We start from the raw sequence: 125,085 nt of genomic DNA on the forward strand, positions 1-125,085 counted from the left end.
AACTGTGGAAACCTTTTCTGCTTTTAGCAAAGAATATGGATGGGTGATATAACCAAAATCTTATTTTTACTTCACAGTAACAAAATATATCATGGTTTCACAATTCTCAATGTCAGTTTTGATACCACAGCAAAATCTGAATTTCAAACACTTATTTTATGTAAAGTTTATTTTGTTTCTGTACATTTATTAAAATTAGAAAGTTTCATTCAAAGATTCATTTGACACTATTTAACCAAAGTTTTTATTTTTTATGAATAAAACTAAAAGCTGAAGATTTTTGTGGTTAATCATTCATCAGTGCTTCTTTTTCCACGTTCTGATTCCTGCCAAACGATTTTTTTTAAAGGTCCATCGATTCACACTTTATATCATCGCTATGCTATGTAGTGACATATCACCCAGTCCTAACATGCAGTAGCCTAATGCTTTAAACACATTTGACAAGCTAGTTGATAAAAATTAACAACCGATCAAGACTGGTTGGCTAACGCTATTTCCCCACTTGTCTGTGCTCTTTTATTATTTCGTGTTAACTCAAGGCAAATCTGAATAATGCACTATTTTAACTTTAATCAACAAGTAGAATTGATCATGAAATCGCTCATTCAATGCTGAGTTGTAGTGTAGTTCACAGGCATGAACCCCCCAGGGTTTAATTTTAAAAGGTATGTGACAAAATAGAGTAAACTACAAATGAGCTATGAAAAAACTACGACTTTTTTTGTCTCTTCTGATTTCCGGTTACTATCTGCTTCAAAATAAAAGTCCTATTCGTAAGCAAAGCGTTCCTTTGAGAGAAGAATCTTCATCTGTTGCAGTATTGTGTGTATTTTTTACAGTCTATGGTTGCACCCAGAGCCGTTTCAACGATTCACGAATGACAATGACAATTGTCTGTATTGACAATTCTTGAAGAATAATCATTATTATAGTCAAATCCTCGCTTATAAGCGAATAGCAGAAATATCACGAAGAAAACGTAGTTAATATCATCTTTAAAAATCCATCTTAAACAGCTTTATGCATACAAAGACATTCACATAATATTGCATACACATGAATACACATAATATTGCGCATTATGTGCATGAATTTGAATTATATTTATGTTTAGCAAAACTATGTTTTGATGAGCTGAAAATGGCAACAATTTGAACTGAGACGCATTAAATTACATTTCCACTCTTAACTAAAATAATAATCAGGGCATGCATCATGACGATCATGACACCATTTCGTCGTGACGTAAAAGAACTGGGTTGTGTATGAACCTGAACCGATTCTTTGAAATGAACTGTTCTAATAAATCGAATCGCGGAAATGGGCTGAATTTCCCAGTGCACATGATGCCATGGAAACGCGACGCTCTCCTGGATTGACCAAATGATCTCGGGAAAATAACAGTTCGCTAGCGGTAACAGCAAAGCACAGAATGTCCCACAAAGCAGTTAAAGTTATCGTTGAGTTTCATCTAAGGGCGGTGAGGATTTTTCGATGATTATCTTAGTAAGATAACTGGATAATAAGAGGTCGCTGTACAGCTACTTAAAGTGATAGTTCACCCAAAAATAAAAGGTCCGTCATTATTTACGCACCCTCAAGTTGTTCCAAACCTGTATGAGTTTCTTTCTTCTGTTGAACAAAAAATAAGATATTTAAATATTGTTGGTAACCGGACAGTTGACGCAAGCCATTGACTTTCATAGTATTTTTTTTCCCTACTATGGAGGTCATCAACTGTTTGATACTAACATTCTTTAAATAACTTCGTTAGTGTTTAACAGAAGAAAAAAAAACTCATACAGGTTTGGAACAACTTGAGGGTGAGTAAATAATGACAAAATGTTCATTTTTGGGTGAACTATCCCTAAGTGAATGGCCACAGTATATAGGCAATGCAGTGCAGACTGTTGTGTGTCTTTCTGTCACCTGGAAATATGGAGAGTTGTATCATACTTGTATTTTAGATAACCTGTCCAGGTGTGCATCTACCAGCCAAAGATGATGTTTACCTCAGTGTGAGTCTTATGAATCAATACAGGAAGTCAGAATGTCTTCCTGCAGTGTTTCCATTACTGATTCGGGAGAAAATAAGGTTTGAAAAGGTGGTGTGATTTAACATTCTATCCATTTTAAATAAAGTTTAAAAAGGCCATCTAACTGTTTTGTAAACTCGCATCTTTTTTTCTTGTAGATCCTGAATTACTCCACCGATCCTGCAGCAATAGCAGAATTCCTGCAGTGTGAGTGAGCTGCTGCGTTTATTCCCTCTCCTTCATCTTGCTAATTCTCCTCTGCCTTTCCTTGTGAAAAAGAAGTACACTTAAAGAGTACTCATTACAGAAATAATATGCTTAAGTGCGAATTAAATGTAGCGTTTTCTGACACTTTATAATAGGACGTCATAATGTACATTATAGTTTCAAGTGTATATACAATTCCATTAACTGAACTTTAGAGTGCTTCTTCTGACACACTTAAGTAGGGCTTAAATGGATAGTTCACTCAAAAACGAAAATCATCCCACAATTCACCCTCAAGCCTTAGGTGTATATGACTTTCTTCTTCTTTCAAAGTGTACTTAAGAGTGTTAAGAAACATAGTAATGAAAGTGTACTCTCTTTAAATGGCCTTTTATTTCATTAATATTATATTATCTGAAAGTACAGCTTTTAAAAATATGTTTTTAAGATTAAAATTCAAGTACACACAAGTGCACATTCAGTTAAATGAAACACACTACTCTTTCACAAGGGATATTAAAGTGTGTGTTCTCTTTCCCAGGTGAACCAGTGAAAATCGAACTCATTCAATTGATTCCTCCAGGTACAACTGATATCATTTCTCAAATATTACTAACTTAATCATTTTTCAGATTGCTGACCACAGTTGAATCTCTATTTGCTTTTTATTGCTCTTTTACAGCTGGAGAAATATTGGCCAGTTTTGAAGAAGATGCTCGAAGTTTTCTTTTTCCAGAGCCAAAGCTGGTCCCATCTTTCTCTGGAGTAGAGAGAGAGGTATTAATGACACGCCATCCCAAATTTCCAGTAAGTGCTTATTTATTTACCATACTGATTTAATTTATTTGCTTACCAACACCAGTAATGGATTATTGTGCATAATTAAAATGGGAAATCTGTCTTTATATTCATTGATACGTCTCAGGGTATCTCTCCAAGATTAGAGTTCTCCACAAAGACGACAATCAGTGACATCTCCACATTCTCCAGTAGCAATGGCTTCCTGAGTCTTCCTGTGGTAAAAATACAGATTTTGAAATGGAAGAACGATTTTAGCTGTATTGCTTTATAATATTGATTGCAAGAACTTGGAAGATGTTTTATTTGCTTTAGAGGGCAATAAGGAAAACCTCAAAAAAGTCACGTAAACAGGATATCACCTCATCCCAAAGACATCTCCCGTCTGCTTCATGGAGTCAGAGAGATCAGGTATCAGATGTCTCAACTAATTCTGTATACTATGGGAAACCCCAGTTGGTACATCACTAAAATATTACAGGTTTTAGTGGTTTTCCAAAGTTACTAGCCACTCAGCATTTTCACTGGCCACAATTTTGAAATTAAAACTATGGGGTAAAAACTGCCATATACATATTTTAAATATTATCTCATAATTTGGCAGCAGGTATATTAGGCTGCTGTCACTTTAAGACCTGACACACGGATCCATTATACTGTTACACATGCGTTTTCTTTCTCAACTGTTTACACTCCCTTAAAACATAACTGAGGTTATTTTACGTGAATACTCGCCAAGACTGGTATTTTGACATTATTTTGTGTGTATTTGACTGTTTAAGCGCCATAACCAGCGAAAAGAGCTCAATTTAGTACCGAGAGGCAGCTTTATGTGCGCGCACTTTGGGTTTGAGAATAAAATCTGAGGGAATGAGTAAAATGATGTGCAATACTTTCAGGGTTCTGTCACTTCTGTCTAGTGTATTTCTTGGTTCTGTGACAGAGCTCTGACACTCCTGTTTTGTCATGTCTTTGTGTGGGGCGTGGTGTTTGGATCCCGGCCCATCTGTCTAGTTTGGTTTCGGTTCTATGTCTGGATTCGGACATTCATGCTCCGTGTGTTTGTTCTCTGTTGTGAGCACACAGGTTGAGCTTTCGCTGTTCGTGTTTTCATCGGCTGTGTGCTTCCATGTTGTCATGTTTTGTCTGAACACATGGCTTATGAGTGTTCTCATTAGTTCATGTCTCGTTTTGTGTGAGCACATGGCTTCTGATTTGTTTTACTGGCCATGTGCTTATGTTTTTTTTTGTGATGTTTTGTGTGAGCCAATCATCAGGTAACAAGATGGGAGGGGCTAGACGTTAGGCTTGTTCGACTTGAACCGGCGCTGCACAGACCGATCGGTTGATGACATCAAAGTACCGCGAGAGCTATTCAAAAGCATAAGGAGCCGTCTGCTCTCTAATCGCTCTCGCGGTACTTTGATGTCATCAACCGATCGGTCTGTGCAGCGCCGGTTCAAGTCGAACAAGCCTAATGACAGAAGAGCACATGGCACAAGGAAACACATGACAAGCCATGTGCTCTTCTGTCATTGTCTAGCCCCTCCCATCTTGTTACCTGATGATTGGTTCATTTGCCCCACCTGTCCTCACTCGTTACCTGCCTTGTTTGCTCCCTATTTATTCTCCTTGTGTTTTCAGTCCCGTGATGGTTCGTTGTCATGTGTACGTCGTATGTTTACCCTAGTGTGTTCTTCCTGTGGTGTGGTGTGGTGTGGTGTGGTGTGGTGTGGTGTGGTGTGGTGTGGTGTGGTGTGGTGTGGTGTGGTGTGGTGTGGTCAAGTCAAGTCTTCCCTTCCCCTTTTTTTTTGTTTTGTTTTTGATTAATAAAAGCCTTTATTTCTTCTGCGTTTGTGTCCTCGCCTCATCTCCTCAACCCCAAACCGTGACACAATACATGCAACCCCATGCCGAAATTTAAAGGATAATTCCGGCCAAAAATGAAATAATAAAAAATAAAATAAATAACACATGGGTACCGAGTCGAACTTTCTCTGGGATGCGTTTTCGTGATAATCAAATGTAACCAGTTTTAACGTTAGTTTTGGTTTAACCAAAGATTAGCTTATAACGCTAGTGTATGGGGCATCAAATAAGTAAAAATAAAAATCGCTAGTTAATACCAATAACAAGGCTCAATATAGCCCCACACTAACACGGTAGTATAGTAAGGGTCTCTACCTGCAAACCGAAGCATTGAAGAGTGTACAGACAGTTTAATAAGAAGATACTTTATAAAGACTGTACACTTCACGTATACAAGCAGGAGCCATCTTTGGAAAACAGTCTCGACCAGACGAACCACGAACGCCATGCTGCGTGCTGGTCGATAGTCACAGTTCAGCTCATGTAGCACGGCGTTCTTGGTTCGACTGGTCGAAACAGTTTTCCAAAGATGGCTCCTGCCTAATTTCCATATTCATAGAACCGCAGAGTTACATTCAAGCTATTTTAAGGCACGACACATTTTTTTTTCAAGGAAAAAACATTTAAATATGTAATTTTGGTGATCAAATATGAGTTTTAAGGAATCAAATTATTGACTACAGGGGGACAGACTAGTTCTTAAGACAGTCTTACCAATGGTGGTTAAGTTTATGGAACTGGCCCCTCAGTTCCTGAACGTCTGTGTGTTTGTGCTTACTTGCCCACGGTAGGTTCAGAGATCAGGTGGACGGTCCTCTTCCCATTATTCACCCGTCTCTGACAGAAACTCCAGATTAAGGAGTCTTTCACCACATCACTCAAAACCATCAAGAGAAGCAGGTATGAATGCTATAACACCAACCATTAATGTATTTGTCATATTTGTTCAAGCTTCATTTGTATAAGCTTTGCCACTCTCTTTATTAAAGGGGTCATCGGATGCAAAATTCACTTTTATATGGTGTTTGCATGTAAATGTGTCTTTGCAGTGTGTGGTCACAACCACCATACAATGAAAAAAATCCATTCACTCTTTTTTTTTTATCCTCAAAAAGCTTAAACGCTTTCAATAATCAGGCCGTTTTGATTTTCTGGAGATATAATGTGATATTGCTCATGCTCCGCCCACGATCACTGACTAACTGTCCCGTATTAACATATTTCCGCCCTCAGCCATTTGTATACTGTCTGCCTAGGCAGCACTTTACTTGTCTTGTGTCGACACGCCCCATGGAAGAGAGGGGTTGGGTGAGCAGTTGCTCATTATCATTTAAAGAGACATGCACCGCATCAGGTCGCTGTGAACAGAGCTGTTTTTGAGGAGATAAAAAGGGTGTTGTTTTACACAACCATTGAGGAACTTTAACCAAAGTTTGTTACAAACTTTACATGAAGACCCTAAAGAATCATACCAACTTGTAGAAAACGGGCATCCTATGACCGCTTTAAGTTTAGTGATGTTTGACTTTAACCAACTGAATCTTAATGGGTAAACCATACTTATTCTGTGTACTGCTTATTTTTCTTCAGGAGACCTGAAAAGAGGCTATTCCAGACCTTGGGTTAGTTGTAAATATTGTTTGTCATTCTCTGTCTGTTACTTTATTAAACACAAAATGCTGATCTGCAAGTTAAAAATTAAAGTCTCCCTATAATGGATTTTGAAAATTACCTTTCATATAGTGTGTAACATAGCTCTAAGTCAGGGGTAGGCAAGTTCGGTCCCAGAGAGCCGCAGTCCTGCAGAATTTAGTTCCAACCCTGATCAAACACACCTGAACAAGCTAATCAATGTCTTCAGGATTACTAGGGCTGCGTTCCAGTCCACTTTTAGACATGCACTTGCGAACTTCCCTAAGCACTTCCCCTCAGGGGAATCCCTGCCACCATTTTGAAGTGCGTTCCACTTAGTGAAGTGGACGAGGGAATTTTATATGGACAGACACTCGTTCCCTCGATTTTGACCGAGGGAGCATTTCTACTTCATATGTACACTTCAGGCAGTTCCATATACCACAATGCAACACGATTGTGACGTCACCGCCGATCTCGTCTAATCACCACCACCACAAACAACTCTATGATATATTAATTAAATTTTTTTTATATATAAAACAACCCAAACACACCTATATATATTTGGATGCTGCATTAAACAAATTATAACGTAAGCAATGACGCACATCCGAGTGAACGAGACGGAGGGAGGTTAGCGAGTGAAGGGCATGTCAATTTTGGACTGGAACGCAGCCTAAGGCTTTAGGAAGGTGAGGTTTTTTTCAGTGTTGGAACCAAACTCTGCAGGACAGCGACTCTCTAGGACCGAATCTGCCTACCCCTGCTCTAAGTGAATGAAAACATCCTGCAAAGTTTTAAATCTGAAAGTGCACTCTGAGTCAATGTAATGAATCGTTTTTCAAACGAATCCTAAGCCGTTTCGTTGTGACGTCAAGATGAAACATTAGCATATTGCCCGTCCATTTATTGCACGCGCAGACACCAGGGAAAACTTGAACCTCAAACCGACAGCTGATTCCTGTGGATACTTGTTAGCATCATGTTGAGAAGAAGCTGTGCTGTACAATGTGACGATAAAGACAGTTTTTTCCACTGCCCAAGGACTAGCATATAAAGAATCAGTGGTTAAAATCTTTACCACGATACCACAGCAGTATAATCCTAAACTTTTGCTGTTTTCACTTCATTTTACTGACGACTACTTCTCAAATCTCGGAGTTCAATGCAGGATTTGCAAAACGCTTGCTCTTGAAAGACGGGTCAGTACCCAGTTTATTTGGACTAACTTGCTCCTCAGAATCACAACCTGTAAGTATAACTAATTATTGATGTATATATTTTCTACCAGTGTTCAAAATAATTAGTTTTGAGTTTTATATTGTGTTGGTCTCCTGCTAACTGGCTTAATCACGTTATTACTTTCTTACTGAAATACTTCTTCTAATCAGTTGTGGGCCACTATTACCTAAAACTGTGTCTATTAATGCAGATTGTCTGTCGTTCTTACTACTTTGAGTAAAGATAAAGCAAGATTTGTTTTACCAACATTTATGTTACATCAGTCATTCAAGCTAGAGCTCGGCTATGTATGCACTGTTATTGATACAGTTTCCACATGTTCACCGCAATAAATTAGAAAAAATGGGCTCTCAAGTTTTGAAGACAGGCAGTCATTGTTTTTGTCAAACTAGTTGTGAATTTGTTGTAACAACAGGAGATCATGACTTACTCTGTACTCAAAGTGATGCTCGGAGCTCCAGTGGTTTCCTCTGTGGGCGAACAAAACTTTCGGAAGATGTTGTAGCAGAATCATGTGAATAATTCCAGGATATGCTTTTTTTTCATTGGTTGTTGCGTTAATTCTTACCCAGATACAATTGTGCTATTTTCTGATTGGCTATTGTGTAGCCAATTTCTTTTTCTTTTTTGATTGGCTGATAAGTGGCGGGCTCGAATAAGAATTCCAGGGGAGACGCGCTTAATTCCAGCCGGGTCCTTACTGAGAGCGGCGCGGCCAGATAAATTTTGGGCGCTGCGGCAAATTAAATATATTATAAATAGTTTTTCCGCGTGAGAAATACAATGTGTGGCGGGAGTACGTGACAAAAGACCGAAATGAGTGACTGTCACGCTCAATGCGTGACACTTGAGAGCCCTGGAAAAATACTCGGTCAATAAATAAGTAAAATAAACAGTGTGTTGATGGATTTACACTTGTTAATGCTGATGGTGAGGAATTACAGTTGCAACATCTCATAATGTACCTCAAACTGAGTAGCGTATCACTGAGAAACGTCCAGCTCGAGTCATCTTTGCGATGGAGGTTCGGGTTGAATGAATAGTTCTTTCAGTGTTTCATCATCGGACTCGCGCTCGGATTGATATGGTAAACGTTATTGTTCGTTACTGTGTTTAGTTTATGTGTAGGAAGCCTCAGGACAAGCTGATGTTGTTATGGAAATGGGCATTTTTGTTTTCGACACGCGTACTGTACCCGGTAGACCAATGACAACAGACTGAGCTGTCTGGCCAATCAGAGCAGAGTAGCTTGCGGAAAGGAGGGATTTAGAGAGACTGATTCATCTGACGAGTCGTTTGAGAATCATTGAAAAATGTGGTGATGTGCAAATGTATATTATGAGAAAATTAAACAGTTTTTTTTACCTTTGATGCATGTAAACCTGTTGTAGGAGACTCGGAAATTACATTAGGAAACTTTAAAATAGCATAATATGTTATAATTGGGGCACTTTAATATGAAATCCTCTGCAAGTACAGTTAAAAAAAAACACTACAAGTGCACTGTAACAATGTTCATAGTTCAGGGAAGGAACTGGGAACAAGCAAACATTCAACGTAATCTTTAATCCAAAAATAAACAAACAACAAAACTGAAGTAAAGTGGTAGGCCCTCACGGACGACTGACACATTTAAACATAATTAAACACAACATAAAGTCCAGGCCTGGTCCTCTCTCGTCTTGCACTGTCGTCACTCCTCCTTTTATTCTTCCGGAGCTCCTGCGTGGGACTCGAGATCGGTGTGGTGCACAGGTGATTCGCTCCATTCAGCCCTGCCCTGCTTGCCACATGCACATTCAATATAATTAAGCACACTTATTTTTCTCAAGGGTATTTCTTTAATGAAAAGCCAGACATGAGCTGCCACTGTCCTTCATTATCTGATATATTCATCAGATGACTGAAGACTCAGATGATCTCCTCGACTACGCTGAGGAAGTGGGCCGTCATCATTTTCTAATGGGATATGAGGGATCTCCCAGCCCAAATTACTCTAGCATGGAACGCCAGAGGCACAATGGGTATGTTTGTGTGTGTTCCCCAGGTAGATTTGGATGAATGAATTTGAATGATGGGTTTTTTTTTTGTAGAACCAGCTCTGACTTTCCACATCACACAATATAAAGTATTGTTCATGTCTGTAGCAGTACAGTTAACCTGCCAGAGTTTTAATACATTGGTTTGAGGCGTTTGTTCACTGTTCTTAAGTATAAGCAATTGTAATAGTGATGCCTTATTTTAAAAAAAATAAATAAATACTGTGTTATTTTCTGCAGCTCTCTCTTGGGCTCTTCTGACCTTTGGGAGGAGGTTCAGGAACGGGTTCAGAGCCTTTTAACATCTCCCAAAGCAGTTCATAGACTAGCATGTGTGAGTACCACTCAAATGCACACACACACACACACACACACACACACACACACACACACACACACACACACACACACACACACACACACACACACACACACACACACACACACACACACACACACACACACACACACACACACACACTCTATTTCAGAAATAATTGCAGTGGAATGTTATGCAGATTGTGGGATAGATCATTTAACCTCCTCTGCCTCTGTTTTTGATGTCAGGGTGCCACTCCATCTGAGATAGATGAGGTACTGATAAGGAGATGTGTTTTGGCCCAGTCATGCCCATTTTAAACACCAGTGTGTGTTATAAGTAAGTGGTACGTATACGCTTAAATTATAAATTATTGCAATAATAATAAGTGTCTTGGCCATAATCTTAAAAAGAATATACTTAAGTGTGAACAATGTAATATTTTCAGTTAATTGCAATTAAATATTTATTATAGTTTATTATGTGTATTACAGTTTAAATTGATATTAAATACAAAAAGCAACTATTTAGAATTGCTTTTTTTACCCACTTAAGTAGGACTTAATTAAATATTTATGAAATTCCATAATTACTTCTTGTCTTTGAAATGTCAGCCGAATGTACTGACAAGCCTTTAAGGTAAATTAAATACTTTAATGTCATTTCTATTTAAACTTGTATGTCATGTAGTTTAATATATTTGTTACACGTTTGTAAGGGTGAAGTTGCAATTCAATACATTAAATATTTGATTATGAAATGTAATATAAAGAAAACACACTACAGTTAACATTATAATCAAGTACTTCACATGTGCTTTAGTATGTTAGTCAACACATCTAAATAAGTGTACTTATTTAAAGCATGCCAAAAAATATCATGATTATTAAAACATGATTTTAAAATGTATTTTAAAGTAAAACTTAATTTGACATTATAACAAAGTGCACATTTTAAAAGTGTACTTAAATGTGTTAAGAAACAGTCATGAAAGTCTACTCTTTTTAAGTACACTTCAGTGGCCTTTATCTCATTAAAATTGTATTATCTGCATGTACAGTTTATATATATATATATATATATATATATATATATATATATATATATACTTAAGATCACTACAAGTGCACATTTAATACAATTAAGAAACCTTTTTTCTCAAGGGTTGTACAGCTTCAGTTTTTATTTAAAGAGCGTCCTTCTCTTTATCTACAGATGAATCAGAGGACCCTGTGATTTCTTGTGGCATTGCATCATATTCCATTCAATTATGAGTGTGTTTCTTTGTAGTTGTGTTTTTATTGCAGTTTTGAAGTGAAATAGCATATTCCAGGTGTTTTTGAAGCACAGTGGTTCCTGGAGGCCCCAAAAAAGTCCACACCTGATTCAGCTCATAAGCTTGTGTCATGTAATGGAGACCAAAATAGACTTTTGTGATGCTAAAATGGTACATGTGCTTAATATAACCCTCACAACAACAAAAAAGTTGGCTTCCTGTCGAAGCTGTGGTGCAGTAGCATCGCACATGGTCATAAAAGTGTTTGACATGCACCGTTTCACAATGAGATTCCTGTGTAAATAAAGCAAAGGTCCATTAATAACATACAAAAACTCTAGAAGAACAAATCTTCTAAAATGACCATTTAGCAGTGCTTTGATGACATCCTTTCCTCTTCTTTTTTTGTTGTTGCATTTTTATGCAAATGTTGCAATTAAAATGGAATCCCTTCTTTGGTTAATTATCAAGTTCAAACGGCTTATTCTATTTGTGTCAGGGAGCCTCAGGTGTGTTTTGTCTATTGCATTAGCCCTTTGGACTGCATTTCCCCTTGAGTTTTAAATAAATGAAGAACATCCGTCTATATAGTTACACACACATACTCACCGGCCACTTTATTAGGTACACCTTGCTAGTATCGGGTTGGACCCCCTTTTGCCTTCAGAACTGCCTTAATTCTTCATGGCATTGATGTAACAAGGTTCTGAAATCATACCTCAGAGATTTTTTTCCATATTGACTTGACAGAATAACACAGTTGCTGCAGATTTGTCGGCTGCAGTGCACATCCAAGATGAGAATCTCCCGCTCCACCTCATCCCAAAGCTGCTCTATTGGATTGAGATCTGGTCACTGTGGAGGCCATTTAAGGATAATGAACTCATTATCATGTTAAAAACACAACTTTGAGACGATTTGAGCTTTGTGACATGGTGCGTTATGCTGCTGGAAGTAGCCATCAGAAGATGAGTACACTGATCATAAAGAGATGGACATGGTCAGCAACAATACTCAGGTAGGCTGTGGCATTTAAACCAGTTTCCAAACCCTTTTCCTGGAGGCACACCAACTCTACATATTTTCCAAGTCTTCCAAATCAAACAAACCTGAATCAACTCATCAGCTTGTTAGTAGACTCCAAGACCAGAAATATGTGTCAGATAAGGGAGACATCCAAATTGAGCACTGTTGGTGTGCCTTCAGAAACAGGGGTTGGGAAATACTGGTGTAAACGATGCTCAGTTGGTACTAAGGGGCCTAAAGTGTGCCAAGAAAATCTCCCTCACACCATTACACCACCACCAGTCCGAACCATTGATACAAGGCAGGATGGATCCATTCTTTCATGTTGTCTATGCCAAATTCTGACTCTACCATATGAATGTTACAGCAGAAATCGAGACTCATCAATCCAGGCAACATTTTCCTATCTTCTAGTGTCCAGTTTTGGTGAGCCTGTGTCAAATGTAGCCTTAGCTGGAACCAGTTTGGTCATTCTCCTCTGATCTCTGCCATCAACAAGGCATTTTCACTCACAGAACTGCCACTGACTGGATATTTTCTCTTTTTTTTAGACTATTCTCCGTAAACCCTATAGATGGTTGTGCGTGAAAATCCGAGTAGATCAGCAGTTTCTGAAATACTCAGACCAGCCTCAGCCTGTCTGGCACCAACAACCATGCCACGTTAAAGTCACTTAAATCACCTTTCCTTCCTTATTCTGATGCTCAGTTTGAACTTCAGCAGATCGTCTTGACCATGTCTACATGCCTAAATGCATTGAGTTGCTGCCATGTGATTGGCCGATTAGATATTTGCGTTAATGCGCAACAGAACATGTGTACCTAATAAAGTGGCCAGTGAGTGTATATCAAAGAATATTAGAAACATTACACTCTACAATTAAACAACACAAGCTGAAACGTGTTAAACAACATCCCATGGTATTTTGTTACATGAAAAAAGTCAATTGAGGCATATTTTCAGGTGTTGACATTTGTCTTTATTATTTTGTGGATACACATACAGTACTTGTTGAATCATACAGTATAACTAATTTGACTACTGTACTGTATAAATACAGTTGTACAATGGTGTGCTTTATGGTGTTAACTCAGTTTCAGAACCTCAAACACAGACCATTAATGCTTCACATTGATCGTTTTCTCTCATTTCTGATGTAACAAAATATAAAGAAATTAAATACTGTAAAAGAAACTTTAAAAACTGCTTAAATGGCAGAAATTTGGCACTGACAACATCATCGGTGTAGTCTTTTAAAAAATATTCTTCAAAATAGCTCTGATTCAACAACAACAACAACAACAACAAAGTAAAACCATAAAATGAGTGGCTTGCTGAAGAAACTATTAAGGCTTGCCACCTTCAGTGTCATGACAAAATAATTGTGTACAAAGGATCTGATTTTCATTCTCAAGGCCATTCCTGTACTTCATATCAAATCCTTATCATGCAATATTTCATTTAATTTTAGAAGTTTGTATAAAAATGTTCCCCTTCATATCAACAATTTGGCACAAATCTGAAATGAAAGACACGCAAAGCTCATAAACAGTTGGCTCTCAATAGCAAGTGCAAATACATAACTGGCAAAATTTCACAATTTACCGAGTCTAAAACATATGAAGATAATTTGCGAAGAAAAAAAAGCGGATTTCGACAACCTTAAATTCACCGTTTTTCTGTGTATAATAACATTGGCTAGTTAGCCACATGCTCTTTGTTGTACAATACAAAAATCACCTACTGCTAAAAAGCTATTCATTAGTATAAAGCCAAAGAAAACAACCGCAGTTAATTAAAGGAAAAAACGCTTGGCATAAATCATGGCAACATGTAAATGAGCTGTGGAAGCACATAGTTTCCTTATGGCCATTTTTTCTCTCTGTCTAGCGCACACGTAAGTTCAAGAGCATGGTTGGGAAAATGAAGGAAGGAGAACCGCAAGGGCAGGTATTGCTAATGTCTGCGCTCAATCATGTCCTGGGTAATGAGTTTCTGTCCTAGTCATGGCACAGCTTTTATGAATGGCTCCTACCTCTCTGAACCCTCCTGTCAGTGATGTCACATTTGTCACGTTACCTCTAGAACTGCGAGGTCTCGGTGAAGGAAATGGCGTCGCTTTTGTCAATGGTGAATCCACCGTTCACGTAAGATTTCTTCTCGCACTCGTCGTCGTCCAGCGTGGTCTCTAGGGCGAAGGGGTTGGCCGCATCCACGTCTGAAATCAGGTCCATCCTCTCTAGTTCTCGCTTGGACAGCTTCTGGACTATTCCAGCACCGTAGGCATCTCCCAACACGTTGATCATGGTTCGGAAGCGATCGCTGATTTGATTGGAAAATCAATGTTAACTCTCACACTATATCAGCTGTAGAATTATTTGCAGCCATTACTCAGTGTTCGGTGTCACATGAACCTTCAGAAATCATAAGGCCAATTCATACTGCACTGACAGATGGCAGGAGACACTTCGTCTGGGTTTTGTCGGATCTGGTGATTGTCCGTGTTGGTCGGCGTCTATCGGTGCAGTGTGAATTGGACAGTGAAAAAGTGGACGACGCTAAATACAGGTGAAAACGTTTGTGGTCTAAAACGTTTTGAGCTTGTCCATTCCAAGGGTAGATGAAAACGCATTTCGTAATGTAAGCATGTGGTAGAATGTGTTCGAACAGCCGCAAAACTCTGTTAAACTCTGACGGCTGGAAGCCCAAGTTTGATTTAAGGATGAAAAACATACAAAGCACAACGTTCTCTCACCATTCCTGATTTCTAACGCACACTCGCAGTGTTCGGCGTGATCTTGCGGCTGTCAGAGTCTTACGTGATCTTTTTCCATCGTCTCCAGGTGTGTTCATATGTACATTGCGTGAGCTGATTTCATCCATTAGATTGAAAGATCTGACAAATCTCATTTACCCGGCCATAGACCCTCCCCTCAAAGAAACCGGGATAGAAGTGGTTGAAAGTGGACAAAAGACACGGATTAAAACACCAGGGGCCTCATGTATCAATCTTGCGTACGCACAAAATCTTTGCTTACGCCAGCTTTCACGCTCACGGTCGGATGTACTAAAAGTGAAATTAACGTGAGAATGTGCGTTCCTCCACGCCAATTTCATGTCTGGCGTACGTACATTTCTCATAGTTTTTGTCCGTTGGCGAATCTTACAGGCAATGAAGTTAAGTTGCAAACATTACACAGCGAATTGTTCTACAAGTCTATCGCACTACCACCTGTGGGAAGCATTGCTATTAATTTGCAATTTATAAAATAATTTACATATATTGTCACACGAGCCTTATGGGAATATTCTATCAATTATGCAATTAAGTAAGAACATATAAAAGCATATGCAAATTGATACAACCCTTAGTCTATGGCAATGGCAGCTTTGGCCTTAATACATGACATTGCTATGGCAGAATCTGAAGAGAACGAGTTTTTAGGGACCACAATGATTTTCTGGCCCAGGATGATGACTGGCTTATCAGCTGTTTCAGATTTCCAAGGGTTATCCTCTTGGAGCTCTGTGCTGAGTTGCGTCCGAATCTAGAGAGAGAGACAGCGAGGAGCCACGCAATACCCGTTCCCTTGCAGGTGCAGACAACACTTGGTTTCCTGGCAACTGGTTCTTTCCAAAGGGAACTGGCAGACCGCTCAGGAATAAGCCAGTCGTCTTTGAGCCGCGCAATGCCAGCGGTATGGGTCGGGATCATCCGCATGTCTACCAGGTATATAAGGTTCCCATATGATGCAGTTGACCAGCCGAACATTAAAACGCAATTTTGCAGCGATAGCCGGTTTTCCTAATGTAATCGGAGCGATCGACTGCACACACATTGCTATAAAGGCGCCATCTGAAGAAGAATTTGCATATGTGAATCGGAAACATTTCCATTCGATAAATGTGCAGATAATATTGGCTGCCTTCGTGGCTGTCCTGTAGTAAATCCGAGTCTCCCACAGCAGCAGATACTACTCCAGAGAGTAAAGTGTCATCCATAATTGAGGCAACTCTCTGCTCGAAGGGTGTAAGTTCATCGACCCCTTTACCACTGCCTGTTCTGCCCACACTTTGTCGGTGCGCAGCAGTTCTCCATTTAACGTCCACCTTTATATCAGACCATTTCTTTTTAAGTCCATTTACAGTGCGACTTTCAGATCCCACCGCATTGACGGCATCAGCCAAACTCTCCCACTCATATTTTTTCCTTTTGTTATTAATTCCGGAGGACAAAGTTCCAAATATTTTTTTTCTCGTTTCTACCTCCGATAATAGCACCTCCGATTCACTTTCTGTAAAGTTTCACTTCTTGCCGCTTGTTTTAGCCATTTTCTTACTCCTTTCTTTTGCCAAAGTGGACTCATTACCATATTTAAATGTATTTAATTAAGGGAGGAGACTGGGTGGGGCGTTGTGCTCGTGCATGTGCGCTCCTTTTTACGTTAATTGGAATGTACAAAGAGAATATGCGTGGGATCCTTCGCATCCCGACATTTACAGCTTTGTCCGTACGCAATGTTTTAGTATGAATTCAACGCAAGTCTTTGTACATGAGGCCCCAGGTGTAAACGGGACAGTGTCTCCCTTGTCTACTTGTGAATCGATCAACCAAACGCATTTTAATACCAGGTGTAAACAGGGCCTATCGTGCATTACAATGTTAATTCACTCCATATCGCAATTATCTGTAGACTTTTGAGTAATTACAACTTGTATACTTGGAATTTTCTGAGAGTTCCGACTTGTACCATGTGACCTCTCTACCACCTGACCGCGTGTTGCTTTTTTCGACTTTCTGATTGGTGTAATTTTCCCTTTAATATTGAACTATCCCTTTAATGGTGGTGACGTTGAAGTAATGTGACCGTGGTGTAGTTCATTTATAGCCTACGTTTAGTTATTTACTTCTGCCGATTGCATTTAGGCTTCAAAATTCAAGATAAGCCATACAAGTAGTGTTCATTTGTGAAGAGCTTATTTTCTTCAATAATCCAAAAGCCAATGGATAAATCCTATTTGGGTTCTGTCGAGGGTTGGCCAACAAAAATACGTCATCCTGCAGCACTCTATTGTGTCACATTAAGTAAACCTGACATACTTACAGCAGCCAATCGACAGCAACGATGAGGGTGACATCGTTGGCTGGAAGGCCAACTGCTGTGAGGACTATCACCATGGTTACCAGTCCAGCATTCGGAACTCCTGCTGCACCAATGCTGGCGACTGTTGCTGTGATACTATGAAAATAACATGTCAAAAAAGTATTATCCAAGCTTTTGTCTTTCACAAAGCCACTTAACTCTATTATATCACACCAACTGGCTTATATCCAACTTACCTAATGGTAACAATCTGGCCAGCATCCAGATCATAGTTGTTCAACTGAGCTATGAATATAGAAGCAACAGCTTCATACAGTGCAGTGCCATCCATATTGATAGTCGCACCAACTGGAAGGACAAAGCGAGTGATCCTCTTGTCAATCCTGTTGTTCTCTTCTGCACATCGGAATGTGACCGGCAGAGTGGCTGAGCTGATTTAGTAAAAACTCTTGTTATTATAAAAAGCATAATACTTGCCAGAATAGCAGTTTTCATTGATTATTGTGGGGTTAAAAAAAACATAAAACGTCTAAAACTGGAGAGACAAATCCTCAGAATCAGGAATTAAAATAATGATCAAAATACAACATTAAAGACTTTTTAAAAAAATTATTAATAGCATTGAAGGAATTTATGCCTTTTGTTTGTGCAGTGGCCAAAAAAGTATTGGGACACTTGAGTGTCACTTGAGACATCTGAATTTCATTGCATTAAAAAAAAATTGTGATTTGTCATGTACCTTATTTCCCTATTTTCATTTCTTATTAATATATATATATATATATATACATTCCAAATTTTTTTTTGTCTGATTTTCAAATACTTTTTTGCTTCCAATCCATGTTTGTAATGTTATGATTCACCTCGTAGGTGAATGGCTTGGTTCATGGCTTATAACGCTTTAACAAAGACTTTTTTGAAATCCCTATGGGAGAAATTATTGGAAAAAATACGGCGCTGAAAAAGTGGCCGGGCTCTGTTGCGTCGCTTCACTGTCATTCAGAAATCCTCTCCCGTGGCCTCATGTGATAGTAAAGTGTCCATCGAATGAGCACTTCTGAATCAGTTCAGAATACTGTTTTTTGAATACTCTGCATTCAAACATACTACTCTGTTGGCGTACTGTTTTTTGTATGCTATATAGTCGCGAAGTATTCGATTTTGGACGCAGTGCTAGTGTTTTAAAATCTTTTCGGATTTGAAAGTTGTGAAGTGTATTCCAGCCCTTTTGTCAACATGCCCAGAAAATACAGATGCTAGAATATTCATTGGCTCACCTTGAGGAAATCATGAGAGCCGTTACCAAGGCCTGCGCCATTCCCAGAGTGAAGGTGAATGGATTCTTCCTCACAAACACAAAGTATATCAGGGGGAGGAATATGATGGAATGGATGGCTAGTCTATGGAAGGAAAACATATTTTAAAACATTAAACAATACAATCTATTATACATTATCATAAGTAATGAATATCCAGTATATTTTTACCAAGATCACGCACCCCCGGTTTCACAGACAAGGCTTAAGCCTAGTCCCAGACTAAAATGCATGTTTGAGCTGTTTTAAAGGCACAATATGTAAGATTTTTTTAATAAAATATTCAAAAACCACTTGCACATGCAGAAAAACGGAGAAATATAACAAGGATCAATATCGGCGTGTTTTAATAGACAGGTAAGTAAATATAGTTTATTGTACACATGGTTATATTGCACTTTGTTTGTACTTCACTAACACTTTTTATCAAGCCTGGTGACCAAGTCTACGGCAGTGAAATTAAATACAGTATGTGTTGCACAAAAATATTTAACTTGCAAATACTGTGGGTTCGTTTAAATTTACTTTTAGTACGATTGTTTTTACAAATAGTCACATATCAGTAACAGGCTAATATAGCATTACATTTCACATTCCTTGCAGCTAATTCATTGCGATGACATAAAATAGTGTGATCAAACTTACAGGTAATACAAAAACTAATTTATTACCTCATCCGTGAACATGATTTGTGAATTCCATACATCTCTGGATGGTGAAAACAACATCTCCCATCATTCCACGCCTTCATAGCATCATCAAACTTCGTCTTTGTTATTGTTATAAAAATGCGACCTCTGGCAGCGAAAACTTACATATTGTACCTTTAACTGAAAGCAACTTATCTTAAACTCTGTCAGTGCCATTGTTTTGAGATGCACACCAGTATGTTCTTTTCTAAGGCATATTTATAAAAGCTACTTAAATGTCCTAATAAAACTAAGGCTTAATCTAAGCCCTGTCTGTGAAACCAGGCCTTGGATTTATATCCTACATTTTTTTTTTTTCTGTTTGACTCAGCAATGTGCAATCTAAACCTGTCCTTTCGGTCCATTCCACACGAATGCAGATGGCATTTGTTTAACACCGGCTATAGCATCTCCTGACTGATGTTCGGTCGCCTAAATCACTCTAATAAGTTGAAATTTGGAGTTTATGAAATGTATTATTAGCACATCTGCAGCTTGAGCAGTTTTGAATGTCCTTGGCTCTTATCTGTGAGTGAACAGAGCTGATATGAAGCTGTACGGGACCAGTAAAACGGCCAGTAAATCAGCAAGGGAACATTAAAGAAGCTTCTTCACCCGCTGAGCACCGTCACCATGTACAGGCCCATCTTCCTGAAGATTTCCCAGTCGTCCACCTCAATGATCTTAGCAGCAATCAGGAACAAGATGCCAATGGGCATGTAACTGCAGAAGAACATTCGTTAAGTATCAGTACATTTATAATCAATATGACACACAAACTCCTGAGAATATGTTAATTTATAGACCGATCTATCTTCCTATAATATTTTTTTTAAGTGGATAACGGTAATAAAAACTAGATTTAGAGGTGTATCTGTGCAAAACACGTGCTAAAATGTAGTTAACTGGTTGCTAAGATGTAGTTAACTGGTTGCTTAGGTTTTCTGGCTGATTGCTAATATGCTGTTTCTACGGTATTCTGAATGGTTGCTTTATAGGAGTTACCATGTGGTTTCTAGTGTGTTCTTGGTTGTTGCTATATGGTTTCTAGGCTGTTCTAGTAGTTTCTATGGTAGTCTGACTCTGAATGGTTGCTAAGGTATTCTGGGTGATTGTTATGCATTTTCTAGGGCAGGGATGGGCAACTCCGGTCCTCGAGGGCCACTGTCCTGCAGAGTTTAGCTCCAACCCTGACAAAAAATACTTTTTAGTAATCCTGAAAACATTGATTAGCTTGTTCAGGTGTGTTTAATTACGGTTGGAGCTAAACTCTGCAGGACAGTGGCCCTCGAGGACCGGAGTTGCCCATCCCTGTTCTAGGGCATTCTGAGTGGTTGCTATAGATGGTTTCTATGCAGTTTCTAGTGTATTCTGAATGGTCGCTAAAGGGTTGCTATGTGGTTTCTAGGGTATTTTGGGTGGTTGTTAAGGAGTGGATTTGTGGTAGCTAAGGAGTACTAGATAGTTGCTATGGGGTTTGTAGGGTATTCTGGGATGTTGCTATGTAGTTTCTAGGGTATTCTTGTTGATTGCAAGGGAGCTGCTATGAGGTTTCTAGAGTGTTCTGGGGAGTTGCTTTGTGTTTCTAGGGTGTTCTGGGTGGTTGCTAGGGAGCTGCTATATGGTTTCTAGGGTATTCCAGGTGGTTGCTAGGGAGTTGCTTTGAGGTTTCTAGGGTATTCTGGGTGGTTGCTATGTGGTTTCTAGGGTGTTCTGGGTGGTTGCTAGAGAGTTGGTATGTGGTTTCTATGGTGTTCTGGGTGGTTGCTATGTGGTTTCTAGGGTGTTCTGGGTGATTGCTAGGGAGTTGTTTTGAAGTTTCTAGGGTGTTCTGGTTGGTTGCTAGAGAGTTGGTATGTGGTTTCTAGGGTGTTCTGGGTGGTTGCTATGTGGTTTCTAGGGTGTTCTTGCCACTACAGACATGCTTTTAACGTGTCAGAACTAACCACATAATAATCTGAACAAGTCGCATGGTGGCCTCATTCAGAGCATCGAAAAACTCAAGCAGGATGCGCCCTCTTTCTCCCATCTTGCCGATGACAAGGCCGAAAGTCACACAGAATACGATGAGACCAAGAACATTAATCCCATCTGAATATGAGCCCACGATCTTGTAGTCTTGGGTCAAATTCTACAGCATAAAGAAAGCAAAAATAATTGCATACATTTCTTCATTTATCTTTCTTCACCATACATTCTTTAACATCTTTGTCTCACCTGTGCAACTGTTGAAATAATGGTGGTGAAGGGTGGAAATGTAGTTGCATTAGTTGTGTTTGCGCTGGTTTTCGATGGTTCAATCTCTTTGCGTTGCGTCTTATACTAAAACACAGATGAAGTTTATGTCAACAAAGTATTATATTTGGATTGTTCTAAGCAATATTTTAAAACATTTTATATTTTACCTGCTGAAAACAGGCTTGCACAAGATTTTCAGGAAACATATTCCTATGAAGAAATGAGAAAAACAAATAACTTAAGTGCTTAATACATACTATATTATATTATATTTGGACACATAAGCCATACTTAAAATGGTCAACATGTCATTGCATGAGTTTATTTATACATTTTGAAGTATTCCTGAAGTGTCATTATCTTTCACACAACATATGTAGACCAAGGGGTGCGATAAAAAAAAGAAGAAGAAGTTTTCATTATTTATCTTTATTTTTTTACCTAACAAGGTCCAGCAAAGTGTCAACTGTGGTCACATTTGGTGTGCTTCCTGCTCTCTCGATATTTTCAGCACTCTGAGAGACCCCAGGTTTAATAGTCGTCACAAGAACGATTCCTTTTGAGCACAACAGTTTTGTTAAACAACCACAATATATGACTTTAATGTTTATAGATTTGATGTTTATGTGACTCACCAAGAATGACAGCAATGATGGTAGTGGAGAGGTAATAAACCACTGCACGAAGCCCAATCCTGCCTGACACCTCTGAGTCCAGCGCTGCCACTCCTTCAGGAAGCAAGGTCATACGTTAACACTTTAGAATGACAACAACAATGCAAGTTACATTGCAACTGGGTTATACTAAAAAAATAAATGTAAGGCGTGGCGTTTTCGACATAATAAGCAGCATAAATCCTTATCTTTTTTAGATGATTTTGTTGATAAGGAACAATGCAAAGTACACAAATATTAAAATAATGTATTCAGAACTTCAGAGAAATACTAGCTATTTACAAATAATCTCTAAACTGTGTTCTGACTGCTCATTTATGTACTAAGCTTAACTCTTACGTTGTGTTGAAAACCCTGTAACACCTTTGGTGTTCCCAGTTCAAAAATGACCGGCCTTTTAAAAATTGCTTGTAAATCGCTCGTTATGTATTTTATCCCCAAGTATTGGATTCAATCGTTTTGTAATCTATTTTTCTATCAATTAGGACAAGTTTTGTACTTCTTTTTGGAACTGAAGGCCTCATTGATCTGAGCTTATGCCCCTCAGGTTTAGAGTGAAAAAAAGCATTATTTTTTGATGCATTTGTCAGTATAAAAAATTTTTTTGGGAAAAAAATGGCACTGTTTATTACACTAGTGTGCTTTAATGTTTAACCAAAATCTCTGTTATGAAATGCTTTTATTTTGTACAAAGTCACACTTGTGGTTTTCCAAGTCAAAATGACCGGCCTACAAAAACTAGCTTCTAAATCTCTCGTTATGCTATATTATCACCAAATATTGGATTCAATCTTTTTGTCAACTTGTTTTCTTTCAATTAGAACAGGTTTTGCATTTATTTTTGAAACTGATTGATCTGAGCTTTATTAATCTGAGGATAAAGTTTATCAAGCCTGTAATACTCAATCATTTGTTTGTATACGTGCGTGTGTATGTGTGTTTCTCTCTCTTTTTTTTTTTTGAATGGATGGTAAATTTTGACCAATATAAGCTCAGATGAATGACGCCTACAATCAGTCAGTTTTATAATCCTTGTGTTATATGCAAGTAAACTGATTTTCAATGAACAGTTATTTCCCTTATCAGTCTTGCACACCCATGTGACTGCTCTATGTTAAAAAGTAAAAATAAAATAGATAAAAATAATAAAATATTTAAAAGAAAATATTGGTAACTTAAGGCAACATTTACCACCTCTGAATTGTTCGCTGCCAGTCATTAATGTAGATACTGTGATGGGCTGAAGAGAGAGAGAGAGAGAGAGAGAGAGAGAGAGAGAGAGAGAGAGAGAGAGAGAGAAGAGAGAGAGAGAGAGAGAGAGAGAGAGAGAGAGAGAGAGAGAGAGAGAGAGAGAGAGAGAGAGAGAGAGATACCTGTTATCATGCTGGAGACGATGAGCGGCAGGATGACCAGCTTTAGCATTCTCATCAGGATTTCTCCTGGGAAGCCAAAGTACTGCTTCTCCAGCTGGGACAGAGAGGTATAGTCCCGCACCAGCACTCCAAGTCCGATCCCTGCAATGGATAGAGTGATCGAGAGAACACGTCAAACTGACTGGAAATGCAAAGCTCTTAGTTGTGCCTAATCTACATCAAGCCAGACTGAATGTGTGCAGAGCTAAATATTCAAAGAATTTCTCAACCACACAAAGATACACTCTGGGAAGAAAAGCTTCGATACAAAAACTTAAAGGGCTCTGTCAGGTTCTGAACCGTTTAGGGCTTCCCATCATGGGATCATTTTATGGATTTAGTTTAAATTAATTAATTTTATTTTAATTAATTTTTTATTTTAATTTTTTTATGAATTAAGCAGCTTGTAAACATACTTTATAACTATAAAAAAATTAAATAACCCGTTAAACATGAAAGTATTCTGTCAGTCAAGTCACCTTTATTTATATAGCGCTTTTTACAATACAGATTGTTTCAAAGCGGCTTTACAGAGATAACAGGAAAATAATGTTGTAATAATATTGTTAAATATAAAATTAAATGTCCCCAACTAAGCGAAGGTGAAAAAGGCGACAGTGAAAAAGGAACCAAAACTCCATCAGGTGACAGAATGAAGAGAAAAAAAGATTTAAGACATTTCTCCTTTTTGGCATAACAACTTTGGCATAAAGGGTTCAATAAATTTGAGTCAAGAACCGTTGGGCTCTGTATAGAACCCCACTGAAACTTTTTTCTTAGAGTGTATAAATTAATATTGATTTGTGGCGAATTACTTCTGGAAGCTTGTTTCCGCTGTTTATTTGTTTGTTTTTCCTCCTCGCAATTGTTATAAAAAGTAAAAAAAAAGTATTCCGTGGCTGAAACAAGCTTCCATAATAACTGGTGTACTGTATCAAAATGATCACAAAAACGAAGCGTCATCTCACTGACAAAGATCTGGCATTTCGAGAGTATGCTAATAATGCTTTGTGACATTCAGGGCCAGAATAAATTCCCTGCATTTGTTGTCAACAGATGCATAACACAAGATGTGCTGAATTATCTACAGCTGTTAAACTGATAAAGATATTTCAGACAAATGTATCATTTTGAGTTTTCAATCATCTTGTTTCCATCCTTGTATAATGATGGATTTTGATAGTCAGATATGACGTACACCAAATAAACTAAAAAGCTTTCCAATAAACGTAATGAAGTCTGTATGGACTGCACTGCAGCTAATGCATTTATGTAAGTGTCAGCTTACAATTTCTTGCTGTAAAGTGAGCAAATTCACAATTTTCTTTTTAAAACTACTTGCGGTTAGGTTTACTTACAGTACACTTTCATGACTGTATTTCTTAACAGACAACTGGAAAGTATGAGGTATGACAACCCTTTTTCATGTTTTAAAGATGTACACTTATTTTGATGTGTTGACTAAAGCACATGTGAAGAAACTGTAGTGTGTTTTTCGATATTACATTTAAAGGTAATATATTTTAAATTGGTTTATATATATATATATAAATATAAACTATAATGCATTTTCATTTAGTTGCGATTAACATGCCATAAAAGTATCATAGTCCAGTATGATTAGCTTCACGACTATTTGTTTGGCTAAAATGCAATGCCACATCAGATAACTTCCAAATACGGATCACGGAGAAGTCTTGAAGGTTTAACAAAGCTAAACCAAACACAGATAACCACAAAAGCCAACGTGAATTACAATAGTTTCTGTACTGTATCTTATCTTTATTACATTTTAGTATTATACTGTTTATGGTGCTTATGACTGAGAAAATAACAGTGATTTGCTTGACCTGCCTTTTTTTTTTATTGTAGGTGACTGTACAAGCTTGCTTGGCGTCATAATAATCTGTGTTTTTCCCAGTCCACAAACATAAAACTAGAATAAATACCGTTAGCATAATTTACTTTTAGTATCAAACATATATAATATATAACATATCAAATATAATATACACGTAGAAATATATTAAAATATATTATAAAAGTGTACATGCCATCACTGCATTAAAGACTTTTTTTGTTGTCTTGTCAGTAAATATAGTGAATAATCTATGACCTCTGCTTTATTGCCTCACCGATCAGCTCAGAAATGCCTCATAGAGCAATAGTGAGATTTTATTGGACAGCCTATTAGTTCTAAGCATTTTGCAAAGCATTAAACCGTTAATGTTTTGATGACTAAGCCTTCATGAACTGGCCAGTTGTGTGCAAGGCAAATAACTACTCATTTCTAATTACTTACAGTTAAAAGTAACATGCTTTTATTTCCAAGAATTGCACATTATGAAATGGTTCTCATAAAGCGTCCACTATTTTTTGTACACTTCTGGACAATGTACCCTAGGGAAGAGTTGGGGGGGTTAGGTAACACTGATATAGGCATTAAGGCAAGGTTAAACTACAGTATGTGATGAGGATATATTTTAACAGAAAGGTTGAACTGTGTTCTCAGCCAAGTGTGTGTATGTTGTAATTTATTAATTACACACATGTTGTATCACGTGTTTACTATTTTTAACTGCAGGTTGAGTTGTTAACATAATAGTTAGGCTAATTTCATGAAAAGTCAAAGCTTAAGCTAGATTGCTGGTCTTGTCTGATTCAAGCTGATTTCCCAGCTTCTCCGAGTTGAAAAACCTCTCTCAAACCAGGCTGGCTAAACTGGCAGACCAGCAAACCATATTTATGCCGGGCGTACACCAAAGGATTTTCACAGTCCCAGACTAAAGAGCAGCAGTCTTTAGGAATCTTACTGGAGTCTCGGCGCGCTCCCGTCATCTCGATCGTTAAATGTGAGGTGATAATCTGCAGTCGGCGACCCGATTTATGCCAGTCTTTCTCTAGTCTTTCATATCAAACATGTTTGATATTATCGCAAGTCTTTAGTCTGAGACTAAAAACTGTGAACCCAAGTCTTTAGATGTGAGCTGATAATCGTATAAAATCTTTTCTAAATCTTTTCAAAGTCTTCAGGTGTACAGAAAGCATTAGGCTGGTTTAAAAAAAATTCAGCATTTTGAATACAACTAAATTGTGAAATATGGCTTTATAAAAAGGGGCAGCCCAGCCAACAAAAATATGTTCTTAGAATGCTGTGCTAATATTCCCGTTGAGTTATAAAAATGGATGGTCTATTTTTGAATGTTTGAAACGTCCAGTTTTATTTAAAATGAATTTTTTTTTAATTCTCGGCTATGTGAACGTTATGGGAACATTCCATTTTAGCATTTTGCAAACATTTCTAGAAACGTTTCAGAATGTTCAGAGAACATTCAAAAGTAACAAGACCAGATAACTTTGAAAGAACATTCCGTTAACATTAAAAGAACGTTTGTTCATACTCTTGCCAGTAGCCCAATTTCTAAAAACGTCCCCTTTAGCTGATGTTGTCACAAAAGATCAATGTAAGTGTCAATGAACCGGTTCTTTTTCCCCCCTAGCCAATAACGATAGAGACGTTCAACTGGTTATACTGTCTATAGAAATTGCCTATAAAACAGCAAAGTTACTTAAGTAAAGTGTGACAACTAGCCCCGAACAACACTAATTCATATTGTCACTGCTTGTGTGACGTCACGTGGAGCACAGAGAGATTTTACTGTGTCATACTGGAAGTCTGGTCACGTTTCTCTGTGGCAGTAGTAAAATATATGCACACACGCATGCACACACACACACACACACACACACACTGATCAATGCCTTCATTTATCACAATCACCTGCAGATATTATACGTGCATACACGCAACAAATAAATAACGTTACTTGAATTGCCCTTATTGTCAAATCAGCTATTGATATCACAACGTCGGTCCATCATGTAACACCACAGTAAGCTGCCAACAATAAAACAATAGCGGTGGATACATAATTAACGTTAGAGGAATGAGATGTGATAGAGCACAATGAAGCGAGATATAAGAGAAATGCAGAGAAATGTGGCCGTGCTGAACGGAAGATGAAGGCGCTCATCGTACCCAGTATCACCGAGGCGATGGTTGCAATTAGAATCCAGTTCCTCTTCAGCAAGCCCTTCACATCTCTACCTCTCCGCTCTTTCTTTCCCAACATATCCATAATGGACAGGCACACGGGCTGATATGGAAACGCGAATGAATATGGCGAGGCGAGGCTCGCGCTCGTTTCAGTCAGAAGGAGGACCGTTGGAATAATGTGAGGCAGGTTTGTGTGTGTGAAGCTGCAGCTGCTGTTGGGAGGGGTGATGTTATTCCTCTGTCTGAGCCTCTATTGATAACCTTTGCTCAGTTTATTGCAGATTGACCTCTGATTTACCTTTATTCCGTCTCATAAATGAAGACTGTGTGGTATAAAATTATTGGAATTTAGAAAGCACAACATAGCCTATATGTTATATACATGACATCACGCTCGTGCTGATGTTGCAAAGCCACGTAATCTATATTGGTATATTATTACAGTATACAAATATAGAATTCTTTCTCTTAGTAGTTAAACATTACAAATTTTGCCTTTTTAATGTTTGTTCAGATTAACAATTGACACTCAGTTTAAAAGAAAAACACGTTCACACATTTCTTCAATGCTACGTTGGGCAAAGGTGAAAAATACAGTGAAAACAAAGATTCAGATGCTTCCATATTCTCTTTTGAAAATTAAAGGTGCTCTAAGCGATGTCGGGTGACGTCACTTCTTGTTGACGTTTAAAGTATTGTCAAACAAAACGGAGGCTAGCTAGACCCTCCCTCCTCCTCATCCGCGCTCTAACCCCCCAAGTCCTTCTTGTCAGTTATTTGCTGGAACAGTTTGTTATGTTTCGTGGTGCGGGTTAGCCCAGTTTGTTTTTGTTGCTGTTTGTGGAGCCTGGGGTGTCTGCAGAGACCACATTTTTTTACAGTGTGTTCAGGGGACAGGCAGCTAGCGGATAGTGAGGAGATGTTTGCTGTATGTTACAAAAATGTTTTGGCCTAAAAAACGTGAGACATCGCTTAGAGCACCTTTAAGTCTGCTTATTTGTATTAAATGTGCTCGTTTGTATTGTCAACTTTAGGCTAAAATATATTATGCCTATTTGCAGATAAGATATTAATGACATAAAAGGCAACTTAAAGGGATAGTTCACCCAAAAAAGAAAATTATGTCATAATTTACTCACGCTCATGTTGTTCCAAAACTGTATGAGTTTCTTTCTTCTGTTGAAAAAGAAGATATTTTGAAGAATGCTGTTGGTAACCAGACAGTTGACAGTAGCAATATTTCATAGTATAGAAAAATATATATAAACATTTTATCAAAAATTCTATGGAAGTCAATGGGGACCAGAAACTGTTTATACCACATTCTTCAAAATATCTTCATTTCAGCACAAGAAATAAATTAATACAGGTTTGGAACAATTTGAGGGTGAGTAAATGATGACAGAAATTTCAAAGACATAGGCTACAAGTTACAACTGAAATTCAATTATTAAAGTATATTTTTCCATAAAGCTTGCAAGCACATTCAGCAAACCATATTTCAAAGACTACAGAAGTCAGGGATGTCCCAAGACGATCTCAAGGATCGGTAGAATATTATATATGTATTTGATAGATAGACATTTGAGCCCCTGCCCCTAAGAAAAACTCTCTAGAATGTGCTTAAGTGTGCAGTGTGTACCAAGCACGTAATATATAAAGTAGGGTTATCGGATCGGGACTCGTTATCGGCAGATAGCTACAATATTCATCAGGGACCTCCTCAAAAAAGTTGGATGAGAAAATAACCCATATTACATAAATAAAACAACGTAAAAAAAAAAAGTGTATGAATCACTAGTTTTTCTAAAGTACCATTGAACAACAGCGACACCAGCAGGAAAAGTTAAAGCGGGAGTCCGCGTTTTTCGTGACTTTCCTGACCATTGACTTTTACCAAAAAGCGCGCAGTGGGTTAAGTGGAGGGTAATTAAAGGAGTAGTTCACTTTAAAATGAAAATTACTCCATGATTTATTCACCCTTAAGCCTAAATGACTTTCTTCTTTCAGACGAATACAATCGGAGTTATATTAATAAACACCCTGACGCTTCCAAGCTTTATAATGGCAGTGGATTGGAACCATCCGTTTGAAGCTCGAAAAAGTGCATCTATCCATCATAAACGAACTTCACACGTTTCCAGTGGTTAATAAAGGCTTTCTGAAGCAAAGCGATGAGTTTGTGTAAGAAAAATATTAATATTTAACACGTTACAAAGTAAAATTCTAGCCTCTGGCCAAGCGGCCATACGCAGTCTACTTACGCCTAAATCCCAATTTATACTTCTGCGTCGAACTTACGCCGTAGCTACGCCGTAGGCTGTGCGTCAACGCGGACAACGACGCAGAAGTATAAATGAAAACCTACGCGTAGGGGCTCCGGCGTAGGTCCGACGCAGAAGTATAAATCAGCCTTAAAGCGCAACTTACGAAACTTATGACGTCAGAAGTAGCGAAATGCGTCATGGCGCTGTGTAAAAATCAGCAGTACGTCCCATTACTTGGATTAGTTGCTCTTCAATACTCAATCCGTATGTTCGTTTGTCCGGAAGCTAGTAATTTTACTTTATAAAGTTTTAAATATGAATATTTTTCTTACACAAACTGATTACTTTGCTTCAGAAGGCCTTTATTAAACATCATGGGCTAATTTTAATTTTAAAGTGAACTACTCCCTTAAGAATGAACGTGATGTGAGAGGAGGCAATGCCTCCAGCGCGCTATGATTGGTTTGTGCGATATATCACGCCTCTTGTTTTTGTGCACGTTTGCAAATCAGTCTGAATTAACAAAATGAATGCGTTAATGGGAATAAAAATCAAAATCAAACTTGAAATAGCTTGAAAACATGATGAATGCAGGGGATTTTAGTTAGCAATCAGCTTGGTGAAATTAAAGGTACTTCGTGTCTGTGATCATGTGTGTACTGAGATTGAGGACTGATGAGATTAAGTTGACTATTATAAAGAACACCTGAACTTCAGTTCACAAATAAAATATATTCTTTAAATTGTTTCTGCAGTTAGTTATTATTTTGGAGTAAAAATGCTTAAAACGCTAACTTGATTATGATAGATGATTAATAAAAAGAACATTAATCACATAGTTAATTAATACAAAATAGAATTGTATTCGGTTTATCTTTTTTAATGTAATGTTTATTTAACTAGGAAAATGTAACAACTTTAAGTGTAACTGGGACATGAATTTACATATAAAAAGTGTGAGGACTTTGAGCCTGCTCATATTAAAACACCACTGCACACCACGGATTGGGGGCACAAAAAACTCGATCGGGATTATAATTATGAAATTATTTATAAAGAGGTGCTTAAATCATACTTAAGGGAGTTAAAAAGAGCTCTAAAGTTCAGCTAATTTATAGATTTAAACTATTATACAATTTAATTTCAAGTGACTAAAAACATTACAATCAGTTCATACTTAACTATTCTTTTAAAGTCTTTTTTGGGGGTAATAAGTATGCATATTATTTTTTACATTTCTTCAGATATTTATTTATTTATTATTATGTCAGGTCTGGCATTCCATATGCCATTATGTCTGCTTTTATAGTTTTTTTTTTGAGAATGATTGTAAAGATGAAATTATACAATAATCCACTGATAATACAATACATTATTTTGCAGCTTCTCATTAAACTTTACCAATGTGTCTATTGTGTAATTTAAAATTGGATTTACCAGCTTTATATGAAACTTTAAATATATCAGATGCAAGCAATGTTTAATTGTTTAATTGTTCAGCAATGATTCGTGGACAAACTGATGATGCAGTGTAGTATAAAAGTTTTTTTTTTTTACATTTAAAATATATTCAAATGAAAAAAAGTTGGGAAAATATTAACAAATTAAATATAACAACACTTCTAATTGCTTTACATTCTGCAAGTATATATTGGTGGAGCAAATCAGAACTTTATTATATCAGAAAAATATAATATTTATATACAAAGATTTGTTTAACATTTAGGTACTGCAGATTTTTTTTTCTGCATTAATAAATATGGAGGTGTTATTTTCCTAGACTGTCATTCAAATCAGACATTCGGTCTATAATGATATAGTAAATCCATGGATCATTATAATATTTTTATTATCATCATTTTATTCTCACAGTTACAGAATTACTAAAGAAAATCGGATATTATATTCACGTAGAACGTCCAGTAGAGGGCGTAACTTGATTATTTAGAGGTGTGAATAAACTAGTAGACATCTTACCTGTTGTTTTCTGGTTGGATCAGCATTTGACATATTAAACATTACAATTTACTAATTCAAGAGGCTAAACGTGAGTTTATCTTAATAGCAGATACAACTTAGGCTACTTAAAACAGCAGTTTATTATGGATAACTGGATATAATGGAAGTTGTCCAGCCAAAACATGTGAATAAATTTGAATGTAACAGCTAACTATATTGAAACTCTATACATAATTAATGCAAAAACTCAAATGGGACGCATGAAATGGTCTTACAAATAATCATAATCGAAATAAAACGTAACAAACAGACTGACCACGCGATGGCGTAATGACGTCACAACATAAACGAATCACTGATTTATTTTTTTGTAAGCTTTAATTGTAAACGAACCGTTCGTAAGAGCCGATTCGCGTAAACGAATCGGACTTCCCATCACTTCCCATTTCATATTTGAGTTGTAAGCAACATGACTCGAACAAATCCCTAGGGAGGCGCGGCTTGTTTTACTGACAACCTAGTCTACCAATCAGCGTACAGACAAGAACCATCTGTACAGATCACAAACCAATCAGATGAGTGGAAGGCGGGGCGTCACCTCTCGTCTGCTGTGCAGAGAGAATCAGACCGCTTGCTCACAAGAAGGAAGTGCTTCTGAAGTGGCACTGGTTTTACTATGATGCACATGAGCATTCATCTCTTCGGATAAAATTACGTAATTCCCGACATCAGAACTGAGGGATTTCGCCCGGGTGTATTCATCTCCCCGGTACATCTGGAGCTGTAGAGGCTGTTTTAACCGGAGCAGCGCGGGTTAAGGTGGGCCTTGCCCGGATATCTATCTGACAAGCGAACCAAAACCGACCCGGTCCCCGCCTCAAGATAACCAGCATAGTTAGTCCTCCAGAGACTACAATCGGAGACCGTTTGGACTATAACACACACTAGCCAGATGGGTAAGTAAGGCGAAACATGAAGATTTGCAGATATCTGGTAACTTAGAGATTAGAGGGAATATGAACTCTTGATCAGTATTACACGTTTACAAATGCAATACACATGACAAATGCACACTAATAAGTGTGTGTGTGAGCAGCTCAGGCTGTAACTGATGGTTTTGAGCCACAAACAGACTCGAGAGTGTGCCCATGTTCAACATTACGTGATTTGGAGACAGTATGCAGAAACTCATCCTTAAGAGAGTCTGTGATGTAACGTTTCCATGGTTTATTCACAAATGCACAACATGACAACACATGTTCATCATCCTTCATCTTTGGAGCCAATTATTAATCTGGTTTGGTGAGGTGATCGCCACTGTTTGAAAACAGCTGATGAGATGAGTATTTAAATCTGCTGGGAATCTATGTTCATCCCTGCTGCCAGGAAATTAAGTTTCTATTTCTTAGACATCTGTGCCCAGTGTTGTTTGACAGCCTGTGATGTAATGTTTGACACAAATATGTGAACTAGATAAATAGCCCCTGGCTTGTTGCGCTCCTCAGTGCATGTTAAAGTTATTAGAATGAATATGAACAATTTGGATCATCCAATAGCAAGATTGTGAGTCTGCAGAGGTCACATATAAGCAAACATACGCTTAATGTATTGTGATCAAGGGATGGGCTGCGGTGTGTTGGGACAGTGATCCCCAACCTTTTTTGTCTTATGTACTCCTAGTATCCATTATGTGACAGCAAATCTAATATTATGATTAATCATTTAGTATTATCATTAATGTTATTATAGAAAGAAGAATAAACATTGTGAGGGGAAAACGGACACATAGTACTATATTCATTCTGCTACGTTTGTCATTTACACTAAATGATGGCACTTAAACATGTTACACACATTATTTTATTTTATTTCCTCAAAATTATGTAAGTTATTCACCCTCCCGCCGTTCTAAATCTGTATTTCTTCTGCAGAACAAAAATTAGGATATTTTGAAGAATGTTAGTTTCGGTGACCATTGACTTCTTTTACATGGACAAAAAAAAAACCTGAGACATTTGTCAAAATATATTTGTATTTGACAGGAAAAGTTGCACAGGTTTGGAAAGACATGAGAGGGAGGAAATGATGTCCGAATTAAAATTTTTGGACTATTTCTTTAAAGTTGACATGAAATGAAAGTTGCAACTGACTTTATTATACCATATAATGATGTTTGAGTGAAGTGGCAGAATTTTTTTAAAAACTTTTATTTTCTTAACTGATTTTTGAAAAAAAGAAATAGAAAAAGAAAAAAAGTATAAAATGCATGGCTGTATCATTCACAATAACACGAGTAACATGCATCAGTTACACCAGAGCTGCACGTATGGGTCAGTTTCTGACAAGTCCTAAAGTAATGACAAAGCTATATTACAAACCACAGTATCTGCGGATGTTTCTTTTTGTTTCATCTTATTTGCTGATTGCTAAAGGGCCATTCCACCGTATTAATATTGCACATCACAGATTAGAAAGTGTGCTCTTGTAGTTGTGTACAGTAAGCAAATCAGATTGAAACTGATGTTATTTTTGTTGTCATTTTTTTTTGTACTTGACTGAATGACTGAAAATTATTGCATAATACTAGCCAACAAGTTTAAGTTCCTGATACTATTTCTGCCCTGTGTTATAGTTTTTGACGTATACACCCAAAAGCATTGTGTGTTTGCTGAATTCAAAAACCTTAACTGCAGTTTCTTACTTTATATTTCGATATATTGTAGAACATGTGAAAACTTATGTTTAAAGAATTGTAGCTTTTTTGTACAATTTCTCAAAGATTCATATTTTTTATATTCAACCGAAGACAAAGAAGGCTGTTCTTGAAAATTGCAACAAAAAAAGAAAAAAAAGATCAAATCAGTATATTTGGCTTTTTAATTTTGTTTTGGAGAGTCCCTACAATAGGTTTTCAGGCATCCAAGGGCAAAAACTCTCTAATTTTCTTATAATAAACATTGCACATCACCTCATTTCTCAAAGAGTCTTAAAACAGTTTGTTGTCTCTCTAAACCTCTCCTCTCCGAGAACCTGCTCTGCTCTTATTGGTCAGATGGCCCAGTCTGTTGTGATTGGTCTACCGCTTACAGCGCATGCCCGAAACTTAACTCCTATTTCCATATCTGAATCTTAGCTCTGGATTCTTTCTTTGAGACAATAACTTTATTTGTCGTGCACTTTGATCTTTAAAACTTCACAAACGGCTTTATTACACACTGCATGAAAGGTAATATTCGCACAAGCATAATAGGGGCACTTTCATTTTTTTAAATTTAATTCTTTAACAAGCCTTGTGAAGTTAAATGATTTGTGATCCTTTAGAACACTGCCTTATAAACACAAGTATTTTATCTTTACATAATTTTCTGCAGTTATAACCTTATGGCGATATAAAGCTGTTGTTTATTTCCCCGTCATCCGCAGATAACCTAAGCGAAGCCCTGAAGACGCTGAAGCTCTCATCGGCAGACAGCGCTTCAGACAGCGTCGAGGGCTGCTTGGACTGCCTGCTCAAAGCTTTGGCCCACAATAGTAAGTCTGCATATCTTTTATATAGCTGTTCATTTTTATCTTTACTTAGAAGCTGAAATAAAGAACGATTGAAAGAAAGAGCGAAGGGAAGGAACCTTAACTTAAGCTCAGGGCTCATATATATTATCTTCTGGTTATCCAAGGATGCAGGGTTGAATAAAATCCATTTTGTTGATTAGGACCTTGCAGTGTCACTGCTGCGTGTCACGTTGCTGCGATTAATGTAGCCAAAGATATAAAAAATTAAATAAATGGAAAGCATAATTTAAACTGCAATGGAAAGCTCAATTCTCCCCAACATTATTCTTTCATTTAGATCGGAAAAGATCATCTGACTAAGTTTTATGTGCCATTTAAGGGTGAGGTTACATTAAATGGTTTATACATTAATAATAGAACATTTTGGAAAATGTATAGGCCTATAATTAGAATAATGGTGTATCAGTTTCCATGAATGGTTATGCTGAAAATAACAGAATAGGAGTGGTAAATGTGTGTAGTAGACTTTGTGATGAGAATTTATGTCTGTCAAAAATAAACACTGACTATACAGACTCAATGAAAACAAAGTAGAATATACTCATGGTTGTTTAGTTTACTTAAATGCCTTTAAGTGCTTCAGACAAAACTTTATCTTTCAAAGATTAATGCCATTGCAAACTTTGGCAAATTCAGTGGCTAGTTTTTCATCATGGTTATTTCTGTTTATTGTATCAACCTTGTGAATCAATGTTATTTTATGCACAATTATAGTATGTATTAATTTTAAATTAATTTAATTATTTTTAAAGCTCCAGTCGGCAAGTCAGCAGATTGAGTGGACTTAGGCAAAATTTTGAATGTTTACATCTCTCAAGCCCCTCCCCCACTATCAACGAATACCCTCCCACCGAGTTCGTGGCTTCGTGCTCGTCAGTGCCAGTGCACCAGATTTTCTGTGAACGCGCCCGTCTCATCAGCATCCATCAACACCATGAAGTATTTTGTTATTGTTGTTTTGTCATTTTGGAGTAGATTGTTACGAAATGGATTACCCACCAATTAAACGTAAATAAACACCATCGTCTGTCTGAAACGCTATTATTGCTGTATGTGGCAGACATGGTCATTGTACATTTTTCTACTGCTTATATATCAGAGCTAGTAAGATAGCACATACAATAACAGTAGCTTTACTACTGTTCTTACTCTCGTAAGAAAGAGAGTAGCATTGATTCTTCCTAAAAGCCGAACTTTATCCCTTCATCTGGACATGTTTATCCACCTAACGTTACATTCACACGGATTTCAGTGCAAACAAACGAACCTGCCCAACAAGTGCTAACGTTAGCTATCCATACCAACACATTAGGGCAAACATACTTAGATTACTAACATAACACTAAGAAATAAAGTAACTGGTTGATAAAGCACAATTACCTGTGGAGAAGAAATGTTGCAAGCTCTGCATCCAGCTTGAACCAATTAAGCCAATTAAATCACGTAAATCTCTCCACCTTTCTAATGCCGATCCGATGTTGATCCTGGTTTATTTGCGCACTTTCTTTCTTTACTTCTTTATTTTCAGCAGGTGTTCTCTTTTCCTGCGTTGTTTTTGACCTCCTAGCTCTTGAGGTTAACCGAGGAATTGGAATCTTTTCCGCCATCACTCTTCATTACTGCGCGAACTTCAGGCGTGTGCATGTGATTGTAACGTTCGCGAGGGGTGGCGTGTGCACGACCTGTGATTGACAGTCAGATCTCACAACCCCCTGCAGGGCTCGACATTAAGGCTTGTCCGCTTGTCCGGGACAAGTGGATTTTTTGTAGGACAAGTAGAAGAGAAAATTAGTTGTCCGACCGGACAAGTTAAATTTCAAACAAAATAAAATGCCATGTTACTTCACGTTATGTGCCACTCGTTACGTCTATTTTACAGATTTAATTTTACAGATTTGAAACGAAGACATGTCCTGAATGTGAATGGCCTGTGAATGTCCTGAATGTGACTCGCAGAAAGACGCGCACCAGTATGATGCGCATGCACAGACCGCGCGGCAGAATACAGTTCTCTTTCGCGCTTGAACGAAATCAACACACACAATTAAGCCAAAATGTCATTTGTCGAGTATCTTCATAACACAAGAGCAGTCTTATGATGGACATAAAGAGTTGTGACTCGTGAGAGAATGAGGCGCGTGTGAGATCCGCGTCTCTGTCCACAGCGGCTGCTCTTAAAGGGCCAGCTACCAATAAAGTGTTCTGTCAGTAAAGTTAATGAAAGAACAAAGGGAACAGAGAAAATTACTCACTGCTCTTGACTAAAGAACTTGTGTAGCTTTAATAAGGAGTAGTCTATATATAATTTATAATTTATGCTGCGCAGACTGTTTGATAACTTTATTCAATTTCTGTATATGTCCTACCTGTTAGACAGTTCATTTTTATCCAAACATCAATGGCTTATTGATCATTATAGGTGTTATCAATCATTTAGTTGTTATTGCTAATTTCAGAATTATCACTAATCTGTGTGTGCATTTGGTTTAGAACCAAACAAGTTGACTCATGAAACCATTTGTTTATTATATCGCAATCGCATATCACAACCGCAATATTGATCTCAATAATAGGAATATGACATTTTCCCCAAATCGTGCAGCCCTAGATAAAATTATAAATCTTTACCCGGACAAGTGACTTTTGTGCATGGACAAGTGAAACATAAATTTACTTGTCCGAAGGACAAGTGCCTCAAAAAGTTAATGTCAAGCCCTGCCCTGCGCTGATTGGACCCGATGATCCGGGACGGGTGGATTTTTCCAAAACAAATAACACGCTCCAGGTGGAGTTAGAAGCTCGGTCTTTTTTCTAAAACCACTTTATTTATGTTGTTCTGTCGGATTATAGTGTCGATTTCACTGAATATGATCAAAAAATTGTTGCCGACGGGAGCTTTAAGGTTTTTTAAAATTGTGTTAGTAAAAGTTATTTTGTTTCAGTTAGTTGCCAAGGCAACATTTCTATATATTTATATTTTATTTCAGCTTTATTTTAATTAACAAAAACAATTTTAACAGTTTTATTTTTTAATAACAATAGCAACACATTAGAAACAAACAAAAAAAAGAGTAAAATTTACCATCTACATCAGCCGTTGTGTTAGAAACTAGAGATGCACCGATTGATCGGCTGGTGATCGGAATCGGCCGATTTTCACGTGATCGGCCATGTCTGATAGCCCAAATTCTGACATATTCAGATTTTTTTGCCGGTCAAATGCACTCGGGTGCCGCGCGATTAACATTGCGCAACCTCGTGAATTACGGCCATTTCACACAGCAAACATGAGCAGCGCGGGTTTTTTCCCGGCGTGCATGTTAATCAATGACTACGTTTACATGCAGCCAATAACCCGTTCAAAACCGGGATATTATCAATAACCCGCTCATGCACGGCCATGTTAACACCCGGCAAAAACCCGAATATGCGCATATCCCGGATTTGAAAAACCGGGATATGATACCTGGGGTACCCCTTTTCTGACCCGAATTTTTGGTCATGTAAACGCGTATCGGCATATCCCCATAGTGATTTGTGCTCTGCGCATGTTCTATTCGCAAGGAATCTTTGTCTTTTGAGTAGAGGAACTTCTCGGCGCATTCAAAAACCCGCGTGCAGTATACCAGAAGTAAACATGGCGAGACGAAGCACAGCGTACATTTGGAGCGAGGTCAGTACCAGCACCAAAGCGCAAACAAAGGCGATCGCTATCTGCCCCGAACTACAACTGTTGTTGTTTTTGGATACAGGAAGAAGAATTGGAAATGACGCATATTGCGTCTTACTGTGCGTTCACACCGCCGCCGGCGAGAGCGTCAAAGTGGCCGGAAGTCATTCATTTTCAATCAGAGTCGGCGGCGAGCTACGGCGAGAGCGGCGTGGCGCGTCTTGGACGGTGAGAGCGGCGAGGAGAGTTGAAGTCAGGTCAACTTTATGGTAATAAGCAATGACGCGGTTCGGCGGCAACCAATCGGAATATAGAAGTGCTCCGTTTGAGAGGAGTCCAGAGAACGCAGTCCTGTAAACTTTGGTTCCGACCACATTAGTTCCCAAGCAAAATTGAGGAGGTTGATCATTTGAATTTGATAAGAAGGCGCGCAACACTATTTATAGGCAATATTTTCGCGCTAGAACGATAAATTTTCTGCAAAAATAACAATCGACATGATTGATGCTTTGTGGCCCCTTTAAATACAGTTGTAATAATGACCACGCGTTCGATCTACGTCAAAGCATCAGAGCGTCCACGAATCTTTCCACGGCGTCGCTGGCAGGGCGGCGAGAGCGAATTTTGCCGCTCTCGCCGGCGGCGGTGTGAACGTACAGTTAAGGTTTTCCTTACGTCCAGACGCTAACCGTGCGTCGCCGTTCACATCGGGATATTGCAATTCCATGTATACAGGAGTAACACTCTCTGCTCACGCATGTAAACGGGTTATTCCTAATGTTTCAGAAACCCGAATAGTGACCTTAACCCGACCATAACCCGAAAATTGGCTGCATGTAAACGTAGTCAATGAGTGCCTTCACACCGAGAGCAGCAGCGGGGTTTCGGCGCAGTCTATTTTTGCTCGTGATCAATTAAAGTGAAAGCACACTTTTGTTGGACAAAATAAATATGATTTCACCCAAAAGTGCCCAAAATGCACAGAATTTGCATGTCTGGTGTGTTTTAACAAGAACTGGAGGAGGCTACTGTATGTCAGAAAATAAATTATTTTTATTATTTCCCAATCGTTTCCTTGCACTTGCTCCACTTGCCCGAGCTAAGCGCTTGTTTAGCCTGGCTGGACATGTGGCAGATGAGAGAAGAACTGTTTGCGAAATAAAACTTGCCATTGATGTACAAGTGATTGCAATAGGCCTATGTGTGTTTTGAGAAATATCTTTATACTGCAAGGCTATATTTATTTTTATTTGCTATTTATATATTGTTTTATTGCCATTACCTGTTTTCATACAGAAGTTTAGTTTCCTAAATAAGTAAATATATCACATTTTTTTAGTTGAATATTGGAAGTGAAAATGGTTCTTCCATACCCTAACACTGCACTTAGATATGTGTGAATTTCGCACACCAGGAGTAATAATTTATATAGTTGTATTTAATTTAATTTGTTCAAAAAATGTTCTATGTAAAATGTTCTATTAAAGAAAAGATAGAAAATAAAATATTTGTGTTTACTGTAAAGTGGTTAGAAAAAATGAAATTGTAATCGGCTAAAATCGGTATCGGCAGGACAAACTCATGAAAAATCGGAAATCGGAATCGGCCTAGAAAATTGTAATCGGTGCATCTCTATTAGAAACTTTTGTTGGGGAAAGTTGCCATTGTTGGGGAAAGTTACTTTTAAAAGTAGGTGCGTTACTTATTTACTTGTTTGTGGAAAGTAATGTGTTACGTTACTTTTGTGTTACCTTTTCTCACCTGGGCTGGACTTGCTTGTTTGTTTTTAATAAAAATAAGTAAATAAATATAAGTTCTATTTTTGGCAAATGTAAAGGCCCTCACCACCAAAAGTGCAGATACAAAAGGAAATGTAAATTCACGCCTGTACAGTAGAGGGCGCAGCTCAAACAAACCTTTCAGCTGCTGCCATTCTGAATCACAGAATAATAGGACACAGGAAAAGAAAGTTCAAACCCACTTACTTCAGCATAAAACCCCAAAAATGTGATTGTAACAAAGTTCACGTTCAGGGAAGAAGGAAGCGGGAATCGGTGAACATTCAACGTAAAAGTTTAATAATAAAATAAACACAAACAACAAAACGAAAGTAAAGCGGCAGCCCCTCATGGACGGCTGCCACATAAACTAAAACAAAACACCAACGTAAAGTCCAGGCCTGGTCCTTCCCTATCGTCACACTTCCTCTTATCCGTCCGGAGTTCCTCCGTGAGACTCGAGACCGTGTGGACAACAGGTGATGCCCCTGCCCTGCTTTCCACAGTGATGTTTATCTAAAGTCATTTTTGCTTATTAGTATGGTTGAATTGGATCATCAAAGGTCAGCAGCAAAGACATTGGTAAATAAAGCGAGATTAAATACATAAAGTATATTTCTGCGCTTACGATTTCTCTCAAAATGTGGACAGGAGAGCTGTCAGTTAATAAATGTAAAAACAAAGTAACTGGGGTTACTTATTATAAAAAGTAACTCAGATATTTTGTTGTAAATTTAAAAGTAATGCGTTATTTTCCCCATTACTTGAAAAATGTAATCTGATTACGTAACTCTCGGTACTTAATTATTTACCCTCAACATTGCTTGCAGCAGTATAACTAGATTTCTGTAATTTAATGCCAAGGTACGATAAAATATGAATATAAGTATGAGTCAATACTAATATTAATAATGTTAGTATTGTTATAAATGTTTTAAAAATGAAAATATACAAAACTAGCTAATACTAGATTCACAATGTTAATAACTGTTTTTCAAATCTCTGTCTGTAAAAAAAAAAGTGTCTATAGATTATCACAGTATTTTCGTTGCAGAAACATGAACCTGTCAGACCGAAGTCACCATATCTAAACTAGATGTCACGTTGGACATGTGCTATCTCAATGATTCTTCGGTTCCTGCATCACTACTTGTGACTGAATCTTCAACCTTTGTGTTTGCAGGTCAGATACTTTCATAGTATCATATTATTCACTGATGTTTCTCACTCTGTTTTCAGATGTGGAGACTAGTGAAAAGGTCCGGGAGATGGGTGTTCTTGCCATGATGCCCACTCTTCTGTCTGTGCAGAACTCATATACACCAAAAGTAGCCAACATTATTGCAGAGGTGGCCAAAAATGGTAAGTGCTACTACATCAGTCGTTGCTCTTCTTGGATTACTGACACCTACTGGTGTGGATGCAGCGTCACGCAAAAGATTCCACTTAACAATGTCATTGTAGAAATGCACTAAAAGTAAGTGGACAATTCACATTTTAATATTACCCATATGTGACCCTGGACCACAAAACCAGTCACGTCGGTAAATTTTTTTAAATTGAGATGTATACATAATCTGAAAGTTGAATAAATAAGCTTTCCATTGATGTATGGTTTGTTAGGATAGGACTATATTTGTCCGAGATACAAGTATTTGAATACTTGAGGGTGCAAAAAAATCTAAACACTGAGAAAATCACCTTTAAAGGGCATTTTGCAGGTTTCCCCTCCCCCAAAATTAATATATAAACTTGTATGAAAATACCATATGAAAAGTTAATTCAGGATTTAAAATTGTTTTGCAAGCCATAAGGGCACCAATTTAGTAGAAACCATGACAGTTTCCTTGACCGTGTTGAAAAACGTTTTTTTCATCATCGCATCATATTACGTCACGAGAGGGAGTCGTTTGCCGGGCTCTGCGTCCGCTCAGTGCAGAGTAGGTTGGTATTCAGTAGGAGCGGTCGTGATTCAGTGCGTTTTCTGTGGTTATTGTATTTCAACTTATCATCGTCGTGATAAATTATTGTGAATTATGGCCTGTCAGGACTTCGAGTCCACAGGTTTCCGAACACGGAAAGGATGGTGCTATCTTCCGTGCCTGGGTGCGTTATGTGCAGGTGAAAAGACGGGACTTCTGCATCCCGGTCCGTCATCAGAATGTGGTTTGTGCAATGCATTTATGTGTTTGCTATTAGTCTGCACCCGAAACTTATTATTATCATAAATAGTTCTATAGTCATTTTCAGTCCGTACAAAACCACTTTAATGTTTGTGTTGGCTGTTTCTACAAGTTTTTATACAGTAAGACAGTTGTGATTGTGATAATTTTTTTATTCATTGTCACCAAAATGGGGCCATTCAAAGCCTTTATAAAGTCCCTCTTTCTCTGGAAACTGTCTCCTAATGGCTGACACAACTACTATTGCCTGACACATGATAATAATCTGTACAATATTGTGATCTGAGCATAGTGTTATACATATCGTTGGCTAACGTGGATATATCTATAAGCTAACACTGGTCTCTCACCGAGACACCTGCCCTGTTTTCCTCACACCACAACTCAATTTGCCTCCTCTGACCGTTGTTCTTTCTAATCCTGGCCTGTCCCTGCTCTCTTGGCTGCATAGCAGACTCATAATTAACTTATATGGCTGAGGTCCATCATACGAGTAAACATTTACAATTTCCTCAGCGTCCAAAATGTCATTGCTTTCCTATTGTTTACTTTGACCTCACTTCCAGTTTGGCGGTTTTCAGATGCGGAAGTAAAAATTTCTTAAAAAAACCACTCTAGAAGCCTTAATAGCGTTTTATAAGTATATATTTATATTTAAACCTACATTATTTTTCTATACATTGACTCACTGGGTAGGGGTAGTCCAACCTGCAATATGGCCTTTAAAGTTGTCCATTTATGTTTGCGATTGTGCTGCATTCACTCACAAAAATAAATGTTTTATATATGTTTTATAATGTTTTATATTACAAAATATCTTAATGGAACATGATCTTTACTTAATATCCTAATGATTTCTGGCATAAAAGCAAAATCAATAATTTTGACCCATACAATGTATTGTTGGCTATTGCTACAAATATACCTGTGCTACTTGTGACTGGTTTTGTGATCCAGTCACATATAAAATTTATTAAGCTGGTCATGATAGCTCAACGTGGCAGTCCCCAGGAGGGTTATTATAATTGTCAACTAAAACATTACAAGTAAACATTTTCGTTACTTGAAAAAAAAACTTATTTTATTTCAACTAGTTGCCAAGGCAATATTTCTGATTTTAAACATGATGTACTAAAATAACCAAGACAAAAAATTGAAATAAAAACTGTATAGACATTTAAAAAACAACAAAGACTAATAAAAATGACACAAACACACAACAAAACTACTAAAACTTTAATTACATTGAAAAAGAAAACGGAAAATATAAAAAGTAATTCAAAATATTAATACAAATTTCAACAATACTAAAATAACAGTATTGTTTTTAAATGTGAAAAAATGTTAATGAGTGAATATTGAGGACAGATAGAGGTAATAAAATAAGGCAATAATCTGAATTCTGAGCCTTAATATTCTGCCTTCATTTTCACTGGCCTTAGTGCTAGTCTGTAATATTATTCTTAATAGAAACCTGCTTAATAGCATTTTTCAATAGTGTTTTACCCCTCATAGGTCTGTTTGTTTGTCTCTGCTGTTCTGATTGTTCTCCCTCAGTTTCACTGATGGTGCAGTGGAGTCTGTGGCCATAATGCGTGTCATTATTACTGCTGTTGGCAGTGTGAAGGAAATGATAGCCTCGCATGTAAGCTATGAGATCAGTGCAGCAGAACCAGACAAACAAAACAGATTTAAATTTGTTATGAGAAAAGTTGACTCATAAACACACATGATGCAATCCTGAGATATGCAGTACTAAATGAGAAAATAAATCACTTTTCCTGCAGTAAACAATCAAATTTAATCAAATTTCAATAAGGGCTGCAACTAACAGTTGTTTTGATAATTAATACATCAATTATTGCTTTAAATCATCAATTAAACTGATAAAAAAGATGCTGTATTTTATTCAAGGGAACACGTTAATAAATGTAAGTGTATGAATGTTTGTTGTACATAGTCTGCAAAAAGGAATTTAAAATACAAACATTGCATGCAATATAAACTTAATGTAGGTTTTGTCAAAAAACATAAATACTTGCATTACATCATTTAAATGTAAAAATAAGTAGCGTATTTTCTTTATCAGTTTTATTGATTAGTTGTTGAGGTCCTGATTTCAATCTGATTTCTCTGTCTGTGACTATAATGTTTTATAAGATATTAAAGGGACAGTCCACCCCAAAATGAAATTCGGTCATCATTTACTCACCCTCATGTCATCCAAACCTATAGGACTTTCATTCATCTTTGAAACTCAAATGCATATCTTTCTAATATTCTCTCATAATATTCTGTCCATCCATTGAAAGTCTAGGTAAACAACATATTCAAGCTTCAAAAAGTACATAAAGACATTGGAAAAGTAATCCTTATGAATCGAGCGGTTTAATCCAAGTCTACCAAAGAGAAACATCAATCATTTTAATTAATGAACAGATTTATTTTTGTTGATTTTTTTGACATGTTTATTCAGTGTTAGCATGTACAATATACAATGTGTGTTCCCTACGGGAAAAAGAAATACCTTAACAAAAAAATCTTTAAAGTATTGTGACACGGGTTTGGTTTCAAATAAACTACAAGAAATCCAGCAAAACATATAGCGCATAAATGATGAGATACATGCATAAACATATTCAAAATTATAAATAAAAAGATAAAGGGACTACAGTAGCAATAATAGAAATAAAAATAATACCAATTATAAATAATAATGTTGGTGACTAGGTTAGTCACAGTTTAACAATCAAAACCTACAGAAAGGCACATTAAATATTGCCCATACATAAATCTATCATCAAAAGAGATTTAATTCTTAAATAAATTCGATTAACGCACATACATCGAGCTCATCAAATATGGTCAACGAAAGCTCAACCATACTTGTGACCAATGAGGTTTTTTCGCACTTGTAAATCAAGCACATCTGATCGTTGTTTTTATTTATAACATTTAATATGTATTGTGCTTTTATGATTGTACCATTTGCAACTTTTAGCAACATTATTCTATTTTAATATAGCTTTCTATTTTTTAAAATCCAATCACAGATGTGATGTTAACAGAATAACAGCTTGGCAGACGAAACTAGATGGGAGAGCTTTAAATGTACTCGTCCACTTTGCTTTGTGGGCATCATTTCAGTCTGTTTCGAACCGTTTGAAAGAGCCAGTCGTTCGTCAACAGATGACTTACCTTGTTATGCACAACAGCAAATCAAATGTATTTTTGCAATTCAATTTATTGTGAGAACACACCAGTGCAGCATGTTATTCTATGTTCTTAGATCAGCTTAATTAGTCTTTCTGTTGACTGTTTTGAAGTACCGGTAAATCATTTTTTTTTAAATTTTTTTTTTTTATAACTTTCATTAAATATTTACCAGGCTCTGGTTTGGTTTATTAAAAAAAACAAAGCCTGGAGAAAACCAGCAATTATTAAATCTTTCCCAAATCTCTTTTCTCTAAAAGAAGCTTTTAGCTTTGTAATTACAGCTCTAGCACATCATCCTGAGTCCGTGTTCTTCTTCACCTAAAGCTCTTAGTCTAATTACACGAGTGTTTCTTCAGACAGATAGAGCTGGGGTTTGGAAGTGTATGGAGAGTGCCCGAGATAAAAAGGTTAAAATAATGAATGGCCTTTTAGCAGTTTGCTTGGTAGCTAATGACAGTGGCTTGCCGGTGTGCCAGATCTCCGGCAGCTCCTGCTGGCGTTCAGCTGTCACGATTCCTCTGGGATCATCTGTGTTTCGTCCACTGATGTCTCCAGCACTTTCTATTAGGAAAGATATATTTAGGGATTTAAATTATGCATTTGCTACAGTGTGATTTACTGCGGTGTTACTAATGCACATTGATCAGATGGTAATTCCATGGTACCGGTGTTGTTATTGTTTACTAAAACTATTACAAAGAAAGCTGAAATAAAATAAAATGTCGATGTAGATGTTAGATGGAAAACCTAAACTTGTACATTAAATCTTCCACAAGAAAAATGTGACCACTTACAAACATTTAAACATTTGGAGAATTCAATCTTTTATGTCTGGTTGGTTTGTGGATATCTTTAGTAAAATAAAAATTACTCTAATTTTTAGAAAATGTGAGTGATGCTGCTTGCCAGTTTTGTTAACTAAAGCTATTAAAAATGATCTGAAATAAAATCAAATGTAAATATTAGACAACAATCTTAAACTTTGCCTGAATGTTGCTTTGGCATCTAACTAAAATAAAATTAGTATAATTAAAAGTAATGACCAAAAAAAAAAAAAAACTCTGACAAAATACTAACATTTTAAGTAAACTTAAATTATAAACTAAAAGTCTAAAAATAAAAGCTAATTCAGAATATTAATAAATACTATAAGGTATTAGGGGTGGAACGGTACACAGAAGTCAAGGTTCGGTTCAGACATCACCGTTCGGTACGATTTCGATACAATGGAGTGAAAAGCAAAACAAAAATGCAGAAGGCATTTTTATAAATGTTTTAAGCCTTGTATTTTTTAAATAAGTTTTATTAATAAAGGCATAGAACCAGTTTATTTGTAGTGCACTGACAATAGTTTTATATAATTTAATTAGTTTGTTAATTAAATTAATAAAAAGACAAAGACCTTGCGATATGTTTGGTATGTTTGAATGAATTTAAAATTAATTTGCCATATTTCAGATCAATATATATTTTTTTCTTCATTTTAAATAACCCTAACTTTATTCTCATCTGAATTATAAATAATTGATTTCCGTATAAAATAATACTAGGCTACCATTTAAAAACCACATTTGATTTTCTTTTTTTAATCAATGTAGAATGTGTAATTTAAAAGTAAAACTGTGGGTGTGTGTTTGTGTGTGTGTGTGTGTGTGTGTGTGTGTGTGTGTGTGTGTGTGTGTGTGTGTGTGTGTGTGTGTGTGTGTGCGTGCGATTTTGGTTGGGTGACAGTTGTAGGTTACAGTTTGACAAGAGAGTGTAACAAAAGCACAATGTTGTGTTTTATTGCGAGTGTACACAAATATATGTAAACACTATGCAGTTTGAATTATATGTTTACGGAGTATGTTTTTGTTTCCACTGTTCGATCGTGCCCGCGCCTCTCTCTCTCTCTCTCTCTCTCTCTCTCTCACACACACACACACACACACACACACACACACACACAGTTTGATCGTGCCCGCGCCTCTCTCTCTCTCTCTCTCTCTCTCTCTCTCTCTCTCTCTCTCTCTCTCTCTCTCACACACACACACACACACACACACACACACACACACACACACACACACACACACACACACACACACAGTTCGATCGCGCCTCTCTCTCTCTCTCTCTCTCTCTCTCTCTCTCTCTCTCTCTCTCTCTCTCTCTCTCTCTCTCTCACACACACACACACACACACACACAGTTCGATCGCGCCTCTCTCTCTCTCTCTCTCTCTCTCTCTCTCTCTCTATCTCTCACACACACACACACACACACACACACACACACACACACACACACACAGTTCGATCGCGCCCACGCCTCTCCCTCTCTCGCGAGCGTACACACACAGTTCAGCATTGCAATATTGACATCGCAGTCTGTTCATTATGCTGCGTTCAGACCAAACGCGAATTGAGTGAATTTTATCGCTATTTAGATTTTTATTTATTTTTATACCGTGTATTCTACGTGTAAATTCGTGCACCGAACCGTGACACACGTACCGATTCGATTCAATATGATTTTCGATTCTAATACATGTACCGTTCCACCCCTATAAGGTATATAACTCCATGCTACAATGTCCATAAACATCTAGTCATAAATCCTAAAAAGGAATACTAACAAATTGCTAATTAGATCAAGTAAAATCAATCAAGATAAATTATTATTGGATAAAATGATAAAAAGTGTAATTATTGTTAGAGAATAATCTTTTGTTCCCATTATGCACCAAAAATTTTAGTATTTTAATTAGCAATCTTGTACATTCTTTGACCAGACACATTTTGTGTGGTTATATTTAGTGATGAACAAAGGCATTGAACTTGTTTGGTTGACTCTACCACACAGACATTGCTTGCACAACAGAAAGTGAACATGAGCTAGATTTTAAATCGGTAAGTATTTATCTGATAATGATTTCTTGAGCTTTAATTGTTGGCGTTCTCTGCAGAGTTCATGAGAAGCCCGTGTGTGGAAGCAGGGCTCATTCCTCCACTGGTTCAGCTGCTAAACTGTAAGGACCAGGAAATTCTGCTCCAGACGGGACGAGCCCTCGGCAACATCTGCTACGACAGCCGTAAGTGCCCATTATCGCTCCCTCAGCCATTCCAAGTCCCGGTGCATCGTCAGTGAGATATTTTCGTGTCTCTTGGATGATTTGAAGGGGAACTGCTGGTGCAGTTGTCTGAAGGAGTGACATGAGGATGATAGATTGTAGATGCATGGCTAAACTCTTCCTGCACACATTCATTTCGCACATGGTTAACAAAAGGTAATTGCACAAGAGCTTATACCATTCCCAAATTCTTATCGTCCCATAGATGATACGTGAATATGGTATGAGTGGGTTAATTGACTTCAGACCATTGAATTATTGAATTCATGCACACTTTCAACAATTAATTATCATTAATGTTACAGTCCATTGTTAATTATTCTGTACTTAAACCATATTGATGAACTAGCAGTGGTTGATAACTGAAACGATATCTTAATGCTAACTTGTCAACTCTGAATTTTTGCTCTTTTCTGTAGGGAGTGTGTACAGTATGATTTATGGCTTTAATGTGTCTTGCTCCCTTTGCTTGCTTTGTACTCGTAACAGTACAGTGGTGTGAACCGTATTGACCTGTATGTTGTAGAAGTCTTAAACCTTTGGGACTTATAGAGTTTAGGGAAAAGATAAGAGCTTTGTCTGGATGAAAAACGGGAAGCATGCCGTTCCCAAGAGTGCGTTTGAGGGTGTCTGTCGAGCAGCTCTCTGGATCACGGCTGAGGCTGGTGATTTTGACTGATGAAAACATGAAGAAGCAGCCATTTTTCTGCAGATTTATTGACTAAATCCAGTTATTTCCATCCGGGGGTACTTAAACCTATGAAACATTAATCATAAAAACAGTAGGATGAAAGAGTTTTACTTTGTGTAATTATAGTGTACCTCTGAACTGACAAATTCCCTTTTAGCAGGTAAATGCATTTAAAATGCACAGTCCAAAAATATTGCTGACTCATCCCGCACTCCGCAGAATTTTCTCCAATCAAATGCTCTCTAGAACGATAATGTCCCTCCCTCCCCTAACACCACCTGTAACCAATCAGCAAGTAGTAAATCATGTGGTGCGTCCTAATTTGCATACCATAATTTGAATAAATGATAATACTATCCGTCCTAATAGTATTTGCAAATATAATTAGTACGTCGTAGTATGCCAGAATGAGTATTTCACAGATACCCCGATAGTCTACTATTTCCGGTCAGAATCTGAAGTGCAGATCCAGGTGCACTCTAACAGCTAATATTGCCCACAATCCATCGCGCCTTGGACGAGGATTCGATTAGAACTACAAACATGGAGGATGTGCGAGTCCGGCGGTTATGTAGAGAGGTTTAGATAAAGGGGTTTGAGGGATTAATTATCAGTATCCAACCTGACGAAAATGTATTTATTCAATGTTGTCCTCATTATATTGCATCGGCAGCAGCATTGTGAACTTTTGTATAGATGCGTTTAGCCATTAACTTTTAAATGCATCATCATATTCAAATTGCAAACACACGAGGAGAGTCTCTGCATTAAAGATCCACGACTGGCAGATCAACGTGCTAATACATTTCTCCCCGAAACTGTAGGAAATGGAATTATATTGAATGGAGGAATTTAACTGTGACAAGATGATTGACAGGGCAGTTTACGGTGACAGGATGCACGAAACTAAGCGACAGAGCTGTCCGTTAAAGATGATAAAGTAGGTTGTCCCAAAGCTTGCCTACTCTTTTGCTACACACTCAAAAGTATGTATTTTTTCTTCACCACAAAAGTACATACTTTTAGGGCGTAGTATAAGTAGGCGAATTGGGACCCAGCAATGGTTCATGGCTGTGAGACAACCACAGTCTGGCTATTTTTAAAAAGAGGAGTGAGCACATCAATATGCGCCGCTCAAAGGTCCTGTTTAAAAAGGAACATGAACACAAGAAAGTTTTATTTGGCAAACTGATATGAGTCTAAATCTCTTGCGAGTGCTCATCACTTTTAACCAGTTTACCCTTAGAACAGTTAATGTATTTATTTATTTTTGAAGTTGTTTGTAGCAAACGAAATTTGCTACACAGTCAAAATAAAAAGAAAATCATAATTTTTACATTTCATTTTATAAATGACAGGCTAATATCTCATAATTTCTACTTTTTAAATTGACATATCTCATCATTTGGACTTTTTATTGCATAATTAACTTAGTATCTCATCGTTTTGACTATTAAAATTAGGTCTTTATCTCATCATTTTGACTTTATTTCATAATTGACTTAGTATCATAATTTTGACTTTTTTAAATTATAGCTTAGTATCTCATAATTTTGACTTTTAATTGCCAAATTGACTTAGTATCTACATTTTTCTTTTTTCATAATTACGACTTGGTATCTTATAATTTGACATCCTCTGTCATGATTATGATGTACCAAAGCATGACATTATGTAGTAGAAATTGGGTTTCATAAATGTGCATATATACAGTGTGAAGATGTTGGCCAGTGTTATATTTCACGTCAGTGTGACAAAGGCTGTCCCGTTTCGAAGGCCCCTTCGAATTCGGATTACAAATGCATCATCGTTTCCCGGGCCATAAAGTATAGAATGAGTGAATCGTTGGCAGACTAGCCTATTACAAGATTCATCGCGCTCCGGTGGTGACTGGATTTTTATTTGAGAGAAAATGCCGGATTAGACTTTTAAATGTAAGTATTGGGTTTCAAGATGTTCAAATGTTGACTTAACTTACTAAGATGTGATGCAATGTGAACATACTTAGAAAGGCTGTGAACACTGTTTTGTTTTCTGACAGTTGAATATCACTTTCAACAAAAAGTCCAGTCCAAACGTTACAGCCTCTTCAACGTCAGCTCTCACAGATGCAAGCCGACAAGAGCGATCCTCCGTAGACTAGACCGTCCCATTTAACAATGCTTTAATGAAGGGTTGACCTTCACGGGCTTCGAAAGATGCAGCCTCTGAATTGGGACACGGCAATAGGCTTTAAACTTTCACTTTTGTACAAAAGGTGTTTGGTTTTGATGCGTATTGTTTTTTGAGGATCATACCTAAATTCTACAATACAAAGAGTGCAAATTAGTTAACTTTTATTAAACCTCCCATCTGGTTTGAGAGTTATAATCATCAAACTCGGGTGCCTCATTTAAAGGGGTCATATAATGCCATTTTCATACAAGTTAATTTCAAGTTCAAGTTCAAAGTTTTATTGCCATTTGCACAGGTACGTTACAGTACAGGTACATTGGAATTCTTGTGCGTTTCTCAGAGTCAGGTTTTAGATTTAAAAAGAATACATATATACATATACACACACACACATCCTAAGGTAGAGCAAAGAGCAACAAAACATTTTAAAAAAATGCAAAAACTGGATATAAATAACCTTCCTAAATAGATACACATTGTAATAAATAGTAATAATATTGCACGTAAAAAAGAAATACTCTGAATAGAATTAAATACTTTTACACTAATCTTTACAGTGTTTAAAAACATGGAATGGGGTACTTTTTGCCCTCCTTAATGTCCTGTGCCACTAGCCTAACAGTGGCCGGAAAGAAGCTGTTAAACAGACGGGCCTTGTGGGTACTAATGCTCACAGGCCTGCGGTGTCTCAGGTTATAGCCCGAGTCCACCCATTTAAACAAAGGATAAGCTGGGTGGTGTTTGTCCTTAAGGATGCTCTGTGCTTTCCTTCTACAGCGCTGGGTGTATATAGTGTCCATGGAGGGGAGGTTAGAGCCGATGACCCTCTCTGCAGTTTTAATGACCCGTTGCAGTGATTTCCTCTCAGCCAGGGTGGTGTTACCATACCACACTGTGATACCACTGGTGAGGATACTTTCAACAAGGCTTCTGTAGACATGGGTTAAAGGTTGACATTTAAGTCCGGCCTTCTTCAGTACTCTGATTTGATTCTTTAGGGTCTAAATGAAAAGTTTGTAATATACTTTAAACATTTTCGTTAGTATTGTAAGAAAACACTAATTTTACCTGGTCAAAAACAGCTCTGTTTTCAGCACGCCCTTTAATGTCTTTAAATGATAATGAGCTTCGCTCACTCCGCCCCTCTGTTCTGCGGGCGTTCATAACAGCGTTATGACCACACCGCACGTGGAGTGTTTCCTTGACAACAGTTGAGGGTATAGGAAAAAAATGGCAGCGGGAGTCTCTGAGGAGGACACATCTGTGCAACCGTATCAGTTTGAACCGGAGTCGGAACAAGATGGCGGCCCGAAGAAGTTCGACAATTAAGGCTCGAACATGACGTTTCTGAATGGTTGGTTATTATATTGTCACTTTGATCTATCTTTGTGTACTAGCAGGGTAGAGTAACTTAGTGAGATGTACGAACGCTATGTGTTTAACTTTACTGATGTAAGTTATACGTACTCAGTTTGTAATAACACAATAACCATAACGCGTTGTTCATTATAAACGAGGGATTATTAATTATATTGAGAACGTCGTACATAGAAAACATGCCGTATGTACCCTGAGTGTAAACCTTAGCCACATTCATCGTGAAGCGATTTGCAAAGATTAATATAAAAGTTAATAAAATGTTACACTTACTTTTTCTGGAGGTTCAGCAGGGAGTCATGAATAGTTGGTAACGATTCTTTTTTCAGGAGCAGCTTCTTATCAAAATCAGCTTTATAAGTTACTTCCTTCGTTAATAAAGCAGTCTGGTGAGAAAAGATTTGCGAATGCCGCAAACATGAAAGCATTGACGTTGCTCGAAAACAAAACTCAGCCACTGTGTCTTCAGCGGTTCGGATTTAGGAACATCAAAATTACTGCTGTGTTCGTTATTACACCCAAGAACAGAACACCACAATCGCTGAGACGCCATTCTGCTCCAGCGTATCAACAATGACGGACTAGGATGACTGACAGCTCGCTCAGGGCAGGGATCTGTTGAAACGCTGCTGTCAATCAACAATCCTGGGAGGGGCGTCGGATTTAGTGACGTCACAAAATCGAACGGCTCAATTTGAGGCAGGGGAAAACATATAAGGAGATTAAAACAAAAACACTGGATTGATTTTTACCATTATATGATGGTTGTGTACAGACACTGCCAACATATCAGTACGATCAACTATATATGACCCCTTTAAGGAAAAGGAAACCTCTGTGTTTAGTTTAAATATGAATAATTTCTGATATTGGCAACTTCAGTCATGATTATGATTAGAGCTGCACGAATCTGGACAAATTGAGAATCACGATTTTTTTTGTTTCAAATAGAGATACGAATAAAATAACGTAGTTCACTAGAGGTTCTGACAAAAGGTTAATTGCTCCAGTCTATTGTCATACAAGATCGATTTGAAATGGGAAAAAAAATCGATTTGAATGAATGATTCAATGACTCATAAATACTTCTCGTTTCATTACTGGATGAATGAGTGTTTTTGAATGAATCTCTTGATGAATTGTTCAATGACACAAATACATTTTTTAACAGTCACTTGTCGATTTAATTGATACAATCGTTATTTGAAGCTCCAAGTTACTTTCAAAAGGTGATTTGCTCTATTTCGATTGTTTCCGTATTTCAGTTCAGTTTTTATATCTGAACTATAAAGATTTATCTAAGTACCTCTGTGATATATGAAAATTTGTTACTCAGAAATAATGATACTGTGTGTGACTGTGACTCTTTTTCTGGGTTAGCGGCGGCAAGAACACAGATTTGAACGTTTATAGACATAGGAAGGAGATCGCAATTTTTTAACGATGAATCGTGCAGCTGTAATTATGATTAAGCGATGATGCTAAATAAAATTTAGAAGAATAAATATGAGTTAAAATAACACATTTCCACCTTAGTGTTGATAAAAGAGATGTCTGTGGGGTTAAATAAGACAAAAAGATTGGGAAACTGGCTTAGTCTATGATATTGGCACATTTATAGAGATCAAGCTAGTTAAACTGTGCAAATGTTCTCTACTTAAAAATGATTTAATATGAATTACTAGCAATTAAGTAAAGATTAAGTTATAATAACTGTTACATTTCCGATTATTTATGTGGTTACTAATAAAAAGACAAACATGAGATTGCATTAAGAGCCATTGGCAAATGGACACAGATGGTTTTAATGGTGAAGCTGATTGACGGAGCAGCTGATCTTGATGCCTGATGACCCTGACCCTTTGATAAAGATGACACATGTCAACGGACAGTCATGCATTTCACTCAAGGACTTAATCTGACTTGCAAACCCCACGCAATAGTATCTTTTTCCCTACACCGCATCCAAAAACCAATATTATACGCCATTTGGAAATCTTCTTTGTTTTCCGTATTCTGTTCTTTTACTTCGTTTTGTTGCATTTAAATCACTTTCTCACCCTTTTTTTTTATCTCTCTTCCTGAATTGTGTGATAGTAGGCAGTCGTCGTAGACTTTGCGTGGGCAAGCACCAGTGTAAACAAACCTGAAACATTGTTCATACCAACTGAGCTGACTCATATCTGACACACAAATACTGTCATCTGTTCACAGACTTTACTGTAAAACCTAGCTATACATTGCATAAATATAAATCACTGTTGTATAGGACAGTATTCTGCTTCTGTGAAAAGTATGACTAAATATGGGGTGAAAGTAATGTATACGGGATTGAACTGCAGATTCATAAATCCATGGTGTTGGGATATGTCTTCATATGTCCATAAAGAAGATTATCACAAGAAAACTGGGAGAGGAGAAAGACAAATACACTTAATTTAAAGGGGTAGTTCACCCAAAAATGAAAATCCTGTCATCATTTGCTCACCCTCAAGTTGTTTTAAACCTGTTTGAGTTTCTGTCTTCTGTTGAACACAAATAAAGATATTTTGAAGAATGTTAGGAACTAAACAGTTGCCGGCACTCACCGACTTCCATACGAAAAAAAAAAAATACTATGGAAGTCAATGGCTACCTTCAACTCCGCTGAACCTCGGTGTCTCTGTGGATCTTTTAACACCTTCCCTTGTTAGTGAGTCTGGATTTTGCTGTGCTTCTTCTGCACTTCTGGTCTCTGGACTCTGTTTTGCCTTTAGTTACATCAGCACCTCAACTTTACAGCTGTAAACAAATCCTGTGCTGGTGTAATATGCATTTTCAGCAGACACTTTTTGATCTCATTTGCGGTTCTTTTATCTCAAAGTTGTCATTTTCTTGTGTTCTCCAAGAAACATTATCAGTTGTCATATTACATTCCATAAGGATGCATTCATGGATCCCATCCTGTCTCTCCATTAAAGGAATCGTTCACCCAAAAAGGGAAATTCTGTGATTCTGAATCATTAGAATAGTTCGGGATGACATGAACTATTCCTTTAACGCCCTCTTCTCTGTCATTCTGTTTCAGGTTGCTGTTTCTTTGTGTCATTTGTTGCCTTTTTTATTGTTTATTTCTTTTTTTATGTGACCTCTTTGTTTTGCAGATGAGGGCAGAAGTGCAGTTGACGCAGCGGGTGGTGCTCAGATAGTTGCCGAGCACATTAAGTCTCTGGCCCAAAGCACTGACCCGGACACCGGGAAGCTCTTGACTGTCTTTTGTGGCATGCTGATGAACTATAGCAATGATAATGGTAATGACCAATCCCCGAAAACCAAGGAGGCGATATTTTTGAATGGTCCCTTATTGGTATGGTCTGAGATGTTCACTAAATGATTCACATATAAATAAGTTCTTTTTTTCATTCTCTATAAAATAGGCATGCACATTTGATTTTCTGACTAGCACAGTTATAGCTCACGGTTGAACATTAATGGTAATATCTGTAGGGGACCACTTTAAGAAAGCCTGTTTCACTTCTCTTATTCTGAATCTAATGTCTTTCACTGATTTGACATGATAGGTTTGCTAAATGGCTACATTTTGCTGATTTTCTTAATTCACCATCCCTAATAAATATGGTTTAATTTTGCCACTTTCCGGACATAAATGCAGTAATACACTATGGGCCAAAAGTGATGTTCTGAGGAGATATTTTTTTAAGTTCAGTTAAATGATGGAAATATTTTAAATACTTGTAAATATGAAGGAAAAGCAAAACAAACTTGTTTGAGGAGGTATTTATTTGAAAATATTACAGTGCGTGGCGTGCATAATTATTACTGTATGTAAGTCGATATTCTGATCATATATTTTTTTCCAAGCACATTTTACAAATTCCGAACCACATCAATCTTAATAATTATGAGTTATTTTGTATATAATCATTTATTTATACAAGTGATATAAAATTTGTGAAAAACGCCTTATATTCAGATGTGCATAATTATTAAACAGGTTTTCTTTTACTGGTAAAATGGGCCAGAAAAGAGATTTAACTCACATTGAAAAGTCATAAATTATTAAATGCCCATGAGAAGGATGCAATACTAGAAATTCCAAAATTATATCTCTTATAAGTGATTATACAAAATGAATAATAGTTATTAAGATTGATGTAGTTTGGAATTGGTAAAATCTTCTCGGAAAAAAATACGATCAGAATATCGACAAAAAAAGCCAAACTTTACTATTAAACAAAATACATAGAAAAACCGAAAGCTCACAGGAAAAAGCATACATTAACTGCAACATAATCAGATATTAATATTTTGTTGGTTCTCTCTTGTTTTTACATGGTGTTATAATTTCGTTGTATGACAGCCTGGCCAAAAATGATTGACTCCAAGCACAATTACGCAATATGCTTACAAAATCTTTAGCAAATTTGACTAATATTTGAATAAAGGGTGAAGATGTCAGTTTTCCTAGGCCGGACATCACTTTTTGCCACTACTGTGAACATAATTTTAATATTATTTATTGAAAAATTTGTTTAATAAGAAATACATGATTTAAAATGTTTAACATTTTGACTTTATTTTTAAAAGTAGCTGTGCATATAAAATGCAAACATTTCATTGGCACGTTCTTGTGGTTCCATCAACAATCAGTCCCCTTGGTAAGACAAGGCAGCATGCAGGTTTTCTGTTTAGTAATACTAAATAACCCAGCCGAGCAACTGCCATTGATATGAATGGAAATAGCTTTCACCAAATTTGGACTGCTTAAACAAACAAGCAATGTTTTGATTCGCTCCGCATTTTAAACCAGAATTTTAACATTGAAAAAATGACATGCTTCACCTTTACAGTTTCGAATTGTCCGTATTAGTTGTAAGATGCCCAGGAGGTTACATAAGGCTCTGGCCTTGTGTTTTGCAGCAATGCCGTGCATTGTTAAATATTTAAGGCAATGCAGGCAGTGTATTTACATCTCTGTGACTTGATGTCCTTGAATAATTGATGGACAGGCCAAGCGCTGCTCTCTTCATCCCTGTTTGCCAGCAAGGCTTGAAATGGTAATAGCTTTTTTTTCTGATCTATTACACCTCGCATCTAGAGGCTAGTGCAAATCAACAAATTTAGGTCAGGCATTTTCGTTTTCATTGTCCTGATGAAAATAAATGGTCAGATATGAATTTAATGGAAGAGAACAGCCAGTGGGCTGTTTATTATCGCTGATATCACACTCATGCTGTTTTGAACCACGGCCTTTTTCTTTCTCTCATCTCTGTTTCACTCAAATGTTGTCTTGTAACAGATTGCGTTTCCTTGCAAAGTCTATCTGTTCTAACTTAAAGCCTGTCATCATATTTACTAAGCCACCAAGATAAATGACTCATCTAATCACATAAGCTTATCACTTTGGGATTTTTTTTTTTTCACATGGGAAAATACTTTACATGCCTGGTCAGACATTACACTTGTCTTGCATATCTGTAACCAAAAATACTCACTGAACTGTAATACCCGTGTGGAAAAGAAGTGCGCTTTAGCATACTTTTAAAAGAGGAAATATTATGCAAATAACTTACTTTAAAATAATATGGGGTTATTTCTCCCAAAAATTGGAATTATGTCATTAATTACTCATGTCGTTCCAAACCCGCAAGAATTTCATCTTCATCTTCGGAACACAAATGAAGATCTTTTTGAGGAAATCTGAGAACTTTCTGTCCCTCCATTGACAGCTACGCAACTACCAATTTGACGCTTTAAAAAATTCATTAAGAGATCATAAAACTAATCCATATGATTTGAGTGGTTTAGTACAGATTTTCTGAAGAGACATGATCGCTTTATAAGATGATATTTAATTTAGGCTTTTATTCACATTTGTGACCCTGGATCACATAACCAGTCTTAAGTAGCACGGGTATATTTGTGGGAATAGCCAATAATACATTGTATGGGTCAAAATTATACATTTTTCTTTTATGCCAAAAATCATTAGGATATTAAGTAAAGATCATGTTCCATGAAGATATTTTGTAAATTTCCTGCCGTAAATGTATAAAACATTTATTTTTGTGAGTGAATGCAGCACAATCCCGAACATAAATGGACAACTTTAAAGGCGATTTTCTCAATATTTCGATTTTTTGCACCCTCAGATTCCAGATTTTCAAATAGTTGTATCGCGGCCAAATATTGTCCTATCCTAACAAACCATACATTAGTGGAAAGCTTCTTTATTCAGCTTTCATGTGATGTATAAATCTCAATTTAAAAAAAAATACCCATAAGACTGGTTTTGTCTTCCAGGGTCACATATAAACTTTCATCAACCCACACATCAGTTGTGGTAAACGGAAGCTCAAGCATGTTCACATGACATGCGAGAACCAATGAGGTTCAGTCTCGTGTTACTCAGCACGTTTGAGCTTCTGCGAGAGGTTTATTCTCGCACATCATGCAGGTTCAGTTGAGCTTCTGTTTATGATCGCTGATCAATGTTTAAATGTGAATAAAAGACTAAATACAATGTTCATCGTATAAAGCTATCGTGTTTCTTCAGAAAATTTGGACTAAACCCCTCAATTCATACGGATTAGTTTTACCATCTCTTTATGAACTTTTTGAAGCGTCAAATCTGTAGTTGCGTAGCTGTCAATGGAGGGGCAGAAAGATCTCAGATTTCATCAAAAAAATCTTCATTTGTGTTCTGAAAATTAACAAAAGTCTGGGTTTGGAACGACATGAGGGTGAATAATTAATGACAGAATTTTTATTTTGGGGAGAACTATCCCTTTAAGTGCACTTCTTTTTCACAAGGCATATCAGCTCTTGAATTGTAGGACCAGGAGGCAATATTGTTTATATACTCTCAGAAGTTAAAGCACTTTAACTGTCCGTAACTATATTCACAACATAGCATAGCTGCAAGAGCCTTATTGCTTTTATAAAATGGTTACGACATCTATTTGTATTTGTTGAAATAGCTGTTAGTATATAATCTATTTTAGCATGGCTGACAGGCTGTATTGACCAATCAGAATCCAGTAGTGGAAGCGTACTTTTAATTGCATGAATTTTTGTATTGTTTATATTGTAAAGAATATATGCAGAGTCTCTAGTTATGCAGTTCTTTGCTATAATCAAGTCTGTGATGGCTGAATTTTGCTGTTTGTGTATTCTCAGTGTTATAGCTGGGAAGTTAAGCCTTAAAATCTTGCATGAGCTTGAGATGAGATGCAAACACTTCATAGTTCTTTTAGGAAACATGACTCATGAGCTCTGCAGGTCCCTGGTTGACATTTCTCTGACGTGATTTGGGTTTCGATTACTGGAAAGAGTTCCTCAATGATTTCTGGCTTGCGTCCAGTTCTGCCAAGGCTTGTTATGTTGTGTTTTCTCATTTGATACAGTTCATTCACCCAATAGATGTTGCTTAAATATTCCTCTTGCTCAGACCAGCAAAGCTTCTGTGGTGGATAAAGCGAATAACAGGAAATTATATAGGAGGGAAGAAGCATTTCCGACTTTCAACTGTTTGTTAAATGTGATGAAGGGACTTCTGTTTCATGAATGTTTTAAAGTGCCTTATACTCTTTATTCAACTCATACTCAATAACATTTTTCTCCTTTTTCAACTGCGGATCTTTTCCTCTGCCTGACTGTCTTCTTAACACAGTGTTTCAGCTGCCATCTCCTCTTTGCTTCATTGAATTTACTGATCAACATCTGCTTCCCGACAAATCCATGGCATCAGATGTGTGCCGGTGCCGCCCACATTTGGTGTGTCACAGAGACGTTTCTAGACAAACTGAAACATCTTTGAACCAGCAATTTATGGGGTTACTTTTAACAGCAATGCAAAATGTGACTCTTATTATAAGTAAACAAGACATAAAATAATACATTTAGTGAGCTTTATGATTAAAATTAGTAGTGGTCGACCGATATGGATTTTTTGATGGCCAAAACTGATATTTTAGAGAGCAGGATGGCCAATTTAAAGCCTATATGATGTTACAACATTCAATTTAATTAACATGCATAACAATTGCTGCAACGAAATTTAGATTTCTTTTGACATATTTGCTAAATTATAAATAATTATGAGTCAATATGAAAAAAAAATTCTTTGAAAAAATACACAGATTTATGCTTTAGTGGCTTCTTGATTCTGTAATCATTATATTATTTTCACAAATAAAGAGATCGTTAAAAAGGAAATAAACATTGCAACCAACAGGGGACTCAGTAATCTGGTGAAAGTGCATTTTTTTTCAAATAAAGAGAAGGTAATGCTAACTTTACATATAGTACACATATGACATGTATGTGAAAACTGGTTATAGCACAGCGTTTAAAGATTTTTCTTTAAAGAAGTTCATTACCGTAATTATGAGATTCAGAATTATGTATTTCCTAGGTAACACTGTCAATGCCAAAATTAATTTGCAGCGGAAATTGTAGAACAAGTCGGAGCTCTGAGAAAATTAAAGTTTACTAGTTGTAATTACGAGTTCTAGGAGAACGTGAACGCTTTTACAAGTAAACATCTCAAAATTATGGTAATTACAGCATGGCGCGAACAAACCTGCAGGCTTCGGCGTTCTTAGGGTTGTCAAAATAAAAGTCCAACTGCTGTCAAAATAAAACCTACTTGAATTTAAATTAAAATAGCCCCACATCATCACACACCCTTCACCATACCTAGAGATTGGCATGGTTTTATTTCTGGTAGCCTAATAGCTGGTCTAATTTGCATTGAGAGATGATCCTATGGAAAGTGCCCCATGCCAATCTCTAGGTATGGTGAAGGGTATGTGATAATGTGGGGCTTTTTTAATTCCAAAGGCCAAGGGAACTTTATCAGGATGTATAGTATCCTGGATCCATGAAATAACTGGCCTTTAAAAATAAAAATCGGCCTGCCTCTGATAATTTAGCATAGGGGTGTCCTGACTTATGCACCCTATATTTTAAGGAAGAACATTTATTTATTTACGATACATTATTTATTCACAAAGAAAATTGGTGTCCTTAAAGGTTGGATTTTTCCTAATTATTTTAATCAAGGCATTAAGATCAGTTTCCAAAAGATGATTTCATTCAGTCAACTTTAGCATGGGTGTGTTCACTTTTGCTAACCACTGTATCTGTCAAACAATAAAACTTATGCCTATAATTTAAAGAAGTAAAATATCTGCCTTGATGGTATATCAGTCGGCCACTACAAATAATTCAAATATCAGCTAAAATACACGCATAAAAGGTATTCTTTAAATAGATCATAAAATGTTATGCAAGCTTGATTCTCAGGTGGATTAATTTGTTCTTAAGACATTTAGGTATTTCTGCTGGAGAACAAATGTGATTGAGCACAGGAAGAAGGACCTGTGCTTGTGCATGAAAAGTGATGGCTTAGCAGTCCTTTGTTCCACTGTGGTTTTGATTTATCGTTCACATTTTCAGGTCGAGGTTATATATTTTCTGTGCCAGTCTCAGTAAAGCACTCTACAAAAATGAAATGTCAGAGCGTTATATAATGTGGCTGCATTTTACATACTGCCGGTATTACTTTGATCTGGTGAATGGACTCTTTTAATCTACAGCTTCACACACACAATTGCAGGATGTAAACAGTGATGAAATCACTCATAACAAGTGAGAAAATATTTGTGAATTTTTGATTTTCATGCTCTTTAAAAAAAAAAAAAAAGCAACGTAGTTTTGAAAGGCTTGCTGAAGAAATCAAGTCATGTACATAAAAAAATGTAATGAGTGATAATAAAAAAAAAAAAAATTATTGGAAAACCTGCTCAAAATAAAGTATATATGTACATTACTGGTAATTACACCAAAATAAAATGTGTTGGGTACAATAAAAGAATTTGTTCACTAAAAGGGCTTTTGTTACTTTTTAAATTTAAACAGTTTTATATTTTTCCTGTTTGAATTGTAGTCATTTTTTTCAGTTAGTGGTTTAATTTTTTTTATGTAATATTACATTTGATTTCATTTCAACTATTTAAATTAAGTTTTTTAATAGTTTTAGTTTAAGGGTACATTTACACGATAACGATGTACTAAAAACAGAAATGTTTTTCCTTTGCGTTTTTCGCACACAGATGTTGTCAAAATAATTCCCATTCACATGGATCAGCTAAAACGAATAAAAACGCTGTATTTTTCAGGCCAGGCCAGTAGTTGGCGATGTCGCTTTGTAAAGAAACCATGCGCCTATAGATAACGCGTACATGTATGCGCATGACATCACCGTTTTCACAAATTCAGGTTTTTGTAGTTTACTCAGAGCCAATAATGGTATCATTTTCAAAAACTTGCACTTAGAAATCCGTTTTCAAAAGTTTGCATTTTCAAGCCCCAAAAACGTTGTTGTGTAAATGAAGGGCCAAAGCGCTTGTCAGTTTTTAACTGAAACCGTATTGTGTAAGCAGCACCTTTGGTTTTATTCCTTGTAAAAATCACATTATTGTCTGTGACATTTTGACTGAACATATCGCTGCCATTGTACACTGTCATAAGAAAAGACAAGTTTTACTTCTTATTATGATGATGATGATGAGGATGTTTGTGGATAATCGATTTTCTTGCGATGTAATTAGCAGAATAATGATGAATACTGGACTTTAACTATCAATAAAAATTGCTGTTATAATATCAAATCTGCATGAACTAGAGTACAGCAAATCTCATGTGTTTTCTCTCCGCTCTAGACTCGTTGCAGGCCCAGTTGATCAGCATGGGTGTGATCCCAACACTGGTCAGACTGCTGGGTGTTCATTCTCAAAACACCGCGCTCACAGAGATGTGTCTCATTGCCTTTGGCAACTTGGCAGAGCTTGGTGAGTTACCGATTCAATTCAGTCACATTGCCAACTACATATCCACATTTTCATACATTCAAATACTGTTTATTAGGACGTATTGGATAAAGTTAACACATCTCTTTTGACTGATCCTCAAACAGAGTCCAGTAAGGAGCAGTTCGCCTCTACAAATATTGCCGAGGAGCTGGTCCGGCTCTTCCGGAAGCAGGTGGAACATGAGAAGAAGGAGATGATCTTTGAGGTGTTGGCACCGCTTGCTGAGAATGGTGAGAATCACAGCGATTGACAAACTATATTAAAAAAAACGTACAAAATGTACATTACAATTTTTGAGCATGATACCAGGTTATTGACATTATTCTTGAGTTATTTGTGACTTTTTTATTTTTTATTTTTTTATTTGATAAAAACTGATAAATATTACCAGTATTCAAATACAAGACTGTTAGACTTTAAAAAAATGGATGCAAGAAACCATCAGCCAATGCCGATTAGTTGAACCAAAAACTGAACCTTTTGGTATCGTGGAGAACCATGCAAACACCAAGATATATGAATATGGTAATCATGTAGCATTACTGTCTGATACTCTCACTAAATCTTGTTAGCACTACAGTATTTATTTGTAAAGCGCTGCCCTTTATCTTTATGTTTTGGAGGCGGACTAGAGTTTAAAGTGCCTCTATTAATGTACCACCTTTCATGCAGTGTGTAATATAGCTGTTTGTGAATGTTAAAGGTCTGCAAAGTTTAAAGATCATAGTGCACAACAAATAAAGCTATTGTCTCCTAAAAGAAAGAATTGATTCTGAACTTCTGAAATAAGTCGTCAGCAATTCCAGTCTCACTTCCGTAACATCTACAGAGGTTTGTAACTAATTAGCATAAGGCCAGACTATGGTCTTCATTGGCTGCCTGCAAATGACGTCTACTTTGACCCCTTTAACACTGTAGTTGTTCTGAGACTGGAAGAGTTTGGTTCATGTTGTCGACATGTCGAGAAGATGCTTTACATACACTTTAAAAGAATGAGGACTCGCGCTGGAATTGATACAGAAAAATCAACGCCATCTAGGGTTGGGCGGTATTACGGTAATATCGTATACCGCGGGGTCTTAAAATAGCAACGGTATCAGTTTCAATACCGTCATTACCGGCACTTATATATAATAAATAAATATAATTTATTCAATGCCTAAAAATGCTTATGTAGTTGTCATCAAGTGACAGTGTGGAGGAGAAAGAGAGAGAGAGAGAAGGGAGAGGCGGTAAATACTGACGAGGCAATTTGTAAATGTTGCAATAAAAAAGGTGACCGCGAGAGATGGAAACACCTCTAACCTAATGTCGCATCTCCGAAACAACCACCCACTCACTGCTGCGAGGATGCATTTTGCCCCGCGTTCATTAAATAAGCGCATTAGTTTATATTTGTTAAAATATTATAATGTTTTTTTTTTTTACGTTGATAATGAAAACTGAAAAGCACGAGTAAGATGGGATGCATCGGGAGTCAGACATTGACCACTTAATTAAGTTTCATTTTCTTTCATTTTCTCAAGGCCTTTCTTTAAAGTGAATTTCGTTTTGTATAAATTTTATCTTAATTTTAATAATTTTTGTATCAACCAATTACCTGGATTTAATAAATAAGAATCAAATATAGCAGACAACATAATCATGACATGATCGTGCGCTGGCGCGCCGCGGTCACTTGCATTGAAATCTCATCATAAATTAACCGAAACTCAGTGTATGTCTCACAGACATGACAGATAGGCCTATATCTAAATAAAGCTTGAAATCTCATTAAACGAAACAATTCAAAACGAAAAGAAATGGGCCACTCGCTGATTATTTAATCCATGATGTGCATTTCTCTCTATGCGCGTTCATACGGAAATGGCGATCATCAAATTCATTAAACGAAACTATTCAAAACGAAAAGAAATAGGCTAGCCTACTCTCTGATTATGTAATCCATGATGTGCATTTCTCTCTATCGTTCACTATGGAGATGGCGATTCGCCAATTTCTCTAAACGAAACAATTCAAAAGGAAAAGAAATATAGGAAGCATACTCTCTGATTAATCCATGATGTGCATTTCTCTCTATAGGCGCGTTCACTACGGAGATATCAATCGTCAATTTCTTTAAACGAAACAATTCAAAACGAAAAGAAAAAGGCTAGCCTATACCTTCTGATTATGTAATCCATGATTTGCATTTCTCTCTATAGTATGCGTGTGCACTAGGTGATGGCGATCGTCAACGTAATCTTTGCAGCACTGACAGAAAATTTATACTATTTAGTATTAAAAGTATATAAATAGTATTTATATCTACCACCCCCTCAGCACCTGGGTTAAAAAATTAATATTATTGTGAAATAATTCAGGTAATTAGCATTTTGTTTTAGACACACGCTGTAAGTGGTAGACCAATCACAACAGACTGAGCCATCTGACCAATCAGAGCGGAGTAGGTTCTCGGAAAGGAGGAGTTCGAGAGACCGAATCCTTTATCGAACCGTTTCAGTCACTGTGAGAAAAGAGGTGATGCTGCAGTGTATATTATGAGACAATTACAGTGGTTTTTTGACCTTGGGTGCAAACCTATTGTAGGAGACTCCAAAACGAAATGAGGAACCTTTAAAATAGCTTAATAGGGACATATTATTTCACAGTTGATATATTTCTGTTCCATAATTTCAATATGTGCATCCAAACAGCACAGGTTAAGCTTCCAAGTTTAGTCATGCTGCGTTTGCTTTCAGCATGAGTTGAGCGACTGTTGTCGTTGATCAAGCTTGAATATGGATATGGATGTTGGCACGTTTCCCGCGGTAGACCCCCTGACCCAGTGACTGAGTGACATCAGCAGCCTCAAAGGCTTTTCCTCCCAGCTGTGAGCATGTATTGTTACTTATATAGAAAGTCAAACTCTACCACCTGTTGTGGCTGGAAACAGGACACTTTATGAAATGAATGCACGTGTTTGCAGCTGTGTTTTGGCTCAGAAATCTTGAGCATGAGCCAACGAGATTTTGAGTTCAAACTTCACATTTAAAAATCACCAAATTGTACTTTTTTTTTTATGTAAGCTGGAACATCAAAACCATCCAAGCTATAGAGAGTGACATGCCTCATAATGCGAAGCCTTGCTAATTTGATAATGGAAATCATTCAAAACGCTTTTTCTAAGACTCTGGCTATTGCCTTCGGTTGAGTCGCTAGAGAGAAAGCTACAATTAAGCAGATGCGTGAGATTTCTCGGCTGCTTCGCTGTTTGGATAATAAGTGTTATCACTTGTCTCCTCTGCCATTGCCACATCCATCGTTTCCTCAAAATAAGACTCTGGGGTCTGCTTAAAGCTGGGGTCTGGACTTGCTTATCTGACGCCACGGTCAGATGCTCTTTTCGTCTGTGAGCTCGTCTGAGGATTTGAAGTGACATTGAAATGTGCATTTGAAAGAAAGCTGTGTGTTTAGATGGTGAATCTTAATTGTTGAACCGTGTGTTTGGAGGGAAATAGTTATTTTCTCTGTGAAAAAGGGTTTCTGTTTGTGTATTTTTGATGCGATGCAGAAACGTAGTGCATTTGTCTTGGTTTAGAGCTATGACTTAAAACAAATTCTTAAATCCTTAAAACAAAATTGATTTACCGTAGAAACAGAATTGCACACTGATTTCAGCCTTGTTTTCAGAGAATACATCTTGATTGTTTTTTTTTTTTAAATTTCATACACCATTGAAAATATTGTAGTTTCTTGTTTAAAACACAAACCTCAAGATGTTAAATTTATGCCTTAATTTATTATCATTGCTATTATAACATATATATATTTATATATATATATATATATATATATATATATATATATATATATATATATATATATATTAATAAGGCAGAAATGTAACATCTTGAGGTTTGTATAAAAATATACCGGTATATATTTTTATGGTTTTGGTTAACTATAATAACGCTGATTCTCCTAAAGTAAGTCTTATTGTTTTGTTTTAAATTTTTATTTAAAATAAATAAATAAAATGATGCAGATTAAGAAAGATATAATATGGTTTTATTCCATTTTCAGATTATTTCATTTGTTTTGAGCATAAACAAGCAAGAATTTATTAAACAACCCTTTTTTGCAGGTTACTGTATGAAAGCGAAAGAGTTTATCTCACAAGAAACTGTTATTTTATATATTGTTTTAATATTTTTGTTATTTTATATTATTTTCTAATCTCAGTTATAAAATATAGTTCGTTATGTAACTTAGTTATAGTTCTAAATTTTGAACTGTAAGAATTCCAGACTGTTCACATGAAAGAATAGAACGTATGAGCGGGTGAGAGAGAGAGAGAGAGAGAGAGAGAGAGCAGGTGTGAGAGATTGAAAGCCGACAGCATTGAGAGCATGTGTGAAAGCGGCGCTTTGGTTGTTAGCATTCTGTGCACAGCGCCGCTATCCCATACTGCCAGTCTCCAAGACAACGGCCTACTTAGAGCCACTACACAGCACTACAGGCCAAGCTCTGTGAGTCACGTGGACCGCAGCAAGAGTGTGTGTGTGTGTGTGTGTGTGTGTGTGTGTGTGTGTGTGTGTGTGTGTGTGTGTGTGTGTGTGTGTGTGTGTGTGTGTGTGTGTGTGTGTGTGTGTGTGTGTGTGTGTGTGTGTGTGTGTGTGTGTGTGTGTGTGTGTGTGTGTGTGTGTGTGTGTGTGTGTGTGTGTGTGTGATATAGAGGGGGAAAGGGTGAGCAGCGCTGTACCTGAACACTGCAAGCGTTTCATAACCAGCCAAATGCATAGTGAGACGCCCATATGTCTACGAAACAGTCTGACCTCAGAAATCCATCCCTGCAAGATTTCCCCCCTGGCTTGTTCTGTTTCATTCACTGACTTTATGAATCATCAATATCTGAATATCCTCAAAAATCTGCATTTTTTGGAATGCAAAATACAACGAATTGTAGTTGTTTATATTTTAGAAATTGTGTCATGGTGTTATGTTCATTACATCACTGTGTCTGGTTTAGTATTAATGGCTCAGAGGATTATGTAATTCAGTCTATGTATTTGAAGGGGAAAACATGCATGGAGTCTGTATGAATCTGCGTCTCACTTTATGGTCTGAGATAGTTGTCAACTGATATGCATTTTTAATTTCAGCGGCCGTTGCCAATTTCTAGCCAAGTGGTTGGCCAATAAAGGGCTGATATATAGATGATGCAATTTAATGATATATAAATAATATAATGTTATGATAATAAATAAAATCATCTGTACTCATAATTGCTAACATAACAACTTTATTTAAACAAATTATTATTTGATTTGATTTGATTAAAACATTAAAAACTGACAAAGATTAACTATAGACTGTTTTTAGACTTTGCAATGCGGATAATTATGTAATATAACTTCATGATGGAAAATAAGATCGGATGTACACTAAGTTCCTAAAAAAACTAAAAAACTAAAACGGAAAATCATTTTACATATACAAGTCTATATGTGTATATATATTAATTGCAACTTTTTATCTCACAATTCTGACTTTTTTTCTCAGAATTTAGTTTATATCTCACAATTTAGAGTTTACATCACAATTCTCAGAAAAAAAGTCAGAATTTCAGGATATAAGCTTTGTTTCTCATATATATCTAAAAATGTTGACATTATTTCTCAAAATTGTGAGAAATAAACTTGCAATTGCTTGAAAAAAGCATTACGACTTCATATCTCGCAATTCAGACTTTATGACTTCCAATTGCGAGTTTGTCTTACCAGTGTTGCCAATTTAGTGAGGCGCTCGATTAAGCAACATATCAGACCTCTTTAGCGACTCTTTTTCCAAAAAGTGCCAAGTGACAAATCTAGCGACTTTTTTGATCAGAATTTGCCAGAAAAAAAGTCAGAATTGTGAGATAAAAAGTCACGGTTATCTTTTAATTTTTATTTTTTTTATTTTGTGGAAGAAACAAACTTCCATCTAAGTTTTTTTTAGACTTTTATTAATACTATTAGTATTAATAATACTATTACAAGACTATTACTATTACTACTATTACTAATACAAGAAGCCTTCAGCCAATTTTGGTAAGCTCAAGTTAAATTCAGCATTACTACTTAAGTTCATTATAATGTCGGACTGGTTCTTGGACCCACAGGTTTTGGTTTGGTATCTGAGTTCTGGTTTAGCCTGAATCTGAGATTAGTTTTAGTTTGGGTCTTAGGGTGTGTGTGTGTGTGTGTGTGTGTGTGTGTGTGTGTGTGTGTGTGTGTGTGTGTGTGGTCTTGACACTAACTCTGAAGTGCATCACTAGGAGTTTAATATGGGCTGTGAAATCCCTGTTAGACATGAAGGTGTTAATGAAGGTGTGCTGTGAAGGTTGATGTATAAAAAGATCTGTCTCACTCTCTCTCTCAGATGTGATCAAGCTTCAGTTGGTGGATGCTGGTTTGGTGGAGTGTCTTCTGGAGGTGGTGGCTCAGACGGTGGATAGCGACAGGGAGGAGGACGTGGCTCAGCTCAAGACGTCCTCGGACCTCATGGTCCTTCTGCTGTTGGGAGGTACAGGACCAAAACTCTGGCAGCACTTAAATAACCCTTAAAAAAACAGTTTGAGGTACATGTTAAAAATTACGTCATTTCCTCAGCTTGAATAAAGCAAGCGGGGCTTTATAAAACTTAATGACATGGTGTCAAGCTATGACCTCATACTGTATGTATAATGAATGAAAATTTCTATTCCCAAGAACTTTTTATGTAGTTTCCCAGCAGTTATATAAGCTCATTATTGGCTATATAGGGATGCACGTCCCTTTACTTAGTAAAGGAAAGGGTGAAGTGAGTCCTTTCTGGCAGATGTATTTTTCACTTCATCAATATTGAACACTAGCTGCATAAGTTGTGGGGTATTAAAATGACTTTCACTGAATGTATTGAAGACATTGCAATCTGATATCTTTTCCAACCTCACATACACTACCGTTCAAAAGTTTGGGATTGGTAGGCTTTTTAAATGTTTCTTATTATAAAATTGTGAAATATTTTTACAATTTAAAATAACTATTTTCTATTTGAATATATTTTAAAATGTAATTTATTCCTGTGGTGCAAAGCTGTATTTTCAGCATCATTACTCAAGTCTTCAGTGTCACATGATCCTTCCGAAATCATTCTAATATGCTGATTTGATGCTCAAGAAATTAGAAATGTTATTATCAATGTTGAAAACAGTTGTGCTGGTTAATATTTTGTAAAAAAATAAAAATAAAATTAAAGTCAAGATTCTATAATGAATAATAGAAAGTTAAAATTTTTATAAATTTAATGCCTCCTTGCTGAATAAAAGTATTAATAAAAGAAAAAATATTACTGACCCCAACATTTTGAATAGTAATGTACATTCTGGCATTACAAACATGATAATCATTCAGATTGTAAAGTGCGTTTCTTTCTCAGCTCCTCATTACAAAGAAGTTTTCTTGTTCACGTCCCATATTAGATTTATTAGCTATATTGCTATAAAAAGGAAACTTAAATAAGGTAAAAATGGGTTCAAAGATTTTTTTTGCTAGAATTTCCTTTGTTAAATCAACTTTTCACACTCCATTTTCTCTAAATCTGAGCATTGTTGAGCCAAAATGTCTGTTATAGGGTAGACCTTAATCTAAGAAACATGATTTCACTCAAAACTAATACTGGTTCATTGAATAGTTTAACCTAGTTGGTCTCCATCTTAAAGGCATTGTAATTTGTCTCATGCTCTCATGTTACTGTATTTGTGTTGTGTTTGCAGTCATGTGTGATGTGTTTCCCTGTAGATGAGTCGATGCAGAAGCTGTTTGAGGGTGGTAAAGGGAGTGTGTTTCAGAGGGTTCTCTCATGGGTGCCCTCCAACAACCACCAGCTCCAGCTAGCGGGAGCGCTAGCCATCGCTAACTTTGCCCGCAATGGTAAGACCTCAGGCCTACAACGACTTGGAGGATCGTGTGGTCACTGTGTTGAGATTGTGAATAAGTGTGGTTTTTTTTTTGTGTGTGTGTGTGTGTGTGTGTACAGATGGAAACTGCATCCACATGGTAGACACTGGTATTGTACAGAAGCTTCTTGAGCTGTTAGACAGACATGTTGAAGAGGGGAACGTCACGGTGCAGCACGCCGCCCTCAGCGCTCTGAGGAACCTGGCCATTCCGGGTCAGTCTGAAATTTCACTCAATCATTGAATGATTCACCAACCTCTGCATAAGTGTCTTAAAACTAAATCTGCGTCATTTCCCCTGTCTTCTCCAGTGGTCAACAAGTCGAAGATGCTCTTGGCTGGTGTGTCGGATGTAGTGCTGAAGTTCCTTAAATCCGAGATGCCACCAGTCCAGTTTAAGCTCCTGGGAACATTACGGATGCTCATCGACACACAGGGTATTTATTAACCGCCCGCGATTCAGAAAACAAAACGTAAAAATATCTACAGATAGTCCCGCCCCAGGATCATGCTAGTGTTGCTATGCTGGACTGGTTGTGATGCTCAAACAAAATTTTGCGTTAAAATTACACACTTGCCTATAATATAGACTATATATAAACTCAAAAACGGCATGAAATGACGTGTTGATTGATGTTTTCTTTTCTGTATTAACTATGATTTGCTGCTTGCTGTTGATATTTTATTAGGAGGTGGGGCATTTCCATTCTAAAGAGAATTTGATTGGACACAAATGTGGCCACGACCATGAGTACAGGATGTGTCATCAATATTTTTGGTTCGTTTTTTTTTCTGAAAGAGAAAAACTGCATTTTAATGTTTGTCCCTGTTGTTACTATGAACTTAAAACTTTGAAAAATAATTTTCATTAACCGCTATAAAGCTGAAATAAAATAGAAATATTATATTATTTATATTTTATATTTATTTCTGTTTATATCATTATTTTAAGATGGGGAAACAAATTAGAAATGTTGCCTTTGCAAGCTAAATAGAAATATAAAAAATAAGAATATTGACAAAAGCACAATAAAAAAGACTAAAATATAAACTAAAATCAAGATGAAAACAAAATATGAAATAAAAGCTCAAGCTCAAAATAAATACTATAGTAGCATATAAATAATTCTAAAATAACGCTTCAAATGTCTGTTAAAAAGTTAGCATTTAGACGGCCTCAAACTAACAGATATCAGCTAAAAGTCACAAAACACAATTCTTTATTCCATGGGTTTTTAATTAAAATTGCTAAGCTTCCAGATCACTGTATGGTTTACAGGTGTTTAGCTCAGTTAAAGACAGCATGTGTGATTTGATCTCAGGCTCGGGCTCGTCCCAGCTGCTGCTGCACAGCAGTTACTCTCTGATATTAAGTGAGCAGAGGATCGATGGCACTCTGTCATTTAAAAACTATGGATCTGCAGACAAGGGATCCGTCACGGATGAATTTGCATTGCCATTCAATGGCAGCAGTCCAGCCGTGTTAGCTTTCAGTGACAGCTTGGGTTTAAAATGAATATTCCTGGGGAAATAAACGTAAATACTGCTTAAGCTGTATCGACAGCGTCTGTGACATGCTGTCAATTACCACAGGCTTGTCTCTCAGTTTGAAAAATCAAGTTAAAACCACAAACACCTTGAAGACAAGAGAAAATATCGAACTACCATAATGTTTAGAAAGTATAATAGGTAACAGTTGTTGGTTAATGCAAGTATAATGAACTAACAGTGAACTGTTTTTTACTGCATTTATTAATCTAGGTTAATGTTCATTTATATCATTTTTCAGTAGTAAATGTGTTCATTCATAATACATTAATTTGTACAAAATAATATGTGAGTACATATTAGCCTTAATCAAAATGAGCTTTTATTTGTATAATTTTAAGGTTAAATTTTTGTGTGTGGTTTTGTCATTCTTTTTGTGTTTTCTAATATTTCTATTTAGCTTTCACTTATTTTTATTTCAGTTTGTTTTTTAAAAAAAGTTAGTACTTCCCCTTACACTTTTTTTTTATTTCTGTTTGCTTTTCATCTAATATTTATATTGTATTTCAGCTTTATTTAAATTAATAAAAATCATTTTTTAATAGTCTTACTTTGTTTTAATTAACAATAGCAAAACTGATCCAGCTAAGAAATAGTCACTTTAAGTTAATTCATAACTTTGTGAAATAACAATAACAAATTGTGAAAGAATGGTTGGGAGGAGCATGAAGAATAATTTTCACACATGAATTGGCTTCTCTGAGTCCGGGGGCAGGTTTCACAAAGATAGACTTTGACTATGGCTTAGATATAGTAGATAGTCAGACTTCAGATAGACATTGAAATCAGACCGTTGCACAAAGCACTTAAGACTCTGACTATCTTAAGTAGGACTACATTCCAATGCATTCTGGGTAAAATAAGACACTTTTCAAAATAAAAAACATGGCGGATCGAGTAAGCGCATTCAGCCACTCAGTGCAGTTTACCCCAGCGGAAAATATGTGTTTGTTGGAGGAGTATAACAGTTACAAGGACCTTTTACTTGGGAAATTTAGCGGAGAATGTAGTAACAAGAAGAAATGTTTAATTTGGAAAAAGATTGCTACGACGGTTAACAGCTGTGGCGAACAACTCATCCTTTTATGCTTCCGCTCCTCCGTGAGAGATGCGAGACCGGTGCGTCTCACAGGTGACGTTCATTATCACTCACGCCACCGGTCTCACGCCGTTCTCTCACGTCCCTCGGGCTCGTCCTGCTCGCCACAACCCTTTCTCTTCTCATAGCTCTTTCCATAACGTCGTCAGCAAACCACAAATTATGAACCATTTTCCCTTTTCTTTTGGCTGTTTGTAATGTAACTGATTGTTACTGCTGGTTGCCAAGGTAACAGAGAGTCTTAGACCTAAGTTAGCCTGGGAGTAAGGTGTCTAGTTTTTTTGGTCTAAATTAAGTCAGTCTTTGTTTTTGTGAAACAGTCTAACTTGCATTAGACTAGTCTATGAGCAAATTTTAGACTTGTCTAACACTATAGACCGGTCTAAAATAGCTTTGTGAACCGGCCCCAGATCTTAGATTCATTGAAAGTCTTTGGGATGTGCTGGAGGAGACTTTACAGAGTGCTGGACTCTTGCATTGTCAATACAAGATCTTGACCAAAAATGTATGCATCTCTTGATTAATTTGAATGTGATGTTATTTCCATCAAGAGGTGCATCAGTTTCATCCTATAAAATGGCCATGATGGTTGTTTAAGAAATGAAAAGCTACACACTCCATCAGTTAGGGTTAGAAGAACTGTTGCCAAACATGTAACATACTAGAAACATCATAATCACTGCAATAATGATCCAATCACAGACTTAAGCATTTGCCTATTTAAATCCAAACAGTGTGTGTGTGTATGTGTGTGTGTGTGTGTGTGTGTGCGCACGCCTGTGTGTCCGCGCGTGTGTACGTGTTGCAGCATGTGCTCCACTGTGGTTTGTGTTGGGTAGATTATGTTCAGTGTTGTGTGTGTTGCAGCTGATGCAGCGGAGCAACTGGGGACAAACCCAAAGCTGGTGAAGCGTTTGGTGGAGTGGTGTGAAGCGAAAGACCACGCCGGAGTGATGGGAGAGTCCAACCGCCTGCTGTCCGCTCTCATACGACACAGCAAGTCAAAGGTCTCACACTCTAACACTTCATTCTCTCTCTCATTCCAGTTGCTGTTTCCATCCACCTATTTTAATGCACATTGTGAGATATTGCATAAAAATGCTGGATGGAAACTCCAGGATGCAAATCAACTGCATATGTGCATCAGAAATATGCTCTCCATTGAGGCGGATAATTTTTTAACATCATTTTTCAACAACGATTGAAACACATTTACCAAACAAATCCATCGATGCAGAAAAAAACAAACAAAAAAAACTTCTGCAACTCAACAGTGGGTGTGATTGGATAACTGGACTAACAAGCGGACCAATCGCATTGCACAGCCTCTCAAATGTTAGTTTGGTCGTTCTGAAATGCCTGAACCAAAGTCTGCCATCAAAATGAATTGGTTCAATTCCCTCCCAGTAGATTCTCACATGATTGCGTTCCCAAACACCAGGCATCCGGATTTATTGCATTTCGTCTGCACACTTTGAGGCACAAGTCATTTAGTGGCTTCACCGATTGCAGCAACTTCCATTTTTAATTAGATAATTTGCACCAGTTTTCCAGGGAGTGACGATTTTGTACTTTTGAAGACATGTGATGGAAATGGTGCTTTATTCGCGAATGTTTTATGCAATATTCCAAATATTTGAGGATAAGTGACATTCGCAACTTTGGATGGAAACAGCTGGTGATGCTTTACTGATATTGCAGCATTATGCCTAGATGTGCATCATAACACACCGTATCCTGAGCAGGCTTGACACGACTAAAGCCAGGTGCACACTGTGCGAGACTGCATTTACATGCGAGATAGAAGGGGGATGGCAAACAAAAATAATCTCTAGCTGAGTGGCAAGCAAATTTTTTTTAATGTTGTTTATATGTGTATTATATGTGGTGTTTTTAATATGCTTTAAGATAAACCATGTGGAAATTCATAAGTCAACACCATTGCTGAGTATTTTCTCCTCAAAACTGCAGTAAATCAAAGACAGTCTCAAAAACGCAGTTTGAAATCGACATTGTTCTCTATGTAACAAATATTCTGTAACCAATCACGTGCAGGCGGGGTTTAGCATATCATTAACTATGCTGCGAAGCAGGGCGGTCTCAAGAGAAGCCAGGTTATCCCGCTATATTTCTCTGTTGATATAAAAAAATCGAGTACATAGTAATTTAATAGGTGACATGATTTTTATTACGGTTATAATGAACTATATGCCTTTCTCTATAAGTTGTTCAAAGCGTTTTCTAAGGATGCTGATTTTTAGAAGGCAGCTGTCTGACCCTGAGATGGAGAACGGGAACATGGTTTGTGTAACATTAGCAACACATTATTAGCTGTTTGATAACGTAGTCAAGACAAAGGCTACTCATATTAATTACCGTTATGTGTCCGCCGTCGCCGTAACCCGACCGACCCTCTCAATTTAGGACCGACCCAATTTTTTATTTTTTTTCCTTTTAGTCTGACCGACTTGCCGATTGTAAACTTGCGTTAAGACAGACCGATTTTTTCCCCTACTCTTCAAACAAGTAATACAAATTCAATAAAATAATATTAATTATATTTTAGTAAGCATAATACATCTAAAAAATGCATTAAGACATCTCGACACCGCTTTAACTTGGCACGAAGTTCTGGAAAAACTGTGCCCAGATCTTTTCCCCTCCTTCTCCCCTGTCTAACGGTGATTGTGTCGACTGAACTTGAAACCACTAAAAAGGAAACTCAAACTATTCAGGATGTGCTATAATTTGACACTAAAATCAAAGTGGTTTCTTTTAAATTGACATTTCAAACTAAGCCACCACCACCTGCCTTTTTTTTTTTTTTTTTTTTACCAAAAATTTGTTTTAGGTGGACAGATCAATACAGTACCAGAGTTGGGTATAACGCGTTACAAAGTAACTGTATTACTGTATTCTTATTACTTTTCGTGGTAATGCAGTAATGTAACTCATTACATTTTAAATTTATGTAATTTGATTACAGTTACTGATGTCAATAAAATTAAGTTACTTGCGTTACAAATGTATTTGTTAAGAAAAAAATATTTAGTCAAATGCATTTCTAATCACGTTTGGCCGGCTGCGTCAGGATGCGCTTTAATGAATTACCGGAGAACGCGCTTCATGAGGCACACACACACACACACACACACACACACGCAGCGCTACACGGTTTGGAGCACAGTCTGGCCGTTTCTCAATAGAAGTAGCCTACGCAAACTTCGGACTTGCGTCCTTGGTAGTTCAGACTTGCCAAGTTTGACTCAGGAGAACGAACTCCCGAGGACGAGAGGGCGCGAGTCCGGTTATTCTGCAAACGGAGCCGCGGCGTTCTTGATCGCGTCACCCAGCACGCTCTGGCTACTCCGGTTATCTCTTTATGTAGCTATATTTCAGGCAACAATAAAACGAAATATGGTATAAAGTACAACTCTGCCTCTTTTCGTCAACAATAAAACCAAATATGTTATAAAACACAACTCTGCCTCTTTTCATTTAAAAAAATCGTAAACATATTAATGGCCACACAAATGTGGTTCAGGCAACGCGTACATTGATTATCTTCACTGCATATATTTATAACAACACGATATATAAAACACAACCCTGCTTCATTTTGTTTTCATTTTAAAAATATGAAACATTATTGATCATTAAAACTGACATTTAACAAAGACAGGCTTGTCATTTTATTTTATTATACATGTACAGTGTAGAGAATGTATAGTAAAATAAATATAAAAAATATTCTATATATTTTAAAATATATAAAATAATAAAATTGCACAACCTTGTCTCTTTTTGTTAAATGTCCGTTTTAATGCTCAATAATATCCAGTATAAAAGTATAAGTAGCCTAAAAGGTATAAGAAGCTGTATAATGAGAAATAAAGCGAACAGTTCAGTCAAACATAAGTCAGCTCTCTAATAGGCTACAAAGTTAAAGTCACCTCTCGATGCATCCTGGGTAAAAGGGGCGGATCAGGAACACATCAGGGGTCTTGAACTGGACTTGGCTAGATGTGAACTTTGAATTGGAACAGTACTTGGGCAGCGACTGATGACGTTTCACAAGTCCACAAGAACATATTGAGAAACAGCCCTCTCTTCTGTCTCGCATGGGCGCTCTTTCTCACTCGCTCTAGATTTGAACTAATTTCCGGGCATCAGGGAGCCGCTATCAATATGCGGGAGACTCCCGGAACTTCCAGGAGACTTGGGATGTCTGTATTGTGCAATATTAAATTACGGAAAGAACCGAGTTTCACTTTGTAGTGTATATTCTTGTAGTTTTAATAGGTGTTCAAAGTAACTTGAAAGTAAAGTAATTAGTAATCTGATTACTTTTTACATGCAGTAATCAGTAATGTAATCAAATTACAATTTTAAAGTAGTAATTAGTAATTTGTATGGATTACATTTTTTGAGTAACTTACCCAACACTGTACAGTACACAGAACATGTAGGATGTTGGAAAATAACAATGTCTTTTCTGTTAAAAAAAATTATTTAATATTCGCTATTACTTCAATGCAAGTGAACAAGCACGCCGTTATTTGTTGCTTAGTGACGTGTGTGTTCAAGTAAGCCAGAAATGCGCAGATTCTGCGCAATACGCTGTATTTAATATATCATGAGGACTCACGAGTTGCGTATTTGCGCTAAATCCGCGCAGATTTAGCTTACACGAACTTCCCCAGCAAAGTGAGTAAACATAGAAACACGCCAAATTGGCTCGTGATTTGACAGCGTTACCCGCCAGTTCATTTTTACCCTTATTTGGCTGGTTGGAGGGTGTTAATTTCAATCCCTGAATGTTGCACTCCTGTTTGTCATTGTGCACGAAATTTCACGCCAATAAATCATCAGAAATATTGCTGACTTGTGCGCGTCTCAAGCGCCCTCTTTACGTTAGTCCTAATGCCTGTTAGTTGTCTGTGGATTTGCCTATATTTGGCGAAAATGGAAACGTCTTTAGACATGGAAAATGGATTTTACAATCGATTCAATGAACATTTATGTCTCAAAAATCAAACAGGATTTTTTCACAAAAGTGATAGCCCTAAAACGTAACCGGTCTCGGATTTGTAGGTTGCATTGACACCTAGCGGCGGATGCACGGTTTGAAGACCCAGTCAGTGACGTCACAATATGCAAAATTGTTTAAATTCATACCCTCGTAATCACCATGACCAAAATTTTACTTTTTTTTTTTTTTTTTTTTACATTGAATCTTGAAAAAAAAAACGCTCTTTCACTTCTTCTTCTGAATCAGTTTTTGGTTCAAATATATATGGCTGAATTAAACCAGTATTTCCGCTTGCTGTTGTGAAGCGTTAACTACAGTAAATTTGACAGAGTGGATCAGGTATTCTTCTGAGTTCATGTGAGTGAGTGGATGCGGGGATAATTCGCATATTCATGAATCCGGGTATGCTAAATGAAGCAAGGGTGTAGAGTTATATTCAAGCCATTTTAAGACATGGGTTTAAATACGCCATTTTGGTGATCCGAGATGAGTTTTAAGGGACAAAATGACTACAGGGGGACTTTAATTTTCATCATGACTTCTCTTGAAAAAAAAACAAAGACGTGTGTTTGGAGCAAATGGTGGTTTGTTGTTGTTTCACTTCGGGATCTGACGGTTGTCGTAGGAGAAGTACCACTACAGGACTGTGCCTCAAAACTTCTGACACTGCCAGAATTTCATCGGAAGTAATATTTGATCCCAATGGTCATTAATCGGCTGTCGGCGAACATTTCAAACTAGCGATTAAAGACTTCAGATTTTAGCCTAGGATCAGAGGAATCTCTTCGGATTCACAATGTTTGTTTCAGGTGGCCAAATTGGTACAGTGTGAACCCGGCTCCATGAAAATCTTTTGTTTTAACTGGACATGACTGCGACAAGGAATGCACTATAGTTTAGACAAAACATCTATTATGTCTGTGTATTAAACATCAAATATGTTCTGATTGGTTCCGATTTTGTAGTTTCATGCTGCATTTTCACTTCTAGTGATGGTTAAAACATTTATTATCTGGGTCATTGGGTCATGGTGTTATATAAGAAATGGTTCAGAAATTTCATCGGACTCACAACTTCGTACATCAAATGAATTGTATTATTGCAACCAATTTTTCCATCACGGATTCATGTCCTCTGGAAGGTTCTGACTGTTTTTTTCTTTCTGAATAGGATGTGGTCCGAACAGTCATTCAAGGTGAAGGAGTTAAGCACTTGATAACCATGGCGACGAGTGAACACATGATCATGCAGAATGAAGCGCTGGTGGCCTTGGGACTCATAGCAGCACTAGATCTGGGTAAAAAATCAAGGATTACTGCACGTTATATAAATCTGTAAAGAGACGCTGCGACATCTGAATGTCTTCAGCAGGGGGAATTCAACTACACTGCACTGTTATTTTAGTATTGTCTATATGCTATTGTAGTATTTATCAATATGTTAAATCATCTTTTATTTTTATAGTTTCAGTTTTATATTTTAGTTTAAGTTGGGTCTTTTTGTAATGCACTTTTAATTTTTATTGATTTTTATTGGTATTTCTAATTAGCTTGATTTTTTTGTTTACGTTTTTATTCATTTTAGTACTTCAATTTGTTTCAGTTGGTGTTTAAATTTGTTTTTTAAATTCAAGTTTTTCATCTAATATTAGTATTAGTATATTTTCAGCTTATTTCAATGACCAAAAAAATCTTTAATAGTTTTAGTTCTAGTTAACAGTAACAACACTGGGTTACATTTGTCTTGACCAAAATAGCAAAAGAGTCCAAATTTACACAAATTCACCTTATTTGATCACATTCAGAGTTTTTGTAGCAATTTGGTGTGGTTGATACTCTAATTCAAATTCTGAAATGGCTAAACTTACAAACTAACATACTTTTTATAATATTTAGAAAATGCTTGTTTTAATTAAAATTGTGTAAAGACGAATTTCATGACTTTAATGGGCTATATGTAAGAATTTTTATGTATTAATCACTTTTTTATCGTCATGTGGGAACAGCTCGTAACGAAACTTAAAAAACGAGACGTTCCCCGATTTCCTAGGTTGTCTATGAAAGCATGTAGACTGATTTTCATGTGAAGTACTCGGGACGTTTTTGCCAGGAAAATCAAAAGGATTTATGCGCGTGCTGGAAAGCCTCTCTTCTGTTCAATGCTTATACAATGTTCAGGACAATGCCGAAAGAGCTGTTCTGTACTGTACTGTACTGTCAATGTGTCATGCTAAGAAAATGAATTCATACAAACTAATAGTCTCACATAGCCAGATCTGTATACTCTCAAATATACTTTATAATCAATTTAAACTATCATAACTGTAATTTTAATTACCTCATCTGTCAACATTATTGCAGAGCTGGGGAAATACAGGTGCTGGTCATATCATTAGAATATCATCAAAAAGTTGATTTATTTCAGTAAATCCATTCAAAAAGTGAAATTTGGATATTATATTCATTCATTACACACAGACTGATATATTTCAAATGTTTATTTAATTTAATTGTGATGATTAAAACTGACAACTAATGAAAATCTTAAATTCAGTATCTCCGAAAATTAGAATATTACTTAAGACCAATACAAAAGGATTTTTAGAAATGTTGGCCAACTGAAAAGTATGAACATGAAACGTATGGGCATGTACAGCACTCAATACTTAGTTGGGGCTCCTTTTGCCTGAATTACTGCAGCAATGCAGCGTGACATGGAGTCGATCAGTCTGTGGCACTGCTCAGATTGCTCTGATAGTGGCCTTCAGCTCTTCTGCATTGTTGGGTCTGGCGTATCGCATCTTCCTCTTCACGATACCCCATAGATTTTTTATAGGGTTAAGGTCAGGTGAGTTTGCTGGCCAATTAAGAACAGGGATACCATGGTCCTTAAAGCAGGTACTGGTAGCTTTGGCACTATGTGCAGGTGCCAAGTCCTGTTGGAAAATGATATATGCATCTCAATAAGGTTGGTCAGCAGCAGGAAGCATGAAGTGCTCTAAAACTTCCTGGTAGACGGCTGTGTTGACCTTGGACCTCAGAAAACACAGTGGAGCAACCCCAGCAGATGACATGGCACCCCATATCATCACTGACTGTGGAAACTTTACACTGGACTTCAAGCAACGTGGATTCTGTGCCTCTCCTCTCTTCCTCCAGACTCTGGGACCTTGATTTCCAAAGGAAATGCAAAATTTACTTTCATCAGAGAACATAACTTTGGACCACTCAGCAACAGTCCAGTCCTTTTTGTCTTTAGCCCAGGCGAGACGCTTCTGACGCTGTGTTTTGTTCAAGAGTGGCTTGACACAAGGAATGCGACAGCTGAAACCCATGTCTTGCAAACGTCTGTGCGTGGTGGTTCTTGAAGCACTGACTCCAGCTGCAGTCCAGTTTGTGAATCTCCCCCACATTTTTGAATGTGTTTTGTTTCACAATCCTCTCCAGGGTTCGGTTATCCCTATTGCTTGTACACTTTTTTCTACCACATCCTTTCCTTCCCTTCGCCTCTCTATTAATGTGCTTGGACACAAAGCTCTGTGAACAGCCAGCCTCTTTAGCAATGACCTTTTGTGTCTTGCCCTCCTTGTGCAAGATGTCAATGGTCGTCTTTTGGACAGCTGTCAAGTCAGCAGTCTTCCCCATGATTGTGTAGCCTACAGAACTAGACTGAGAGACCATTTAAAGGCCTTTGCAGGTGTTTTGAGTTAATTAGCTGATTAGAAAGTGGCACCAGGTGTCTTCAATATTGAAACTTTTCACAATATTCAAATTTTCTGAGATACTGATTTTCGTTTTCGTTAGTTGTCAGTTCTAATCATCAAAATTGAAAAGAATAAATGCTTGAAATATATCAGTCTGTGTGTAATGAATGAATATAATATCCAAATTTCACTTTCTGAATGGAACTACTGAAATAAATCAACTTTTTGATGATATTCTAATTATATAACCAGCACCTGTATATCCACATCACTATGATCAGATGCTTTCTTTACTGCTGCTTTCTCACCGCTGTCATTTATTTATTTATAATTTTTTATTTTCTTATTGAGAAGAAAGCGAGCTGCACATATTTACATATTCATCTAAATGTCGCTCTCAGCAGCTTGGACGCGGTCGGGTTGTTCACTATGACCCTGTTTACACTGCTATTATGATGCATTTTGTGTTAGGTCAGTAGACGGAGAGTAGGCGTCTTTTGTGGCTGTTTGAATGCATTGCGTTTTCGACTACCTCTGGAAGTGGTCGAAAGTGGACAGGCTCAAAACGTTTTAGACCCCGTTTACACCTGTATTCAGCTTGGTCCACTTGTGATCCGATCGAGAAAATAACTTTACGTTACGTGAGCACGAGCAATAAGTTGCAGGCTGCAGTTCACTTAACAGCCACCAGTGTCGCTAATAACAAGGATTTCTGAATCTTGAAATCGTATAGCCCATTGAAGCCTTTAGTGAGATAAGAGCATTCATTCAGGTATGTCCAAATGTTTTGTGCTGTTCAGAACTTTTAACTGAGTCACTTCACGGCTTTGATTTCAGACTGTGCAGAAAAGGACTTTGTCGACTCCAATTTGGTGCAGGTTCTACACAAACTACTGACAGAGGAGCACAGTGCACCAGAGATCAAATACAACTCCATGATTATCATCTGCTCCATCATGGGATCGGGTGAGTCAAGAGAACACAGAAACAAATGACACGTTCACAGGTGTAGGAAGGATTGAACCAAAAGAAGCCTGAAACTACACTTAACAGCATTATTATTGTTAACAAAAACTATTTGAAATAAAATAAATTATAAATATTTGATGGGAAAAACTTAGAAATGTTGCCTTAGCAATTAGAAATAAGCTTACTTAATAACATTTATTTAATAAATAACTATATTATGCATAAGTTTAGCTAATACATGCAACTAACGCTAAACCAAACCTTAATACTAACACTATAGTAAGTACATGCAGTGAATTATTATTACTCAGTACTTGCTAAATTACACAGTAGCAAAGACACCTCAATCATAGAGTTGCACTGATCGACCAGCCAGGGACCGGAATCGGACGATTTTCTGAAGGATCCATTTTGTTGCCAGTGACACAGGCAATAACGTCAGCTGTGCGTTCACGTTCTCTTCTCTCCGACCGCGAAGTGACACACACCTCTCACTAACTCATCTCATTCGCTCCGTTTTAAATATTGCTTGTATTGCGCATAAATGTACAAATTCTTATTTGAAATACTAATTCAGTTAAACACAGTCAGTTATGGAACCTAATTAGTTGAGAAAGATAACGCAAGTTGTGTAACAGCATATTGGATTTGTGCATAAACTCTTAAAGTGACGGCAGCCTAACAAACCTGCTTTTGTCTGTCAATGTTAATCAAAGAACAAAAGAAAAAAAAATCTGAATAACTTTTGTAACTAATTGTAAGCATTAATAAGTATTTCATTAAAAATTTTATTTAATTTCTGTAGTATTTCTTACCTGAATATACTGTATACCCACCTGATAAACTTAAAGCCGTGTTTATTTCATATCTCTTTTTATTCTATTGGATTTATTTGTGCTGTTGTTTGAAATTTGTTTGTTTTATTTTATTACTGTCTTTTTACTAGTTTTTTATGAAAATACAATTTTGCATTGAAGCAAAGTACAATTTTGTTTGTATATGCTTTCAATTATAGTTCTTTGAAAGAAAATCGGAATCGGCCAACTTACACTTCGTAATCGGCCAAGAAATTTGCACTCGGTGATTCTCTACTTAAAGGGGTCCTATTATGCTCTTTTTCAAATTCTTGATTTTGTTTTTGGGCTCTACTTGAATAGTTTTTCATGCTTGAATTTTCAAAAAAACATTATTTTTCTCACATTTTAAATTGTTGCACCACTTCTCTTTCCAATTCTGTCAGTAACGCTTTTAGTTCTGGTCTCTATGAAGCCCCTCCTTCTGAAAAGCGCAATATGCTCTGATTGGTCGGCTGGACCAGTCTGTTATGATTGGTCAACATCTTCACACATGTTTTGGAAATGTCACGTCCCTTACCATAACTGCAAGTTTCAACACACAAACGCAACTCATCCAGCACCCATTTTTTTGTGAATGCCTGGGGCGGGAATTATTTAAATGAACAATATTGTGACGTGTTTATTCCCGGAAGAAAACTCAATGGAGGCGATTCAGGGAGTTCAGAAACGGTGTTTACTGATATAGAGAGAAACTCCCATTGGAGTGACTTAGTGATTAGTAACTTTGCAGACCCTTTTCATGCTCAAACAGCAACATTACGCACTAAAGTAAAATGTTTTTAAAAATCATTAGAGGGGCCCCTTTAAAATGTAGTGTAACCCTAATTATTAAATTAATGTTCAATTATTAATGTTAACATTTGTTATTCCATTTTTTTGTTGTTAAATGCAAGTAAAATGTGTTGTGTATGTTGTTTCATGTACCGAACTAAACTCTCATGAATCAAATGATTCCGTTTGAATGGCTGAATTGTGTTTTCTCCTCTTGCCTTAGAGCCGCTTCACAAAGAAGTGCAGAGCTTGGCCTTTATCGACGTGGTCTCCAATCTCCGCTCGCACGAGAACAAGACGGTGGCCCACCAGGCCTCTCTCACAGAGCAAAGGTTAACAGCACAGAGCTAAAAGACTCTTACACACCATCTCCTCCCTGCCTGCTTCCCCTCACACACATATCTCTCGTTGTCATGTGCCAAGATGTTGTCACTCTGCATTCCCTGCTACAGACTCTGAAAGCCCTCTGTTTGCTCCAAGCATGCAGAGACGCGTTACCCAAGGGCGGCCATACTTTATAGACAGCCTTCCGCAATAGATTCATACCCGAACTGCAAAATATTTTTAAAAGACCATTGCTGTGATTAAAAAATAAATTAAAAAATGAAATTCATCTGTAAAACCATTAAAGGTTTAGTCCAAAAAAAAATGAAAATTCTGAAATTAATTACTCGCCCTCATGTAGTTCAAAACCCGTAAGACTTGGTTCATCTTAAAAACACAAATGGAGATATTTTTGATGAAATCTGAGAACTTTCTGTCCCTCCATTAAAAGTATATTCACCTAAAACTGATGCTTCAAGATGTTGATAAAATCCATATGAATTGAGCGGTTTAATTCAAATCTTCTGAAGAAAGATGATCACTTTATATGGTAAACGGAGGCTCAACCATACATGCGAGAACAAACCTCATTGGTTCTCGCACGTCAGGCGAATATGCTTGAGCTTCTGTTTACTATATTTGATGCCCTATGTTTGTTCATGATCAGTGTTTATTTCTGAATGAAAGCCTGACTTGAATCTGTTCATCATTCAAACGATCGTGGATTTATTTAAGTGTCTTTGGGCGAATGGAGGAACAGAAATCTCTCAGATTTCATTGACAATATCTTAATTTGTGTTCTGAAGATGAACGAAAGTCTTCCGAGTTTGGAACGACATGAGGGCGAGTAAATAATGTCCGAATTTTCATGTTTGGGTGAACTATCCCTTTAAGCAGAAATAAAAGTAGAACAACATGTATGTTGGCAGTGGAAATAGAGCAGTTGTGCTTTCATGACATGTAAAATCACACTTACCAACCGACTTGTGCATGTTTTTTTTTTAAATCGTCCAGTTTGTTGATGTATCTGTGTTCAGCTATCCAAGCCACGCCCATATGATATGCCCCGCCTCCTCCTCCTGCTTACTAATTTACATAGAAGAGTAGAGATCAAGAGATGTGTTTGTACTGTAAATATAGGGCACCTCTGGACCAGCATGGACCTTTTCATATTTTGCCTCCTGGTCCTATTGTGCCATCCACGATCCATATCTTTACTGGAAAGAACTAATTCCATATCATTAGTCGAGAAATCACTGTTTACTGTCATATGGATGTATGAAGAAGTGATACATCTTGGTACCAAGGACTAAAGTTGATTTCGATTATTTCAGGCCGGCGAACACCTCTTTCAAAAAGCGACGTCTTTCTAACATAGTATCAATAATTTAAAACACATTCCTGATCAGGATATGACTAGCATGACTGCCAGTACGCACACACATACTAGGCTTCATGGCAGATTACTGAGACATGTCAGGGCTGGGACGGGTTTATGTGTGTAGCTGATACCGCCAGTTACGCTGTCTCAGACGAAACACTCTTTTGTGAATGTTTCTTTCGAGACGGTGTCTTTTTTTTTTTTTTTGCATGTGGAGCTGCCTGTCCTCCTTTCCATCCCCTCAGTGTCCTCCGAACATGCACCTCCTCGCATGTTCGATACTGTTAAAATCACTGTTTTGTGGCCATTTTATGGCAGGTAAATAAGTTCTTATTTATCATATTTGTACCACATGGCAATCCAATATATCTACAGTAGGAACCGTGCAAATATAAATGGAAATAATTGTTGTAAATGTCATTGAACTGTACATTTCAAAGATTTAAACTTATTAAAACAATTGCTGGTGACAAATTTATGCTCTGTGATTCTACCTTGCCTTCTTGTCAAAGTTGCGTTTCTTCAGACATGTTCATATTTGGGTGGAAATAGTTTATTAAATGTTGAAATGAAAGATTTGAGTGAAATGCTCACTGAGCAGATTAATGATACACTGCAGTAGACTTTTATTCAATTGAATAAATCTTTAGGTTGAATTAAAATTCCCTCTTTCATTTCGATGTCAAGAGATTAAAGTGATTTGAGAGTGGGTTGAATTAGCCGAAGCACTAGTGATGCATTGTGGTTAGACAAAATAGACTGTGTCAAAAAAGATGATGACATGGTTGAAACAGGCTTTAATAAAACAGCAGAAACATTTTGTTGTGTATTTATTTAAATAAAAACGATATACATGAACACAAGCAGGGTATTTATTTATATTATACAATATATTTATATACAGTAAATATGGAAGCCCATTCTACCACACAAGAAATAAATCATGCTTTGGTAAATCATATAACATTATGACATAACTCAAAATGAGTCATTATGCGATTTTTTTTTTTTTTGATTGTCACTGCCACACTAAGCTATATAAAAAAACTTGAAATTATAATATAAAAATGTAAACAATTATGAGATAGGCATGACATAAAAATTCTAAATTATGATGTCACAATTATGAGATAAAAAGTTGAAATTTACGGTCAAAACTATATGATGATAACTTGAAGTTATGATATAAAAAGTAATATGACATAAAAAAAATCTAATTATGACATAAGTCGAAAGCCCATTCTACCACATAAGAAAAGAAAGGCTTTGGTAAGTCATAAGGCGCGTCATAATTATGTCACAAAAACTTGAAACGATAACTCAAAATAATATATAATTTAACTAAATTAAAACCAATATTTGCTGCTGAAGGGATTCTAAATCAATATTCACTATGTATTAAAGGCATTTAAAGGCTCCTTAAAAGAAAACAAGAGACAAATGCAATGTTAAAATCACTTTTAGTGAAGTTTAATGACGTACGAGTGCCCACATAGTGTGTTACAGAGTGTTACACCATCCAGCTGTGTTGGCATTGTAAAAGTGCTAAAATATCACTTCCATATTTACAACAAACAAGCTTTTGATTAGTCCATACATTACAGAAAAATACTGTCACGGTACGCGTTTCTCTTTAATCAGAAATTGTTTGTGAGAGATAAACATCTCAATAAGAAATGTTCTCTAATTTGTTAGTGCAAGGACAAAATCAGGGATAAAATGAAATGTTTAAATGACTTCCTGACTGTTTCAGTGAACGTAAGCTGCAAGATTTGCTTCATATATTTATTCTTAAGTGTGAAATGTAATATGTAACTTAAGTGCATAAATGAACCAGTGTTAAAAGGATAAACTAAAACAAAATAACAAACATATTGGCAATGACTCCCTCACTGACCTTCAGACACGCAGCGCTTCACAATCTCACACAGAGATGATCGAGTGCTACAAATAATTACCCATCAGACTGAGTTTTTGAAAGTTGGACTCAAAAAATCATTGTTTCGGAAAAGATTATTATTATTTAGGCCCAGATGTTTATCATGGAATCTTGGTTACTCTTTGCATGTGTGTTTATTGTTGAGTATCATATTTGATGCATTAGGCTTCTATGGCTCACATAGTATGATATAATGAGAATATATAGCTTATACAAGACAACAGGACAGAAATAAAAAACACCTCAATTTTATTCAGAGCCCAAACTGAGCAAAAATATGCAAATTGCTGCAGTTACTGATACTTCTATGTCCAAAAAGATGAAATTCTGATAGCTTGTAATGTAAATCAATGAGACTAGAGACTACTGACATAAAATGAATATAAATATCAGTTGTCATTCTATATCTGCAAATAAATGTCTTAGTAAGATGATATTTAAAACTTAGTTTTATGATCAAATCTCTAGTCTTTATTGTGGGGGCAAAACCTATAACGCAGTTCTATATAAGAGATGAACAAATAAACGTTCCTCAAAAGCCTAATGGATCATATTTGATACATTATAACAGGTAAGGTTCTGTTGATCACTTCTCTTAAGCAGAAGAACATATTATGCGTCACATTATTGTATTACTGATAACTGAAGTAACTAATTATGTTAATTCTTTACTTTGTATGTAAAACATGCACGTACTTATGCATTAAAGTGTACTTTAAAGTGTAACTCGATATAAAATCAAAGAAACTCATTTGTTTATGTGACAAGGAAACATGCGCAACAGTGCTCACTGGTTTTAAGGTGCATTGTGGGAATTTTTAGGGAGTGAACGTTCAGTGCACTGGCCATTGACTCCCTGGCCAGTTTTCTGACCTTGTTATTTTTTTAATTATGCTTTTTTAAATGCTTTTACGATTCGGCAAATGATGGAAAATTTTCTGTTGGACCTCTGTGGACAAACATTTGGTTGCACTTTATTTTTACAGTACGTGCACTTACGTGTACTTATGGGTTATGGTTAGGTTCAGGGTTAGTTATTGCAGTAACTATAATAAGTACATAGTATGTACATGGGGACCAGGACTGTAAAATAAAGTGCTACTAAACATTTTCTCACATGTATTACACGTGTTTTACACATAAAACACTAGAAAAAACAGCACGATTTACAGATGGTAAAAGGTTATGGTTCACACACACACACACACACGACCCAGTGCACTTAGCATCTTGTGTTCATCATTCGCTACCTTCATCAAGCTGGTGTAGGCCTGTTTACAAAGAAAAAGTAACGTACAGGTTTGAACAATGCGACTAGATCACAATTATGTTTTCTATCAAATGAAATCTTTCTAGTTAGGTTGGTATTAAAGTCAGCATGAAACAGAAGTTGCAATAGCCTTATCTTCCACATTGTGACATAATTGTTTGTCCCATATTGTTCCTAATGAAACGGCTTCTGAAACAAGACAAAAAACTTAGGTGGGACTTAAATTTGTCCATGAGGAATTGATTAGATGGTTGTGGTTTGCTATTGGTGGATCTCATGTGAGTGACAGGTTGCCCCGCCCTCACGCCGGCGAACGCATCATCGGAGAGGAGATGAGATGTTGCTGCAAGAGGCAGGGGAAGGTATTTTGATTATGAGGGATTATGAATTAAAAAATAATTATAATGATGTGCACAGATAAATCATTTATAATAAATACTGCAATATTCCATAAAACAAGATTTCACGGTGACTTTAACAGTATGAATATTATACCAGAATATTTACTTTCATACGTAACCTTGGTTTCATGCTGACTTTAAGGATTCCACGTTATGGAAGTGTATGAATGCATTAATTACCTGTGAGTGTCTGAACGACTAGCTGCCACTTCATGTGAACAAACTGCACAAGAGAGAGATATAAAAAGATAAACGACACGGATCATAAACGGACGTCTAAAGCCAATGGTGTGAGGCCTCATTAGGAGTTGGCATTACTCCAGTGACTTTTCCAATAAAACCAAAGTAGGGCTTTATTTTTTTTGATGCCAACTTGACAAATGGGGCCTTGCATTAGAGAAATCACCATTGCAATCTACAGTGTGACTGAATGATTTTCAGCTAGAGAGAACATGACTGATGTGGGATGGATGGAAGGGTAGCAGCAAGGCCAGCTGGGATATCAAGGTTATAATGAGAGATGAAGCTATACACCAGACAGTCCAAGGAGCTAAACAGGACTAAAAGTGGGAGAGAGAATCTGAGGGGGTAAAAAGGATGGGGTTAAAATGACAGTGATCGTGGAATGGGACACCTTTATGCACTTATTGCACTCGTCCTGCAGTAGGAGATCTGTGTGGGACTGGAATATTGAGGAAAAGTAATCCTTATGAATAAAATGGTGACATTTTACAATAAGGTCCCATTAGTTAATGCATTAACTTACAATGAGCAATACATTTGTTACAGTATTTATTCATCTATGTTAACATTAGTTACTAAAAATACAACTGCTCTTTGTTAGTTCAAAATAGCTCAGGTCCGTTAAACTTTTGAGTAATTGTTGAAATTAACATTAAAGGGATAGTTCACCCAAAACTAAAATAAAATTCTGTCATTAATTACTCGTGTCGTTCCAAACCCGCAAGACTTTCGTTCATCTTTTTATTGAAATCGGAGAGCTTTCTGTCCCTCCATTGACAGCCTACGCAACTACCACTTTGACGCTTCAAAAAGTTCATAAAGAGATCGTAAAACTAATCCATGTGGACACTTCAATTTAGAGGAATTGTCCAACAGTAAGAAAAAAAAAAAAACATGGAAGTCAATGGCTACCGTCAACTGTTACCAACATTCTTCAAAATATCTTCTTTTTTGTTCAACAACTTGAGGGTGAGTAAATGATGACAGAATTTACATTTTTGGGTGAACTATCCCTTTGAGAATGTGAAAGTGTAACTTGTTTGATGTTAGAGAATGATGACTGTCATGGGAGTAAGAAGATCCACAAGCCCCCAAACAAGGAAAAACTGAGCGGTAAGAATCTAGGTGAACACAAACACAGCACAAGCAGGCCTGTTACACACCCACCAGACGGACGCCTCCCTCAGGAGTACGCCGAGGCTTTCTTGCTGTAGTGGGGCGGAGGGCGGCGGGCGACGTAAGAGAGGGGCGGCACCCTGATGAAGGCATGGGGGAGGAGAAGTGAAGTTGTGAGGCGAGTAGGCGTGATTATGACAGTGTGGACGGAGGACAGTGTGTGTGTGTGTGTGTGTGTGTGTGTGTGTGTGTGTTGTGAGGAGTTTGACTGGGAGTAAATCACATTTACATCACCTTAGAGAAAATAACTAATAAGACAATGCTACACTACAGGTCAAAAGTTGGGAGTGATAATAAAGATTTTTTTAAGTCTCTTATTCTCACCAAGACTGCATTTATTTGATTAAAAATGTAGTAATATTGTGAAATATTATAACAATTTTAAAATAAATGTTTTCTATTGTGAAATATTCCTGTAATTTATATTTGAAAAATATAGTAGCAATTTATTCCTGTGGTCTCAGCATCATTGCTCCAGTCTTCAGTGTCACATGATCCTTCAGAAATCATTCTAATATGATGAGTTGATGCTCAAGAAACATTTCTTACTATTATTAACAATGCTGCAAATTTGTTTTTTTGCTGCTTGGGGCAAGTAAGATAAAAAAAAGAAGAAAATAAATCAATACTTTCATTCAGCAAGGATACATTAAAATAATCAAAAGATGCAGTATAGACATTTATAATGTTGCAAATAGATACTGTTCTTTTGAACTTTCTATTCTTCGAAGAAAGAAAATGATCAAAATTTTCACAAAAACCTTAAGCAGAAAAAACTGTTTTAAGCATTGATAATAACTGAGAATCAATATTAACTGAGCAGCAAATCAGCATATTAGTATGATTTCTGAAGGATCATGTGACACTGAAGACTGGAGTAATGATGCAGAAAATTCAGGAATAAATTACATTTTAAATTTTAATATTATTTCACAATATTACTGATTTTACTGTATTTTTTTTAAAAGAAAGAGACTTTCAAAAACATATAAAAAATGATTCCAAAAGTATCATCAATAGTGTAAATTATTATAATTATTCATAATATTAGGTAATATAGCAGTATGTTTCCATTCTGAGCTAGTTTTAACCAAACATTTTTTTTTTACATGTCTTTTTTGTCCACATGGTGGCAGTTCTCGAAGCAAAAACTGTGAACTAAGAAAGGTTGTTTAGAGGTTTTGATAAGACTCCAGAAACACGCTTAGCCATTAACTGTATTAGAGCAGCAAGTCATTCATGTTGCATTATGAATCCACGCATTAAAGCACTGGGGCGAAAGAGAAAAGCTGCTTGCTGTAGCAGTGTGCAAAACTAGAGCAGGAAGAAAGAATGTGTCGGAAGTTTGCATCTGTATGTTTCTTACCAGCTGGCTCTCACAGCTTCAATATCGCTGACTAAATTTTGTGCAAGGCATATTCCAAATATCTGCGGAAAATAGAGTGAGAAACGGAATGAGTATAGATCCAGATCCAGTCAGCAATCGCAGATGAAGGCGATCTCACCTGCAGCAGCGCGATTCCAATGAAAATCCCAGCCACTATTGTCAGGTTGTCCTGTAGCCATTTCTCAAACTGCGGCACACAGCCTTTGACATGAATGTATGTCTTCTGTTCTGCATCCTATTGAGTAATGAGGCACATGAAATTTGGATCAAGACTTTCCTCTTTCTAAATATGCACATGAACAGTCTGAAGTTGGGACACGCTCGAATTTATGTTTCTCACGTCATCTTACAGACTCGTGATCTAATGATGACTATGCTCATGTTGTGGTGACATTTTATTTTGAGAGCAATAAGTGGGAGGAGACACATGGACCTTAACGTCAACTATGCCATTCTACATATAGCCTATTCATTACTGATTTCCAATATGAGCACGATGTGTCATTTCTTTTCAGTGGGGGTCAGGACCTTTAGTTCGAACAAGGCCGCAAAGACATCTCTAGAATTTCATTCACTATTTAAAAAAACCTTCACAGCTACATTTCGCCAAGTCGTTTCAGTCTGAAAGGCCCTGTATGTCTCTCATAACGCTTCATATTTTCATCTACAGAGCAACGACTGTGCGTCGGACTATGCCTCACACAAGGGTTTTTGTGTACATGAATTACTCAAGACAACAGTACAGTGATTGGGGTTACAGCAGTGGCGTGCACAGACCTCCGCTGCTGCACGGGGGAAATCACGTTCCCATTTTTAACCCTCTGTTGACATCGCAATAGACCTTATTCAGAGCAGTGCCATGACAGGTATGAAAGCGAGGCTGTGAGGGATAGACTTATCAACGGCATCCGCTGTAAAAAGCTGTATAAAGCAGCTCCAAGATCACTAATCATTTTTCTCAGCTCATATTGGCGGGAGTTTTTTGGCTACTGAAATGTACTGGAAAGTATTTTTGCAGTGTTTTGTCAGCAGAAGAAAATCCCAAAACACATTAATATCAGAACAACCCAATGAAGAGATGCATGGCAAGTTAATAAATTAGGAAACTGCAAATAACTTTTATATGTGTCCATATTTCAGTTTTTCTTTACTGTGCCTATGTACAGTATTTTGAATTACTTTACCATTGTGTATAAAATGAATAACAGCTTCCTTCTTTTGTATTCATGCATATTAGGGGTGTAACGGTTCTCTGTAAAAAAAAGAAAAATCTGCACCGCGATTCATCTTAAATCTGACAACGCATCTATAACAGCCAATGGTTTGTTCAAAATAACACGTAAAACTAACAAAGTTCGGTTAATGTATGTTTCTGTCAATAGATACGCATTCTGACTTCCCAATACGTTACAGCAGGATGATCAAAAAAACGTGGACAAAACAGTCACTCTTTGTAAACTTTGTTCAATAGGAGTGCCTATACTCTAATATGACCAGTCATTTACGCCGCCATCGCGTTGATAGCGCGCGAGTGCTGGTGAGACCTGAACAGCACATTATCTGTGTTTTAACTAAACTCATTTAAGCCTTTCCAATTTAAACAATTAAAGAAGACGTGAAAGAGAACTGAAAAGATTTGTGTGCACTCATCTGACACACGCACACGGAAAGCCGCGTCTCAGACAGCGCGCAAATATTGAGTTCTCTCTCAAGTCTTGCGCTTGTACATGCCTGTCTTGGCGAGTATCCTAGCAAACATAGTAGGTTATGTCTTAACTGAACATAAACAGTCGAGAAAGACAACGCATGTGTATCAGTATCAGTGTACTGGATCCGTGCATTATATCTTAAAGTGACAGCAGCCTAATATTCCTGCTTTCTGTGTTTTTAATCAAACAGAAGACAAGGAAATCACTCACTCCTCTTGACTGAATAGCTTTTGTAACTTGTAATTTAGTTTATAGAGTGAAGATTATATGCAATGTTATTTTACCTTTGAAAACTACTGTTGGACCTACCTGAAAACCCTAAAAAGCGCTGTTTATTTTATTTGTATCTTTGCTCTGTTGGATTTCTTTGTGCTGTTGCTTGTTTGATTATTTGTTCTTTTCTTTATCTTTATTTGACAGTAGTCCTTTTTTACATAGCACATACTGAACCTGGTACCCTAAAACAGTGATAAAAACCAAACTGTGAGTAATTTGTACCGTTACACCCCTAATACATGCTGTATAGGTCAGCCAAACCGGCCTTCATTTTGCCTCAAACTGATGGAGTGTGTGAAAAGTAAGACTGAGAGTAAGACTCACCGATTTTGCCCGAACGTCATACCCACACTGTGTGTTGATAACATCCTCCTGAAAAACAAGTCATTCATGTGGAATTAATGGAGGACAGTGGTAACATTTCAACTTTAAGGAAGTATGTTGACAGAAGAATTCCAGTGTGGGTGGAGTGAAGAGATAAGACTGGAAATAGTTAACTTTTGAGTTAGTTCGTCATTTTATAAATCTCCCCGAATTAACTAGCCAACAGGATATGCTTGTCACCCTTCAAATCTTCAAGACTCGTTTCACTTTAAATAGTTTTTCCTGTCTGAAATCCCTTCTGCTTTTTGATTTGTCCAGTGATTTCATTTGAACATTCTTGAAATGAACAAACTCTTTATTTTAGTGAAGTTATAGTAGGTAAATGACTCACTATTTGCTTTTCTTATTATAACTTACTGTGAATTAAACACATTACCGCCTGCAGTTTTCTGCATTCATAGAAAGGCTAGTAACTGAATCATTTAATGTCAATAATGATTATTTGTTATGAGTTAATAGCTCACAACGGGCCATAATTCCATCCTCTTTGCCGTAGATGTTGTGCTCCCGGTGCCTGTTTATTGTCTGCGAAATGTTATTTTTACTCTGTCCACGTAGACCAAATCCTGTTCGATACTCCCCTTTTGTTCTGCTCTGTCATGTATTGTTTGCATTTCCCCCTCATACCCTTTTAGTCTCTCTTAAATCAGGAAAATAGTAGCATGCAAACTGTCCATAGAAAAGAACTGCATTCATTTTGTTTTGGAGCAAAGTTTCTCAAGTTTCTCAATTGCATCATATTTAAAGTGCACCAGTGTTCTTTGTTTGGATTGTACCTTTCATATAGTGTGTAATATAGCTGTTTGTGAATGTAAAAGACTTGTTGACATGTTGAGAAGACGCTGTTTTATGCGCTGCGAGAGCAAATCCACTTTGCATGGTCAAACTGACGCCATTGTTACTGTTATAATCACTGTTTATCAAGTGCTGAGGAAGATCTAGAGCTGAAATTCAGATATCATAATAGGGGTTTGGTTTCTGACACACGCTGTACAGTAAGTGGTAGACCAATCACAAACGAGCAGAGTAGGCTCTGGGAAAGGAGGGTTTAGGGAGACTGAATCCTTTATCGAACCGCTTCAGACCGTGAAAAAAAAGAGGCGATGCTGCAGTGTATATTATGAGAAAGTTTAAGTGTTTTTTGACCTTGGATCCATGTCACCCTATTGTAAGAGACTCCAAAACAAAAAGAGGAACCTTTCAGGCGAGACACAGCAGGCAAAAACGTAGTTTTTTTTCCACTGGTCAATTTTGAGATTTTGGGATATTTGTCTTCAATAACATGTGTTCTTTTAGACTTGTGGTGAAAAAGTGTCAGAAATACACATTTAGATCTTTATTTTACAACACTTTTTCCGTTTGCGTCTGTAGATTTGCCTAAATTCATCAAAAGTTGGCGTTCTAAATCATCCCGCTGCTCCGCGATCGCTGTCTGCACCCTATCACACACACCGTTAGAAATATGATCCAAATATGGTCATTTCCTTTTTATCAGCAACCAATCTTGAAAGTGAAAGGGGGGATTTAACTCTAAATGTGCAATCTCGTTTTATAATATAAATCTTTAAAGCCCGTTTTCTCAAAATGACTTTTCCGAATGTCCGAAATCTCCACCTCAGTAGCACCTATATACACCAAACTTTCCAGTCTTGTACCTAGTTATATTATGAAGATATTTACAGAGGGATTTGTAAATATATTATTCCTAGCCTGATTTATATAACATTTTATTCCAAAAAAAAATGGCGAAAATCATTTTATCATAAATATTTAATCATATTTATCCATACAGGATAACAAAAGTAAATATCCATAAATCCCTCAGTAATTTTTTCCCCATCTAATATGTGAACACAATGAAAAAAGAATTTTGAACCTGGCTTTGTCCAATACTCAGATTTCGTTTTTTTAAATATATGCACATTAGTGCATATTTAATTAGATAATGCCTAATTTGCATATTTAAACATTGAATTACAGAAAACTTGTAATAAATTTTTTTTCTCATCTAAATGTAGGTAATCAACTGGGAAAGTTTCATGGATATATATTCTAGTTAAAAATTTTACCATATTCACCTGTAGTGTCTCGCCTTAAAGGGTTAGTTCACCCAAAAATGAAAATTATGTCATTAATGACTCACCCTCATGTCGTTCCAAGCCCGTAAGACCTCCGTTCATCTTTGGAACACAGTTTAAGATATTTTAGATTCAGTCCGAGAGCTTTTTGTCCCTCCATTGAAAATCTATGTGCGGTATACTGTCCTTGTCCAGAAAGGCAATAAAGAAATCATCAAAGTAGTCCATGTGACCTCAGTGGGTTAGTTAGAATTTTGTGAAGCATCGAAAATACATTTTGTTCCAAAAATAACAAAAACAACGACTTTATTCAGCATTGTATTCTCTTCCGGTTCTGTTGTCAATCCGCGTTCACGAGGCCAGTGACGCTGCTGACGTAAGACGCTGCTGACGTGTTATCTGGTGCGTCCGTGTATTCGGGTTCAAATAAATATGTCTGGTTAAAAAAAAATGCAAGTCTTCCTCTGTTTCGAAATCCTTAGACATGTTTGCAATGATTGTTTTGTTTACAGCGTGAGTCTCCCTCAGACTGTAAACGAAGCTCGGGCGCACCAGATTACACGTCAGCAGCGTCTTACGTCAGCGGACTCATGAACGCGGATTGACAACAGAACCGGAAGAGAATACAATGCTGAATAAAGTCGTCGTTTTTGTTATTTTTGGAACAAAATGTATTTTCGATGCTTCAAAAAATTCTAACTAACCCACTGAGGTCACGTGGACTACTTTGATGATGTCTTTATTGCCTTTCTGGACAAGTACAGTATACCGCACATAGATTTTCAATGGAGGGACAAAAAGCTCTCGGACTGAATCTAAAATATCTTAAACTGTGTTCCGAAGATGAATGGAGGTCTTACGGGCTTGGAGCGACATGAGGGTGAGTCATTAATGACATCATTTTCATTTTTGGGTGAACTAACCCTTTAAAACAGCATAATATAAACATTTAATTAAGTTACAAATAACACAAAGTGTCTATATATTTCAGTTTCCATATAAATGCATCTCTTACCGCTGGGTCTTTGGTGCAACAAGAGAAGGGCACGCCACATTTTTCTCGGCTGGGGTTGCTGTCTGTGCAATTGAAGTAGATGTTGAGGTTCCAGTCATCTGCTCCAAACGCCCCACAACATTCCCACTAAAGAAACAAAAATATTGCCCGGCTTGGAATTACATTACAATCTGGAATGCCCTTTCATCATAAAATTTAGATCAAATTGGAATAATTTAGAATATTAGACACAACAGTGAAAATACAGATGCATTGAATGCATTAGAATGTATCTGCTTAACACACATCAATGTCAAAGATGTGGCATAAGGCGCTTGTTCCTTAAAGAAAGAAAACCTCGATCCCTCCATGTTCTCCCATTATACTAGTTTATAATGTTGACATGCAGTGCTTTGCTATGTCTGTCTTCTTTATCATGCAAGGTCAGCAAGGAAATAACATAACAGCATCTGCCTGACTGATATCTAATTAAATCTGTCCTGAGGAAAAGTCATGTTCTGGAAACAGATCTGCAATACAGAGCATAAAGCTGGAAAAACCCAAAAACAATATAAGCTTCAGTTGTGCTGTGAGGAGCTGCAGAAACATACTGTTTTTTCCCTCAGGAAACAAGTGTGACCTACTACTTGTTTCGTTAACAGGAAACTGAACTTTCACACGTTATAATCTACGATAAATGTCACTCTGTTAACAGTATATGGAACAGTATTCCATTGACAGCTAATTAGTTTTACGATGTCTTTATGAACTTTTTGAAGCATCAAAGTGGTAGTTGTGTACTGTAGCTGTCAATGGAGGGACAGAAAGCTCTCAGATTTCATCAAAAAGATCTTCATTTGTGTTCCGAAAATGAACGAAGGTCTTACGGGTTTGGAACGACATGAGGGTGAGTAATTAATTAAAGAATTTTCATTTTTGTGTGAACTAACCCTTTAACCTTCTAAATGTCGACATTTTTTAATAGCTTCAATCGCCTCGAAATAAACACAATTCCGAGCTGACAACTTACTATTCTAAGAAAAAAAATGTGAACAGACAGGGATCTCTGTGAGTAGATAAGGATTCATCAAGTCATGCTGTTTCTATGGGAACTGTCTGTGTGCACTTCTGTGATGACATCTGGCACAGATAAACTGATAGTTTGCTTTTTTCTCCTGTGCACACACACCTACACACGTTTAATTTCATCTTGTTTACGCTCTTCCTCATTTTCAATTCCTAGTTTATTTTCTCTGCCTTTGTATTTGAGACATGAGTTCTGGCCTTGACTCTTACATATTCCTGAGTGAAGTCGATCAGGTTCTGCAAATCAATGTCATCTCTGTAGGCTCGTATGTTGTTGTTGATGAAAAAGTTGAGCTGATCTTTAATCCAGTCTTTAAAGACAAAGGCCAGGATGCCGGCAGTCAGCTCCAGGAAGAAGATTATCCCCAGAAACACAGAAAACTGGGAGAGGAGAGAGACAAAATACACTAAAATTAAAGGTATAGTTCACCCAAAAATTAAAATTCTGTCATCATTTACTCGCCTTCAAGTTGTTCCAAACCTGTTTGAATTTCTTTCTTCTGCTAAACACAAAAGATATTTTAAAGAATGTTGGTAACCAGACAGTTGATGGGCCCCATTTACTTCCATAGTATGACAAAAAAATACTATCGAATTCAATGGGGCCCATCAACTGTTTGGTTACCAACATTCTTTAAAATATCTTCTTTTGTGTTCAGAAAAAGAAAGAAATTCAAACAGGTTTACGATTAACCAAAGCATGTTATAACAATTGCACAAACACCTATGCATTTAAGTGTTAAAAAGACATTACAAATCAGTTTTGCATGAGGCAACACCAACTCCTAATAAGAATCAAAACATGGAAAACGTACAAACTTGAGCAGGAGGGTGTTTTCCCTCAGGGCCCCGATACAGCCTGCAAAACCCAGGATGAACATCACCCCTCCCACCACCAAAAACAACCACACTGGGTCAAATCCTCCCAGATCTGTGATGGAGGAGATATTCGAGAGAACTCCCTGAGGAAGAGAGAGAGAGAGAGAAAGAGCAGACTGGGCTTTAATTAGCTGAATTGCTGTTCCAATATGTTGCAATTACAGCAGATACAAATATTTGCAAATATTTCCACTTGTTTCTATAAAAGTTAAAAATATGGCACAGAAAATGCAAGAGCCACATTGATGAAGAATACACAGACGCACACAATATATCCATATGTGTTTATACATATTTGTGTGTAAAAGACCAGATGGAGCACTGAACAATGCAAATAATATTTTCAGTCTTATATTAAACTGCCTAAAATGTTTTTTTTTTTTTTTTGGTCAACCTTACATAGCACATTGATGGATAAATGAAATAATAATAAAAATAAACTAGTTGCCAAGATAACATTTCAAAAACGGCATATATATATATATATATATATATATATATATATATATATACAATCAAAATATGAATTAACAAACCACTGCAGCTCATATATTTAATGTGAAGAACATGGGACATCTCAACTTCACATGTGCATTAAGATGTTTATCAAATAAAGATGAATTTTATGCATTATGCATAGATACTGCTTTTTGCTCACCTTCTCATTCCATGCCCACAGTCCGATTCCAAGGAAAGCCACTCCAAGCAACTAAAACAAGAAAGATATGGCATTGCTCTGGTAAAATTGATTAATTAAAGGGACAGTTCACCCAAAAATAAAAATTATGTAATTCTGTAATTTACTTTATTATTGTTTCAAACCCATAAGCTTTTGATAATCTTCAAAACACAAATTAGGATTTTTTTAATGACACCTGAGATGTGTCTCTCCCTCCATTGAAAGGCCAGGGACTCAAAAGTTAGAAGATACAAAAAGGTCATTAAAACTGTCTTAACTTGTGTTTTGAAGATAAACCTAAGTCTTATAGGTTTGGAACATTAGGGTGAGTAAATGATAACAGAATTTTCATTTTATATACATTCATTTTTTTATGAAAGCAAGTCAACAAAGATTAAGAAGTTTTAAAAGGTTGTGAAACCCTAAACCATTTTTTTCTGTATATTACAGTATGCATGCATTGCACATTATTGGAAAAAAATGATTGATGATTGAATGAACAGATGGATTAAAGGTGCAGCAGTATGATTTCCTGAGAAACACTTGATATTTGAAATAGACACCTAAACAAACACACCCTTCTCTTCGTTATGCTCTGGCCCCCCCCCAAAAAACAATGTAGGACAAAGAATGAATTTAGAATTTTCTTATTCTTTTGAGTTCACAAAATTTTTTAAGTAATCTGAATTGTTTCATTGTTTTGAGGTTTATGAACTTGTTTCTTTTAATTTAGACAAACTTAAATTTGACTGAAACTGGGCTGGGATTTCCCAGCATGCTTTGCCATGACACTCGAAAGGGAGAGTAAATGCTAAAATTAAGCGTTATATAATGTTTTTGTGCAAGATTAATGTTAACTGAATAATGTTACTGATTACCTCAAAATTTTTGAGTTTTGCCAACTTGTTCTGGTTTACAGTAGCTGCGTTTCCATTATCGCGCAAATTGAAATTGCGAATTGAAAATACGCCCAATGGAAACACGTCAATTTCGCAAAAACTCCCATTTATTGCAAAAAAGTTTTTAAACTTGCATGATGTGGTTTTTCAGCCAATTCGAAAAATTAATATTTCTCAAAACTGCTATGGAAACAGTTTTTGCACATTTACCTGACGTGGCCTAGATGACAAGGCATATTTTGACAGAAGACGAGACTGAGTTCTTTATTAAATTCATAAAAGACAAAAGAATTACAGGAATACTGGATTCTAAACCTCAAAGAAATGTCACAATAAAGACCTCAAAGCAGATATGAGGGAGAAACACCCGGAAACAACTCATACAGTATGTGCCGCTCTCAAGTATAAGGGTCTTTCCTTGCCATTAATGATTGGATAACACATGTCTCCTTCGATTATTAATAATGGCCGGTGCAGTGGCTGAGATATAGGCTACATAAACCTACCAACGTCCGTTGCCATGATTTCTGGAATGACTTATTGCGAGAGGAAAAAATTATAACATTAATAACATATGAACATTTGTTCATAATTAATAACATCGGTTAATGCAAACGCCGTCATTTCGCATTCTTTTTTTGTCGACATTTAGAGAGAAAAAAATCACAAAAGTTTTACGCAAATACAGGTCCTTCTCAAAAAATTTGCATATTGTGATAAAGTTCATTCTTTTCCATAATGTAATGATAAAAATTAAACTTTCATATATTTTAGAACTTTTGGTTCAACTTTTGGTAAAGGTCAGGTGCTTCTGCCACTGTTTCTGGTTCAAAAGTGAGGCCTTAAACATTAGAGGTCTGTAAAAGGTGCTTTGGTATCAGTTAAAAACTATTTTAGGTCCATGTTGGGTTCTTTAGAGTGTCAGTAAATTGGAATGCAGCTCTTATCTGCTTCTTATAACTCTGAACCCACAATGTTTTTTTTCCAAAGTAAAGCCTAATGTTTCCATTTCAAAACTTCTTTCCCAGTGACTCAATACTGAACAGCAGAGATAAAAAGACAGCAAGCATTTTATCAGATTTCCTCACCCTGACCACAAAATAGGTCAAGGCCATTGAATGTAAAAGGTGCCAACCTCCATATTTCACTCTTCAGGTCTATTTAATAATTTCAACAGCTTTTCATGTTACACCATGACATTTCTGCAATCTGTTTTTTCATGGTGGCATCCAAACAGACATCTGGTTCTTCCCATGAGACGTATGTCCTCATTATGTCCATAGGGCAGTGATTCTGCAAGCCCTTCAGAACATGACTTTTATTGCTACCTTATTTCTTCATATGATTTTTTGTTAATTAAACACATATGCATTGTGTTGAAATTTACTTTGATGCTCACAAATTCTCTTGCACTAACACGAATACATCTAATCCATGCAAAGAAAATTACTTTGGGGTTACATATTTGCAAGTTATTCCTCCAAATAAATTTATTATTGGCAGGTTTTGTTTCGCTAATTTCCAAATGTACATTTGAAAGAAACAGGAACAGTTTACCCCCAAATTCACCGATTGATTCTTCAATGGCCAAATAAAGAAAAAGAGCAATAAGTGGGAGGAGCCACATGGACCTTAACGTCAGCTATGCCATTCTACATATTTATCACTGATTTCTAATATGAGCACGATGTGTCATTTCTTTTCAGTGGGGGTCAGGACCTTTAGTTCGAACAAGGCCGAAGAGACATCTCTAGAATTTCATTCACTATTTAAAAAAACCTTCACAGCTACATTTCGCCAAGTCGTTTCAGTCTGAAAGGCCCTGTATGTCTCTCATAACGCTTCATATTTTCATCTACAGAGCAACGACTGTGCGTCGGACTATGCCTCACACAAGGGTTTTTGTGTACATGAATTACTCAAGACAACAGTACAGTGATTGTGGTTACAGCAGTGGCGTGCACAGACCTCCGCTTCTGCAAGGGGGAAATCACGTTCCCATTTTTAACCCTCTGTTGACATCGCAATAGACCTTATTCAGAGCAGTGCCATGACAGGTATGAAAGCGAGGCTGTGAGGGATAGACTTATCAACGGCATCCGCTGTAAAAAGCTGTATAAAGCAGCTCCAAGATCACTAATCATTTTCCTCAGCTCATATTGGTGGGAGTTTTTTGGCTACTGAAATGTACTGGAAAGATATTTTTGCAGTGTTTTGTCAGCAGAAAAAAATTCAAAAACACATTAAATATCAGTACAACCCAATGAGGAGATACATGTCAATCCTTCACAGCCTTGCTTTCATTCCCGTTATAAATCAAAGATGGCACTGCTGTGAATAAGTTCAATACGACCGAAAGGGCACTTTACTATTAGAGATTAATAGTAATTGTAGTCTTGTAATTCTCTTACTGACAAATAAACTCTAACTCAGATGATGTTCAATCATACTACATTGGGGGGAAAAAAGGTGTAGGATTTACTTTGAAACTATTTTCACTCAGAAATTGCTAATCAATTTTACAAATATGCCAAAGAAACGACAAGTAACATTGAAGTAAATGTGAAAGTAGTAAGCAGAAAGATTGAAATCGAAATTACTTCGAAAATGTCTTTTATAATTAATGAATATTTAATCCACAGTTCTGAAACATGTTTATATGTTTCAGAACTGTGGATTAAATATTCATTAATTATGAATAGTCAAACTATACATTAACTATACAGTCAAACCAAACTTTATTCAGACACCTTCAACATTTCTCACATTATCACAGTTTATTCACTAAAGTAAAAAAAAAAAATGGTAATACAATATGACAAGAACTCAGAGTTATCAAATCAGTTGATATTTCACTGGTTTTGGCCATCCTTCTGTTAGACTGTTTCACAAATGAATTAGGTTGAATAGCTGTCAGTTGTCAGCTATTAAATTTAAACTTACAATTAGATAATACCAATTTGAATTTAGGTCAACCAATTACCAAGCAATGCTTAATTTTGTTCAGACTCTGGTGTAAAAAGGTCGCATTAGCAATAAAAAAATATACACTTAAGCAAAACATGGTCAGGTCAAAGTGTCTGAATAATTCTTGGTCCCAAATTTTTATAAATGATACTGGTAGCCCACTGTATAAACAATTCTTGGGTATAATATGTCACAGTTTACTTTATATAAAAAATTATATCTGGTGTCTGAAGAATTTTTGTTTCGACTGTATTTGTTATTTGTTAAAAGGCGGCATGAAATGAAATTTTATAGATCACATTGTGAAAAATTAATCCGTGCATTTATTTATTTTTTGACCTCGTAACGTTTAATCAAAATTTCAAACTTAATCTTCTGGTGAAAACGTCAGATTTCTCTCTGGTGACTCAAAATCGAATCTACAAATTTCATATAGAGCCAAGTTCCCGCCCTACATTTTCGTTAATCCATTACACTTGGATGCACTTCACAATCCGAAAGAAAAGTTCTGGTGCTACATTTGTTTCATTGGGATTTGAAATATTGATTTCGTCTGATTAAGAATTTTTTTTTTAAAAAATGAGTTTTTTATTAATTTGTTAAATGATTTCTTATAGAGGGAGACCTTGAGAGTGAAGCATGAAGGACAATTTAGTTTCTTGGACTTGATTACAAAAGCAGAAGTTGTGTGATGAACAAAGGCTCCATTCATTCCCATCCAACTTTGCACGGCACAATGCAGCAAACTGGAAAACATGTTTAAGCATCACAGGGTGTTGTTTGTGATATTAAAGCTGCATGACTCTGTGGACTGTCAGGATAAATGCATAAATTTCTTCTTATACCCAGAGCAAACATGCAATATTATGATCACTATCATCCATAAGCTCCTGTAAAGCTTAAGCATAATGGTTATCCTGCACTCCCTATAAGATAGAAAATAATATAGCATTAGCCTAAGATTACTGCAAAGATCATTTCCAGCCAGTCTGGTCAATGTATGGCCGTAGAACACAGCATTATTTTTTTTATATATTCCATAAATTTAAGCAATTTAACCTTGCATAAACATGCTAGGCACTAATTTCAACACAGGAATAATTTATTTTTATATTTTACTGCATGTTTTGCTGAAATTCTTATTGCCGCAATGTATCCGTCCAGCTATGTCTGAATGCGGAGACATGGAGAGTGAAGCATGAACAACAATTTAGTTTCTTATTATATATATATATATATATATATATATATATATATATATATATATATATATATATCGAACCTTGGGCAGTGCATAACTGGCAAGTTGGCTTTGGGTTCACGTTTATGTTTCTGGTCTTTTATTTTAAAGTTTAGTCAGTCATTGCTCCTGTTTGTAATGTGATCATGTCATGTGCTTCCCTTGTCATGTGTAATGTTCTGATTGGTTTTGGTCATGTGTTCATCAGTTTTGTCATTGGTTGATTGTCTTGATCATGCTCAGTGTTTCTTGTTACTCCATGGTTCATTTTGTCCCAGTTTTGTTAATAAAAGCTTCACTTGGGTTTTAAATTCAAATCGCCTTCAGTGGATATGTGTTAATGTTATTTTGCCTCATTCACTTGATATAGCATAATGTGTACAATATTGAGGTGGGCAGATCGAGACTTTGTGAAACACTAAAACAGTTGAAGCAAATGTGACGTATTGTGTCGGGGCTTCGAAACAATCCGACACCCATCTTCACTGTGATCCCTAGTGGTCAGAACAGTGTAAATGCAACAAAAACCCGGGTCAAACATGCATAAATACCCCTTTTTCAAATCGATTACAATTTTTTTATTGAATGTAAGATCTTTCAAATGCAATGATCTAATCATCTAATAAAATTATCAAGTGTCTATATGCTATTTTATCATTTGTCAGGGTTTGTTTTGTTTGTTCTAATGGCTCAGCTAAACAGGCCAATAAGAGACTATTAACTACCATCTTTCATTATAATTATACTAATGTCTTATTAAAACTTCTACAAATGTATAAAACTGATCAGAGATAAGGTAAAACCCACACTGGTTCTCAGTGCCTCCTCATGATTCATGGGTTGACACTACAGAGATCATCGGCCCTAGCGGTGAACCATTGAAAGTTCGAAGTGTTTCGAAACAGCTATGACGTAATGAAGCTTTGTTTACTGAAATTATGTGATTCTGGCAGTTTGATACACGCACTGAACCATTGATTCGGAACAAAAGATTCGTAAAGGTTTCGAAGCTTCATGAAGCAGTGTTTTGAAATTGCCTTCACTAGTGTACACGACCTTTTAGTTTGTTCTTGTTCACCATTTGTCATCATCACCCTCATACTCTTGGAGGAAATGACATACACCTCAGTGAAAACATTCTGTAGTGTATAGTAAAGCCAGAAAAATGTCATGCAGAAACAAAGGAGTGCTTTGAATTGAGGAACCAGCTAGCGAAACCTGACTCACTTTCAATTTGGAAATTTATTCACTGTGCTGAGATGACAGCAATAATTTTGAGGTGTGTTATATGCTATCATGCTAAAGTAAAATTGCTATTGCTTAAAGGGGTCATATAATGCCATTTTCATACAAGTTAATTTGATTCTTTAGGGTCTAAATAAAAAGTTTGTAGTATACTTTAATTAAAAATTTTCGTTAGTATTGTAAGAAAACACAAATTTTACCTGGTCAAAAACAGCTGTTTTCAGCACGCCATTTCATTGCATATGCCTTTAAATGATAATAATGAGCTTCACTCACTCCGACCCTCTGTTCTGCGGGCGTTCATAACAGCGTTATGACCACACCGCACGTGGAGTGTTTCCTTGACAACAGTTGAGGGTATAGGAATAAAATGGCAGCGGGAGTCTCTGAGGAGGACACATCTGTGCAACCGTATCAGTTTAAACCGGAGTCGGAACAAGATGGCGGCCCGAAGAAGTTCGACAATTAAGGCTCGAACATGACATTTCTGAATGGTTGGTTATTAAATTGTCACTTTGATCTATCTTTGTGTACTGGCAGGGTAGAGTAACTTAGTGAGATGTACGAACGCTATGTGTTTAACTTTACTGATGTAAGTTATACGTACTCAGTTTGTAATAACACAATAACCATAACGCGTTGTTCATTATAAACGTGGGATTATGAATTATATTGAGAACGTTGTACATAGAAAACATGCCGTATGTACCCTGAGTGTAAACCTTAGCCACATTCATCGTGAAGCGATTTGCAAAGATTAATATAAAGGTTAATAAAATGTTACACTTACTTTTTCTGGAGGTTCAGCAGGGAGTCATGAATAGTTGGTAACGATTCTTTTTTCAGGAGCAGCTTCTTATCAAAATCAGCTTTATAAGTTACTTCCTTCGTTAATAAAGCAGTCTGGTGAGAAAAGATTTGCGAATCGCGCAAACATGAAAGCATTGACGTTGCTCGTGGGGAATATTCCCTTCGAAAACAAAACTCAGCCACTGTGTCTTCAGCGGTTCGGATTTAGGAACATCAAAATTACTGCTGTGTTTGTTATTACACCCAAGAACAGAACACCACAATCGCTTAGACGCCATTCTGCTCCAGCGTATCAACAATGACGGACTATGATGACTGACAGCTCGCTCAGGGCAGGGATCTGTTGAAACGCTGCTGTCAATCAACAATCCTGGGAGGGGCGTCCAATTTAGTGACGTCACAAAATCGAACGGCTCAATTTGAGGCAGGGGAAAAACATATAAGGAGATTAAAACAAAAACACTGGATAGATTTTTATCATTATATGATGGTTGTGTACAGGCACTGCCAACACACCTTTCAGTACAATCAACTTGAAAAAGTGCATGTACCATTATATGACCCCTTTAAATTAATATTATTGTTCAGTGCACAACTATATTGTATGCGTTATCCATCTGTATGCAAACGTGCCTACAAAATCAACTCTACAAGACTATAGTGCACTGACCTGACTCTGATAGGCTTTAATTAGCAGCTGCTTTCGGATATAGCCAATAAGAGAAATTACATGTTTCATTATGAGTCATCTGTCAAAAAATATGTAAGCTGTGTTATAAAACCCCCAGTGTTAATCAAAAAAAATTATGTAAAAAACCCCAAAAAGCAGTACTAGGGTGAGATCATCATAACAGCTAATTCTAACTTCAGTGTCCAGTTTTTGTGTAGTACGTCATGAGTCAACAGTAAACAGTAGCTAATGTAGCAAGTGGTTCATTGTAAATGAGTTCTGTAAAGTAGCACAGTGAACGCTCAATAATACCGCCCTCATTATGGAACGTCTGAGTTCATGTGAAAGGATGAGCATCCCAGATAATTAGTAAAAACTAGGTGTAGGGAGCAAAGTGATCCATCTCGTAAAACTAAATCTTACTACATTAGGCTATAGGAGTGTTGTAACGCGGGTTGAGTTGTAACATCATCAATTTAACCAATTATAAAAGCCTCCTGGGGTGACAATAAAAGGTGTGTGACTCATTATAGTAAAGAATTTTTAAATAATTTTATGTTTAGTTCATAGATTGAATGGGACCCACATGTAGCTGTTTCCATTCAAAGTTGCAAATTTAAATGATGCGCAAAATTGGAATATTGCTTAAAACATTTGCGAATAAAGCAGCATCTCCATCCCATGTTTTCAAGAGAACAAAATTGCCACTTCCTGGGAAACTGGCGCAAACTATCTATAAAAAAAATCAAGGAAGCCACTGTGGCAATTTTTCCGTACATCATAAATGACTTGCGTCTAAGAGCAAACAGATGAAACAATAAACACTCATGTTCTCTTACGTTAGGATGCCTGGTTTTTGGGAACACAATCATGGGAGACGCTATTGAGAGGGAACTATACCAAAAATCAGTTTGATGACAGATGTTGGCTCAGGCCAAACAACGACCAAACCAGTGACGACCACTTCAGAACGACCTAACTAATATTTGAGATGATACTGTGCTATGCGATTGGTCCACCGTGTCCAGTTATCCAATCACATTCACTCTTGAGGCAAAATCACATGAGCTTTTTTGTTGCGCATCAAGGGATTTATTCTGTAAATGTGTTTCCATCTTAGTTTATGTGCATGTCTTCTTATCGCATGAGAAATTTATCAATAGGGATGGCCCGATACCGATACTGGCATCGGGGATCGGGTCGATACTGTCCTCATATACTCGTACTCGTACTCATAAAAATTTGCCGATACCAAGCCCTGATACCACATACATTTTGCGAAACGAAACTGGCCGCCGCAAGTGCTTTGTCGAGGTGAACTGAGGCATAGGGACGTGCACTCCCAACGCAATAGAGTGCGGCACGGCACTAGATTTGATGGCCGAGCGCGAGCGCGGGCGCGGGCGGTAATGCACTCACTCTGTGTGCGGGTTCCGGGAGAATAAAACGATTCGCGGGACTCCCGCAAACTAGAAATATTTATGAATACAACATATTAAAACAAATAGATTTGTATTCATCTGTTGCAGAAAAGCAAGAAGAACAACTAAAACAAAATAGAAACGATTTAAAGGCCAGAGTAGAGGTGGGTGATATATCATTTAGACGATAATATCCAAATTGTTGTCTGGACGATTTGCAAAATTGGGATATCGAATATTTCATAATTTGTAAAATCCCCCCAAACATGAAAAGAGCTGAAGGAAGTTAAAGAGAAAACAAATAATGCACACTATAACCTTCTAAACAATTATATGTAGCGATTTTAATACTGTAGGGGTTTGTTTGACTGTATTTTATTTTATTCTTTGTACAAAATCACGATTGTTCCTCAATTGCATGAGAGTAAGCTGCTACTATTTGCAATATACAACTACGAAGTTCTTACCTGTGTGTTGTGACGTTTCTTAGGTTGAAGCAACAATCCAAACTCGTAAAGACTAAAGCCGATGTACGATTAATAAAATAGCTGCTAGTAAAGGCAAAATATGCGTTGTTTGCGGAAAAATGATCTGAAGTTAAAAAGTTTTTCTTAAATGTCTGTGGCTTCCTCAAGTGGCGAGCTTCGTGATTGCATCATTAGAAAATTGCGTTGTATAATGAGTCCAAAAGATGGAATACATTTTCCCAAGAGATCGGTTTGGTACGCATTACAAACCGAACCATTCCGGTGGTTGGACCATTTTTCCTGCCGACCAAAATCCGCACTGGAGCGAACACCACAGCGTTGCGCAACATCAAATGGCAAATGTAATGAAAGCGGAACGAAACTCATTATTTTGTGCTTCACTGACCGTTCAGTTCGGACGAATGTCAGTGCAGCGCGAGCCGATCTTGATTAAGCGACACCGTTACTACATAAGAGATCCAGTAAACAAAGATCTGAAAGATCTGTGGACAATTTCTCCGTTATTAACGGATCAGACAGCGCTGACGTGGAAACCAGGAGAAACATCGTTCCATGAATGAACTAGTTAAAGCCTATAACTAGTTCATTCATGGAACGATGTTTCTCCTGGTTTCCACGTCAGCGCTGTCTGATCCGTTAATAACGGAGAAATTGTCCACAGATCTTTCACCATGGATTTAATGTAGTAACACTAACTTGTAACCATGGAAGTTTGGCAGAAATATTAAAATGCTTTCAAGTACGTCACACATCTTTTCCAGCACTTCAAAACTCAAATGTTATGTTATTTAAATTTTATTTTTAATGTGATGACCAAAACATTATTTGTTCATCCTTCAAAGATTACCCCCATTTATAAAACTAAAAGTTTCAAGATGTAGGAAAACTCACACTTATTTAAAAATATTTTTTCTTTAATGAATAGGAAATTTCTATGGCATTTCTTTATTTGTGCTGTATCGAAAACGTACCGAACCGTGACACCACTGTATTGTATCAAACCGAACTGTGAATTTTGTGAACCGTTACACCCCTATTAAAAATATAAAAGAACAATAAAGACTTTATTGAATAATATTTTATTATTTTAAAAAGTTTAGGAGTCTTTAAATCAATAATGTCTCATATCTTTATGTACTAGTAATTCTATACAATAATAGGTCAAATGCAGCAAGTCAAAAGACCAACTGGACCTTCTTTGCCAGTTTGCACACATTTCTTTGAAGGATTGCAAAAATATCGTCTGAATATCGATATCGAGATATTGAAAAAAAATATCGAGATATTCATTTTTGTCAATATCTCCCACCCCTAGGCCAGAGTTTCTTTTCATAACATGTTTGCAGCGTTGAGCGATGTAGCCAATCACAAACATGTATGTTGATTTCTTGAACGCAATGGCCAATCAGAAGCATTTAAGATAGACTCCCCTTACCGCTCAAAACTTTTTTGTTCAGTGCTGAATTCTGTATGCTGGCAAATCCTCTAATTACAACAAACAAAGTGTGGATATTATGAAAGATTCATTGTGCAGTCAGCTTCATTGATAATAACAGATGTGTGAGATCGCGATGAACTGTCAGCTTTTTAGGAATTAGACTATTAAGGGAGCGCACTTTGCGTGCATTCAGTAATGTCAGACCATGCACGCAGTAACTGCTTGCTTTTGTGTTAAATTAACAGTGGTTTGTGTGTTAATACATTTATTATTTTACTCATTATTATTTATTTTTAGACTTGTTAAAAAAAGCAGAGAAGAAAATAAAAACAGTCTTCTAACCTGTTTTCTAAAATGGTCTTCTGTCTTCTTTTCTGGGAGCCTATAGTTACTTTTGCGGTAGAAATATCGGTATCGGTACTCGGTATCGGCAAGTACACAAATGTAAATACTCGTACTCGTATCGGTTTGAAAAAAATGGTATCGGGCCATTCCTATTTATCAACCTCATTTTTAGAATTTATGCGCATCCTGATATTTCCATCCAGCGTTTTATTTTTATGCAATATCCCAAAATGCGCATAAAAATAGGTGGATGGAAACATAGCTAGTGACCAACATTTGCCCCAACTGGCATAAAAGTTGGTAACACTTTATTTTAATGTGATGTAGTTACACAACCGTAACTCTATAGTAAGTACATGTAGTTAATATTACTCAATATTATTTATTTGAGTAAGTACAATGTACGTCACCTTAAAATAAAGTGTAACCTAAAAGTTTATTTGGCAAAAAAAGTTGAATTATAAAAATGAATCAGGGCACTTATTTTCTCCTGGCTGTAATGAACAAACAATTTAGGTAATAGCCATAGAAACAGCATTTAATCATCAGACTGACATTATTTTATTTGTCACTTGATTTACATATAATAAACGTGACCACAAAAATATATGTTTTGTCCATAAAAGCCAAATTACAATCCTGGTTCCTCAAGATTAATCTAATTAGATTGCACCCCTAAAAATATAAATCTCCATAGAAATTACTTTAAAAATGACATTGGAAAATTCACTCACTAATTAAAATGTTTTAGATGTTTAGCATTTGGAATTTGTTTTATATGTTTACGATTTAAAATATTTTAAATTAAAGGTGGTAAGTTGGGGTAGGCTATATTGAACATGACATAATATATAATTTTGAATTAAATTTGAATTAAATCTGATTATATTAATGGACAAACTAAAATGAGTGCATGGCTGCAAATCTAATAGTGTTACAATTCACCCCTCAAGTTTAGAGATAAACTGTATATTTTGAAATAACTACATATATTTGAAGCAGATACACGTGAATTGTGTTATAACAAAGTTATAGACATACAGCACAACAACACTTACAGACTTACAGACGCTGAAACACAATGTTTTACTCCAGGGTCTTTTCAATGCTTCTTTTGAAATAACTACATTTTCCGAGTTATCTTGTCACTCCAGTTATTGCATATAACGTTAATCCAGGATACGGATCCATGTGTTATTCCATGCAGTAACCCATCAAACAGGGATTGCTCAATGCTCTCAGTAATTTAGCTAACCTTCTGGCAAGGTTCTCTAAAGGTTATGAAAATATGAAATTTCCAATAATGTTATTGGAACGTTTGTTTAACGTCATGTGGTCTTTGTTAATGTTTTCAAAACGTTAGCACACACACACACACACACACACACACACACACACACACACACACACAGTATTTATACAGTATTCACGTTTTGAAATGTTTTGAGGAAACATTTTAGTTGAATGTTCGTCTAACATTTTACTACTTGTTTTAGAATGTTTCGAGAACATTCAAATGTAACGTTCCTATGTTTGCATTATGATATAGAATATACAAAAACGTTTCCTAACATTTGTAGAAAAATGTTAGAAAATTGTAGAACCAAGAAAAACGTTTTACAAACATTTAAAACACTAAAACGTTAAGAAAGCCTTCAGAAATAACGTTTTCAGAACTTAAATGGACCGTTAGCAAAACATATTTTTGTTAGCTGGGAAGGTCGATGCATTGCTTCACAGAAGAGAAAGCCGATTATCTGTAGTACGCACTTGACTCGCTGCTGTCATGCACATCTGAGATAAACGAGTGGGAGCGATAGCAAAGAAATTAGTTATATTAGTTACATTAATACGAAACAGAACCAGGGGCTCCTCCTGCCTGCTCAACGTAGAACAATCGATTGGTCTTAATTTAATCGACAAATGATGCCTGTCTTCTACAGTACGTTAGGCTACATACCGGCTTCTCGCATTTCAAACAAACGGAACAAAGGAAATGAATTGACCGACCTGCGAAATACTCATATATCAGGTGAATATACTGATATATTCACGCGCAATGGCATAAAGAAACAATATGTACACAAAGAAATGGTGGTGCACACACAAAGCACTTACCCAAAATATTATGTTAAATCCAAATATGAAATATTTAATGCAGCAGCTGACTTCTTGACCATTGTAATGATTTCCTGACATCATTGGCTCGTTTTCTCCAGCACAAACTACTGGCTCACATAAAACAGGTTCAGTTTGAGTATTCCGTTTTTAGGACATCGATGTCAAACTGTCCCAGTAATGTTGTTACCCGCATAAAAGAAACATAATGCTGACCGCCTTCAACAGCGTCTAAATAAGGTATAATACCGACTGTCATTTATAAACAAATCCGCTGTCTTAAACACTGTATATCTCGAAATAACTGCCCCTTCTTCACTGCAATTAGTTCACATCGCTTTTTTTGCCACTTGACATGGCTGCTTTGATTGACAGCAGCAGTAACCAATCAGCTGTTGTGCTTCGGTTGTCCAGCGACCCTCCCCCACCAGGATTCTCCTCCTCTCACAAGCACGCGCATGAGTGGTTTTCGACAAACGGCGTGCACGCCAGTGTCGCTCAATATTCGTAAACTGCATTTTAAACAGTGAAATAAATGCTGTCTGAATGCGGTAGAGGAGAGAACACTGAAATATTGTATAAATATTTGGTATTTTATAAACTAAAATGCTTATGCTTTTCATTATTTGCTATATTAGATTAGATTATTGTTTTATATATGTATTCTAAAGGAGACCTGTAATTGTTTTTCTTGATCTCACTATATTTGTTGACTTTAGGCGTAGGGCCTATAGCCTATGTGTATTTGTAGTAGCATTTTGTTATCTTTGTGTGTATTTGCTGCTGTCTTGACTGGAAGTAGTGATTGTAATATCTCAATGGGATCTTCCTGGTTAAATAAAGGTTAAATAAAAAATAAATAAAATAAAATTATTATATTAGGCCTATAGGGGGAATAGCCCTAATATTGGACATTTTTTGCATTTCAGACTTCTGTGACATATTACGATGTGTAGCCAAAACATTAAATCCACACCCAATACCATTTTGAAAACCACAGGATGTATCCTAATAAATTCAAAAGAGAAAATGCAGATAACCCATTCATAAAAGAAATGATAGACAAATTAGTGCTCTTAGTGCAAGTCATCCACAGCTTCTCTTCTTAATGTGGGACAGTTGTATCCCTAGTGTGGGACACTGAAATGTCTATGCTAAGGCCCAAATCACCTTGAGAATAGTAAAATCTTCTTAAGTTAGTAATTCTCTTGGTTATTGATTGATGAAACATGATATTAAACACCATAAGACAAATAATACAATATGATATGCATTTATTATAAAGACATTAAGCAACTATTATCATAGGCCTATACACTGTAAAAAGTGAATAGTTGGATCAACCTAAAAAAATTACTTCAATTGGTAACACCTAAGAAAAAAAAAGTTTTCTCAACTTAAATAATCACGTTTAATCAACTTCATTTCACTAGGTCAATCACTCACACTTAAATTATTTGAGTTCATTCAATCCTATTATTTACATTAGTCTGACTTAATTTCACTGCATCCCAACTTAAATGTATTAAGTTTTCCTACAGTTGGATCAACTTAAAAAAATTACTTCAATTGGTAACGCATAAAAAAAACGTTCTCAACTTAAATTATTATATTTTCTCAACTTAATTTCACCAGGTCAATCACACAAGACTCAAATTGCTTTAGAAATATTTATTAACATTAATTCATTTTATACGCCATCAGTATTTTTCATATTACAAACTTTGAGAAATCATTACAAACTGTTCATATTTGTTGTGCCAATGAAATTTCATTTACTGACACACTTAACATGCATTCCATTAACAGTCTTTTTGCAAAGTTTTCTTTGCACAGCATTATGCTCAAAACTGAGCCACTAATACATTTATAAAAATAAATATAAAAACATAGTGGTTATGCCCTATGCCCTAAAAACAATTAAAGGGATAGTTCACCCAAAAATGGTTCAAGTTGTTCCAAACCTGCATGAGTTTCTTTCTTCTGCTGAACACAAAAGATGATGTGTTGAAGAATGTTGGTAACCAGACAGTTGGCGGCCCACATTGACTTCCATAGCAGGAAAAAAAAAATACAGGAAGTCAATGGGTACCGTCAACTGTCTGGTTACCAACATTCTTCAACACAAATTCTTTTGTGTTCAGCAGAAGAAAGAAACTCATGTAGGTTTGGAACAACTTGAACCAAATTTTTGGGTGAACTATCCCTTTAATATATTTGTAGCAATGTTCAGGGAAGAAGGAGGCGGGAACCGCCGAAAATTCAAATAAACTTTATTAAAATAAAACAAAACAAACTAAAATACCGCCAGCAGCCCCTCGCGGACGACTGCTGGCTTACCTAAAATAAACATAACGGCCAGCAGCCCCTCGCGGACGACTGCTGGCTAAAATAAAACACAAATACAAAAAACAAAACTCAACTAAAATACAGGCCTGTTCCTCTCTCGATCATCAACGTCGTCGCTCCTCCTTTATGCTTCCGCTCCTCCGTGAGAGATGCGAGACCGGTTTGCTTCACAGGTGTTGCTCATTAGCAATCGCACCACCGGCCTCGTGCCGTTCTCTCACGTCCCTCGGCCGTCCTGTTCGCCACATACCGCCATCGCCCCTCACAGGCCGGGGGTACCCACGAGCCTGTCCCTACTCCCCCCCGGCGGCGGCGATCCCTGGGGGGTATGGACCGACAAGCTGAGGGAAACGGAGACGGAAGCATGAGGAGCGACAGATCGAGAGAGGGGAGAGAGGAAAAAAAATAAATAAAATTGGTCCGGTTCCCACAACGCGCTGCCATATGGTCCCCCACCAGCTGGGCGATCTCCTCACCTGTGCCTGGCGGTGACGCTGGGTAGCCCTCAGTGGACGGCTCGACGCTCCTCTGCCGCCCGGTGGACGGCGACGGCTCCTTGGGCTCTAGGGCAGACGGTAGGAGTCCCCCGCTCCCTTCTCCTCCCCTTTACCTGGTGGACGGCAGCAGGCTCCGGCCCACGGCGAGCGGTGGCGACTCCCCCGCTCCCTCCCGGACGGCAGCCGCCCCTCCAACTCCCAGGCGGCCGGCAGCGAGCTCGACTGCCCACCGGCAACTCACTCCAGCGCACCGCCTCGAGCGTCCATGGCCGCGAGTCCCCCGCTCCCTGCTCCTCCCCTCGTTCGGCGGATGGCAGCAGGCTCCGGCCCAGGGCGAGCGGCGGCGACTCGCGCACCATTCTCGATGGCACCGCGGATTCCCCACAGCGGCGAGGACTCTCTGACAGCGCGTTCCTCCCTCTTCCCGGGTTTCGGCACCAGGGTAGCAATGTTCAGGGAAGAAGGAGGCGGGAACCGGCGAACATTCAAATAAACTTTATTAAAATAAAACAAACCAAACTAAAATACCGCCAGCAGCCCCTCGCGGACGACTGCTGGCTTACCTAAAATAAACATAACGGCCAGCATCCCCTCGCGGACGACTGCTGGCTAAAATAAAACACAAATACAAAAAACAAAACTCAACTAAAATACAGGCCTGTTCCTCTCTCGATCATCAACGTCGTCGCTCCTCCTTTATGCTTCCGCTCCTCCGTGAGAGATGCGAGACCGCTGTGCTTCACAGGTGTTGCTCATTAGCAATCGCACCACCGGCCTCGCGGCGTTCTCTCACGTCCCTCGGCCGTCCTGTTCGCCACAATATTCTTAAAATAGAACCATAAGTGTATGATAAGTGCTTTAGAACACCTTACAGGTAATGCCCTAAATTTAAAGTGAACCAATCAACTACAGATTCGAACATACAACTACACATTCATACTAGACATATGAATGAACAAATGGATAGTCTACAAACATAAGAAAACAAATGAAACATCCAACTAAAATGGAGACATTCTTTCAAACACAGACTAGACATATGCATATTCAAACATTACTGCAAGTTCACTGTAGTCTACTGAAAAGACTGAACTTTTGGTGACATCTTGGGCTGATCAAGCTGCATGAGAACTTTCTGGAATACCTCGAATGTAAAACGAAGCTGATGTGAACGAAGGCAGTTCATTCAAAACTTTAACACCTTTGATGACGACACCTATATCAGCCGGTGGTTCGTGATGTTCTCCCCCCTCCTTCCGAATAACATACACAGCCATGGTGAGGTGCTCCAGCTCACCCTCGCATTCATCTCGCTGGTTCTCCTAAAGTAGAGTACATAAAAAAATATTTATACATTTTGCGTTCATAACTACAAAACACAAATTTAAACTTTCTGAAAAATAAAATCAAAATAGAATATGCGGAATTTCAACTCACTCACTTCAACTCCTTGATGAGGTCTTGAGGATTTCCCCCCAGGCCTTCAGGACACACTCTTTTTTCACGTGAATGTTTTCAGTCTGTGAAAAAGCAATTGTGATTATTTTACTTATTTTTAAAATTCTGAGTAATCTGTAATAGAGAATCAGATTTCGCCAAGGATGGCAAATGACAAGAAAATATAAACATTTACAAAACTATAAAAGTTTGTATTAATGACTGGCCAAAGTATATACATCACAGAAGTATACAAAACTCATTATTCAGATATACAGTAAACACTGATGTCTATGTTACCGTTCAAAACAGAATATTGTTTTCTTCAGTATAGCAGTTTTTTAGCTGAAACCGTAGTCCTCTGTGGTTCATATAATGCAAGTCAATGGCCACTGTCACTTTTGAGAGTCAAAAAAATAAATAAATGTATACACGTGGCTCCAGACAATACATCGAGATCTTATGAACTGAAACGATCAGTCTGTGCAAGAAACAAGAAAATTATTAACATGCAACATTGCAATGAACACACTCAGGACCGTTTGCTGAGGCTGTTCACAGGTAATCACAAGTAATAATGTTGTAAATAATGTTCAGTTTTTTGCATAGAACGATTGTTTCGCTTCAATGAACCTTAATCCTCAATGAATCGTCAGGACCCACAGGTATTAATTTTGTTTTGCCTGTATGTTTTTTGACTTGCATTATATATTAATCACCATGGACCACAGTTTCAGCTAAAAAAAAAACTTCTTTACTGTTCTACTGAAGAAAAAAGTCACCTACATCTTGGATGGCCTGAGCGTGAGTAAATTAACAGCATTTTATTTTATTTTATGAGTGGACTATCACTTTTAAATTGTCCATTTTGATTGCGTTGTTTGACAATTTCAAAGCTATAAAACAAGTATTTAGCAATTAAATGTTACTGTTAAACATACTGTGACTAAAATAAGATTGTTTATGTTTAGTTGATATTAATGTAAATAACACAGACGTACCTGATCCAAAATTTGAAGAATTTCTGCATTACTTAACCCATTTAATCCCAATTTTTTCCCAGAGATGACATACAGTATATGAGTTTGTGTGGTATAAGTAAGTATATTAAACAATCAATGTCAATAATGTAAAAAAATATTTGAAAAGTACATGAAAATATCAGTTTTATCTGTGGTCACAATTGTGACCGGTGGTAGAACACAGGGAGTCTAAGTCTATGGTGTATATAAATAAATAAAAAATCTCCAGAAATTAGTTTAAAGACTGGATTAAATTGTTGAAGTGTTTTATTTGATTAACAAATAGGTAAACATTTTCTGGCTCAGTTTCAAAAATGACAAAACAGTAATCCTATGTAGCAGCATGTCACAAATATTTGAATAAAATGATGTTAAAATAACAAATTATAGGAAATTGTTTAGAATGTAATGATTATAAATGACACAAAATACTTAAAATTACCAAATGAAAAAACCTTACAGAAATAAAATAATAGATTAAAACAAACAAATAAACAAATGAAAATAAATAAACAAACTGTTAAATGCGAGCCTATGGTCTGCCAAGGGCACTGGTATGGTGGTAGTATAGCATCTGAAGATGGCAGTACAGATGATGAAGCAGCCTCAAGTTGTTTTGTACTATTTCTTGTTGGGGTTGTGAGTTTTGGATTGTCGTCACAGGCAGGTTCAGGGATGTTTTCTGCCAAGGGCACTGGCGTGGTGGCAGTAGTAGCATCTGAATATGGCAATAAAGATGATGAAGCAGCTTCAAGTTTTTTTTTTTGGAGAGATTTCTTGTTTGAATTGTGAGTTTTGGTTGGTCCTCACATTCAGGTTCAATTTCCTCAAAATGATCAGATCCAAACAGTTCTGCAGTAGAATTCAAAATTCTTGATGGTATGTGAGCCACCAGTAAAATCCATGTCAGATGCATCACTATCACAGTCGCTTTCTATTGCATCCTTCTCTATCTTAGGGGCCACCTCTGTATTACAAATTGCAGGCTCTGGATCGTCAGTGTGAAGTAAATCCAAAACTTGACTTAAAGTCAATCTGAAAGAGAGTTCATAAAAATAACACAGAATTACATATGGGGAACATAGACTCCCTGTGTTATACCACCGGTCACAATTGTAACCGTCTTCATTTATCTGTAGTTTGACAACAGAATAAAGCATGTATTCATTTAATTTCAATCTGTATGTATAGATAACCCTTTCATGATGATATGTGCAAATAATTTATGAGCTATTCAAAAAGGAACTTAGTATTCTTACCTGTCCTTTCTGAGCTTTGATGTCATCCTTCCGTTAAAGTAGAACTAAGTAACTTTTTTACCTTAACCGAACAGCTCAAAAGAGGTGAACATTTTTACCTTGGATGTATGTAAACCTATGTTAAGAGACCTCTAAAACAATATTAGGAACCTTTAAAATAGTATAATAGAGGCCCTTTAATATTTTGAGAACAAGACTATGGTTTTGTTCTAAGCTGAAAGAGAAATCCCAGACAGAAAGACAAGGTGGATTTAGTTACAAATCTTTTTTCGGTCCTAAGGGGAGAAAAATGTTGTAGTATTTAACTTAAGTGGTAGAAAATTATTTGCTACAGGCCAAGTAATTAATTAGTTTTGAAAATACTACTATTTCTACAAAAAAAAATATCATAATTTTCTACTAAAGAAAACCCTGAATTTTTTTCCTGGATGAAACACCTCGAGCTAGGCGGATGAAACATAAATAAAAATGTATTCGATATTTCTAGTTTCGTTTTATTCTCCCACAACTCGCACACAGAGTGAGTGCATTACCGCCCGCGCCGGGCCATCAAATTTAGTCCCGCGCCGCACTCGATGGGAGTGCACGTCTCTAGATCAAGGGCCCGGTGTTGTGCCGAATTTCGACTCCCTGCCAAATTATTACCCCCCTTGTTGAAATCAGTATCTGATTGCCTAATCCTAACCCTAAGATCCCATTGGCTCAAATGACTTTTAATAGGCACTCTCTTTAGCGCCTGTTTACAATTCCTACAAAATCATGTTATTATAAAGGCTGTTTGAACAGTTGTAATGACCATTAATGTCTGTACTAGTTAGTTTATAGCATACAGATACCAGAAAAGCCTAATAGCTTAGTTTATACACTCATTTGTTCTAGCTACATGTATTCACAATCATTTTTAATGTAATTACGTTTAAAATTAAGTGTTAAATGTCCAAATATTTCAGTTACAAAAATAATATAATAATGTTCAATTATTCACTTAGGCAATTATTATTAAGCTAATTAATCAACAGTTTATCAAATGAAAGAAAAATTCATTTTGTTTTATTATGCACTATGGTAACCTATACATATTTTACATTCGTATGTAGGCTACTTAATCATTACCTGATATCAAATCAGCTACTGGTGGTTCAGCAACCAAATCAGACATCAGGAGACTATAATGGAGTGTCAGGACGGCTGAGAAGATTATTAGTTCCCCCTCCAAGATCTTTACATCTCCAGAGTGAGAAAAAGGGCTAAGAAATTGAAAAATGTAACTGTACATGGTCTACCATAACTATACATCTAAAATTGTACATCTGTAAATTACATCATAAACTGTTCACTTGTAAATAACATCTGTACATTAATTCGAACAACTATATAGCCTATATAAATACATATATTTTTCTAAATATGTCTACTACTGTATATAACACATTATTACATTTTTTGTTTCTTATATTATTGTTATATTTATTTCTACTGTGTAATTCATGTCTGTAACAGTATGTGTATTGTGAAGGTGTTGCATGAGACCTTTATTATGCATGTATGTGAGGCACCCGAGGTGTTGTGGGTGTTGTGTGTATTGTGGCAGGAAAAATCTGGAAGTAAAGTTGAGATTTCATGGAATTACATGCAAGCCTGTTTCTTTCATGATTATAGTATACACAAAATATCGAAACATGGTGGCAGTGGGACATGACGGGAAAGACTGAAAACAAACCGCTGGAGATTATAATGACGAAACCACTTCTGAGTGAACCAAAGAGATTACAATACATGCTTATGTGTCTTCAGTATTATCAAGTGAGACTTCAATACTGTCCAGGCAAACATCAGGCTGATATCAGAGGACAGGACAGGAGCCTATAGTGGAGTCAGAAGTAGAGCCTATCTGTCTGTGTCCAAGGAGAGACTAC

The 125,085-nt window shown here is 36.8% G+C and overlaps 4 protein-coding genes across 10 annotated transcripts; 2 read left to right on the forward strand and 2 right to left on the reverse strand.

The window, feature by feature from the left end:
* The first annotated feature begins 1,315 nt into the window (after positions 1-1,315).
* spata6l (spermatogenesis associated 6-like) lies at positions 1,316-13,521 on the forward strand. Its single transcript, XM_077201864.1, has 13 exons — positions 1,316-1,483; positions 1,971-2,108; positions 2,198-2,246; positions 2,788-2,829; positions 2,929-3,053; positions 3,172-3,264; positions 3,360-3,479; positions 5,705-5,813; positions 6,504-6,535; positions 9,690-9,814; positions 10,070-10,163; positions 10,397-10,494; positions 11,364-13,521. The coding sequence occupies exons 1-12, from the start codon at positions 1,436-1,438 to the stop codon at positions 10,466-10,468; spliced, it is 1,047 nt and encodes a 348-aa protein (XP_077057979.1). The 5' UTR covers positions 1,316-1,435; the 3' UTR covers positions 10,469-10,494; positions 11,364-13,521.
* Positions 13,407-28,179, reverse strand: slc1a1 (solute carrier family 1 member 1). Its single transcript, XM_077201854.1, has 12 exons — positions 27,924-28,179; positions 23,846-23,986; positions 22,434-22,526; positions 22,240-22,354; positions 21,966-22,008; positions 21,778-21,882; positions 21,507-21,691; positions 20,176-20,283; positions 18,833-18,955; positions 17,792-17,986; positions 17,556-17,690; positions 13,407-14,772 (listed from the first exon to the last, which is right to left on the reverse strand). The coding sequence occupies exons 1-12, from the start codon at positions 28,021-28,023 to the stop codon at positions 14,532-14,534; spliced, it is 1,584 nt and encodes a 527-aa protein (XP_077057969.1). The 5' UTR covers positions 28,024-28,179; the 3' UTR covers positions 13,407-14,531.
* Positions 28,180-32,755: 4,576 nt separating this feature from the next.
* On the forward strand, positions 32,756-88,937 carry rap1gds1 (RAP1, GTP-GDP dissociation stimulator 1). Of its 2 annotated transcripts, XM_077201852.1 has the most exons (15): positions 32,764-33,123; positions 35,591-35,698; positions 42,425-42,547; positions 49,532-49,657; positions 57,083-57,229; positions 64,667-64,795; positions 64,921-65,046; positions 71,222-71,365; positions 72,622-72,753; positions 72,860-72,994; positions 73,091-73,216; positions 76,294-76,433; positions 81,629-81,755; positions 84,999-85,127; positions 86,982-88,937. In XM_077201852.1, exons 1-15 carry the CDS (start codon positions 33,120-33,122, stop codon positions 87,107-87,109), a joined length of 1,824 nt encoding a protein of 607 aa, XP_077057967.1. In that variant the 5' UTR covers positions 32,764-33,119; the 3' UTR covers positions 87,110-88,937. The 2 variants fall into 2 exon arrangements, with proteins under 2 accessions (XP_077057968.1, XP_077057967.1); XM_077201853.1 differs by lacking the exon at positions 57,083-57,229 and having other exon boundaries at positions 32,756-33,123.
* A 969-nt stretch (positions 88,938-89,906) lies between these two features.
* Positions 89,907-116,981, reverse strand: tspan5a (tetraspanin 5a). Of its 6 annotated transcripts, none has more exons than XR_013194630.1 (11): positions 116,606-116,966; positions 102,944-102,994; positions 102,222-102,368; positions 101,617-101,787; positions 100,342-100,467; positions 97,189-97,236; positions 94,998-95,114; positions 94,859-94,920; positions 93,484-93,572; positions 92,254-92,296; positions 89,907-91,673 (listed from the first exon to the last, which is right to left on the reverse strand). XR_013194630.1 is itself a non-coding variant. In XM_077201862.1 (10 exons), exons 1-9 carry the CDS (start codon positions 116,687-116,689, stop codon positions 92,284-92,286), a joined length of 819 nt encoding a protein of 272 aa, XP_077057977.1. In that variant the 5' UTR covers positions 116,690-116,981; the 3' UTR covers positions 89,907-91,673; positions 92,254-92,283. The 6 variants fall into 6 exon arrangements, 2 of the variants coding, with proteins under 2 accessions (XP_077057977.1, XP_077057978.1); XR_013194628.1 differs by having other exon boundaries at positions 89,907-92,015; positions 116,606-116,962; XR_013194627.1 differs by having other exon boundaries at positions 93,480-93,572; positions 116,606-116,962.
* Positions 116,982-125,085: the final 8,104 nt, after the last annotated feature.

Source organism: Siphateles boraxobius, unplaced genomic scaffold (genome assembly GCF_051911475.1).
Source record: "Siphateles boraxobius isolate OS27281-9 unplaced genomic scaffold, OSU_SipBor_1 48, whole genome shotgun sequence".
In the NCBI taxonomy this organism is placed as follows: domain Eukaryota; kingdom Metazoa; phylum Chordata; class Actinopteri; order Cypriniformes; family Leuciscidae; genus Siphateles; species Siphateles boraxobius.

Bases quoted from the DNA above. Each gene is read 5' to 3' on its own strand.
- spata6l (XM_077201864.1), top strand. From the start codon at position 1,436: ATGTCCCACAAAGCAGTTAAAGTTATCGTTGAGTTTCATCTAAGGGCG. The intron at 3,054-3,171 runs GTAAGTGCTTAT...GATACGTCTCAG, and splicing joins CACGCCATCCCAAATTTCCA to GGTATCTCTCCAAGATTAGA. The intron at 3,480-5,704 runs GTATACTATGGG...TGCCCACGGTAG, and splicing joins CAGATGTCTCAACTAATTCT to GTTCAGAGATCAGGTGGACG.
- slc1a1 (XM_077201854.1), bottom strand. From the start codon at position 28,023: ATGGATATGTTGGGAAAGAAAGAGCGGAGAGGTAGAGATGTGAAGGGC. The intron at 21,692-21,777 runs GTGAGACAAAGA...TTTATGCTGTAG, and splicing joins TTATTTCAACAGTTGCACAG to AATTTGACCCAAGACTACAA. The intron at 18,956-20,175 runs GTGAAGAAGCTT...TTCCTTCCATAG, and splicing joins ATGGTGACGGTGCTCAGCGG to ACTAGCCATCCATTCCATCA.
- rap1gds1 (XM_077201852.1), top strand. The intron at 81,756-84,998 runs GTAAAAAATCAA...CTTTGATTTCAG, and splicing joins CATAGCAGCACTAGATCTGG to ACTGTGCAGAAAAGGACTTT. The intron at 85,128-86,981 runs GTGAGTCAAGAG...CTCTTGCCTTAG, and splicing joins CTGCTCCATCATGGGATCGG to AGCCGCTTCACAAAGAAGTG.
- tspan5a (XM_077201862.1), bottom strand. From the start codon at position 116,689: ATGATGTCAGGAAATCATTACAATGGTCAAGAAGTCAGCTGCTGCATT. The intron at 100,468-101,616 runs GTAAGAGTCAAG...TTGTTTCTTTAG, and splicing joins TCGACTTCACTCAGGAATAT to TGGGAATGTTGTGGGGCGTT. The intron at 97,237-100,341 runs GTAAGAGATGCA...CTTGTTTTTCAG, and splicing joins GTTGCACCAAAGACCCAGCG to GAGGATGTTATCAACACACA.